General features: G+C 36.5%; 1 protein-coding gene across 4 annotated transcripts; it reads left to right on the top strand.

Moving 5' to 3' along the window:
• The first annotated feature begins 24563 nt into the window (after positions 1-24563).
• Positions 24564-109665, top strand: ITGB8 (integrin subunit beta 8). Of its 4 annotated transcripts, XM_046020784.1 has the most exons (14): positions 24564-25057; positions 53366-53451; positions 59478-59649; positions 69716-69962; positions 71399-71564; positions 72156-72314; positions 86324-86419; positions 90501-90590; positions 94337-94471; positions 96822-97227; positions 99538-99763; positions 101021-101127; positions 104119-104282; positions 104376-109665. In XM_046020784.1, the coding sequence occupies exons 1-14, from the start codon at positions 24931-24933 to the stop codon at positions 104496-104498; spliced, it is 2304 nt and encodes a 767-aa protein (XP_045876740.1). In that variant the 5' UTR covers positions 24564-24930; the 3' UTR covers positions 104499-109665. The 4 variants fall into 4 exon arrangements, with proteins under 4 accessions (XP_045876740.1, XP_045876741.1, XP_045876743.1 ...); XM_046020785.1 differs by lacking the exon at positions 94337-94471; XM_046020786.1 differs by lacking the exon at positions 104119-104282 and having other exon boundaries at positions 24931-25057.
• Positions 109666-144179: the final 34514 nt, after the last annotated feature.

The following is a 144179-nucleotide window of genomic DNA, read 5'->3' as shown; positions in this document are numbered from 1 at the left end:
TCTCTACTTAGACAAAGATCCTTTTAAATGGTGATTTGATGGGTTGTATTTGGTCCTCATAGTTGGAATTAGCATTTGCATATTTCAAGAATATTTGAATTTTCATGAAACGGCCTAAATTTGGCCAACCTAAGAAAAAACCAAAACAACAACACTATACATTAAAGCAATGAGAATGTAAGCAAGTGAGCATGTTTTTTTTTAAATAAAAACAAATTCTTTTTTTCTTTTTAATGTCCAAAATTTTCCTAGCCTACCTATAGTTCAGTATGTATCCTTTGAATAGAACTGCAGATGGATGGAAATTTGGCTGCTTTAGTTGAATACAAAGGGAAGTTGGTAGGCTTAGTTAGGCTCATACCACTATGCCAAATTCCTAACACCATTACAAGAGGACTCTGAATGATACCAGTAAAATAATTCACACCCATTTGCAAGCTCCATTCAAGTGGCATAAACTCTACTTGTAAAAGACAAAGAAAAATCACTTGGCTGCAGTGGCTGTTTGCTCTGCAACTTCCCTCCCTCCTGCCCCCCTAACCCCCACCCCTCCCACTCCGCCACCCCCACCCCCCACCCCCGCCTTTATAATCTAGACACTGCTTCTTTTCCATTTGTATCCTACTTCTTTGTCTGCTGTTCTCCAGCCCTTTCTGTGCTTTTTTTTTTTTTTAACTTTAAGCCTTGACCTCCTTTTCCCCATCCTATTCTGTTATTTCTACTCTACAGTGTCATTACTTTTTTTCTGGCCTCACTCTTGTTTCTTAGCCTCCTCTCTCTCTCTCTTCAATCTTTAGCTTTTTTGGCAGTATGCTTATTTTTAGTCTTCTTCCCTGACTTTATTTTTCATTCTTGCCACCTTTTCTTATTCTCTTCGTACTCCCTCTTCTAGAATTTTGTGTATTTTGCTCTTTTTAAGTTATTATGTCTTGTTCTTTGATGAATTATTTTCTCTCTCCTTCCAAGTATTATTTTTTCCTGATTGTTTGAATCCCAGTCCCTGCTGACTTTATGCAAAACATTAGAATTGAAGCAATTTAAAGCATTTCTTTAATATAATAAAAGTGAGAAGAAAAATTAGCCCTAGAAAATAGTATCTTAAATAGTAGACTGGTTTTTTTTTTTTTCCTCTTTGCCCCCCCCCCTTAAGTTCACAGTGAATAGAATCAATGAGATTTGTCATCTGCTATGTTTGTCTAGATCTGGCATTATTCACTCTAATCACGTAGTGAGGAGCAGGACTCTGAAATCAGCAAGTCTATCATGCTGAGTTGTTGCTGCTCAAGATAAAATAACTTTTATACATTATGTGGCCGACTGACAAGAAGAATAACAATGTGGCTCAGGATTAATTGGAGGTTTTGAAGCAATAGTTAGAAGAAATAAGACACAAAGGTTTTTCTCCTACTTATTTTTGTATGGTGCTGGGGGTAAAAGAATTTGGGCAGTTCCATCATTTTATATTGTTTATTCCATATGGCAGATAGAATAATAAAAATTTCTTGAATACAGACCTTTCTTTTGCTCCTCTATCATCAAATGGGCATACACTTTGAGTTGCTTTTTTTGTTTGTTTTGGGAATTGGATATTTATCTTTCTTTCATAGGCTTTCACTTTACCTCCAAAAATATGCAATAGTGGATTATATGTAAGGAGAAATGGTCCATTCAGGTTTAAATGCATTGCTTTGAACTAAGGAGATATATATTTTAATATCTGAATTACTTATGACCATACAGTTATATGAATTACATGAGATATACGTATATAATTAAATCCACTAGCATAGATTCTTTCTTTATGTTTTCACATACTTGTAATTAAAATTTAATGTACATTGCATTTGCTAAATACCTAAAGGCCACATTCATCCACTGATAAATTTTCAGTCTTTTAAGTTCGTAAGAAAATACTGATGCTCTATAATACCTACTGGTTGTATAGCCCTCAAAGTTTTGGAGGTTTATTTTTACTCACTATAGTTAAGATACTCGCCTTTTCTGTTTTCCTTTGTTTTTACTATTTTTGCATTTAACAGTTTTTTATCTTGCTTAAAGGTTCTGAAAAAAAGACTATGACTTAGAAACTAAATCACTGTTAAGGAAAATTTTTAGTACAGAGGAATTTTCTATACCTTCTTTTCTTTACTATGGATATAATTATAGCACACATAGTCATGCATGCTGAGCACTGAACAATGCTAAGGGACCATTCTTGACCTATGTGTAGGACCCTGTATACAGATGGGTTCATTTTGCAGTTCTCACTGAAACTACACCATGCTTTTATCTGTCAGATGAGTGAAATTTTCTGTTGATCATGTTGGATTATGTTGGGTTTTGCTCTCTAAAATTCCTGAAATGTAAATGTACAGACCATCTACTTCTCTTTCATGTTACAGAGAAGGAAGTTGCTTTCAGAGAAGAGATGTATCCTGACTATAATTTTATCACCATATATATCAACAGAGTCAGGTTAGAGCCAGTTCTCCTAATTCCTGTCCTCGGGAATATCATTTTGAATATATTTGTATGACAAAGAAAGTATTATATTTCTACCACATAAATCCCATAGGTACAACTTTCTAGGCTTTTAGCCTAACTTTACTCCTAGAAAATTTTACATTATAAAGTAAGGAGTAAAATAATTTCTAGATAATTCTCTTTATGCAACTGGCTATGTAATCTGACAACATACTAAATGTTTTTTTTTTTGAGAGACTGCTATAACATTACCATTGACTAACATAGTGGAAAATATTTGGAAAAAGAACTAGTCAGTGCTACTGCTACATCTATATTACCGCATTACAATTTTGGAATATTGACATTAAGTATTTGAAATAAAGTTTCTTAGGAATTAAAATGTATACTTTCCCAAAAATGCACTGGGTAACTACCAGTTTACTTATCTTCTCTATAGAGCTTTTCTTTATTAATCTCAATCTACACTTTTCCTTCTCTTATTTTTTATTACTCAAAAATAATGTGTGCTTTTTGCTATTGTAATTTGTTTCTGTTCTCTTATTGCATCTTAAAAAGTCTGTCAACTCCATATGTACTAAGTTTGTCTTTTATTTATTTTCCTTCCTCCATGATCTTGAGTATGCATATAGATAATGCTAAATGTGTGCTTTCAGTGGACAAGAAATCTTGATTAATTGGAAGCAAACATCCAAAGTTAGTTTATATTGCCAAAAAGTTGTCAGAAATGTACATCATGAATCTAAGTGCTAACAGAATTAATCATTAGTGATAACTCTTAAATGAAAATTACTACAAAGCATTTTCTCCTAGTGATGCTTAAAACTGTTTCCTCTAGTAGATTAAGGTATATTGATCAAAAGAACAAGCAGGGAGGAAAAAGTAGTGCAAACTATCATAAAATCACAATGCTTTTAAAAATATTTTTTATTTTTCTCCTTTTTTTTCTAGAATTGAAAGAGATAAATGACAAATTTGATCATAAACTTTCATTTGAGAGAGTAATGCAAGAGAAAAAGAACCCAGTACTGCAAGAAGTCCCAGCTTCTGGCAATGTTGCAAGAATAAGTTACATCATTGACCTTTTTTTCTGGGGCATTAAGTCAATTTTGAGTGGAGTTTCCAATTGCACAATGAGCATCTGGACAGTTTTGACATCTTTATTACACTCTCTGAGTTCTTAAAATGCTACCATTTTGTTTTAAAGATGATATCTTTCAAAATTAAAACAATGATTTAACTGCCAAGAGTAATCCCATGACTGAATGCCAATAAAATTATCTTCTCAGATCTGGTTTCCCTACTAATATTCATAATCAGAACACCCATTGTTGAATCAAAATTAAGACTTGATTAATGATCTTAACATTCAAATCCGTTTCTTCACAGGCCTAATTTTGTTTCTTGTATTTGCTTTGCACTGAATTACTGAGGTTTAAATAGCCTGTTTAACACAACCACTTTCAAACAAGATCATAAATTCTCATAAAAGCAGACTAAGGAATTCATAATCATAGCTCTTGGCCGCCACCTAAAGGTTTCTTTCTTGTTTTATTTTACATAAGACCTACTGTGCATGCCTTTTATAATAAAATTGTTGCCTGTATCATCACATGTTTCCACATAAGTATAAGGTTAAGAGACTTATTTCATTTTTTTTCATTTTTGTGTATTTGCATTAGTAGCCTATATAATTATATCCACTTCTCAATCTATGAAGCACCCCAGTTTTTCTTAAATCTGTAGAAAAGTTTTATTAGCATGCACACTTACTATTATAGATCTGTGTATTTAGCTTTTGATTTACTTATAGAACACTATTCATTTATTTATTAATTAAAAATATTTATTAGAAACCTACTATGTGCCAGGCACTCACCATTGTCAGTGTTTAAAAAAAGAGATTGGTCTTTGCCTTCATAGGGCTTGTGAGGGAAACTAAATAAATAAATAAACAAAACACATTTGATACAAATTACAAAAAAATGAACACACTGCACTGTAATGGAGAATTATGTTGAGGAGAGACAGACCTACATTAGGAAGAAAGATCTCTTCCAGGAGACAATATTCAAACTGATACCCAAAGAACAGGGAGCCATTGCTGCCAAGAATATAGGGATGAGGCTGTGGGAATTATCTCTACAAAGGCCAAAACACTTAGTGAGGGCTAAAGGATCTAGAGCAGAGTGAGCAAAGGGGCGATTCATGAGATGTGGAGAAATAAAAAGAAACTCAATTATTCAGGGTCTTGAAGAAGAGGATGAAGACTTTGGGTTTTAAACAAAATAGAATGGAAAGTCATAGTAACAGATTAGAGAAGGAAGTTACTTGATCTGATGGCTCCTTGGGAAAGGGAGCAGGCAGGTAAGAGAGGTGGGAGACAGAAGTCTAGTGAAGAAATACAGATGGGAGAGATGATGGTGACATGGACAAGGCTGGTGGCAGTAGAGGCAGAGAAGTGAACAAATCTGAGGGGAATTTAAGAGCCAAATTCAGTAGGACTCAGTAATAGGTTAGATGATCCCCTCCCTTGGTCCTACAATTCCTTCCCATCTTATTAGCATTTGAGGATATGAATGCTGACATGAATTGCTTATCTGAAATGCTGATATGGTTTTCTATATTAGATTTAGATTGTTATATTAGATTTTAAGTCACACTTAGACTTTTAATTTAGTAAAAAAATTAAGAAATATCTTAATAGGATGACTTATTTACATGTCAATAAGGAAACATTATCTAGCATCTTCTGCAAATGAGACAATCTAAAAAAATAATTTTATACATAATGGAAGTTTGTCTATTAAAAGCACCAAAGCTTATTTAATGTTAACCACTTGGAAGAATTTTTTTCTAAAATTGTTAAAATATTTTCCTGACCTATTAAAGAGAATATATTTAATATTAGTTAAGCTTTTCAAAAACTCGGGCTCACTATAATGAAAAACAGTTGCTATACCTCTGTACTATAGCCATACCCCTAAAAATAGTAAAATATGAGTATGTTTCCTATACTCAGAAAAATAGCATACTTTGAAATAATTAAATTTTGTTGTTGCCTCGGTTGTTCCTAGTTCTCATTGTGCCAGACTGAAGTCCTTCTCTTCTAACACATTGTAACATGATGTTTTTCCTTTGCTGTAAGGTGAGAACCCTATCAGACTTTCATGCACATTAATAGTATATAGACTCCAAGTAAAGTATGAACTTTTGCATTCTATTTTGATTGCACAGAGGCTTTTTTTACATGCTGTTTTCTCAAGTATATTTTAGGTCATTGAAGTTGCTTGATCAGCAAAGTTCAAGTCAGGGAAATGTCCCTATACTGGCATCTTATTTTACATTTTTCATGAGGTTCCTTGCAAATGAAATTCCAATTACCATATACATTATCATGTTAAGTTTCTTTCTTTTTTTTTAATTTTATTTATTTATTTGTCAGAGAGAGAGAGAGAGAGAGTGAGCACAGGCAGACAGAGTGGCAGAGAGAGAAGCAGGCTCCCTGCGGAGCAAGGAGCCCGATGTGGGACTTGATCCCAGAACGCTGGGATCATGACCTGAGCCGAAGGCAGCTGCTTAACCAACTGAGCCACCCAGGCATCCCTATCATGTTAAGTTTCTATAAAGAATCCTTCCTTATGACACAACTTCAACTGCATCATTATAAATATTGCTTTTTCATTTTATGCCTATAGTTTTCAAATGTAACATAAAATCATATAAAATTTGACCATAAAACTAGACTTTAAAAAATCCCTAATTTCTTGACTGTGACTAAAATGTAATCTCTTTCCTTTTTTTAAATTTTGACATTCATGGAAACTAAAATAAATCAAAGTCCACAAAGCCCCAATCAGCAACACTACTTTGAAAGTGTCTTTTGACAAGTAACATCTGCATATTACAAACGCGAAGGCATGTTTGAAGTGGTTCTTCCAGAAACCTACATTCCTCAAAGCTCTGCCTGTATCACCACCTTGTTTCATGGAAGAAAATGTGTAAATGTGTAATGGAAATGTGTAAATGATTAAAGCATCTGTGTAAACAAAGAACATTCTTAACACACACAAGAAAAATTTTGAGGACTTCTTGAAAAACCAGACACCAGATGCCTAAAGCTGATCTGCCAAATGAGAATCCTTGAGAGAGAGGTCCAAATATTTGAAACAAATATTCCCCAGCTTATTAATATATGTGCTCCTTAGGAAAATCCTTAGATAACACTGTCATAGACTCTAGATAACCAATCCTAAATGATCTGCCATTTCAATTTTGTGGCAGCTTGTATTTTCCAAAGATGACTGTAGCAATGCATACCATCTTATGTGCTCTTCCTATAAAGTGACATCGACATCTCTTCACCAAAAAATGGGGCTTATGTTCCTTTTTCCTGAATCCAGGCAGATTTTGACCACAGTAGAAGTGATGTTATGTGACTTCCAAGAACAATTCATAAAATGTAAAACAGCTTCTTCCTCGTTCTCTTGAGACACTTGTCCTTGGAATCCAGCCATCATGCTGTGAGAAATCCACATGAAAAGGCCACGTGTAGGCCTTTCAGCCACAGCTCCTGCTGAAGCCATTGTCGACAGCCAGCCATTAACCACCAGACACGTGAATGAGCTTTCAGATGATTCTAGCCCCTAGATTTCAGGCCACCCCAGGAGAGCAAAAACTACTTCTCTCACTTTGCCATTTCACTAATTGTGAATATTGCAGATTTGTGAATAAAATTATTATTGTCACTGTTCTAAGTCACTAAATTTTATAGCAGTTTTTTTATGCAGCAGTAGATAACCAGAACAAATTCCAAATAGTTCTGAGGCTTCTTTGAGTGAAATGTAAAGCCCTAGATAAACCTTCATGCATTCCAGTTTGCATTTAAGGATTTCTGATTCTATCCAGCCAGATCCACTCCAGACTCACTTGTTAGGTCCTGCTTTAGTTTATTGCTTAGATCTGTGGTTCTCAAAGAGAAGTGATTTTGCCCCCTAGGGGACATTGGCAATGTCTGGAGACATTTGATGATTGCCACAACTGGGGAGGAAATGCAATTGGCATCTAGTGAGTAGAAGCTAGAGATGATGGTCAACAGTCTACAATATACAGCACAGTCCCATCTCCCAACGGCAGAGAATTATCAAACTTAAATAGTGCAGATACAGAGAAACTCAGACATGATCTGGTCCAGTAGTGGGGTACTCCATTCTTACCTATGGTTCTCGTCACCATTATATAGCTCTAGAGTTGTCAACCAGGAGTTGAGAAAATGGTGTGTGTGTTGGGGGTGGGGGCGTGGGAGCAAGGGCTTTAGAGTGATTTAGAATATCAGGATTATTTGTGAAGATTTTCAATTTATACTGCTAAACCTATAAAGTTCACCCCTGGCAACAAACTAGAATGATTTGTCAAAAAATTTTTTTGTTTTGAAATACTAACTCGATTTAAATTCCAGCTTAATCTTCAATTCTAGAGATTCTGGTTCAAAAAATACTGGATTCCAATAGTTTTTAAAAGCACCTTTAGGTGATTCTAATGTGCAGCTAAGCATGAAAACCAGAGACACTGGCCCTTTTACCTGGAGACTATGACTCCTAACTTGGGGAGTAATGTTGATACAGTCTGAAGAGTAAAACTGGAAAATTCCAGTAGGTAATTCTGTTGGCAACCCTCTGCCCCTTCCTCCACTGAAAACCTTTGGCCTACATGCTTGCCTGTACTTAGCCTGCCAGGTTTTGGCAAGAAAAAAGACTTATGCCAGACTGTCATTTCATTCTTCTGCTCTTATCTGGGATGGAAGCAAATCCTAAGGCTTAGTTACTTCTTGTTGAGTCAGTAAGCAGCACTACTTAGTAAATGCTGAACAGCCAATTCAGGTATAATGGCCTGGGTGTGCTATGTACATCTCCGCCAATAAAGTCAGCTCTACTGGATTTCCCATTAATTGCCTAAGATGAATATAAAAACATCAGTCAATATTCTTAGAATTTTACCACTAGAGTGTTAAGCTAACTCAAATAATTTATATGATTTACATAGTTCAAGTTGTTGATAGGATGTTGATAGGATGTGAACTTGCCTTGCCACACTCCCAAAAAATAACCAGTTAGGCAAATACATTGCCTAAAGTTGTTGATAGGATGTGAACTTGCCTTGCCACACCCCCAATAAAACAACCAGTTAGGCAAATACATTGCCTTCTGCCTCAGATGCTAAGCAGATGAAATTCAGTTTATTTAAAAAAAAAAAAAAAAAGACGGGTGGAGAAGGAAAAAATGTGAAATAGCCCATTATTATAATAATTACCTTGGCAAAAAATGTGTTATTTCATCATGACAATAAGCTTTTCTGAACACGTTATTATTACATTACATTTGTGGTAAAAAGAAAAAATCAAAACTATGTTTTTCTTTTCAAAATTTATTTGTTGAAGGATAAAACCAATTTAATAAATTAAATTTCTCAATTATTGCTTTGTAACTTTTCTTTTTTTAACTCTTTCCCATTAAAGCCCCAAACCAAAAAGAATCTTTAATTTTGTACATATGATCCCTACCTATGAAAGAGAAAGCTGAATGTCTCTAACAGTTTCAAGTAATAATTATACAGTGTATGTGCCTAAATCTGGTAGAAGATGGTCATGAATAAGTGCATTTAACTCTTGAGTCATATTGCTTAGGTTTAAATGCTAACTCCACCATTTACGAAGTAGTCTTGGGCATGTTATTTTATCTCTTGTGACTCAGTTCCTTCTTCTGCAAAAAGTAATAATAGTAGTATTGAAGTCATAATTATCTTTGAAGATTAAAAGATAAAATGAATAGAAAGTGCTTAGCACAGTCCCTGGCATATAAGATATAATTAATGAATGAGATTCAAATATAACTGTCAAATATAATTAATGCTGGTTTCTGTCACTAATTCATTGAGCAACTCTGATGAAATCACTTAACCCTCTGACTATCTCATTTTTCATTTGTATTTTAAAAGGTTTAATTCCTAAAATTCAACTAAATAATTATCCATTGTGCCAGGTTCCTTCTAGCTTTTTATTTCTAAAAATCTGGCCTTTGAAGCAGATTTTCACCTATTTTCTTGTATCAGTGTCCAATTTACACAAATATAGCATATGTTTTAGTCTATTTTAACGATTGTACTGAAAAGTCAGTTTCCATAGCTTTCATTTCTTCTGACATCAAGTTAAGTATGTACTGAAACATAAGGGTATGTGAATTTCCCTGTCAAGTGGTATACACATTACTTATTTCCTCTTAGACTGAAATCTGAAAAGTAAAGCTGGCAACAGAAAAGTTGTCCTATAGGCATTGCTTATATTGTGATACCAAGCAAATGCTTCCACACTGATTTTATAAAATAAAAAAAAATTAATATGGCAGCATATATACAGATTCATTGAGAAATGTAGAAGTTTCTCTCAGGCTATTTTGACCTCTTTCATCCCCCCTCATGTCAGCATCTCAAATGATGTCTCCAACTCATTCACATAGTACAGTCTGGCTTCTAATGCGCCCTTCACAGGGGCTCCTTCCCCTAACAACAACAGTGATCTTCTGGGTTCCAATCTAATAGGATTGGATTAAAATCTAATTTGAAATCCTTATAAGAATTGACTTTTCTTTAGCATTTGACCTTCTTTTTTTTTTTCAAAGATTTTATTTATTTATCTGACACAGAGAGAGAGAGAGAGAGATCACAAGCAGGCAGAGAGGCAGGCAGAGAGAGAGGAGGAAGCAGGCTCCCCGCTGAGCAGAGAGCCCGATGTGGGGCTTGATCCCAGAACCCCGGGACCATGACCTGAGCCGAAGGCAGAGGCTTTAACCCACTGAGCCACCCAGGCGCCCCAGCATTTGACCTTCTGATCACTCTTTCTTTTTAGGTATGTTTCATTTTTCTTGGTTTCTATCAATGAGTCTCCACTACCCTTTTTCTCTTGCCTCTATTGACCATCCTGTCTCAGCCTTCAATTGCTATTTCACAGATTCCCCTTCTTGGTCATAATCTATAATCCTTCCATATATTCCCCCAAAGAATACCCATGACTTTGTACATCACTTAGCATACTTTTACTCTCAAATCTATAATAATGGTATGTACTTCTCTTTTAAGCTTCAGAACTATATTCCCAACTGTCTTCTGGGTATCTCCATCTGAAATTCCTTCAGGCCACTTCTAAATTATCTTCCCCAGTATATCTTAGTTTTCCTCTTATATTCCTTGACTAATCACTAAATATACCCTAAATATCTTTTTTTAATATCCTAAATAAAATATATCTCAAATCTATTACCTCCTCTCCATTACCAAATACCACTTTCCTGTCCCAGGTCCTTTGCACATCTCACCTAATCCTGCTCCAGTCTCATCCTATCACATTCACTCTCCATACTTAATGCCAGAATGATATATCCTAAATGCCAAGATAACCAAATCATCTGCCTGTTTAGAACTTCACAATGACTCCCATCATATGCAGGAGAAAGTCCAAGCTCTACGGCCAACAGGGTCTTCCATGGTCTATTGTTACACACCTCTCTATCTTTACTGGCTACTTCCTTCCATAAACTGGAACCCACTACAAAACTCATTCACGTCATTACCCCAGTATCCATTCCTCATTCTTCAAAATTCTGCACGAGCTTTTCTCATGTAAAGCCTTTCCTGATGCCAAGATGGATTAAATTTTTCACTTCCCTGTACCACCTCACATGTTCCAAACAGATTGCTATTATTGTTCATTTAATCAGTATACAATTATATTGTAGTTATTTTCTTTAAATGACTATCTTCCTCAGGGTACCATAAAGTCCTAGGACAGAGAAACTAAGTCTTTTTTTTTTTTTTTTTGAGAAACTAAGTCTTATTAATTATTGTATTCTAGCACTTAGGAAAAAGGGATACACCAAAGCTCTGTATATGTTTCTTGAATTAATAATAGAATAAAGATATAAATTGGTTCAACAACGATTTACCCTGCATAAAATGTATAAGGATAAAAACCCAAGATAAATGTTGGTATTCAGTTAAAAATCTTACCTTGAAAAATTTTTTAGCTTCACTGAGGTATAACTGGCATATAAAATGATAACATATTTAAAGTGTACATCATGGTGATTTGATATAGGTATACGCTGTGAAAGAATCCCCCCCCCACATCCAGATAACTAATTTGTCAATCATCTCACATATTTATCTTTTTCTATGAGAACATTTCTTTACCCGCATAGCAATGTTCAACTATACAATACAGTGCTATCAACTATAGTTACCTTGTTTCACATTAGATTCTCAGACCTTATTCATCTTACTAAAATTCTCACTTTTCATTTCAGTCCTTAAACTTTTCACTCACACCTGGATTTTGTCCTTTTCTCCACCTCACTTGCACCCAGGTACCACCTCTTATCTAGGTTCTTTTAGGTCTCAGGATGACTGAACCTTGAGAGAACTTCTTAAGTTATGCTTAAAGGACTTTAATCACTTACCTAATCTAAGATGTTCTACCAAGAACTTTATCTCTTTGAATCATGCTTAGTCTTTCCTGTCAGCAGAAGTTATTTTTCACCTTCCTCAGAACATAAATGTACATGTATTCTAATACACCCTTGACTCTTCTGTCCTAGGGTCTAAAACAGGTAGAAGAAAACAAAGACAGAGTAAGGTTTTTGCACTGATGTTTCAAGTTCTGCTTTCTTCTGAAGTAAGGTTCTATGGCAATTATGCCTCCAGTTGTTATTTTGTTCCTTTCTCTAGAGACATACTGTTTACTATATGGGTGAAATATTTAGAATGAAGCTTTAAGTTTTTAAACTCTTGTTGTCTTTTAGCCTTTCTAATATTCCAAGGAGTGTTAAGAAATAGTTTCTTAAAGATGCTAAGCCCAATATCTTACCAAACACTTTAGGGAAATAACAAAACCTGATGTTGCCCAATTGTACATATATCTTTGCCTGAGGATACCTTCAATGTCCATAAGAGAGAGCCATATTATTATTTAGTTTCAGGACCTAAAACCATCTGGGAAGTGTCTAGTTTCATAAAAAGAAATCTGTTTTAATAGTAAAAGCTGTTTTAATTCCAAGCCACTTCCTGCAGGTCAAATCAAATCAGGGGGAAGACGTATAATGGAAAGTGTTGAAGGCTAGGACATAGGGCAGGTAACAAGCAATCACTATTTAGTAAAAGGAATTGTGGCAAGGTTGACTGTAGTTTTACTATACCAACTTCCATTGTTCAGAGTGTAGTTTCTGCCACACTGACATTCAATATTCAGTTGATCCTGAGAAAATAAAGAATCAGAGGCCTCCTTTGCCTATGAGCAACACATGCAGGGACCACAAACTTAAATGTCTACAAGATTTTGCATGTAATATATATGAGAAAACCTAGCCTAGGTATATGAAAAGCAGTAGCATGATCACATTGAAAACCAGTAACTGACAATCGAAATACAACAGGGAGTGGTGAGGACTATGGCAAACTGAAGAGCCTGGACTCCTTCTTAGGTAGCAGCAGATACACAGCTCTAGCTCAATGCCTTGCAGAAATGAAGGCCCAGGTGTGTCCAGTAGTCTGACTATTCAAAAGAAGCTAAAAGAGGATTTTAAGTTATCTTCTAATTTTAAAGCATTTGGCAAAAAAAAAAAAAAAATTTTTAAAGTCAAACCTTGCAATACATGCCCTCCTTGCATCCAGCACTGGGTGTACATAAACAATGAATCTTGGAACATTGAAAAAATTAAATTAAATTTTAAAAAAAGTTAAACCACTCTATAGGCAAAGAGTATGAGCACTAAACAAAACATGTGTTTATATTAGATTCTGAAATGTGTGTTTCATAGTCAATCAAGAAGATCCAGGAAATTCAGGCAAACAGGGGTATATTTGAGAGGAAAATGACATTTGCTCACAGCAATAAAAAACACTTATTAGGCAAAGATATAAAATTTAGAGTGAGGGGCAATTTTTATATTTCTTTTGCTAATATTGCCAATGTATATTATGGATATCTTAATAAAGCCAATCTCTTTTCCCTTGGCCATCTGATCTCCTTTGAAGCTAAGCAGGTTGGATATTTTCCATTTACCCATTCAGTTCCATTCCCTACCCACTTTGTGTCCCAGGAAACTAGCCAGTGTAGGTTGCATTGAATGGTTACTTTACATTTGGCTTTCATTGGGTTTGACCCATCCAAGACACTGGCAGGAGTTTGGAGGGTAGGAAGAAATTGATATCAAGATCTTCATTTGCCCAGCTTTTCCCCTGCTGGTTCACTAATGGGTTCCTTTCTTCCTGTCTGGAGGCTCTCTTTATACAGCTCCTCTATATCTTCTGTGTTTGTGTTCCTTGAAATATTGCCTCTTCTTGACCTTCTAAGCTGAGGGTGCTAAAAATTTCTTACTACTATAAGCCCCAGAAGACTACACTATCACTTGTTCCCTTCCATAAGACCTATGCTTCAGGCTTCAATTATCCAGCTCAACTCTGCTTTCCATTTCCTGCTGGGAACCTGACTTAAGACACCATTTCCAAAGATACAATGATTTCCCAGGGCTGGGCTCCTCACTGGGCAAAACTTCTTATCAAGTCCTTTTATTCTTATTTTTCTGGGTCCTTTGGAAAAGCAGAGCTATTTGGCAGGAAGTATCAAGAGCCCTCAGAATGTATCTAATCTTTGACCTAGTAACTTCACCTTGAAAATTTTTCCTAAGGAAAGTCTTAAACATTTAAGAACTTAAAAAAAGACTTATGCAAATATGTTTGTTATTAAAATGGTCAAAACCCATAAATGACCCACATCACATCCTAAGGGATGCCAGGTATCTCGTTTGCTCCACCAGCTTTTCACTCCACTATGCTTTCTGCCTTGAGGAGCCAGACTACCTGGACCCTGGCTACAGTTGCACTACCCTCTTGCTTAGGGATGGGCTTTGCCTATGGTATGTCTTAACAGGACACCAGAGAAGGATAAAAGAATGAAGTGGGGCCAGTTATGCTTCCTGTCCCTTCTGTACAGATGACCTCAGGCTGGCAGTGACTCTTAAACAAAGGTGACAGAACTTGCCAGCTGATATCCACATACTCAATACCTCTGGGGTTTAGTAATGCACCCTTCTTTTACTGTCTAAAGCTTGAGAATAGCGATGCATCTCCCCCTGGTTTATAACTCAAGAACACAGCATTATCACTGACACTCTACCCCCATGTTTATAAATAGCTTCTTCATTAACTAATTCTCCTCAAATTACCCAGTTTGAGTAGCTATTTCACTGCCAAGAATCTGGTGGAATCAAGGAGCTTTAAGTAAACTGAATAACAAACTCACCAGGGAATAATATATTACATAGAAAAATGTTCGTGAAGAATGCATATTAAAAACAAAAATGGGGCGGGCGCCTGGGTGGCTCAGTGGGTTAAGCCGCTGCCTTCGGCTCAGGTCATGATCTCGGGGTCCTGGGATCGAGTCCCACATCGGGCTCTCTGCTCAGAGGAGAGCCTGCTTCCCTTCCTCTCTCTCTGCCTGCCTCTCTTGTGATTTCTCTCTGTCAAATAAATAAATCTTTAAAAAAAAAATGGTAGATCCAGTATGAACAAAACTACACAAAAATAAAGCAAATAAAATTAATCATGAAAATGCAATATACAAGATATTACTTTTTTAATGAAAAATTTTTCTTTAAAGATTATTTAAAAGTGAAAGATATTGTAGATTATGCCAAGAGAAATCATGATAGACTTGGTAGAAATGGCATGAGAAATTATTCTTAACAATCAAGTGGGACAAATGGAAAGGAAAAAGGGGTGGGGAAAACATGTCCAGCTGATGTTAAAGCCTATGAAAAGGCAAGTGAAGGTGCTTATAGAAAATCAGGATTTCTCTTCTGTAGAACATAGGGTAGTCATGGAAGATGTCATACAAAGTGGTACTGGGAATTATGATTTAAAATATATGAAATAATCTAGGCTTCATAGTTGATGATAAGTAAAGTTCTTTTTCATAGCTTAGAGAAGCTGGAGAATAGCACAAGATGAACCACAGAAAGGTTTAAGAAAAGAATAACAATATTAGATTTTTATTTCAGAAGGAAAGCTCCTGGACGCCGGGTGGCTCTTTCGGTTAAGTGTCTGTCTTCAGCTCAGGTCATGATTCTAAGGTCCTGGAATCAAGTCCTGCATTGGGCTCCCTATTCTGCAAGGAGTCTGCTTTTCCCTCTCCCTCTGCTGCTCCCTCTATTTTGCTCTTTCTCTCTCTCAAATAAAATCTTAAAAAAAACAACAACAACAACAAAAAAATACCTTGATAATCTTCTCTGTTACTTTAGCTTGAAAAGGATTCAAATGATCAAAGGTATCATTGCCTTTCTGGTTGTTACTCTATATCATACTGAAATGTGCATCTCTATAAATAATTTTCTTATATTTCTGAATCATTAGAGGACTAACTTCCCAGACATAAAATTATGCTGCACATTAATCTATTATACAGTAAATGTTTCTTTATTGATTGTATGAACACATTCTATAGTATTATTTGTACCCTTTTCTAAAATATGTATAAACACCCACGTTTTAAAGAAATTATCAGATTTGTTGATTTATTCTCTTGAAATTTGATAAATAATTTTTACATTTTAGAAGGGAATTTTATGCCAATATCAGAAAAAAAAAAGGAAATATGTAGTCTTGTAGTTTTATGCTTAAATCCTTTAATCCAGCATGGATGTATTTGGGTATACAGTAAGTTTCTAAATTAATAGAAACTATTTTTCCCAAATAGTTAACAATTATCCCAATACCATTTGTTAAATTATTTATTCCCTCTCCATCAACTTTCAAAGCATATTTTGTGTTATATCAAATTATTACTGATGTTAGAGTCTATTTCTGATCCATTCTATTTACCAACTCAGTCATCTTTTTTTTATTACATATTATTTCCAAATCAGATTTTAAATATCTTCAAAAAAAGGACTGCATTTTACTGATACTTATATTTTCCATAGATCTATGACTTTACACATAGCAAATGTTCAATAAATATTTACATATTTGTTAAATGAATGTCAAAATTGAATATCCTGTGCCTAATTTACAAAGAATTTCCTCACTATGTTAAAAGGTCACATTCTTCAAGGTGAAACATGAAGTAATTTTGAAATTGGAGAAGGGGGCTGAGAATGGAAGCATTCCAAGTATAAAAATGCCATGTGAATCTGATTAGAATAATTTACATTTTGTAGTGACTTCATTCTCCAGAGGCTATGTGATCATGAGAAAATGCTGAGAAGGAAAATTTTAGTAGTGGATTTACTCTGAGTTATTAAAGTTCAGAAAGGCCTTTAGCTGTATAATGATGTGCAAATCTATCCACATACCATCCTGGATCAACAGATGAACAATGTCAATGGTGAAATATTGCCTTTTTAATATCTGCTGATACCTTTATTTGGGAAAACCAGCTGTGGACCCTTAACATTGCTATCCATTTAGAGTACTGAGTAATACAGCAACAACATTTAAAATATACTACATATTCATATTACTGTCCTGACTACATATAAGTTTAAACATGTTGGATTTTAAATAAAAGGCAGTCATGTACAAATAAGTGAGACTTTCATATAGTTTTATGTCAAACTGTATAAGGATGACTTCAAGCTGAAGAGAATGCAGAACAATTTTGTTTGGTTAAGGAGATATAAAACTTGTCCATCATAAAGAATGCTAGGATTGCAGGCAGAATCTATATTAAGTCATGCTCATTATATTTACTAATGTGGATAAAGAATTGCATTGTTACTAGAAAAGGAAAGTTATGTATTCATCAAAACCAAAGATAATTTAATGGTACTTTTATGACAATATGCAAGTCTGGAAAAAAGTATTTATGTATTTTCAATGTTGTTTATATTGTGAAATTTAAATAACCTAAATTACCTTTGCAAAAACTGTTTAGAGAATATATGGTGAATTCGAACATGTTTCATAGATGACCTCTCCTTTGATTCTCACAATAATTTTATTAGGAAGTCCTTTGTGTGTGTTATATAAACTTTAATTTTTATTTTTTTAAAGATTTATTTATTTAAGAGAGAGAGAAAGACAGAATGGGGGGACAGGCAGAGGAAGAGGGAAAAGCAGATTCCCTGCAGAATGCAGAGCCCAAAAGGGAGCTCGGTCCCATGACACTGAGATCATGACCTGAGCCAAATTTAAGAGTAGGGTGCTTAATCAACTGGGCCATTGAGGTGCCCCTAAACTTTACTTTTTAGAGTAGTTTTAGGTTCACAGCAAAATTGAATGAAAACTACAGAGCGTTCCCATACACCTCGTAGCACCCTGGTACATAGAGCCTTCCCACTTTCAACATCCCATATTACAGTGGTGCACTTGAAACAATGACTGAACCTATACTGACACATTGTTATCACCCGAAGTCCATAGTTTACATTAAATTCACTCTTGATGTCATACATTCTCTGGGTTTTGACAAACACACACTGATGTGTATCCATCATTGTAGTAGTATATGGAGTTAGCTAACTGCCCTAAAACTCCCCTGTGCTCCATTGATTTATCATTCCCTCCCCCTTACCCTCCCAACCATCTTTTTACTATTTCTATACTTCTGCCTTTCCAGAATGTCATATAGTTGGAATCATACATTATGTAGACTTTTCACACTGGCTTATTTTATTCAAAAATATCCATTTAAGTTTTCTTCATATCTTTTCATGGCTTGATAGCTCATTTCTTTTTAGCACTGAACAATATTCCATTTTCTGGATATATCACAGTTTATTTATCCTTTCACCTATAAAAGTACGTTTTGACTGCTTGCAACTATTGGCAATTATGAATAAAACTGCTATATACATCTGTGTGCGGGTTTTTTTGTGTGGACATAAATTTTCAGCTTCTTTGGGTAAATACCAAGGAGTGCAATTGCTGGATTATATATTAAGGGTGTGTTTAGTTCTGTGAAGAATCCATGAAACTCCCCCAAAGGGGTTGTACCTCTTGCATTCCATGCCAGCAATGAATGAGGATTCCTACTGTCCCATATCCTCACCAGTTGTCAGTGTCTGGATTTTGGCCATTCCAATAGAAGTACACTGGTATCTCTTTGTTTTAATTTGCAATTTTGGTAGTTATTTCATTTTGTTGGGCATAAATGAATAAACTGAGGCTCAGAGAAAATAAATAATTTTCCCTGTGGTTCTACAGCTGCTAAGTAAGATTCAAACAGTTTTTTTCAGGCTCCAAAGCTTCTGTACTTTTTATTCTGTGGGTTGCCTAATAGCTAGACAAGAATAAAATTCAAATTCACACGTGGAGGACTCCAGAGAGTGGTTTCTAGGCTCATTCATTATTTGTCTTAGGTTAGATTCCTCCAGAAGAGGACCTTGAGATAAGGAAATGCTAGGGAACAGTGGGGAAATGAGGGAAGAAAAGGTGGCCAGTGAAGAGTATGTCTGAATAAAGTTATCACTGTGGGCAACTGCAGCTTACAGAAAAGTAACAGAAAGCTAGGATTAGACTGCACATAGAAAATGTTTCATTCAAAAGTACCCATGAAAATAACTAATACCACTAACCAAAGTATCAGTTAGTAGGCAGGGTAGTTAAATTAAAGCTGCATTGTGACCCAAAATCCAACTGTAATGCAAACCAGTAGTCAGTGGAAGTCAGGATAGCTGAGTGATGAGCATTTGTCACATTACAGGGCTCCCTTCCTCAACCTATGTGATTTTGTGTCATCTTATTGGGAAAGAGTATTATATTTTCTGCTGAGGAAGCCAAAGGCAAGAGCTCCTCCTCCTACCCTTCTACCCTCAAAAGGCCAGGGGACCGTCATGTGACTAAAGTTCTGAAAATTCAACATTCCCAGCCAGGATTCTGCATCTTGAGCAAATGGTACAAAGAAGCGATGATTAGAAAAGTGTTCTTGTTTGTTGGATGCTTACTGCCCTTGCTGATGCCTGCCATGGTTTTTGACCTGTTTCAATCCCGGTCTCTCAGCCTCCTACTCATTCTGTGAGCTCCCAATTTCCTTCCAATGATTTCCCTTTTCACTTATAACCATCACAGTCTGACTCTGTTACTTGAAACCAAAAGTCATCACTGGTATAAGATAGTGGACAAGACTCAGAGCACTGATTTGTCTGTTCAGTAATTTTCTTCAGGACATAAGGTCAGTCTCCTCTCCAATCTGGTTCTTAGTTTCCATTTTTGTAAAATAGGATTCATTTGGCAGTGTGCTTTACGGAAGTTTGTCTTTGAATTTTCTTTGGAAAAGGGTTCTTCTTTTGGAGAATCCAGCTGCATGTAGCCTGTATAAGTTTCTGTAAAATCCTCCAGTAAAGGATTTCACTTAAATTTAATGTAGCATTTCCCAAACTTAGTCATGGAAGTCTGTTTCCAAAAACATCTCACAGAGTCGATCATTCATAGAATACTTTGGGAAGAGACTTTGGCTCTAGCAACTTATATTTCTTTGACTTTGCATCTGACACTGGAGTTTATCAATAAACACACAAGAGGTCTTTGAGGAGTTTCTGTATTAATCTATTATAGTAAGGGTTCTTGAACCTCAGTACTTAAGGAACCATTTGAGGATTTTATAATAATAAATACTGCTGGATACTACACAAGATCTATGATTTCAGAATCTCCTGGAATAGAGCCAAGGAATCACTCAACAGATGATTAGATTGTAGGCAGTCTTCAGTCCACTGTATGAAGGAACACTACCTTATGTTATATTTCAGTGAAAACTACCTTCCAGTGGCTTATGGTCTTTATCACTGGAAGAAGCTAGAAGTCATGTTCACAGTAATACATCCCACATACTTGATCATTCATCACATCCCTAAAGCAGTAGATGAAGCAAGATTACAGACATCTTGTGAACATTTCCTAATAACCTGTGGAATATCTGATCCTAACTTCAGAAAGATATAATATTAAAGTGTACATATAGTTTTAACTGTATGCATGAGGTCAATAATTTGGACAATATCTAGATAAAGGCTGAATACACACTAAAAGGAGCAGTCTTTCATATGTCTCTCTCACTGATACTATCTATTTATAGCCTATTCATTTCTCACCATAAACTGAGTTAGCAAGAAATCAAGATTAAGGAGAAATCAAAGGAGTAGGGAAGAAACTTAATTCATCTAATTTTATGACTTATTAGCAACTAAAAGAATCTGATGATAGGAAGACTGGAAAGAATAGCTAAAATGTTATTTTTAGACTATCTGTGAATTTCATTTGCTCTCATTACCACAAATGATGAAAAATTAGCTGCCAGAAATTTCAAAGCAAGACAGCCGAACATCATAGAAACAGGAATTAATCCACTAACTATCTTTTGAAATATTTTTTCTCTGTTAGAATTCTTCAGGTAATATGATAAAGATAACAATACCATATTTCTTCAGACAATCTTACATATTTTCTTATAGAAAGAAGGATGAGTTGTGGTGACCAATGACACTCATTGGAAAAAAGCAAATTCTGTTCCCAGACCCCAATTTTATTTAGTGAAAGAAAACCCTACAGATGATTTGTAAGGCTCAGGAGAATTCACTTTTCTCTTTATAGCCCAAAATGTACAGATAGCTTGTTTGTAAATAACTTGCCAGGATCACAGTCTCAGCAGGGATACAGTCTTAGTTTATCTCAATAACCGGAATTAAAACCTCTTTACAACTGGGAAGTGGTGATAAATGGTGCTGTAATTATTCTTCAACAACTCCATAAAACTAGCATCCTGATACATATTTGCATGGGTTTCATACAACAAAACATGGAAGTCTTTCTTTTTAAAAGGCTCCAAAATTTCCCGCAACAGATTTACAAACTGTTTCATTCTTCTTGCTACACAGTTTTTAGGGCCTAGTATGTAGAATATGTAGACTATACAGACATCTAACAATACAAGCAATCCCTGACTTAATGACAGTTTGACTTACAATTTTCTAACTTTACAATGGTGCAAAAGTGATATGAGTTCAGTAGAAACTGTATTCAAATTTTGATCTTTCCCCAGGCTAGTGATATGTGGTGGGATACCCACCACTCTTGCTGGGCAGCACGAGCTAGCTACTGTTTCCATTCAGCCATGCTTTCACATAGTACACAGCCAATGTACCTACAACCATTCTGTACATATACAAACATTCTGTTTTTCACTTTTGACACAGTATTCAATAGATTTCATGAGATAGTCAATACTTCATTATAAAACAGACTTTGTGTTATATGATACTGCCCAACTGCAGACTAATGTAAGTGTTCTGAGCATGTTTAAAGTAGGCTAGGCCAAGCTATGATGTTCAGTAGGTTAGGTGTATTAAATGCATTTCCAGCTTACGGTATGTTCAACTTATGATGGATTTATAAGTCAAAGAAGATATCTATAGTTAAAAATTAGTGCATACCTATTCAGTATCACAAAACTACACCAATTGTTATTTACATAAATTTACATTTTATTTATTACTATAATTGCCATTTATATTTCCAACATCGAGAGTCAGATTTTTAAAAATGTCATGAAACTCTGATGTACAACTTTACAGTGTAGAGTGCACTTAGACACACGTCTTTATAGGGATTATGAATTGACTTATTTCTTCATTGTAGCACTACAGTGTCTGTGAAATAATCTCTGGAAAATACACATGCTCCCCCATTGAAGAGTGACTAATAAGAGCTTGAAAATGCTCCTTTTGTATTCAAATTTAAAGTCTTCATCCCCATCCCAGCTACTTTCCAGCCACTCCTTTAAGACCACCTAAAACAAAACTAGAGTTGTTCAAACTTGGAACCAGAAAAGAAAATAAGTTAAGAAGTTAAGAAGCTGAGCTAGATTTAATTACCTATTTAGAGTACATTGCTCATAGTGAATTGTGCTTAAAGGTATCAGTTTGGCAGGTTTGGAACATTCATTTGGTCTCTCAAAAGGACCTGCTTTGTAGATGTAGGGCACTTGTAATTTTCCAGCTGGGTTCTTGGTTTGCTTAGATAATTCTGTGGGTCCCAATGTGCAGTCCACACCTGAAAAGGGGGAGTTTTCAATGTTGTGGCTTATTAACCAGGTACTTTCCATTAACTCAGTTAACAATTAGAAAACAGAAAAGAAGAGAGAGAAAGACGGAGAAAGCCTCCTACTTGTTTTTTTACTCCAAATATGGAGATGGAAACTATTAAACAAATAAGAAGGAGGGGAAACTCCCCGCATATTTCACCTTGACCTGGCTGGACTGGTCTGATGCCTGTAAGAGGCGGTGCCCTATGAAAGACCTCGGGCAAACTGCTAGTGGAAAAATGAGATCTGACTTCACCACAGGGAACTACTCCTGCCCCTAGAGGAAAAAGAAAACCATCACCGTGTCTCGGATTGGAAATAGTGCCGTTTTCAATCCGGGGTACTGGGTTCCCTCCCTCAGCCTAGAATGGTAGTGACAGGATTCCAGAAGGCACGCGGCTTCTCTGACAGTTGCCCAGCTTAATATCTGCTCCCTTTTTGCACCTAAATTTCTGAGCTGTGAGGCAGAAACGCCCTCTCTCGTCCTCTCCTTAGTTTCTCTCTCCTGCTTCACCGCACTTTGTAACTTCTTTGTTCCGTTTATTAGAAAGGTGACGCTTAAGGTCAAAAGACTCACTGTCACTAGCAAAACCCAGAGCCACCACCAGATCTGGGAAGAACAAGGCTGTCCAGCCCAGGGCTGAGACTCGGAAAGACGGAGGCACGAGAAATTTCAGCGAGCAGCTCCGGGTATGGCCTCTTCGGACTGGACCAATTCTCCAAGTGTTGGGGAGCTGCCGGACGGTCTTGGGGTGGGGTAAAGTGTGAGCTCCTAATTCTACAAGCAACTTTGGCAGTGCGCACCCTCGGAACAGAGGGTGTTGGGGGCGGGGAGAGCCCCCACCCCCACCCCCACATGCTCTACTTTGTACGCTGCAGCTGCCGGGCAGTGAGTATCTCGGAACAAAGGAGCGCAGAGTGCCCGGGTGAGAGGCTGGGGTTTGTGCGCAGCAGCCATTAGTACTGAGCCAGTCTCCATACCGGCTAGGGGAGCGTTGGGGTGCTAAGATTCGGCGAGGAGGGGGAAAGGGAACAGGGGGAGCGATTCTTGTTGGGCAGCTACGCGTCAGGAGCTCTTGTGAACGGTGGGCATGACAACTATCAGCGCCAAGGGGGAGAAAAAGAGCTGGAGTGAGCAAAACAAAGAGCGAGTGTGGGCCGCGGTGACTTCATGCCTCACCAATGTCCCGCCCACGCTGCTCCGAGCTGTTGCTGCTGCTGCTGCCGCCGGAGCCGCCGCTGCGCCTGCAGGCGGCCGGGGCGAGGCGCTGGGTAGCGTGGGGCGGTTTCCTAGCAACTCCTGGCCCCGAGCGCGCCCAGCTATCAGCACTTGGGGAGCCCCCCCACCCGGGGGCCGGAGCAGGACCACTGCTCCCCCGCCCCTCGCCAGCCTTTCCCTCTCCTTCTCGCTGGGTGCACCCCAGAGTGCGCCAGCCGCCGGGGTTCTGGACGGCGGGACGCCTGAGCTGCAAGCTGGGGCCAGAAGGACGAGGGCACGAAGCTCCCGCCCCGCAAGGCCGGGCTACTGCACCCTCGCGGAACCTCCCCTCCTGTGCTAGCGGCCGTGCGCTCCACTCCCTGCCGAGCGGGGAGCTGCTATGCCTCGCTCTGGGTCCGCGGGCGCCGCTGGGGGCTTTTAGGGTGCTGCCGGAGTCGTTTCCCCCAGCTCTTGGCACCCCGCGCTTCATCCCTCACCAGCCAGGACACTGCCGTTTTGACTTTGCCCGCGGCTCAGCTGATGAGGCGGCAAAGCTGTAACTAAGTGGAATTGGCTTCCCTGCCCACCTGTGGAAGAAGCTCGCGTTGATTGATGCGCCATCGACTTTTTTCCCCTTCGGCCTCGCCGGCGTCCCCTCCCACAGATGCAGCATCACCCAGTGATAGTACTTTAGGCTGGTTTTTCCCCCAGGCTTCAGGCTTTGTTTGGGTTTGATTCTGTTTGGCTGTTCACTAAGCTGATTTATGCAGCAGAAGCCCCATCGGCCGGAGAGAAACAAAAGCTCTTTTCTTTGTCCCAGAGCGGGCTGCGGAGCCTTCGCTCGCGTCGCCGCCCCGGGCCATTGACCGTCAGAGGAGGTGCTTCTCGCGGAGATCGCGGGACCCGCAGAGCCGAGCTGGCAGGGCCTCTGGGGCCCTGAGATGCCAAGCAGTGTCCGGGCCAGCGTACCTGCACCGCTTGCTCCGAGCCGCGGGGTCCGCCTGCTGGGCCTGCGAGAAACGTCCTAGCAACACTTGGCCCCCGGGCCCCGAGGTGCGCCCAGGAGTCGCCAGCGCGCAGCCGGATAGCAGCCAGGCGGCGGGCGCGGTGCGGGCTGCTTTGCATTATGTGCCACTCCGCCCTGGCTTTTTTTACTGCCGCATTTGTCTGCCTGCAAAACTGCCGGCCAGGTCCTGCCTCGTTCCTTCGGGCGGCCTGGGTGTTTTTAGTTGTTCTTGGACTGGGCCAGAGTGGTAAGTTGTTCTGTTTTCTTTTGTTTTCTTCTCTTCACCAAAGGTCTGGGGCTGTGACGAAGAACATCCTGGCCAGGTAAGTGGCCCAATGTCAGCCTCCATCTGCCCTGAGAACTTCAGAAGGGCGGGTGTGTGGCAGCGTCCTCCATTCAGGCGGCTCCAGGGAGGCCAGGTGTCAAGTACTTCCGCTCCGGAATGACAGCAATAACATTGTATGAGGAGACTCTGTGTGTTGCTCCCGGATTTGGGGGAAGCAGTAATAGAATGGAAGTTTGGAAAAGTGAAAGGTCATATTTACCTAAGCGAGTTCAGGGGTTCTGCTCCATCCTTGAAGGCATCCTCCTTGAAGGCATCTTTGAGGGTAACCCCATCTTTCTACATGTGGCTCCACCTATCACTAGCATTTGATTCAAGGCTAAGGGTACACTGCTACAATGGGAGTGAGTTTTCTGGGTTTGAGTCCGTGAAAGAAGAGGATGGCTGCATACAAGTTTCCTCTATCATTGTGCTTAGCCTGAATGAATTAAACACACTTGCAAAATACTCTTTAAGTCACCATCTTTAAGTCACAATTCAGCTAAAAAAAAAAAAAGCCTAGCTAATTAATCCCTCAATCAGATCACCGCCTGAGACTGAAACCCTGAGACAAACCTAGACCAGGATTGACAGCTTTCAATCCAGGCAAGCCACTTCTATCAGAATTGCCTTGATTTGTAAAGGATACTTTTTTTATAATGTATATTGTCCTTATTTTACAAATTAGGGCAGTACCTCCCATCCTAAATCACAAAAGTCAGGTCAAATAGTGTATGAAAAGGTATGTAGGCATTTTGAATTACATGAAAATTTAAGATGGCTGTACTGGATTGTTAGCAAACAGTAAAACATACAGTAAGTAATAGTGGTACTTATCAATCTGGGGTGAGCTCTTCTTAAGTTTTAAATATAGGCCAAACATTTATTTTTGCCAATGCAATGATTATTGCCTGTTTTTTTTATTTGCTTTATCTGTGTTTAGTCATCAAACCCTTAAATTCTGTTAGCATGTTTCTCTGAACTCGCCTGTTGAAGTAGAGTTGTAATTGTTTTGTAGACCAAAATTTTCTCTTATGCTTCGAATTGATGTGCCATGTTTCTGCCTGAAGCTAATAAAAACAATCAAGTCATAATCTTACAAATAAGAGTTTAACATGTAAATATCCAGCTAATTTCACTCATTTGTTGCATATATAGTTGTCTAATATTTGTTTCAAAAGATTTACCCAGTTATGTGAAATGAGAACAGTTAGAGTAAATTTTTATCTTGTGGTTATTTTTTGGCTTATATGTTTATTTCAAAATAAGTGAAATTTGAAGGCATAGGAAATAGTAACATTCATTATCAATTATCTCTTCAGTGGAACTATGCATTGATTGCAGCAGGTTTTCCACTGAGTATAATTCCACCTTGTGTTAATATGTGATGAAGTATTTTTATAGATTTAGTAAATACACACACATATACACACAAAAGTAAAATGATCAAGGCTGTGTCAACAGAGTATATTTTGTCCCCAGTACCTAGACAAAACATGCTACCTGCCACTAGAATTTACTAATAGTACTTTTAAAATATTCATTGTGCTTGTAAAGATCAGTTAAGTTCTCATGTAATAGCATTGTATTTCCATTCAGTGACTGTAATTGGTTTGAAGTAAATACTATGAATGGGCTCCCTTGCACCTGCAGTTGTAAAAAGGGAATGCTTATCTGAAATCGGAACAAGGCATCCTTTTCCCAGTCGCTGTCAATATTCAAAGGTTTCTGATGTATACTGGTTTGCATTACAGTTAAAATCATGCAAAAAATTTAAATTATAGCCAGTACAACCCAGAAAATTAGAGATCAGCGTAAACTTTTGTACTTTCATGATATAGCTACAAGTCTCAAATTATATGTCTTCACAGTGCAAATTAGACGCTTAAAGCAGAATAGAAATTTAGGTATCAGTTACAAAGGAAATCTTGTTCCTTTGCTCAGTAGTTTACACCAGGGAAATGTTGAGGGCAATAAAGTCATACACAAGGAACCATAAACTGCACAACAGCATAACTTTGGGATTAATTTTTGAAGTAGTATTTATAGGTTCCAAATTTTAATAATGAATAAAGGATGAACAAGGGGGATGTTGTTAATAAATCTGACCATTTTTCTGATTTAGAAAAATGTTTTTCAACTTTCCCTGGTGGAAATCACCAACAACTGGAGAAACAATAACAGTATAAAATGGTTAATGAGTAACTGGAAAACACTAAAGGATACTTAGTGGTTAATATTTGAAGAGTTAATGTAGCAACACTATTGTTTCTGTATTTGTTCACTTTGAAAGTTAAAAATCTTTTTTTACCTGAAGTTTTATATAGCAATATAAGAGTGACAAATTTCAGAAATTACCATTTACTTTTTTAAAAGTGTTAACTATTATTGCCATGTAATTTTACCTTCTGTCCATAATCAACTATTTATTTAAACTTTGAAATAACGATCGGCTGGATTAGCATTGCTTTGTAACTATAACATTATTTTACCTCAGAACATATTTCATATCACAAGTGTTCTGAGATTTCTTTATACTTGCCTAAAGTAAGAGGATATTTAAGAGAATCAAGGCTTCATTTTTAGAAGTCCAGTCTTCCAAAATATTTGTATAATAAGCATCAAAATTAATTCTATCTTGAAGCAACTGAGACACTTTCTGATTAAAAAAAAAGTTAGTGCTGTGTATGAAATATATGCATTTCATGTATATACATGAAAGCAAAAGAACCGATTATGATTTGGAGAAATTCTGGGCTCCCAAGTAGCTCCTTCACCTGTTAACACATTATCAAAATTTCACCATGTAATGGATTTCTTTGGATTAAGTACGGTTTTGACAGTAGGTTTCTTTTAATTTTTATCTTTGTATTTGGAAAATTTCAAACACATACAGAAGCAGAGAAAATGGTATAAGGAATCACCATACCCCCATCACCAGGCTTCATCAACTATCAACTCAGGGCCAACTTTTTTCATCTCTTCCCCTGCTCATTTCATCTCATTCCCCCAGTAAGATTATTTTGAAGCAAATTTCATATCATTTTATCCTAAAATATTTCAGTAAATCAAAGTACTACTAGAGGAGAAACACAGTATCATTTGTCTCACAGCATGAATTTTTGAACTGAAATTTAGGGCTACAGGAATACTTACTATGTTTAAAGGAAGAAATGCAGAAGTGACGAAGGAAGCAAAGACAATGACAGTTTCAACCATTTACTTTTCAACGATTCTGTTAAGGCTGCATTAAAAATACTTCTCTTAAAACTATGCATATGTAAGCGCTTTTTTGGTATGCATGTATATGAAAAGGAAAAAATAGCATGAATAAATACTTCCCCAGACAAACATCAATTATTTTATCCCAGTGGAATCACAGGTATAACTTGTTTTAGGTTTCAGTTTTAAGGATTGCTCCCTGTGTCTCTGGACTCTTCAGTTTTTCTCCTCTTTACTGGGCCATTTATAGCATATGCATATCCATACATGTTGTAATATCTCTCATCTTCTATTTCTCACTCTCCTTTTTAGCAAAAAATCCTTGAAAGAGTTGTCCATTCTTGCTGTCTCCAATTCTCCTCACCTTCTCTTTGAATCCATTCCAGTCAGGCTTGTGTTAATCACCTCTGCAGTGATACCTCCTGTTAATATCACAGTGCCCTCCCTATTGCCACAGCTGATAGCCAGTTTATGGTTTTCATCCCACTGGCCTATCATCTGTCAGCAAGTTGACACTGTTGACCACTCCTTCCTTCAAAACACTTCTTTCCTTGACTTCCTGAACTCATATTCTCTTGGTTAAGCAAGATCCTTCTCTCTCTTATGTTGGTTCTTTCTCCTGTCCCAACTCTAAATGTCAAAGTGGCTGAGGACTCAGTCCTCAAACTTTCTTTTCTAGATACATACTGAGTCTTCAGATGGACTAATGCAGTTTGGGTCTTAAATACCACTTGTATGCTGACAACTCCAGTCCTGACCTCTTCTCTGATCTCCAGAGGGGATAGCAAACTACCTATTGGGCATCTCCACCATGCATCTAAAGGCAAAATCAACCCTAGTGTATTCAAAACCATACATCCAATTTTCTCTCCAAAGCTTGCTTCTTTCATACTCTTCCTCATCTCACTAAGTGATCAGCCACACTTCCAGTAGTGCAGGGTAACACTTTGGTGACATCCTTGATTTCTGTTTCCCTCACATTCTATAGTCACTTTACCACCTCCACTGCCACCACTATGGCTCATGCCATTTTTTGCTTGAACTCCTGAATGCCTATTAAACTGTCTTCTATGCATCACAGTACAGCCAGACTTAACCTTTTTAAACTGTGCCTCGGGTTCTCTCACTCCTCCCCCCGGAACTCTACACGGTTTCTCATCTATCTCAAATTGAAGGCCAACTCTACATGGTTTCCAAGATCCTGATGACTTCCTGACCTCACCTTCTTACTCACTTTTCCTCTCTCAATCTGTTTTAACAACACTGATTCTTGCTACACTTTGGATGTACCATGCATGATCTTACCTCCAATCATGAACTCACTGTTCCTCTCCCTGGAATGTGTTTCCATGAGATATATTTCTGATTCCCTCTCCCTTAGTTCTTCCAGATGCTTATTCAAATATCTTATCAAAGAGGCCCCTCTCTGTTCTCCTTATCAACACTATCTAGTGCCTCACCCTGGATCTTTATTTCTTTTATATATTATAGCATCCCCGATATATTATGTATTTGTTTACTATCTTTCTCTCTTGCTCCCAACTCAGCAACTATATTATAGCTTATAAGGGAAGTACTTTGCTCTCATTTTAGTTATGGAAATACCAGTTATGTAAAAGATACTCAATACATATTTGTTGAATGAAAGAATGAATAAGTAAATTTCTTTTCAGTTTTGTCATCACATTCTCTGTTCATTCCGAGATGAGGCTTCACTTATTTTCTATCAACCTCTCTAATCTTTTTAACAAATAAATGAACTGAAGAATCAAGTCTCACTATATTTATTAGATAATAGCAGAATCTTCTCCCAGAAGAAAAATAAAGGTATTTCTATATTTAGCATAAACATGAAAAATTTGCCTAATAAGCCGATTTTGCTGATTTTTTTGTCCATTCATATTTGATAAAAGTTGAATTAATCTTATAACTTCTTGCTTTCTTTTTTTTTTTTTGAAAAGTATACCATATCTTCAAGTGGTAGAACCATATATGCAGAACTCTAAAACACAGGACTGACCGGGGCACCTGGGTGGGTCGGTCAGTTGAGAATCCAGGTCTTGGTTTCAGCTGAGGTCATGATCTCAGGGTCCTGGAATCAAGCCCCCTGTTGGGCTCTGTGCTCAGCAGGGAGTCTGCCTTAGGATCCTCTCCCTCTCCCTCTGTCCCTCCTCTCTACTCACTCTCTCTTTCAAATAAACAAATAAATATTTTAAAAAAATAAGACTGACCAGGTATAAATCACTGAGAATCACTAGCTGATTAAATTTTTCCAAAGAATGTTTAAGTTTTAAAGATAAATTATTCATTCATGAACATATATACCTGGTAAGTTAATTAAGCCTTAGTTAGAGCAAAAACAAAATTAGTTAATAATTTAATGAACAAAAGGGAATTGGGAGGTATTATTTAAGAGAATAAAGGTCATCTTTTAACAGGTTTTCATATAGGCAATAACAAGATAAATACAATAATCAGTTCTCATTCCAATTTTTTTATGAGGCATGAGAAATATGACATAGCAACACTATATTGCATTTTCAATTTTCTTATTGCCCATTTTGAATGAAACTTTCTCAGAACAAATAAAGTATTTGAGATAACTTCATCTTTGTTGCTCAACAGTTTAGAGACTTTTCTGCCACCCCTGTTAAATTTGACCTATCCTGGTATAAATAATTGGGTGTTAAATTCCTCACTTTGTTCACCAGCACCACCACCCACACAGTCATTTTAGTGTTCACTAGTTGGGTGTCAGAAGGTATTGTTTTGATCTAAGTTTCTTTAGACTCTAAGAAATAGGAGCCAATCCTCTGCAGGCCCATCAGTTTTCTTGAAAAGTACAAAACCATTTGTTATGTAGTTTTTCTCTTGTTTGTACTTAATAAGCTAAGATGCTCAAAGCATCCCCCTTGAAAATGCTTGTTGTATAACATTCTGTCGTTTAAATGGTGTGTTTTACTGGTTTGGGGAGTCTCTTTGAGTAACTCATATAAAAATGGCATGTTACTTGTGATATTATTGAATCTTACCTTATCAAACTGACCTAAGGAAATAGTCTTTTTATATGTTCATCAGATAACCTAACAACATTCATAATCGGTCCTGTAGTGTATATGTCTAAGTCCTTCTTGGTCCTCAAAACTAGTCCCTGTTGCAGCCCAAATCTATACATTTAGACTTTTGCCAACATGAGAATGCTGAGCCCTGTGTCTCTTCTCTAATTACATATGAAATGCATTCTGTAAGCTGTATATTGATTATAAAATAAAAGCAGACATAAAATTAATATTTTATGATGATTCAGATTGCATTTTATTAAATTAAACAATTAAATTACTGAGTTTAAGTAGTTGACTTATTTGTTACTCTCTAAAAATCTCATTTTTCCAATTATATCCTAAAGAAGTCACGTAAGTGTGACTTCTATATGTAGTGGAAAGAAAGTGTGATGTTCATGTCATGTAAGAAACACTTGGGTAGGGGCGCCTGGGTGGCTCAGTTGTTAAGCGTCTGCCTTTGGCTCGGGTCATGATCCCAGGGTCTTGCGATAGAGCCCCAAGTCCGGCTCCCTGCTCAGTGAGAAGCCTGCTTCTCCATCTCCCACTGCCCCTGCCTGTGTTCCCTCTCTCACTGTCTCTGTCAAATAAATAAATAAAATCTTTTTTTTTTAAATAAATAAAATCTTAAAAAAAAAAAAAGAAACACTTCAATAGCTCTCGCTCTAAACCACTCACTGATCTAACTGATTCACCATATTAATTGACTCTTCATACTAATATTTTAAGAGAGGTAGAATTATCCTCTTTGTTTTGGAGATGATGAAACCGAACACAGAGGAGATAATTTTCTCAAAATCACCTAGTTAGTAAGTCGGAGAGATAAGATGTGAACTGTCACGTTGCCTCCCACCTTCATCAAAAAATTTCCGGATGTTGTACATTCACTGTGGCTATCAGATGAAGGAGGGAGGACCTTCACACACCTGTGGGGATTCCTGGGTCCAACACTAACAATGTTACTGGCACAGAGTAACTAGAGATGGGACTATACTGATTTGTGAATTGGGGGCATAATCAAAGCATACCTCTGGTGGAAGCTCCCAAGTGCTCTCAACTCATCTTAAATACGCCTCACTATGGTTAGTTTCCTATCATAGTGAGAATGGAGAAAAGACATGTGGCTTTATGGGAGTAACCTGGAAGATAACTATGCCTCCTTACACAGGATTTCCAATGTATTACAGATGTGTATGACTTGTGGTTAAGAGAGAGAAAGAAAAAGGGACTGACCTACTAAGTATCTGGTAACCTGTTCACTCAAAAGTGTTCAAAGGGACAAAATCACAGTATATGAGTCAGACTGCTGATCATCATAGAACTTGTGACATTTCTACCTGCTTGGAGGTACTCTATTATAGCTTAATACTCTATATTGTTTAATATATTCACATTATTTCATCTCCATGAGTTTTTACTAAAGTGGGTAATTCTTTGGCTGTTTAATATTTGCTGTCATTAGCCATGATTTAGCAGTATTGGTTATTTAGTGCATTTCCAGTATGTACTAGGCTAAAGGAATATACTGCTATGTTTTCTTCCGGCATAAGCTTTCTTTGTTGATTTTTTTTTTTGCAATTTTATATTTTTATTTGACAGTCAGCAGTTAGTCTTCATCCATATTGACTATATGGATTTTTGAAGGCTGTGATGGGTATATGGGTAACCAGCAATATAGAGCTTAATTAGTGAATATTTATCCTTAGTGTTCTGGACAACCAAATACACATTTAGTGTAGGACATATCTTACTCCTTTGATCCAGAGAGCTCTCTTCAGCCTGGTGTCAATGCACACATCTGGAGTTCCCTTTGGAACATGGAAAATTTCTAGGCACTTTTTGAGTGCCTGAGGGGCATGGTTCTTAAAGTCCACTCCATGGATGCACTTGTGAATGCTCTTACTGTATTTCCTGGTCACCATCTCGTTAAGGACAGAACAGCCCTTCTTATCCTTGTTAGTCTTCTTTGAGGGAGCCATCCAAGGAACACAGGGGATTATGTTCCTTCAGGCAGAAGTTTGATGCTGAGACATCAAAGGCTCTACCTAAGCACTAGGAATACAGTAGAGTGCAAAACAAAATTCTTGCTGTCATGTTGCTTACATTCTGATTGAAGAGGACAAATAATTGTATTATGCATGTGCTTATATGTATATATAAACACTGTATGATAAAATATATATTTTATACATAAAAATATAACATGTATTTTGTCACATATGATATGTATATGTCATACACACACACACACACACACGCACATGGTAAAAAGAAGAAAAAATAGAGCAGAATGAGAAATTGTCCTGGGAGAGACAGAATGAGATAGGCTGCTATTATATGTGAGAGTCAGAGCAGGCTATTTTAAAAAGATGACATTAAACTTCTTAAATTGTTTCTTTCTAGGTCCACTTAAGGCATTTCACAGTCTTTCCTATGGTTCAGCTCCTCTAAAAAGGAGGGAAAGATATGTTAGGATTTCCAAGTTGATAACAATAATAGGAATTTTCTTCTCCTTTGCTATTAAAGGTGATCAAATTCTCACTTATGGCTAGGAAGAGAAAAGATGTAAAGTAGTGAAGGGGTGACAAGATGATAGATAAATGGGTGAGACTAGGTAAGATTTTTTTTTTTTAACAAAAGCTCTTCGTCCACAATGGTTTCTCAAATTTATCTCCTCTTCTTAATACAACGCCACTAGAGTGGAGAAAGACTGACATATCCTTCATTCTATGGGCTTCCTAACTGATCTCCACCATTTCAAATCTTTGTCCACATTTTTCCTTCCTATGGGTCCCAGTGTCCTCAGGCTGTTCCACATGGCAGACACATTCCTTCCTCCGGAGCATCTCATGCCTAACCCGTTGAATCCTTGTTCACATCCCATTTCCACACCCACCTGTGACCTTAAGAGAGAAACTGCAGGGCACCAGAGTGGTGCGGTGGGTTGAGCAACCGACTCTTTGTTTTGGCTCCTGTCATGATCTCAGGGCCTTGAGATCCAGCCCTGCATTGGGCTCTATGCTCAGTATGGAGTCTGCTTAAGACTCTCTCTCCTTCTTTCCCTACCCCCTTCCTCTCTCTCTCTCCTAAATAAATATTAAAAGAGAGAGAGAGAGAGAGAAAACTGACTGTCGGTTCTGTGTCTCAATGCCTGGCACACACTAGGGTCCTAATAAACTATTTGATATAAATGACTCAATGAGTGAGGTGATGATAATAGTGATTAGCTTAAAATTGGGTACCTAAGCAAATAAGCGTCTTTAACTCTAATCCTCATCAGAATTTGAATTTTAAGAAATACAGTTTTCTTTTAAAAGTGAGTTCTAGGGGTGCCTGGTTGGCTCAGTGGGTTAAGCCTCCGCCTTCGGCTCAGGTCATGATCTCAGGGTCCTGGGATGGATTCCTGCATTGGGCTCTCTGCTTGGTAGGGAGCCTGCTTTCCTCTCTCTCTGCCTGCCTCTCTGCCTACTTGTGATCTCTCTCTCTGTGTGTCAAATAAATAAAATTAAAAATCCTTAAAAAAATTTATTAAAAAAATTTTAAAAAATAAAAGTGAGTTCTACTATGAAAGTTTTGATGCCATGAAAGACACTTGTTTCGCTTACTTAGTCCACCCAGAAAGCAGTTTCTTGGCTTTATAGGAAAATCTTTAGCAAAGATCAAAATAGAGATGTCATAATTTTATAAAATTGTTTTCCTTTTGAATTTCTGTGATAATTACTTTCATTGTTGACAATTAAGTATAAAAATAATCCTGAGGGCACCTGGGTGGCTTAGTGGGTTAAAGCCTCTGCCTTCGGCCCAGGTCAGGATCCCCAGGGTCCTGGGATCAAGCCCCGCATCGGGCTCTCTGCTCCGTGGAGAGCCTGCTTCCCTCTCTCTCTCTGCCTGCCTCTCTGTCTACTTGTGATCTCTCTCTGTCAAATAAATAATAAATAAAATCTTAAAAAAAAGATTTACTTATAAAAAAATAATAATCCTGATCCTTTACCCTCAATTTGTATATATATATATATATTTTTAAAGATTTTATTTGTCGGGGCGCCTGGGTGGCTCAGTGGGCTAAAGCCTCTGCCTTCGGCTCAGGTCATGATCTCAGGGTCCTGGGATCGAGCTTTGCATCGGGCTCTCTGCTCGGCAGGGAGCCTGCTTCCTCCTCTCTCTCTCTCTGCCTGCCTCTCTGCCTGCTTGTGATCTCTATCAAATAAATAAAATCTTAAAAAAAAAAAAAAAGATTTTATTTGTCAGAGAGAGAGAGTACACACAAGTAGGCAGAGAGGCAGGCAGAGAGGAGGAAGCAGGCTCCCTGCTGCGCAAGGAGCCCGATGCAGGACTTGATCCCAGGACCCCAGGATCATGACCTGAGCCAAAGGCAGCGGCTTAACCCACTGAGCCACCCAGGCATCCCTCAATTTGTATTTTTAAATTAATTCTATTTAGATCATATAAACTGGAATTTATAGTCACTTAACCAAATACTAAAAATGGTATTGAAGACAGACTGTTCTAATCTATTTAATCATTCATTCGGATTTTCTTAAAACATCTATAGCTTTGTGTCAAGCACAGTTCTGGGTTCTGGAGGTAAAAGAATAACAATACTGAACAGTTGTGAAGTATTTTCTGTATGCCGGGTACCCTTCTGTACATATAGGGTAAAAATATATTCTTTAATGCCCACAACCCTCTGAGGCATGGGCTTTGATAATTCCCATCTTATAGTCAAGTAGACTAATTAAATTCAAGATCTCTTAGCTAATAAGTAATGTGACTCCACACCCTCAATCATTACAGACTATCTTCCAGGGGAGAGAAGAGTCCCTCCTCTGGCCCTCCCCACAGTTAGGTTATCCATGCTATATGACTCTTCCGGCTTCAGTGCCCTACTAGATCATCTCCAGGATTCTCTGCCCAAACAACCCCGAATTACTTTCAGGGCCATCCTGTGGGTAGACTGCCACCTGTATGCCAAACTCCAAGAGAGGGGAAGTAAACAGAGCTTAGAAATGCACACTGGAGTGTCCATGCTGGCCAGTGATAGGCTACTTGCAATGCAGAATAAAACTAGAAGTAAGAGAGAAGAGGAGCAGATCAGGGGCTGGAGGGGTAACACTACACACTGCCAAGTTGCCAAACAGAAATCTAAAGAGTCTGAAATTCTAAATTCAACCTGGCTTTCTAGCACATTATCAGTGTATATTTATCAAGATAAGAAAATATAACTTATTTTAATGATTTTTTTTCAAAGATTTTATTTATTTATTTGACAGAGAGAGACACAGTGAGAGAGGGAACACAAGCACGGAGAGTGGGAGAGGGAGAAGCAGGCTTCCTGCCAAGCAGGGATCCTGATGCAGGGCTCTATCTCAGGACCCTGGGATCATGACCCCAGCTGAAGGCAGACGCTTAACCGACTGAGCCATCCAGGTGCCCCATATTTAACGATGTCTTAGCCTGTGTTTTAACTGTTAAATATTTAGTCCTGTTAGTCACACCACCATTTTTACTCTTGCTTTGGGCTCTAAAAAAGTTAAGGACAGACTTGTATAGTAATTTATATATTACTCTAGGGAGAGTGACAAACAATGAAAACACCAGTGCTTATTGCATAAAAAAACCACCTTATGTCAAGGTGCTTTTATTTGTCAGTAACTAAAAACCTTTTGGTAAACTCTAAGATGTGAACAGATTACACTGAATCCTATTTTCTTGCAAAGAGAGTTACAGTTATGCATACAGTGTATGCATATTTTTAATTTAGTTTTTCCTTTTTATTTCCCCTTATTAATTTAAAATATGTCACAGAAAGGAAAATATTACTTACATGAATTAGCCAAATTTGGTTGAATTATTCGGCTGGCATATAGTTAATATCTGTAAGTGAATGAATAGGTAAGATAAACATTTCCATACTGCTTTCATGGATTAAAGTCCTATTTTTCTCCTTAAAAATCAATCTTAATGTGGCCTTCTTTCTGTTCTCAGAGTAAGTAAATTAGTATAGTTTCTGTATCAAAGAAAAATAATGGAAGTCAAAATGGTTTCCATTGGGATTTTATAAGTTAATTAAAACATTCCTATCTTTCAACAAAAATACTGGCTGGGATCAATCATTTGAGAAAACTACTAATGTTAAACAGACTTATTAAAATTACCTTCCCAGGATGCCTGCATTGTTCAGTTGGTTAAGCATCTGCCTTTGGCTCAGGTCATGATCCCAGGGTCCTGGGATAGAGTCCCACAAGTCCCACATCGGGCTTCTTGCTCAACAGGAACCTGCTTCTGCTTCTCCCTCTGCCTACCACTCCCCCTGCTTGTGCTCTCTCACTGACAAATAAATAAATAAAATCTTTAAAAATAAATAAGTAAATAAAATTACCTTCCCAAAGTCATTTTTTAAAAGTTCCCAACTAAAATTAGTTTAGGAAATAAGGATAAGATAATTAAATTAGAATTGCATGTTAAATTATAGTGGTCTTATTGTATATATACTCAAGATGACTTCTAAAAGTGCTTTTGAGTGCTTGTTATTCAAAGTTCATAAATGTTCATATTTTAGAACAACATATAAGATTTTAAAAAGTGGGGGTGCCTGGGTGGCTCAGTGGGTTAAGCTGCTGCCTTCGGCTCAGGTCATGATCTCAGGGTCCTAGGATCTAGTCCCGCATTGGGCTCTCTGCTTGGCAGAGAGTCTGCTTCCCTCTCTCTCTCTGTCTGCCTCTCTGCCTACTTGTGATCTCTGTCTGTCAAATAAATAAATTAAAAAAAAAAAAAAGATTTTAAAAAGTGGCCTTCCATGATAACCTTATCAATCAGCTAACCATCATTACTATAGTGGTTTTGGAGATGTGTTATCTCTCTTTCCCAGGTATTTTTATTATTTTGTTTTACTTTGTTTTGTTTTAATCAACAAATACTATTCTCAAAGACAGAGTCTGTTGCTTTTCTAGGTCAGCACTGGTGCAGTTTGATTTTTGAAAACTGCCTCTCAAAATCATAGTCCCTGGGTTGTATAGAGAAAGGAAAAGTACCTGCCAAAGGCTAGTTCAAGCCAAAGTCCATGGGAAAGACCAAGTTTAGAAGTATAGGGAAAGTCTGGTAATGAAGGCAGGAAGATAAAAGAGAAGAAGTGTCAGCTCTGAAGAAATAAATGTACCAAATATGTCTTACTAGGTATGTGAAGTGGGCCATGTTGTTTGGCCAGGGATATTTGATGTTTTGCATGGTTTGGGAACCCAACTTCCTTTTATGATAGTTGATATTTCAAGATATGCCAACGGTAAAGTGCAGCCACAGTTGAGATACTGTTTGTTACACATATACATACGGTATCAGGGTCCTATCCTCTGAATTGAACTACAGATGTTTTCCCAGATACAAGCATTTTTTCCTGATTTCAGCGGAGAGAATATATTTAGTATAATTCCCTAGTAACTGGGACAGATACTGGGTAGAGAAAGGAGCTAGGTGGAAATCTTCTTCCTTATGGAATGAAGGACTACCACTCTGCTCCAGAGTAGATTTAGAATATTAGGAGGTTGTAAGAAAATAATTAAAAGAAAAGTTCAAAATTCTACAAGATTAGGCTGACAATAGGTACATTAAGGAATGACAAACTAGGAAATGTCTTTCCTTATTTCTAGCTTGCTAGGAGGCTGGACTGGCTATGCCTGGTGTGGAAGGTACTCATTGACAGCAGTAGGGCAAAGAATGTGAGAAGGTTTTGGGGTGTGTAGGGTTGCTGTAGAACTGGCTGTTCTAGTTGGAAACAAAAAACTCACTGTAGCAGAACTGTATTGTTGGCAGAAAAAAAATGACCTAGCTGGTCTCTTTTATAGTACAAAGCCTACTTCCCAAGGTGTTGCTCTATTGTCTTTGTGTACAATTGGTCTGAAGTTTCACTGAATTTATTACTTGAAGACAAGCAGAAGGTAATTTGCAAAAGAAAACCCTCTAGAAATGATAGATGAGGCTTAAGTTCCAAGGGAATTCATTTGGAAGATAGTAACACTCAAAAAAACAAAAAACAAAAAACAAAAACAAAAACAAAAACCCACAACCCTCAAGAAGAAAGTAAGTTTCAGGCATTCTGAATTTGGTTAAAAACGTCCCTTTTGATTAGCGTTTCAACCATAACCATCTAGACCCAGAGCCTTAAGGTGAGGGCCAACATAATATAATCATAGTGCCTAACCTCTGAAGTAGGTAATGGAAACACAAGGACTAAATGTTATTAGTACCAGTCTCCAGTTCAGAGATGCAGCATGTTTGATGCCTCTTGAAGAATCCAAAGCTACAAAATGTTTGGTTACATTTCATGGGATGATGATGGGACAGGGAGGGGTGTGGGTTTCTGAGCATATCCTGCATCTTCCTGAAGGCAGCACAGCAAGGCTGGAGAATGAGGCCAGGGCTCCATGTAAGGGTGCACATGGTATTGATATACATGTCCAGGACTGACCCTTGGCTACTTGGAGGTCAGCATAGCATTGATGCCAGAGGTCAATGCTCTCTGAGAACAGTCATAAACTAGATTATCTGATGACAGACTTGATGGGGCAGAGATGGACTTATAGGCATTATGAAAAGTCAGATGTAGGGGGACCTGGGTGACTCAGTCGGTTAAGTGTCTGCCTTTGGTTCAGGTCATGATCCCAGGATCCTGAAACAGAGCCCCACATCAAAATCCCTGCTCAGTGGATAGCCTGCTTCTCCCTCTTCCTCTGTATTTCCCCCACTTCGCTCATGATCTCTATCTCAAATAAATAAATAAAATCTTTAAAAAAAAAAAGTCAGATATCATTTTCATGATTTCATGATCCAGTGGCCCCTCTTGAGAATACACCTCATAAGACTATCCACAGAAAACCCACAGTCCTTGGCCCCAGGGATTGCTAATGGCTCTGCCCCAGGTGGAGGCAGTGAGATGATGTGTGGCTGATTTGAATGATTACATGGAATCTGATGAACCCAAATACCATAAGCAAGGGCATGAATACATTGTAAAATTTAGGAAAGTGTCTAGTAATAACAAAGATGGGGAGGGTCAAATTAAATAAGAGCTTAGGACTTTGAAAGACTAGAAATTGATACTTTTGAAAGATAGGGAGGTAGGGAGTCAATGAGAATGAAGGCAAGACTAAAGGATTGGTTGAAGGTTTGCTCAAAGAAAGATAAACTGTGATAAAGCTAAGTTTTGATGAAGGAGGAGTAGTAGCTGGACCATTTGGGGAACATATAGAGAATATGGAACAAGAGCTTCATAGAACAATACAGACCATAGTTGAGTTCATTATATAGTATCACTATTAAATGTCCTGAATTCTCCAATTCTTTGGTGGTTTTATAAGAGAATAGCCTTGTTAGGAAGTACACACTACAGGCAATGAGGTAAAACATTGTCAACTGATACGTATGTATAAAGGAGTACATAGTCAAATTCTACCCAACAAAATTAAACTGGACAATTATTATCTGAAATAGTTCAAGATAATTAAAGTATTATGGAAGGTTAAATTTATATCCTGAAAGACAGATGAAAATCTTTTCATAATAATTCAGAATTTTCTTTGTTTGAACACAAAAGTAAAATGAATTTCATAAAAAACACTTAAGTATTTAGGATCCTCTTTGGTACTGGAGATAGAAGAAATTTTACTGTAGAGAATAGAATATAAAATATATTATTAATGTGTACTTTGACTTGTATTAGTATTATCAGCAATAATAGTATTAATTACTAAGATACTTAATCTTTCATTTGGTATTACTACACACTTCTCTCAATTTTTCATATGGCTGAAGGCTTGTAAGAAGTTCCTGGTAGAATATAAAAAATAATTTTTTAATTTGAAAAATAATTTTATAATCCAACAACTGAGCTAAATCTGTCTTATGGAGGTTTAAAATAACTTATCTCTTATACTGTTACGCTGAAAAAATAAATAAAATGGGGAAAAAAAAAGAAATATAAAATAACTTATCTCTTGATCTGAATGGAAGTCATATAAATCAGATAAGTAGAGTGTAGGGATAAATGACTTTAGTTACTTACCCACGAACTAATCTGTATCTATAAGTCAAAGGATTTATGTGATGTGTTATTGGTTTACCTTTTAAAAACCACATAAAGTAATTTAATATTTTTGTATATACTATCAGGAAAGAAATAAATTTCCTCACTGTGCACTCATTGTCCTTTAAATAAAAAATACTCCATCTAAGTTAATTTACAAAGCAAATTTTAAATAAACTGTATTGATATAATTTACAATGACAAACTACATATCTCTAAAGTTCCAATCAGTGGGTTTTTTTTAAGATTTTATTTATTTATTTGACAGGCAGAGATTACAAGTAGGCAGAGAGGCAGGCAGAGAGAGAGAGGAGGAAGCAGGCTCCCTTCTGAGCAGAGAGCCCGAGGACCCTGGGATCATGACCCAAGCCTAAGGCAGAGGCTTTAACCCACTGAGCCACCCAGGCGCCCCCAATCAGTGGATTTTAACAGATGTATAGGCCTCTGGAACTACTGCTACAACCAGCATAAAGAACATCTCTACCCTTCAAAAAGCTTGCTTGTGCCTCTAAGCTGACAGTGTTAAAAACAGTGAATGATTCTGCATTACCAGGCAACCAGTGGGCAACTGGATGTACCTAATGTACAGGTTTGGGGTAGGAGAGACTTTTAAAATAAAACTTCCATATTATAAGTTGTATCTTAAGATATTTCCATAAACAAACAGAACTATGCAATGCTATAAAGCAAATATTCTCCACCAACCATGCTCTTTTAACTCAGACTCTGTATTTTTTTTTAAAGATTTTATCCATTTATTTGACAGATAGAGATCACAAGTAGGCAGAGAGGCAGGTAGAGAGAGAGAGAGGAGGAAACAGGCTTCCCACTGAGCAGAGAGCCTGATGTGGGACTCGATCCCAGGACCCTGGGATCATGACCTGAGCCGAAGCCAGACACTGAGCCACCCAGGTGCCCCTCAGACTCTGTATTTTAAAGTGTTTTGAGAGCACATCAGCCAGGAAGCAAAACCCCAGAAAAGTTAGATTATCAAGCCAAGGTCAGAGAATAGGCAGTTATGGACAAGAAAAAGTTGCCTGCTTCCCTGTTCCAGATTTGGCTTCCTGGACAGAACTGGAAATTCACAAATGGAAATAGCAATTGCAAACACCATTTCAAGTGCTTCTGCCTAATTAGCATGCAGCCCAGAGCTGTCCCCTGGCAAGAGGCTGGGGAAACACAGTTGTAAAAGGATAAGTTCTCTCTTGTGGCTGAAAAAGTGCCAACCAATCTAATTTAGGCACTCAGCACTCAATGAGATGTTCAGGCTGGAGCTTCAGTGTTAAAACTCAAAGTTTCCTTGTACATGGAATTAAAATGAATTTTGAAAAGGGCACTGTAGTATTTAGGGAGATCTTTGGTACTGAGGATAGAAAAAAATCCTGTTGGGGCAATCTAACATCCTCATCTCAAGAGTAGGACTGATAATAGGAAAAGTAATGACATACTACTTGTATGAAAGAATTATCTTGAGGCATGTGGGAATTATTATTGAGTCATTACTTAAGGACTAATAATAGTTTAATTGGCAAGAGTTTTAAATCATACTTTGGCATAATTGTCTTTATGTTATTCTCTATTCCATATAGGACATTATTCAAGAGAAAAGCCTCTATAATCAGAACTGGGTTCCAATTCGTTCTCTGTAATTACTAGCTACAGTTCTCCCATCTTTACAGATGGGCATGCTTTCTTCATAGGATTTTTCTAAATTTTCAATGAAATAATACATATAAAGTGCTCAGTAGAGGACCCAAAACTGAGTAATCACTTAATATTTTTTTATTTTCCCTAATTTATCCTATTGTATATATAGTTTTGCTTTTTGAAGTGGCAGAGGAAAATATAAATACCTTTCTGGTCTTTGAAATCTAATTGCAGGAAAGTTAAATGTAAAATGAACTAAAATTCACTTGGGTTCCTAAGTAATTTTTTTTACTTAGAACAAAATTCTTTATAATATCAAATGTTTCTTTGTTTTTCCAATCAAGTACACACCTGCAATGTGACTTCAGGTTTAAAAAAACGTAATGTAGAAAATGCATTGCTACTATCCTGGGGCATTTCTTTTACATCCTAGACTATGGCATTTGAGGTTTTGACGTGAATAGCCATGTAATTTCTTTTTTTTTAATGGGAGAAAGGAAATTCATACCTGCCAAGAATTGGAGAGGAAAATAGGAAGAGCCCCTGGAACTCTAGTATGTTAGATTAAAAACATTATTTAGAGGAACAGAGTGGGAAACCGGTGAATATTTTGGCTTTTATAAAAAGGGAGTGTGCCTCATAAACAGGACAGTTGGAATGTATGGAAAAGTTCCAGTTAAAACAAGACACAAAGCACATGACTAATATTGCTTTTCCAAGTTAGACAAATGCAGCTTAAACCAGAATTTGCCTCAGAGGGGCCTCTGGAGCCCTCCTTGAATCTTGAGATTTTGATTCTTATTGACGTTCTAATTCTGAAGAAGGAAGGCTATACTGGGAGATGCTGTGCTCTGACCCCATCTTTCTTCCCGAGTTTCTCTCACTTCCTCACAAATTTCCCCCAGATGAGTAAGTGTCAGAAGACAAACTGATATGCTCAGGTAAGGGAGCAACTGCAAAACTGAATTTTATCTTCAGGAATAATTCTTGCTATGCATGGTTGAAAAACCTGCTTGGTCCACCAAGAGAAATTTCACTGTGTAGAAAATCATATCAACTGCAAAGTCATTTTTGAAAGAAAACAAGTATTCTATGTACTCTTTTATCTCCTTCCCACATGTAAGAATATATGTCAAAATATATAACATAACATATCGTAAACATAAATATGTTCATATATTAAATCTAGAAACAGTCACAAATTTCAATCAGATTTCTGCAGTGTACCTGTCCTTCAAAACTTGTCAGGCCCAACTTCACGTGAAGAGATTCCTTCATCACTAACTCAGGTCATTCCCTTTCTCCTGACTTCCTATCTATCACCTTAGCATGGACTGCCTTGTTTATTTTTTTTTCTTTTGTTCTACACCACCAAACTAATGTGCATTTAGGGTAACCTTAGAACTCAGCTCGCCTGGGAAGTTTGAATTTATACCGCTATACCACGTACTTAATAGTGCCCTCTTTCAAATTAAAAAGTGTTCTGATGTAGAGCATAATTTATACAATCATCTATTGTATACTGCAATCAGATTTTTTTCAAAGCTAAATTAACTAAAGTGCGTGTAAATGAATCACAATGAAAGGTTGCGATGACCTCACCAGACCAGCCTTCTTGTGATGGCCCATTTCAACACAAATAAGTGTCATCAGTGGCTTCACAATGGTTCTTCTTGTAAATTCCATCATGAACTAGAGTTTTGCTTTATGCCATCCCAGCCCACTTTAAATTCTGACTCATGTTGGGATTGCCCCAAACAGGGCAGGGCAGACAGATGGAATGTGTAGCATTGCCTTAACATTTCTTAACCTGCCCAGCATTGAAAGTGGCTTTCCCCCTGCTTTTGTTCTCCAAAAATCTTTATAAAACCCTATTGAACTCACATGAATTTTATCTATGTAACAAGGGAAATTGAAACTTTTCCCTGAAACAAAGATTACACATAATAAAAACCTAATAAACCTGGTTAATGAGAAGAAGAGATTAGTGCTGTTTCATAACATTGGCATTATAAGGAAGTTGTGCTCAGTAAAAACTACTCAACCTTATAGGGGCAAAGAATATTTGCTGAATTGAAATTTGATTTAGATCTTGGCAAAGATCAAAAAACAAAACAGTAAGTGAATTTGGTGGTTTTGCATCTGATAATGGTAGCGTTAGGAAGTGCTATTTCAATTCAATATCATTCCTGTCACATATTCAGGGTTCTTTAGAAAGAAATTACCCTTGCTATAAAATAAATCAGCAGAACTGTACACTAGTAGAAGACCAAATGTAAAGAAATTCATCATTATATGTTGGGTTTTTTCTTTTTTTCACATTTGAAAACATCAAGATGAATTCATCTAGATATGAACTCAACCAGATATGAGTTCATCCAGTAAGCATAATTATATTATCTTTTATAATAAATTGGTTTTGGAAATGAAGATTTTTTTTAATGTAGATTATCAAGAGCTATAAAAACCTGAGACATTAGACTGCCAGGTCAACTTCAGCTTAGAATATCATGTATTCATCACACATTTACTGAGTGTATACCAGATGCTAGACTTTGATACTGGGGATAGAAAGAGAATATATGTAAGCACTTGTCCTCCAGGAACTGATGGTCTCATAGTCTTATTTTTCCAAGGAAAAACAAAATGGGTGTCTCTTCAGAGTGGCTGGTCTATGTCATGTAAAGTAATGTTAGGCTTAACATTTCTAAAAAACCATTTACATTAATACTGCTCAAGTCTTTCTTTCATTATCTTTCAAAACGCAGGTGCATTTTCCTCTTATATCAGAAATAGTTCTGAGTGGGGCACCTGGCTGGATCTGTTGGTAGAGCACAGGACTCTTGAACTTGGGGTTGTGAGTTTGAGCCCCACACTGGGTTTGGAGATTACTTTTTTAAAGAAGAAAAAGAAAAAAGGAGACAGTTCTGAGAGACAACCCAGAATGGAGGCAGCAACTCCATGGTGCTGTGAGGGGCCAGGACCTCTTTACCTTTGCCAATCTTAGCACTGGCTTCCATGCTTAGCCCTTCCATTCAGGGCTCAAGATGGTTGCTACTAAATTAGATATCCATTTATAGGGCTGGTGTGCCACCCCCACTTGCTCTGAGTTCTGGCTGTTAATGGCTCACAGCTGCCACATTCTCAGAAAAATGGCCTCCAACAAAGGGAGCCACATTGCTGAGCAATGTGCAGAGTTTAACCCACCCCAACACCCAGCCCTCTCTGTGCTGCCCTCGGTCAATGATTGACTGATGGGAGAGTATAAAAGCCAGACTTCCACTTTGCCCCAGAGTGAGACAACTTTGTGGTATCATTTGTGCTCCAAGTTCTGGGTAGATAATCAGGCAGGTTAAGACCAGAATTTGACTGCAACAGTATCTTTGCACCTTTTCTTTCCTGATCTTACCTTACTTCTCTTCTCAATAGATTTGTTGCCAAGAATCTCTATCTCAGGCTCTTCTTTTGGGGAGCTAGGACTTTTATTTATTTATTTATTTTACTTATAATGTCTTAATTTCCTCACCCTTTCTTCTAAGTCTCTATATAAATATTGAACATTATTGTACCACTGCCTTTTCCTCCGAATATACTTTAAGACTATCAAGCCTAAACACTAGAACAGCTAACAGAAAAGACAAAAAAGAAAGGACTCCAAGGAGTTTTTGGCCAAACATAAATATGGGTGTATGTTTTTTCAAGTGCAAGTAAGTGGCAAAACTATTTAGACAAAATGTTTTTTTCCCATAGAGATACTCATTTTCATTTCCATGGCCTGAATGCTTATTTGTTACAAGTTTGAAACAAACAATATAAAGGGAAAGACAATATAAAAGGAAAGAAAAATACTCTAGGTTGGGTGTTGCTGCTAGAGAGTAGTATTTTCTGTATGTATAATTTAGTAGCAAACCATAAATATTAAGGTGAATTTTTCAACTCATTCTTTATAAGCACAGTTGAAATATGCACTTGTTGCATAAAAATTATTTTAGCTATTTTAATTCTTGTAATAATATCTGCTTCTTTTCCATTTCAACAGTAACATGTTTCAAAACCTAAATGCTAAGTAAAACAACAAATGCAAAATGTTAATAAAAAATGTGTTTTTTAATGTTTATTATGTTTAAATGAAGTCCAAAGGGGGGGGGCAGAAGAAAAAGGAAAATATAAATAGTTGTACTATTATTTCCTTGCTCCCTCTGTTTTTGCAATATGCCCTCAGTCACTAGCTTCCTCATAATACATCTCTAGCTCTTCAGAACTTCCCTACTCTGATCTACCTTTTCCAAAGAGCTTACCATGCTTCTACTTTCCTCCCATGCCCCTTTATATAATCTATCTTAAAATTTAACTGACTTTGGTTTTGTTTCCTGTCCCTCATTTTATTCCCTCTCTATATATTTATAGGAGCCTTTAGAGAACAGCTCTCAATCAAAACTTGTAATAACTAGGTAACGGCAAGTGATTAAAACACTAATCTATTGCTTCATTTTTATTTTGACATCAAATGATAGCAAGCTAAATTTCTGTGCAAAAAAGAGCTTTCAGGAATCAGGTAATGTATTTTGAAGATATCTGTAACAATTACATGGCCACAACATACACATAGAATAAGGAATCTCCATTTATACCCTAAAACTTATTCTGTCTGTGCTCTATTTGCCTGGTTTTTGACTGCTATCAAAGTGAGCATGTATTCATTGTAACAGTGTTCACTTATATCTTTTTGTTAAGAAAATGGCTTTACATAATTATCCAAGTTTAATTTAATATGTATGGTAAATGCAATTAAGGAAATGATACTCTGAAAAAAAAATGCATTTCTCCATTCTTCATAAATCATTGTGTCTAGTCCTAACAGAATCCAGAATGATTGATTCTGAATATCAAGGACCACAATCTTTATCAGTTTTAATTGCTCCTTCTTCCAGATAAAACTTTGGGCATCCTTTAAATTTTCTTAAAATGTTGTGGTATAGACTTCAGAGCAGAAAAACATTAGGAATGTTTCCAAAAATTTCACTTTCTCTGACCACTTGACTTGTGGAAATATCCCAATCTAAATGTCGAATCTTAGGGGTTATTACGGGCTTTTTTAGTTTGCTTGTTTGTTTTTTGGTCCATTTTCTTTCTCTTCTTACTTCTATAGATTAAACATTCTCAAAATAATATGAATAAGTGATCATCTAAAACAAAGAATATCTAAATGACAGTCACAAATATGTAGTTTCCTGATTTTTGTGTTACTTTATCCTGTTGATGATAGATATTTATTATACTTTATGACAGACTGTTATAAAGGTCATTTTACATGCGTCAGAAACATTTAATTCTGGGAAATAATCAGAAAAATATTCAGATTAAGTCAAGGTACACTTTGAAAAATGGAAACAAAATGAACGTGTTGTAAGATTTTTGGTAATCAATTATAGTCATGCCAGAATTGTATTTGTAACAGATTGAACTGATGTGTATATATTTGAATAAATTGGCTTTTAAGAGTCATTTTTAAATAACCAAAATAAAAGTAGTAGCTTTTTATTTAATAGTTATTTTCATATTTAGCTATATTTTTAAAACTTTGTGTTTATGATCCAAGGGACTTTCATTTTAAATACAACTAATCCTATTTACAACAAATTTAGAGACACATAACAGCTCTCCCTTTTTTTGGAGCTAGATCTATACATACGATGTGTGTATATTTATGTGTGTACCTACATAAATTATTGTAATATTAATTATAAATAAGTTACAATAGTCCCTTTGCTGAGTGTCTGCCTTATCCTAACTACTATGCTTGGCATGCTTATGCTTGCTCATTTCAGCTCATATCTATACCTATATTTTAATATAGGTATAGTTTATTTATTTATATATTTATATTATATATTTATTTATATATTTAATATAGGTATAGTTAGCCCTATGTTACCTTGGAAGAAATGGAACCTCAGCCTAAGAACACATTGCCATTAAGTAACAGTGCTGTGGAAATTTGGAACTTTATTTCCAGTAACTATTTAGCAATGCTACCTCATCATTTCTGTTACCTGCAGTTGTAACAGGAGAAAAGTAAGAATCTCAGCCCATGCTCATAGATCAAGGAATAGAATTTTTCAGAATGTACACACTTATATAACATTAAATCCTTTACTAATTTGTCTTGATAGCATGTTTTTTTAATAACATGGGATTTGTAAGGCATTTAGGACTAAAGCAAATGAGAACAAAAGAGAGTTCTGAAGATATATGGTTTAAAATAGGATTCTGCTTCCATTGTCTTTCCTAATTTCCATTAAGATCCACAAAAAAGTATCCTTAATAAAAACACAATGCTAGAACATAAAGAATATAGTGCTTTGCCATATCACTGAACAGCTGGACAAGTAGCTACCACTCTCACAGAGTGGTACAAAGAAACACTTGGGCACCCCTTCTAATGGGGTGTCAGTGCTGAGGGCTGCTAGGAAAGCACCACTGGAAAGCAGCTTCCTATGATATTGGATCAGGGATGGGGCAGCCAATGAACAGAGTCAACCTAGAGGCTGATGACAAACTGCCCATGTCTGTAAACCACATTCATGCACTGATTAATGTGTGTTCAATATAAAGATTTCTATTTACACAGGATGATCTGACAGAGGGACAGATACACACACACACACACACACACACACACACATCCCTTTAGCACATATTAACTAATAGCCTCCATAGTAGCATGACCATTCAGTGTAGAGAACTGTTCTTATTGGTGTGATATGTGCACTTTAGGTATTTACTTAATGTGTGTTTAAAATTAAAAAAAAAAAAAAAAAACCACCACACCTTTAAGATTCTGCTTACCAAAGTGCATCTGGTTTGTCTTCTGTAAAGTCTAACCATGACACTCTCCAGCAGTAACATTTGACACTATTCCCATGGAGTTCAATTTATGGCCTTCCTCCAGTTCTGCAGAATCATAAGGTCTGCCTCCTCCATATCCATTTATGGGATCATTTTTCCTATAATTATGTAGACTGAGAAATGTCAACCCTGGAACCTGGGACATATTGACACGACCAAAATTTCTATCTCTCTTGGTCATCATTCTTAGGTGTCTGAAGTTTGAGAACAGAAGTTGGCAGTAGAACTTTTTAAAACAAACGGTCAGAAAGCAGACTATAAAGAAGGATTTTTGCTTGTAAACTCGTTATTTACCACTCATGTCTTGGAAGTAGGAGACTGACCTGACCTTGAATCTGGGTTAGCTTAGGACACAGTCAGACAACTATGAGAAACAAAGACCACAGTCATAGAAGCAGCAGCTTCCCTTCCAAGACAGTGCAATCTCAACTGCCAGTGCCAGCGTCCTACCTACGGAGTGAAAGAGTAAGTCAAGTCTGAACTGAAACAGACTTACTTCCACGTTCCAGTCAGGTCAAGTTTAAGAGTTGGTAAAGGCCAAGTTAGGTCTGCAAATGTGCTTGATTTCTTTCTGAGAACAAAACTAAAAAGGTCATTCTCTCTTCTAAATGTTTTAGAAATAATCGCCTTTTATAGTTTGGCAGGCTAAGCCAGATAGAAGGATTTTAGCTTACGAAGTCTTCATAGACAGGTGGCCATACTAGTAGTAAAAGCTGCCCAAAAAAAACAGTAGTTATTTTTTGTCCTTGGAAGTCTAGACCAGGTCTGGACAAATCAGTAAAGAAGTGTAGATCATGTTTATTAAAGTTGATATAAAGCCAAGGACAAAGGCTGCAAGGGGACACAGAGAGAGATAATAGAACAGCCATTAACAGTTAAGGAGAATTGGGGTAAAATGGAGGGGGAGACGAAGCATGAGAGACTGTGGACTCTGAGAAACAAACTGAGGGTTTTGGGGGAGAGTGGAGGGATGGGTGACCCTAATGGTGGTGGGCACATACTGCATGGAGCAGTGGGTGTGGTGCATAAACAATGAATCTTGGAACACTGAAAAAATAAAATTAAAAAAAAAAAACAACTTTTAAAAAAGAGAAGAGTTAAGGAGGGATGGTTTGGGCTTAACTTGTTGGTTGTCTGAGGATATACAGAGAAGGGTGCTCTCTACTACCCCAAGTAGTACCTTTCTGCTGTACTTACTCTACTGTAGTTCCTCTTTCTCTCTTCCCACTGCCAAAGCCCACCCCATGCTGCCTTTAGGTCACAGCTGTTTTAACTGTGTATTCTAGAACGTTGGAGTAAGTTGAAAGAGGAAAAAAAAAGGAAAACTGACTGGATGGGGACAGCAAGAGATTTTGTGGCCTTGATCCCCTTTCAAACTACCATGTCCCTGTGTGATTGTACACACACACACACACACACACACACACACACACACACGCACACACACAAACACACACAAACACACATAGTCCTCTTATGCATCTTTCATTACATTTTTTAAAAGATAAACAAAGATTAGAAGAAACCAAATGAAATGGCAAAGACATATACTAGATCTCATGGCCTCTAGGGATCATCCTTAAAACATACCCTCTTCCCACACCCCTGCCCTTCCTTCTAGTAAAAGGCGAAAGATTTATGCGATCTGAAGAGAAACCAGAGTTCTGCCCTTCCTTGTAAAGCAGTGAACCCCTGACTGTGAAGTCAAATGCTCTACCCCTGAGCTATACCCCCTGAACCCCTGACTGTGTTCCCATAGTGCCTTGTTGATATCTCTCTTGTGCTTCCCTTACTGTATTTTGTTGTTTGTTTATATAGTTATCTCCTCACCTGGACTGTGACCTACTTACAGCTAGAATGCTTGTTATTCACTGTATGCCTGTGAATGAAATGAATAGAACGCTTGATTTCCAGTGTCCTTGTGACATTTCATAGTAAAGGAGGGACTGTTGGAAGTATGTGATTATTCTACTAAAAACTCATGATAAAATAATTTATGACTCATTCTTACTGCATTTTATGTGTTTAAGTTCATAATGATGAGTCTCTTCATAATGATATAAGTAGTTAGTGACTAGAGATAAAGGTAAGTAGTTTCCAGGCACAGCTATGTTACTAAAATGTCCAGCTAAGTGTGGGAATGTATGGGAAAGTGAACTGGTCGTGATCTTAAAGTGATCTTAAATTGGGTAAACTAAAACAATTTATTCATTTTAACTACTTTATGTCTAAAATGTTGAACCATGCCATTATATTTGATTCTGGTACCCATGAAGTCAAAATAGTCAATATTAAGACAATCAGAATTCCTGAGTTAATTATTCTATATGTCATCATTTCTCAAGATATCAAGATCATTTTTCAGAAAGTTCATTCACTGTGACCCAACATGAATTGAAACGTTCAAATCGAAGTCTGTATATGACTATTTTCATAGGAAAAATTCTAGATCCACAAATGGCTTATTCGTTCAGATAATATGAAATACAATGAAGCTTTAGCACACTAAAAAATGTGGAGTGTCTTTTATTCTTGTAGTAGAATTCAAGCCAAACCCCAAACCTAACTAAAATCACATTTTCCTCACCCTCCTTTTCCCCAACCTTATAAAACCAAATAATAACTACTCAGGAAATATATCTGTTAATTGCAACGCAGTTAACCTTACCTCTTCCCAAAGAAATTTATATAAATTTATATAAATTTATATATATAAATATATATATATAAATTATTATATATTATATATAATATTATATTATATATATAATATATATATAATATATAATATATATATAATATAATAATATATATAATATATATATTATATATAAATTATATATATATAAATAAATATATATATATATATAAAAATATATATATATATAAATATAAATTTATATAAATTTCTTTGGGAAGAGGTAAGGTTAACTGCGTTGCAATTAACAGATATATTTCCTGAGTAGTTATTATTTGGTTTTATATGTATATGTATATATATATATGATTTTACTTATTTATTTGACAGACAGAGATCACAAATAGGCAGAGAGGCAGCCAGAGAGAGGAGGAAGCAGGCTCCCCACCGAGCAGAGAGCCAGATACGGGGCTCGATCCCAGGACCCTGAGATCATGACCTGAGCCGAAGGCAGAGGCTTTAACCCACTGAGCCACCTAGGTGCCCCAGAAATTATATATTTTTTAATGTAGTTTACTTAAAACTATTGGTCAGCTTGCTTCAGTTTTCAAAATGCATTTTGGTCTAGAATTGTATGTACTTCCCAATATGAGAGTAACACCTCATTTTGTCCTCCATTACAGAAGACAATAGATGTGCATCTTCAAATGCAGTGTCCTGCACCAAGTGCCTTGCGCTGGGTCCGGAATGTGGATGGTGTGCTCAAGAGGTGCGCCATTTTCTTTCTTTCTTATTTTCCTCTTTCTTTTCCTTCTTTCCTTCCTTGCGTCCTCCCTCCTTTCTTTCCTTGTTTTCCTTTCCCTTCTCTTTTCTTGTCTTCTCTCTTTTTTGTTATTTTCTCTGTTCCTCATGGTTGACCTTCTCTGTAGGCATGATTTCACTGCCCTAGTATTTTATGCCTTGAAGGTGCATCAGGAAAAAGAAAGATACTGCTGAGCATCAGGAAAATTTTATTTGGTTTTATACTTGGAAATATCTGGCTTAATATAAAGTATAACCTTTTCATTAGGAAAATTATAGTAATTTTGAAATGAAGTGCAAACCATTTTATATTTTCCATCTGTTCTATAGAGAGAATTGGCAAACACAGAAAGTGACTTTTGATAGGTCAGTAGGCTTTGTATGAAATTCTTGCTGCAGCTTGGGGCAGTAGGCTATATATCCAAGTTGGATCATAGTCTTATACATGCTTATTAAAGAAAAGCAAGTTAGTTTATTGGTCTCTTTCATTTGTTTTTATTTGAAATACTTAGAGATAAGTTATTTACTCCATTTCATAACAATGTCCATCAATTTGCCAGTTACTTATGAAAAATGGGATTTTTTCCTTTGACATGTGACCCTATTCATGCAATACTGTGTACATTTAAATTCTTTGGAATGAAGAATAATTCAGAAGTTGTTTATTGTTCAAAATTAGTGTTTTTATATTCCAATAAGAGAAACATACCCCAATAACAAACTTCTTAGTAAAAAAATTACAATGCATTCCTTCTTTCTTGGCTGTGAAGTTGTTTTGTGAATTTTTTCTTCTGTTGATGACCTTTGGTCAGAACTACCTTATATAATAAGTTGTAATGAAGAAGCCATCTACTAATCTGGGGGTTCTTTTGTGAAATTATATAGGTAATTTTATATTTGTTTACATAGCTCTTTGTGAATTGGAACAAATAGATCTTTAATGGCCTTTTGCTTGACATGAAAAGAAATCTCTAGCTTTTGCTTCCTATGATTGTGCTCAAAAACTGCACCTACCATCATCTTTCCAACCTCTCCTGTTACTACTTGCTCTATGTAACTCCCAAGAGGAAAAAGAAAGCTGAAAAGTAGCAAAGGATGGTGGACATTACTTTCTTCTAAAGCAAGTCAGGAAAGTGGCAGAGGAGGAGTTCAGAAAATAGTGGCCATATCTGAAAGTAAGTGTCCCTCCTACTGACAAACCAAAGCCTTCTTGAATATACTCTAGGCTTTACCGGTGAGAAAATTTGAGCTGTCACTCAAAACTAGGCAGTGCTTCACCAGAACCCATAGAATCAAGCAATGTCAGAGAGAGGACAATTCCAGAGTTTCGAGTTTCTAGTCCCATCACCTCGGATGAGACAAATGACCAGATAGAATTCACTCTATTCTCTGAGCCTCCCTTTCCTCATCTCTCTAACCCTGAGTTTGGCATTTACTTCTAGGTCTTCTTGTCAAGAATGTTTCATGGCTTGCATTTCCCGACCCTAGGCCAATATTCCATTTTAGATTTTTACTAAGGAAGATCCTTAGAGCCATGAAGTTTACATCTACTTGGTGTGCTGCTGAGAATTTTGGTCAGTATAGTTTAGAGGGACTTAGGTGGTTAAGACAGCCAGTTGTTAGCCAGATATTAACATCCCAGCCATACATAATGCCCAGTTCCAGAGGGACTCCTTTATCTGATAACTGCCGCTGGCACAGAAAATCTGGAGAGGCACAGTTATAGACATAGCAAATGTCAGTCCTGCCACAAGGGGAAGGATTTTGAGTATTCAGAGAAACTGGTGGCCAAATGGAAGGAGGTAATCCAAGGGGAAATGCTGGGTGGCTGCCGAAGCAGAAGAGGCAAACCTGTGTCTGCTTTGGTCAAATGCTTCAGAAGAGGATCTCAGGAAACATTTGGAAATCTGTTGGCTGTTCATGTTGCAAAATAGTCTTCTAGGTAGTGCAGGTCTCCCCAAAGCTCAGCAGGACCTCCGGCGCAGCCCCAGGGCCCGCCAGTCCACAGTGCAGAGGCCAGAGGACTACCGGATCTCGGAACATGCACCCTCTTTCCAAGGTCTCTGTGCTCCTGGGCCCCCAGAGAAAACCCAGACTAAGTGAGCATATGCAGTAAATATTTATAATCAACCAGAAAACAAACACAAGAAACACCATCATAGGATGGAACACAAATGTCAAGGAAAAAGAAAATCTAATTCATGTATTAAAAAAGTAGGCTCTGAAATGAGATCACCTTGGATTCAAATCCCAAGGCCATCCGTTTCTAACTGTATAAATTTGGACATATTACTTTAACAACTCTGAACCTCAGTTTTCCCTCAGAAATAATTGTACCTCTGACACACTGTAGTGAGGATTAAATGAAACAGTATGTGAGAAGCATTTGACCCAGGCATTGCTTAAGAAATGGGAGTTGTTACTTTAAGAACTTAAGACTCCAGAGCAACTCATTCAGGTTTAGGAAACCAAGAGGACTGTACCACCTAAGGGTAAGCAACCAGTGTTAGGACTCAGCCACTAGCCACTTCATTAACAGAAGGAGCTGTCCACTCCTAGCAGGCTGACCTGACATCATTGAGAGGAAGAATAGAATGGTTAATTTTGAAAGCTTACCCACCACTAGGCACACATGCAACTGATGCCTTTTATTTCTTAACCAATGAGAGTGAAGGGACAGGGAAAGAATAGACATTTTTTCTCTGTTCATGATTAGAATAAATAAACAGTAACAAATTAAGCCTCGTTTGTACAATTTTCAAAACTGGTCAGAAGTAAAACATCACTAGAAAATTTAGACAGGGTATATTCAATACGCCTACATTCTTTTTTATAGCATGTTAATCTGCTATTCTGTACTTCTGGGTTTCTCTTTCTATGCTACATAAAAATAATTGGACAATAATTAGGATAGAAAGGAGCTTACCATTATTACCTAGTTTAATGCCTCAACCTCCCTTTTAACAAAAACAAAATCTTGATGAGTTTTGAAGGACCCTCTTTCTCTCCTGCCTGCCATGCCAGACATAGATTGTGATTACATAGCCAGAAGTTTAGAGGGCAGCCTTCTAAGAACGTAATTATACTGAAAGACAACACAAAGGGCATTCACTGTCAAAAGGATGATAGCGTTCTTCATTTCTGTGCAGATTACCATGTTTGGAAATCATAAAGACTCAGAAATGAGAAGAAAAAACTCTTTTTACTTCTCCCCAGATAATTGTCTTGAATGGATGAAAGTAACAACTGATGAAAAGCCATCTGGGGTAACTTCAACCTGGGCTTTTCATGTACAAATAGGCTTGAGATGCAGATAGTTGGAGTATGATTTTTGCTTATGTATTTCTTGCAGAAAAAATAAAACATAAGAATTAGAAGAAATTAACATGACACAAAACACCACAAATTAAAAGGGTGTGGTTTCAAATTCTTTTCTTTTATACAAAGTAGAAAGTAGGCCACAGTGGGTAGGGGCAGCATTCCATTCTTTATTTTGATGTCACGGTCTTTTCTTCCCTTCTCAAACCTAATTGTCAAACTGGCAGTGTTTTTCTAACTCAGTTTTTATAGTGGAGTAGAAACAGCCATTGCTGATTCAGACATTGCAAAATAATTGAGACTATTTTGCCTATTTCAGCAAAATGATTTGACATTTAAAGGTCAAACAGCATAGCGTGATGTATAGTTAGATTTGAATTAACCATATTCCCTTCTTTTCCATTTCTGTATACACAAATAAGAAAATGCCTAGCTGAAAAGGAAAATGGGAATTATTTGTACTTTATTTCCCTCTTGATTTGAAGTCTTGGGGTTTTTTACATCTGTAAAACGTGTGTGGCCCTTTGTCTGTGGCCCGCCATTTGAAGCAAGAACGAGCATTGAGGTTCTAAGCCTCGTGCACCCTCAAGATTCCTCAAACTCCAAGACAGGAGTGATTCCCCCCATCTAGTCTGGAGCTTTCTAAAGGAAAGTGATACCTTTGATAGCAGTCCATGCTACCTTTCTTTGAGGAATTCCAAACTTTTTATAAATTAAATCTTACACTGAGTACCTCCGAGTTTTATCAATAGATGAATAAATTTGGATACAATAAATTAAGGATTTGGACTTTTTAAACTTCAGGCTAAAAATCTAGGTGTCAATAGCACAGCAAATTGAATTTTTCTGTTCCCATGCAGTGGTTTACCAAATGACAGCTGGACATCTTAATTGAAAAGGATATATCCTCTTTTATCTTTTAATTATTTTTATATTTTAAGTGTGTTTCACACTCAATTCAGAATCAGTACTATAAGGGGCCACAGAGTAAAAAATTTTAAGTTTTGTGGGCCACATACTGTTTCTCTTGCATGTTCTTTTTTATTGCTTTATAGCATTTTTTAAATGTAGAAAACATTTTCTGGCACTCAATCAATATAAAACAGGCCACGGATTGTTTTTTTTGTCCCACAGTCCCTAGTTTTCCAAACCTGCTCTAAATTAAGAGAGGAATTAAATTAAAATCTTTGTATGAATGTTTTTTATTGCCTACCACCATCCCATCTAATACTCACCATTGCAACGGATGCTCCTATTCATAATTAGTGATCTAATAGTCAACTAATATTGAACTTGATATAATCTCCTTCTTCCATAACCTTATGAAATTCTGTGCTTCCCCTAAGTTTAACGCCCATAAAATCATTATGATTTTATTTTAATGGCTGAATTCACCAAGGGTCTGTTAACTCTTTGATGACAGGAAGAGAGTCTGTCTTATTCCATTTGTATCCTCAGCACCTAACAAACTACTGTCCCTAAGTAAGTATTCAATCTGTATTCTTTGACTGAATGATTAGTTGGAAACCCAGTTCCCTGAATCAGCTAAACTAAAGGAGGAAAGACTGAATACCAGATCAGAATAGCCACTGCCAGGAAGATCACTAAGTAAATATCCAGCTATTGTGTACACAAATATTTCAAATAATTCAGGCCAACATTCTATACAAAAAAACATATTTTTATACTTTTTGATACATTTCCTGTTCTTAGGGGAAAACCTGAATGGTTACATGAAAAATAAAAATATCAAATTTTTCTCAGTCACAATAAATTGAATTTTAAGCTTGCTCCACTAATTCCAAGTTTATTATTCGGCTACTGAATGACAACCAACCAGTCCTGAATGGTAATAAAAGTTCTAGATTCAGTTACAAAATCAGAATTTTAGCTGCAACCTTGTATCTCTCAGCCTCATTATAAACATCTTCCTTGGTTTATTAAATTATTTCCAGGCTATTGTGTATCAAAGAAGTTGGGGATTTTATGGTCTAAGGAATATAGATCCAATTCATTTTTTAAATTTTTAGTATCTTATTAGGAATGTGATTCCTGAGGGCTTGCTTTATATTCCAAATATAATAGTATATAATAAACATATCAGCTGGGTTCTTTGAGAACTGAAGTTTACATTTGGAATGACTGAATGGCCTATTTTATTTTTTTAAGATTTATTTATTTGACAGAGAGAGATCACCAGTAAGCAGAGAGGCAGGCAGAGAGAGAGGAGGAAGCAAGCTCCCCGCTGAGCAGAGAGCCAGGACCCTGAGATCATGACCTGAGCTGAAGGCAGAGGCTTAACCCACTGAGCCACCCAGGTGCCCCTGAATGGCCTATACTGAATAAAATTTTTTGCAGCAGTCTTTCCCACATAAAATATTTAGAAAGAATTAAGTTGGTATAATTTTACAGTGATCAGTTAACAATATTTAAAGTCCTTGGTTTAAATCTCCTCTTTAATATTCATTTTCTTTTAAATAAAATTTAGGAATTAAAGCTTTATTTAAGAGAAATTTATTAGTTTTCTTATTGGAAACATGCAGCTATTTTGAATAGTTGCATAATCTATGCAGTATTAGAAGATGGCTTCTTTTCAATATTTGTTGTGTGGTTTTCTTTGATTGTAACTGAGATGATATGCACTAAAACATCAGTGATTTTCCTTCTTTTAAACAGGATTTCATTTCGGGTGGATCAAGGAGTGAGCGTTGTGATATTATTTCCAATTTAATAAGCAAAGGCTGCTCAATTGATTCAATAGAATACCCATCTGTGCATGTAATACCAAGTGAAAATGAAATTAATACCCAGGTGACACCAGGAGAAGTATTGATCCAGCTACGGCCAGGTTTGGTGATTTTCAAATAAATCTACAATGGTTCTGACTTGAAATTACATTTAGCTTTATTTGCTCGCATTTAATATTTTGTGGAGGGCAGTATTATTGTAATAGAAATAACAGTGGGCTCAGAATAAAGAAATCAGAAGTTTGCTCTTTTTTGTGCCTATAGCTAGCTATCTGTGTGGCCTCGGACACTCTCTGCAAACCTGACCACATTATATTATAATTACATGTTTCCAGACTTGATCAAATTGTAATGTAATTGTGTCCCTATTCCATTGCCAGCTCTGAAAGAAAGAGAACATGTTTTATTCCACTGTTTCTCCAAAGCCTCACAGAGTGCTGGCTTGTAGTAAGCACTCCATAAGTATTTGTTGACTTGATTAGTTGATTAATTAATTAGTAAGAGATATAAATTAAGCTAAGCCCTTAGAGCCTGTGTGATAAACTTTTAAACAGAAACTACAATTCATAATTATCATAATTAACTTGAGCTGCTTTGTGATGGTCCCTGAGATTAACACATCCTTCTCCTTCTATACTTCTCTTATTCTTGCCATTTTTTTTTTGAAGTTTATAACAAACTTTTAATGAAAGTTTATGAAAAGTCAGAAATGGTTATAAAGTTTAGTTTCCCCACCTGGCATCTACCATTAGCATTGACCCACTAGCTTTACCATGTCTGCCCATCTAATCCAACCCTCTGTCATCTATCAGTCTATCTTTTTTTTTCCATTTTATTTATTTTTTCAGCGTAACAATATTCATTGTTTTTGCACAACACCCAGTGCTCCATGCAAAACGTGCCCTCCCTATTACCCACCACCTGTTCCCCCAACCTTCCACCCCTGACCCTTCTGTATTCCACAGTTTGAAACAAATAGTAGGCCACTGGAAATTACTCATTTTCCTCTGGTTCTAGAGAATCTCAGTGTACAAACGACACATGGCAAGATAATTTCAGGTATACAGGTATGCATCAGTCAATTAGATGCACTTAGTTTTAAGCCATATGCAATTGCCTTCAAGTCTGCCATTATTTCATTCTGGGTGGTCTTGTCCTGTCATTAAATTTTTAAATAACCATTATTAACACATGGCCTCCCTATTCCAAAACTGAGCAATTTCTTACAGATTCTTAGATTACCAGAAAAACAAAGTCTATTTCTTTCTTGGCTCTAGACATATTCCCAGCTTCCAATTAAAACTATGTTCTTCACCATATAAAGCAGCCCAGTGTGGACACATATAAGCAACTGTTGGAAAGGTATACACAAAAATGAAAGAAATTAGATTGGTAAGATTATGCCACTACCTTCTATTGCTACCATAACAATATACTGTACAATAGGTGGCTTAAACAACAGAAATTTATTTTCTCACAGCTAGAAAGTTTAAGATCCAAGATCCTGGCTGATCTAGTGCCTAGGGAGGGAGAGAGAGATACACACAAGAGAGGGAGACAGAGAAGAGTGAGCTCTCTGGTATCTCTTCCCAAAAGGGCACTAATCTCATCATGAGGGCCCCACCCTCCTGACCTCATCTAAACCTAATTATTCCCCATTGGCCCCATCTTCAAACACCTTCACATTATGGGTTAGGGCTTCAATACATAAATTTGGAGGGAACACAATTTAGTCCACAGCACTTGATATATAAAATAATATTTTCAAAAGCCATGGAATATTTTTAGATATTAATCATATTTTAAACAAGAAAACTTAATCCCCAAAAGTGAAACTTTTTATAGGTCAATATCACTGTACACTATACAATAACTTTTGAAATCAATATAAGAGGATAAATAAATATTAAATAATGAACTAAGAAAAGCTTTTTCTAAATAAAGTCTGTCTCCAAGAATAAAACAAAACTATAGTCATAGACTATTTAGTAATAACAATAACAACAACACACATCAAAATATATGGGATGTGATTAAGTTTTTTCCCAGGAAAACTGAAAGCTTTAAATGCTTATTATTAAAGAAGAATGAACAAAAATGAACTAAGCATCCAAATTAAGATATAGGAGCAACAAAAACAGAATAGCCATAAGGAAAACAAGAGAAAGGAATTCATAAGTTATGAAAAAAAATTAATGAAATGCAAAATGGAAATTAAAAGGTAAAATTAATGTATAATTCCAAGAGTTGGTTCTTTGCGAAGTCCAATAAAAACAGATAAATTGTTGTCAAAGCTAATTAAGGAAAGAGTAAAAAAGTAAATAAGCCAGTTATATAGATTATAACCAAAGAAACAAATATTAAAGAAAAAAAGACTATGAAAGTATCAGGTATAAAAATCTATGTTAAAATGCATAAATGTTGATAATATACATAATTTTAAGGAAAATATATATGACTAATATTGCTCAAGAAGTGGGGGATATCTAAGAAACCTAATAAAAATAAAAGAAATAAAGAGCATTATAAAAGAAAAACCCACATTGTGTACTTAATGTTTTCTTGGGAAGAAATGATTTCATGTTCACCCAAACATTAAGAAATGCATTATCCCTAGGCTACATAAACTCTTCCATTAGTTTTAGAGAAGGCCTACAAGCTACCCAATCTGTACAAAGTTTGCATAACCCTAGTATCGTATCCTTAACATTTCAGGAAACCACATTAAATCATATGTGATAAGAAAAATAATGCCAAAAGGAAAAAATGTATATTGTTATTTCCACAGATGCTGAAAAATCATACAGTAAAATTTAGTGTCCATTCTCCCAAAACCAAAATTGAAGAACAGTTTTTTAATATGTATTAAAATTATTCTGGAAGTTTTATGTAAAAGCAATTAGATTTAAAAAACAAATACAAGTTATAAACATTTTGAAAAGATAAAACAAAATTATCATTATATGTCTCTGGTAAATCCAAGCAAATCAACTAAAATTAACTTTTAAAATTTAAAATAAAAAACAGGGGACTCTTGATCTCAGGGTCATGAATTAGAGCCCCACAATGGGCTTAGAGCTTACTTTAAAAAAAATTAAAATAAATTCCTCAGCCATCATTATATAAACAAGCAATAGATGTTTTTAAAAATAAATAAATAAGGCAGGTTGTTTTTTATAAAGTATTCAAATCAGTGAATTTCCTATGTGATATTAAATATAATGAAAAGGGGTATCAATTCACAGCAGCAACCTAAAATATAAACTATCCAGGGACAAAGTTTTTTAAAAAATTTATAAGATCCATTGTGTAACCTCAAAGAAGATATGTAAAAGTGCAGAAAAATTTTATGTTCCTGATTAGGAAGGCAATATTATAACAGTGACGGTTTTCTATAAACGTACTCTATAAATGTAACAGAATCCAAGTGAATAAATAAATATAAGCCAATCCCAATCCAATCTGAATGAAGTTTTTAAAAATCTTCAATGATATTTGTTATGCATTTATCTTTGTATAATAATACAAATAAATATAATATATATATTTATATTTACATAATAAATATATAAATATCAAAAATAAAAATACATATATACAAATTTATTTAGATTTTTAATGTTATTATCAGGTTATTCACAAGAAAAATGGATGTCCAATTAAGGCTTTCATGACTCACCCTTGTCTTCTCATTCTTACCAATCTCTCCCGTTTTTTAAGTGTAACTGCTCTGTTACTTGTTTCTTTCGCCCTTTTTCCTAGTACTAGGAATCTTCCTAAGCTTATTAACCATCTTAGTTCTCTTTTTTGTGGGTGATATGCCTCTCCATACAAATCTTCCTATTTTTCTAACTAAACATTACTTTTTTAAAAAAGATTTTATTTATTTATTTGACAGAGAGAGACACAGCACAAGCAGGGGAATTAGCAGGCAGAGGGAGAGGAAAAAGCAGGCTTTCTAAAGAGTCAGCAGACAGCCCCACCCAACTCAATCTCAGGACCCTGGGATCAGGATCTTGGCTGAAAGCAGCCCCTTAACCAAATGAGCTACCCCGATGCCCCTAAACATTACTTTTCAGTAGCTTATACATGAGGCTTATCGTATATTATATTTCTAATAAATGTAACTTTATCCTTTCAAAATGTCTTGCTCTTTTTTTTTTTTTTTTTGTCTTGCTCTTTTTTAAACACTTAGGATTTGAAACAATGATGCATTTTTTTGGTGTGTTACATTTAAATTTATATACTTAAATGAATTTAGTTTATTCATTTTTGTAGATATAATGGTGGTTCAATCTTTCTGAGACTAAAAATTAACAGTTCAAAAGTTGAGTAACTGTTTCAGTGCTATAGATAAGCAATGACAGTCATGGTAATGAGGCAGGAGAAAAGTGGACAGACATAAGAGATAATGGGAGGTAGCACCTCCAGGGGTTGGTGACTGATGAGCACAGGGACACTTGGGCTGTAGGCCACAAAGGAAGAGGGCTGGCTGCCGTTTGTAGAAGGCATGGTACTGAGTTCAAACTGAGACATTTTAAATTGAGGTGGTGACTTATTTATTATATATGAGGCTGCAGTTCAGCAAGAGATACAGTGGGAGACTTCAACATAAGGTAGTAAATGATGTTATGTGAAGGCAGTATGGAGAGTGGGAAAGTGTAAAGAGAAATGCTTAATATCTATATCAGTCATTATGGGGTTGGATTTTTTTCATTTTCCCACTACTATTTGAATTTCGGTATGCAAATCAGTGAATTATATAATGTGTTTAAGTCATCTCTCCAATGTAGCCATGACAGAACTATATTTTACAATATGCATCTATAACAAATGCTTATTAAATTACATTTAATAAGCTCATCTAAAAACTACATGTGGCATCAAAGATGTGCCAGCTTTGAGGCATAATATATAAAGCTACATTTTACCAATTCCAGATATATAGAACCATTGCTCCTTATAATATAAAAGTCCTTTCTACCATGACACATACAATGCATACCTAAGTATAAAATGCATTTATTGGGCACCTGGGTGGCTCAGTGGGTTAAAGCCTCTGCCTTCGGCTCAGGTCATGATCCCAGGGTCCTGGCATCGAGCCCCACATCAGGCTCTCTGTTCCACGGAGGAATCTGCTTCCTCCTCTCTCTCTCTGCTGCCTCTCTGCCTACTTGTGATCTCTGTCTGTCAAATAAATAAATAAAATCTTTTAAAAAATGCATTTATTCTCCAATATTGATTTAGACTTATTTATAATTATTTATTCTTATAAAAATTCATTACCTTTAAGGTAGCATCTATTAAGAATTTAAAAATTTTTTCATGGATACTGATTAAATTTTTTAAAGAATGTTAGTAGGACCTTATTATATATTTTATTTATTTATTAAAAGATTTTATTTATTTATTTATTTATTTATTTGACAGACAGAAAGTAGGCAGAGAGGCAGGCAGAGAGAGAGGGGGAGGCAGGCTCCCTGCTGAACAGAAAGCCCCATGTGGGGCTCGATCCCACGATCCTGGGATCATGACCTGAGCTGAAGGCAGAGGATTTAACCCACTGAGCCACCCAGACACCCCTATTTTATATATTTAAAATGAAATTTAGAAGTGATATTTTCTTTTACTTTTTACTTCTTTTTTTTTTTTTTTTTTTTTTTTTTTTTTTTTTTTTTTTTTAAAGATTCTATCTATTTATTTGACAGAGAGAGATCACAAGTAGATAGAGAGAGAGAGTGGGAAGCAGGCTCCCTGCCGAGCAGAGAGCCCGATGCGGGACTCGATCCCAGGACCCTGAGATCATGACCTGAGCCGAAGGCAGCAGCTTAACCCACTGAGCCACCCAGGCGCCCCTACTTTTTACTTCTTAAACTATATATTTTTTTTCTTATTTTTACCTACCAAGCTTATGGAAAAATAACAGAAAGAAGGTATTGATCCTACTTGATATTCCCTAAGAACATTGAAATGAAATCTTTAGGAATATAGGAGAGAAAAAGGAATTCTCCATTTCTGCTTCAGAAGTAATACAATGTAAATGATAAGTATTACTGTAATTTATACTTCACCAATTTAAGAAAATATTTCAAACTCAATTCATTTTAATACTGTGACAAAAGAATGCCCTTTAATTTAGTGTAGCTTAACTTAAAATGTAAAATTTTTCAGGTATTCTTCCTAAATTCAAATTTTTTAAAAAACCTGAAAAATACAGAAATCACACATTGTTTCCCATCCACCCCTGGTACATATCACTCATTTTATCCTCATTTTATCCCAGAAATTCAGAAATGTGCTGGAGTCTGCACCTTGATGTTTCAAACCCTTCTCATTCTGGGGACTTCTCCTTCCCTGACCCAAGTATAATGAACAGAATTTAGTTGTTCTTTCTTCCTGATAGTTCCCCACATTTTCTTACAGTTTTTCAGTTTCATCTTATGCAGAACATTTTTAGTTATCTTTTCTTAATGTCCAGTCATGGTTGTAGCCAAGTCTTCAGAGATGTTCACACCATTATTTGAGTGATTTTAAGCTCATTCTAACTACTTTCAATTCTTTGGGCTATTCAAACCAATACTGGCAAAAGCTCTAAGTAGGTCTCTGCTTTCCTCCAAGTCCTCTTTCTTATTCTATGTCACAAACCCCCTTTTTCCCTTTGAAGTTGATCGATGGAAACAAGGATCTGAGCCTTTAGAATCTCAAAAGGTATAAGAATGAAGCTTTCTGTGAGATACTATAAGTGGTGGCATAAACATTTGGGGGCCAGATGATATTCTTTCCTCTCAGAGAAACTATTTAAGTTTTTTCCTCTGAAGGAAAGAAGTAATAGATAATGAGCTTCTCACTAAGGTTAAAATATGAGGACCTTTTGAAATGATGTATCAAAATGTGCTTCAAATGTAGTTTAGTTAAACACATTTATGAGTGGTTAGGCCTGAACTAAACCCAGAAACTTCAGAGATAAATGAAGTTTCTATGCTAATGAGGCTAATAGTGATAATTACTAACACATATATATTTACTGTGTACTAAATAGTGAAGTAAGTATTTTAAATAGACACTAAAATAATCTGCTCTCAGAATAGTATTTATGACACTGCTGCTTACATTGATAATCTCACTGATATTAAGTCTTATTTTTACATGTGTTTCTTTCTCATCTAAAATATTCAAAATCTTTTAATGTCATCTACATTTTGAGCCCTGAGTTGGTGACATCCCAGAATGAACTGAAGATTTTATCTGGGGACACAGTATCCATGTTCCCATTAAAAGGTATTTCTACCGCCTCCAAGAAGGTTTCCTTGTTATATAAAATGAAACCATCAAGAGCCAGCTTGAAAGCATATGGGGAATATCTCAAGCTCATAGGCAAAACATGGGGTTTGGGATCAGCTTATCTAGGGCTGCCTAAATAACTTTAAGCCATTGAGCTGATGGCTTAAATTTATAACTTTATGGGAACCTCAAATGCCATGCAGTTTATTATTTTTTTAAAGATTTATTCATTTTAGAAGGGGGAGGGACCATGGGAGAAGGGAGAGAATTGCAAGCAGACTCCCACTGAGTGTGGAGCTGGACTCAGGGTTTGATCTCAGGACCCTGAGGTCACTACCTGAGCTGAAATCAAGAGTTGGTTGCTTAACTGACTTCACCACCTAGGCTCAAATGCCTTGCAGTTTAGAAGTAGTAATTATCATTTTCTCCTGAAAGGATTAAAGGACCTATGTATACAAAGAGTCTCTTTCTCCCTTAATTAAAATTTTGTCTTACTGAGGCCTCAGCCCATGCTGAAGTCTTCAAGTAACCCAGGTACATATCTGAGACCAGCATTTATATGATTTAAAATCAAGCTACAGCAGCCTAAATCCTCCAACCCTGATCATGCGGCAGGCTTCCTTACAGCCATCTTCTTTGCTGAGGCCAGTGAGACTAGGATTTGCTTGCAAGGCTAAGAGTAACTGGTATGTGCTGAGGGCCCTTGTAGGGCTACCATTTGGTTAGATCTCTCTGAGTATTTTAGTCTTCTAAGTACCGTGCCTTTGCAGTTTCTGTTGGCTAAGATAACCACCAACTTTATAACAACCTGGACAATACACTAGATAGTGTATTGTCCTTCTCCTTCTCCTTCTCCTTCTCCTTCTTCCTCCTTCTTCTACAAGTGGTGTAGTTGTTTTTTAACTGTTGACTGAAGACCTAAGGCACCGGCCTGATGGTGTTTTCATCTTGGTGATCATTACAGTTTATGGTGGCTCTGTCTAAGGAAGAATGGCTGTGTGTGTGTTCATGGAGTTACTGAAAAATACACTAGATAGTGTATTGTCCAGGTTGTTATAAAGTTGGCAGTTATCTTAGCCAACAGAAACAGAAAGGAGAAGGAGAAGGAGAAGGGGAAGGGGAAGGGGAAGGGGAAGGGGAAGGACATCTGGCCCTTTCTAGATTCTGACAATCTCCTGGATTGAACTTTTCCACCCAAACTCAAGGCACTTCCAAAGGGATAGACCTTTTTACCAGACACTGGAAAAGCAGAGATGAATATATGCTCTTTGGAGGCAGCCCAGCTCATAAAGGGAATGAGTGAGAGAGTGGGCTGGGTGGCTTTCACATCTCCCAGTTTCTCCTCCCAAACTCTTGGGCCAGAAAACTAAGAGTGTTGCAGTAAACGGGTTTTCAGCACATACAGGCAAATTAGGAATGAGTAATTTTTCCCATAATTATTATTACATACCAGAAAAAAACTTATTTTGAATACATTCTGTAACTGGTTTAAAAACATTTGATTTGTAAAACAATTTAAAAGAAAATATTGCTACTTTTGAGCATATTAAGACTGAAAATAGGATTTGATAAATTAGGGGATTCTTCTGATAAGTAAATCAGACTATCAATTGTATATACAAATTGGTGTTCATTAAAAAAAATTATTTTCCTCAAATTACTCTCTACTGACAAATAATGACTTAAAAAGCATTTATTGTTTAAAAAAGTAAAATTCACAAACTGCTCATATATAAAGAAATGACTTTTTTACCATGTACTTACAGGCTTCTAATTATGGAATTAATAAGTCATGGGAATAAAAGGCATAGCATAAGGAATGTAGTCAGTGACACTGTAATAGCTATGTAATAGGACAGATGGTAGTTATACCATCTGTTATACACAGCATAATGTATAAACTTAACAAACCACTAAGTTTTACACCTGAAACTAATGTAATATTGTTTGTCAGTTATACTCGAATAAAATAAAAAAACAAATTGGAAGAAATTAAAAAAAAATAAATACAGAATTACCAACTCCACAGAGGGCCTTTATACAGTGATACTGGTCCCTGTATCAAATAATAATGGACAGGGAAATAAATAAAATGGTATGGTCCACACTTGTTGGGAAGCTCTCACATTTCTCCTCATGCTGACCCTCTCTTGTCTAGTTCCTTTGCTTCCATGATCCCTCTTCAACATCTGTTTATCAAGCACCCACTATGTGTTCGACAATTACTGTTCCCTACATTGCCCAGGTCCCCAGCGTGGCAGAGCTGGGTACAGTTCTTTAGACCACTGTCTCTCATTCTTTCTCAGGACTAGCTGTTGGGAAGGATCTCATCATATAATTCATAATGAGGTACTACTTATTTCAGAGAGGTTAACCTAATACTTAGTAGCAGAGTTTTCATATCACATATGTAAATATGCCTTAACCCAAAAGGATGAATTTGCACCTTTATCCAATAAGAGGTAACTTTTCTTAAGATGCCTTTCTACTTTTCTTCAAACCAAAACAGACACCTACACTTGAGATAGAACGCTGCTTGCTGTATTGTGCTGTGCTTTCCTAGATACTAAGGGAAGTACAGGTTCATATGGTGATAAATACATTCTCTATCTATTACATTTATAATGAGTTGGTCCATTTGTTACTATCACTATCTGCACCACAGAATTGTGAGAAATACATTGTAGAAGTTGGAAACTAATAAATTGATATGGTTGATATGGTTTTCAAATTGCCTTAAAATTATTCCAGGATATTCCTAACTTTATTCATTATGCACAAATTTGTGCTAGTTGTTCTGTATACAGAATGTTACTGATTTATTGAGAGCTTATCCTGAGATGTTTAAAATGAATACTACATAATGTCTATCTTTCTTTAAACCAGAAGCTGAAGCTAATTTTGTGCTGAAAATTCATCCTCTGAAGAAATATCCTGTGGACCTTTATTATCTGGTTGATGTCTCGGCATCAATGCATAATAATATTGAAAAATTAAATTCCGTTGGAAATGATTTATCTAGAAAAATGGCATACTTTTCCCGTGACTTCCGCCTTGGATTTGGCTCCTATGTTGATAAAACAGTTTCACCATACATCAGCATCCACCCAGAAAGGATTCATAATCAATGCAGGTATCTAGGGTTTGATGTGGACTTTGTAATATCAAATTAATTTTTTTTCTTATAAAATCTCTTTGTTTTTATATAAAGGATTCACTAAATTTTATATTTTTGTTTTATTAAGTGGGAAATTAAAATATTTGTAGAGGAGGTATGTTCCTATCTGAAAACTTACGACATTATGTGTAGCTTGGACTTTTTATTTTGTTTTTCCAAATGTCACTCAGTTTTATCACAAAAAACCCACAAGTAATATTACTGATTTTGGATAACCCCCCAATATCCAGGCCACCATGCATATAAATACCTGTTTGAGAATTCTGTATGTGTCCTTTTCAATAGCTCCAAATTTGTTAAATTAAGGTTTGTCAAATATAAAGTACTTACCTTGCCAGTAATGCAACTACCTTTCCATTATTGTATCGTGACTATGTTTGTAATTATGTTGCCTGAGAGGTGACTTTGAAGAAAGTTCAGCTAGGACATGGAGGGTAGTTGGAAAGAGAGGAATTTGTCTGTTTTCTGGAAAGAGCCCTTCTTCTTAGCATTTTGAAAGTCTCACTCTAAAGAGCACATGCTGCACTATGAAACAAGGACGGACTTTAAAAATACAAGTTTGTTCGACAGTATCTTATTTAGCCTGTTGAATTCTCAGAGAGAAATGTGTTCAGTTCTTCCTTAATATAACATTTCATTTTAACATCGTCTTTCCTACCTTCATAAATTCCCCATGTCACTTTAGAGTACACACGCTCATCTACCAGAATAGCTCTGCTAACTGTTGGAATGAATGCATCTCCTCATGGAGCTTCATGTTCCTTCTCCCTAAACGTGAATGATTCTCACCTCTTGGGACATCATGGGATTCTCAAAACAATTTTAGTAAACTGTTCATCAATAATTTCACACCAAGCAATATTTTAAAAATTAGCACAATATTTTAAAATATCAAACAATAGTATAATATTTCCACTAAATTCTATGATAGGAAATGACTGCAAATTCTTAAAAATTAACCATGTATATTAGCATAATTAAAGCTCTTTAGGTGTCCTCTATTAAATGTGCTTAATCTTCTTTAGGTTTTGGACACCAAACCATTATATTCCTATTTCCTACTTGCAAAGAAATATTCAATATTGAACTTCTTCCTGATTTTATTAAGTACAGATTTTTTCTAATAAAATTACCTTGGCAAAAATATATATATTTATATTTATATAAGCATAAATACTTAATATATATACTATTTACAGAATATATAAATATATCTTTATATTTTACATATTTATATTTTATATGCTTATGTTTCTCTCTCTCTCTCTCTCTATATATATATATATATTCCTTTCTTAAAGCAAACCACATAATTTTGCTGTGAATAATATTTTGAATCTTTGAATGAAGCATAGCAAAACAGATTTTGCTTTTCTTCTTTTCCCATATAGTGACTACAATTTAGACTGTATGCCTCCTCATGGATACATCCATGTGCTATCTTTGACGGAGAACATTACTGAGTTTGAAAAAGCGGTTCACAGACAAAAGATCTCTGGAAATATAGATACACCTGAAGGAGGTTTTGATGCCATGCTTCAGGCAGTTGTCTGTGAGGTAAAAAGTTTCACTTTATTGAGTTTTTGCTTAGATGCAAAATTCTCCAGAATTTAAGATTTTATTTTCTCTTTGACCTATAGAGTGAAAACATAATACAGAAGAATACAGTCTTCTAATGCTTATTCCTCACCAATGTTATTCATTTTGGTATGTGTTCAGGACAGAGGGGCTTAAATGAAAGAGGGTTATGAATAGAAAAATATAGAAGGGAAAGAATAACTTATGTGCTTGGAAAATCCTTTCCAAAAGAACTATTCTTTTCACTCACCACTTTCCAAGGAGGAGCCTGAAATAGCCTGTTTTCATACTCACATTGTGTTGGGTGCTCTGCAGTTCATAAACCTGGCTTGTTCTTCCTCTGAGGGAACCCCAGAAATCTACAGCTGGGAGTTGGTGCAGTCAAATGGCTGTGGTAAACAGAGAATATACAAATAAAGTCAGTGCTATTTAGGAAACAGCATTGTATTTATGCACTTCATTCCAGCCTGATTTAATGTTTGTTAAACTCGAACTTAGTGTTTCTTGAGATAAAGACCACAATAGAGATCTATGCTATTGTACAAGATCTAATTACATGTTTATTTTAAGAGTCATATTGGATGGCGAAAAGAAGCTAAAAGATTGCTGCTGGTGATGACAGATCAGACATCTCATCTTGCTCTTGATAGCAAACTGGCAGGCATAGTGGTGCCAAATGACGGAAACTGCCACCTGAAAAACAACATCTACGTCAGATCAACAAGCATGGTAATGTAGCGAAAGCTTCTTAGTAGTTATGACTCTTCTGGCTCAAGTGTAAGTTTAAATTGGCAATTCAGCTGTTTTTGTACAAAGGAATTACCTAAACAAGCATGATACAGAGTCAGGATAAACCATGAGAGAGAAGTTATGGAATAATGCCATCTATAAATGGTGATTGATAGAATATAAGGCTAAAACACTCTAACAACATCTAGTAGCTAATTCTCTGATACACTAAAAAGTACTGTATAATATGTGAAAATAAAAGTGATAAAAGAGCCTACTTTATATGCAAGTGAAGAACTTTAAAAGGAAACACACACAAGCATACACACACACACACACACACACACACACTTGTTCTGCAGAGTTGGTATATAAAAACATATTAAGGATTGGTAAGAAAAGGATATTTGACCTGAAGAATCCTCACAGTATAATAGGTAGAACTAAATAGAGACTAAGGAGGAAAAAAAAAGTAAAAACAAGGCCGACTTTCAATACTCTGGACCTCATTACTTCCCTCTGAAGCTTATCTATATTTAGGGTCTCTTTTTTTAAAAATTAGTGGATATCTGGATTGACTCCTGAGGGTTTGCTTCAGTTCTGAATCATACACTTAATACAATGACCTGGAAGCACATCTTTCCCAGCATTAGTTATTGTTCTACCTGTGGAAAGTCAACTGTATGATGCATGATTTATTTCTAATGGAAACTATTTGTACTGAATGGTAGGACAAAACCTTCCAAACTTTCTCAGATTTTGGTACCCTAGTATCTTGGTAATTTTCTTCTGTTAAAACAAAAGCTTTATGGGGCACCTGGGTGACTCAGTGGGTTAAGCCTCTGCCTTTAGCTCAGGTCATGATCCCAGGGTCCTGGGATCGAGCCCCACATCGGGCTCTCTGCTCAGCGGGGAGCCTGCTTCCTCCTCTCTCTCTGTCTGCCTGCCTCTCTGCTTACTCGTCATCTCTCTCTGTCAGGTAGATAAATCTTTAAAAAAAAAAAACAAAAACAAAAACAAAAGCTTTAAACTTTCTCTGATCTTGGTACCTTAGTGTCTAAATAATTTTTTCCTCTGGTTTTCATAGGCCAAAAAAATAAATAAATAAAAAATCTGACAGTTCTGTTATTAGGTAGGTCCAAATAACTTAACTATTAAGAATATATTAAAAATAAAAAAAAATAAAAAAAAAGAATATATTAAATATATATATACATGAATCATCAAAAAGTAATATACATGATTCATCAAAAAATACGTGTGTGTGTGTGTGTGTGTGTGTGTGTGTGTGTGTGTGTGTGTCATTTTTAGTAATAAACTTACTAGAAGGAACTTCCCAAGCCTTATAATCAAACTGGACATCACCACCCTCATTTCCTGTTCTACATTGATTTTCATGCTACCCAGTTTTGCAAAGATATGATGTCATTTACAAGAACAGAGACAAATGTAATCTTAAAACTGCAAACTACCTCCAGCTAGTAATTCATGGCTACCTGTCAGATGTTGAACTATCACTTTATTTTTTTAATTAATTAATTAATTAATTATTTTTTTCAGTGTAACAGTATTCATTGTTTTTGCACAACACCCAGTGCTCCATGCAATACGTGCCCTCCCTATTATCCACCACCTGGTTCCCCCAACCTCCCACCCCCGCCCCTTCAAAACCCTCAGGTTGTTTTTCAGAGTCATAGTCTCTTATGGTTCGCCTCCCCTTCCAATTTTTTTTTTTTAATAAACATATAATGTATTTTTATCCCCGGGGTACAGGTCTGTGAATCGCCAGGTTTACACACTTCACAGCACTCACGATAGCACATACCCTCCCCAATGTCCATAACCCCCTCCCCCTCTCCCAAACCCTCCCCCCAGCAACCCCCAGTTTGTTTTGTGTGATTAAGAGTCATTTATGGTTTGTCTCCCTCCCAATCCCATCTTGTTTCATTTATTCTGCTCCTATCCCTCTAACCCCCCATGTTGCATCTCCATGTCCTCATATCAGGGAGATCATATGATAGTTGTCTTTCTCCGATTGACTTATTTCACTAAGCATGATACCCTCTAGTTCCATCCACGTCATTGCAAATGGCAAGATTTCATTTCTTTTGATGGCTGCATAGTGTTCCATTGTGTATATATACCACATCTTCTTTATCCATTCATCTGTTGAACGATATCTAGGTTCTTTCCATAGTTTGGTTCTTGTAGACATTGCTGCTATAAACATTCGGGTACACGTGCCCCTTCGGATCACTGCATTTGTATCTTTAGGGTAAATACCCAGTAGTGCAATTGCTGGGTCATAGGGTAGTTCTATTTTCAACATTTTGAGGAACCTCCATGCTGTTTTCCAGAGTGGTTGCACCAGCTTGCATTCCCACCAACAGTGTAGGAGGGTTCCCCTTTCTCCGCATCCTCGCCAGCATCTGTCATTTCCTGACTTGTTAATTTTAGCCATTCTGACTGGTGTGAGGTGATATCTCATTGTGGTTTTGATTTGTATTTCCCTGATGCCGAGTGACGTGGAGCACTTTTTCATGTGTCTGTTGGCCATCTGGATGTCTTCTTTGCAGAAATGTCTGTTCATGTCCTCTGCCCATTTCTTGATTGGATTGTTTGTTCTTTGGGTGTTGAGTTTCCTAAGTTCCTTATAAATTTTGGATACTAGTCCTTTATCTGATATGTCGTTTGCAAATATCTTCTCCCATTCTGTCAGCTGTCTTTTGGTTTTGTTAACTGTTTCCTTTGCTGTGCAAAAGCTTTTGATCTTGATGAAATCCCAATAGTTCATTTTTGTCCTTGCTTCCCTTGCCTTTGCTGATGTTCCTAGGAAGATGTTGCTGCGGCTGAGGTCGAAGAGGTTGCTGCCTGCGTTCTCCTCAAGGATTTTGATGGATTCCTTTCTCACATTGAGGTCCTTCATCCATTTTGAGTCTATTTTCATGTGTGGTGTAAGGAAGTGGTCCAATTTCATTTTTCTGCATGTGGCTGTCCAATTTTCCCAGCACCATTTATTGAAGAGGCTGTCTTTTTTCCATTGGACATTCTTTCCTGCTTTGTCGAAGATTAGTTGACCATAGAGTTGAGGGTCTATTTCTGGGCTCTCTATTCTGTTCCATTGATCTATGTGTCTGTTTTTGTGCCAGTACCATGCTGTCTTGATGATGACAGCTTTGTAATAGAGCTTGAAGTCCGGAATTGTGATGCCACCCACTTTGGCTTTCTTTTTCAATATTCCTTTGGCTATTCGAGGTCTTTTCTGGTTCCATATAAATTTTAGGATTATTCCATTTCTTTGAAAAAAATGGATGGTATTTTGATAGGGATTGCATTAAATGTGTAAATTGCTTTAGGTAGCATAGACATTTTCACAATATTTATTCTTCTGATCCAGGAGCATGGAACATTTTTCCATTTCTTTGTGTCTTCCTCAATTTCTTTCATGAGTACTTTATAGTTTTCTGCGTATAGATTCTTAGCCTCTTTGGTTAGGTTTATTCCTAGGTATCTTATAGTTTTGGGTGCAGTTGTAAATGGGATTGACTCCTTAATTTCTCTTTCTTCTGTCTTGTTGGTGTACAGAAATGCAACTGATTTCTGTGCATTGATTTTATATCCTGACACTTCACTGAATTCCTGTACAAGTTCTAGCAGTTTTGGAGTGGAGTCTTTTGGGTTTTCCATATATAGTATCATATCATCTGCGAAGAGTGATAGTTTGACTTCTTCTTTGCTGATTTGGATGCCTTTAATTTCTTTTTTTGTCTGATTGCTGAGGCTAGGACTTCTAGTACTATGTTGAATAGCAGTGGTGATAATGGACATCCCTGCCGTGTTCCTGACCTTAACGGAAAAGGTTTCAGTTTTTCTCCATTGAGAATGATATTTGCAGTGGGTTTTTCATAGATGGCTTTGATAATATTGAGGTATGTGCCCTCTATCCCTACACTTTGAAGAGTTTTGATCAGGAAGGGATGCTGTACTTGTCAAATGCTTTTTCAGCATCTATTGAGAGTATCATATGGTTCTTGTTCTTTCTTTTATTAATGATGAACTATCACTTTAAACATTAATGATACTTCAGGGCACTCTGGTGGGTATACTGTACTACTCCAAGCCACCTCATGCACAGTTTGGCAATTGCAATATTAGAAGCATATAAATTATGCTGAAATTTGTGTGGTTCCCATGAGTCAAGTTTAAATAGTTTAAATATACTTAATCTGGGACATCTTACCAGACTTACTACAAATCTACAGGAGCAAGCATATTACTGCATTGAACAAATTCAACCCTTGGTAACAGCCTCAAAATTTAAGGACTTTAAAAGGTAACTAGAGATTGAATTTTAAATTTTGGGATTTGGAATTATTCCAAGTCTTTCTCTTTGCTAATTCTATTCTACTCAGCCACATTTGGTAGACCCACCTACTTTCATTTAGTCATTTCTTATCTTTCCTTCCTTTTATTTAACCTTTTTAATTCTGAGGTAGAGTTCTAATTATTTACCAGGGAATGGAGGAGGAGGGAAGAGGAACGACTCTATTGTGAGACAAGGAGAAGCTCGCTCTTTCTTTCTCGCTTGCTTTCTTTCTTTCTTTCTTTCTTTCTTTCTTTCTTTATTTGACAGAGAGAGAGATCACAAGTAGGCAGAAAGGCAGGCAGAGAGAGGAGGAAGCAGGCTCCCTGCTGAGCAGAGAGCCAGATGCGGGGATCGATCCCTGGACGCCGGGATCATGACTGAAGCTGAAGGCAGAGGCCTTAACCCACTGAGCCACCCCGGTGCCCCAAAGCTTTTTCTTTTTTTAAAGAAAAAATAATAATCACATTTTCTCAAATTGCAATGCACTATCCTTTTGAATTTTTGCCAAGTCACTGAAGTCATGTCTTTATAACTGTATTTTATAGGGTACTGTTGTACATCTAGGAAAGATTTCCTTAAGGCAAAGAAATGCTCTCATAATTTTAGACATATACCATGCCATATAACCTTATGGAAATAAATTATAATTCTGATAGAATTTTACACAGTGTTTGGGCTTTTATGACATCAGGAATTTGGACAATCTTTCATGAAAATTCATTTGCCTTCTTGAACATTGTTCCACCCACTTGAAAGAATGAACCTTCCACATGTCCCTGATGTTTACTGAGTAAACCAAGGAGCAGTGTGTTTGTTAACATCTTAGAAGAATATTTTTATCTCATTTTATCCCAGAACTTTGTTTTAAGGGATCCTCTTCCTAAGAATTCTCATTCCCTTCATTTCCAGGGACACTGTCCTAAAACAAAAGAAGCTGAAGTATTTTGATTAATCCCTCGACTATGCATTTATATCTGCAAGATGTACTACTGCTCTGAAACTTCCTATATCCAAAGCTACCCTGAACCTGACTCTAAGCACATTTACCTGCTTATTTTAAAATGATCTCCCTTCTCTCCTATTTGGCCATTATAGAGGAATTTAAGAAGGTATAAGTTAGACAAGCAATCAAACACTTCGCTTCCTGGCTTGATTTCCAGCAGCCAACACCAGTAATGTTGAATGGTCTCTGACTGAGCTTTTTGGTCTAAGATACTGGTGGCTTTATTTATAAAAGGAAATAATTGATAAAAGACCTTTTATATGACTAAATTACATGGGCCAGAGTTCTACTATTTGTACACATAGTTATTTCATGAGGGTCAATGTGAATTCCAGAATAATAACAACTACCATGTTTTGGGTATTTATTAACTGAAACCACCATAGCAAATACTGCATACATGATCGAATTTATCTTCACAGCAACTCTGTAGCGTCATCATAATTATCCTTTAAAAAAAAACAACAACAGAAAAACTGAGCGTAAATGTAGTTAATTAAGTTTACTAAGGTCAGAGAGTTAAAAAGTTAATAAGTAGCAGAGCTGGTTCAAATCTTACACTAAAATCTTTGCCAAAATGTCTCAAGGGAAAAGTATAAGAGAGAGACTGCTGAAGTCCTTGGCATAATTTCTGCTCTAATTTCCTGGCTGCAATCTTACTTATAGAAGACATAAAGCACATAATTTGGTTCACATGAATAAATGAGATGTAATTTAAAATAGTTTCTATTTACATATTATTATATATTAGTATATGGTAATTGAAAAATAATGTTATACTACTGAATAAATTAATTTTCTTCTGCTTTTTCTCCAAGTTCCAGAATAAAAATTTGAGTAGTAATATAGCTTTATAATTTATCCAGGAATAATGGCAGCTTAAAATATGGCATTCTTTCTAGATATTTGTATAAAAAATTATTAATAGTGTAAAAGAAGGCTATTAATACTGAGGGTCTGCAACTTCAACCTGTCTCCCCACCCAGCTACTCCAGGGTGATTCTCAACCTCACTCAGAGCCTTCCTTACAACATTCACCCCATCCCTGGTGGAGGCCAAGAATAATACAAAGGTCTCTAGTAACAGTGAAAGGGAGCCAAGGAGCAAATATTTGGAAGAAGCACAGCAGTCACATAATGAACACTTACTAATGGATTTTCAAAAGTTGCTGTGACTCTCTGTTCTGGATAGAGACATGCAAATAGGCAAAATCCTACCATACTCCTAAACATATTTAGTAGCTTAGTTTTGGTGTTTCTTTTTGGACTCAGCCTTTGTGTGTGTGTGTGTGTGTGTGTGTGTGCCTCATCATATTTAATGGCCAGGGATTCTTCACCCGTCCTATCATATAGCTCCTCAGAATTCCCCTTCTGCTGGCTTCATAGTTCACTCCCTCCCCGGAGCCTCATTTGGATATACTAGCTGCCGAATTGGTCACCACCTTATAGGATGGAAGCTGAATTGCAGAAGGTGTATTAGGCATTACTAAAGAGTTTTGCTTCCTGATGGGTAAAAACAGTCAATATTCTGCTTGTGACTTCTCATATAACTATGTTTAACATGTTATTCACTTAAGAGTAAGCCATTCAGGAAGACTTCTTTTTTTTTTTTAAGTTATTTGTTTTGTTTTGTTTTTGAGAGAGAGTACAAGCCAGTGAGCACAGCAGGCCATGTGAGCAGTGGGAGGGGCATAGGAAGAGGGAGAGAGAGAATTTTAAGCAGACTCCATGCTCAGGGCCAAGCTGAAGGCAGAGCTTGATCTCACAACCCAGAGATTATGACCTGAGCCAAAATCAAGAGTCGAACATTCAACTGACTGAGCCATGCAGGCTCCCCTAGGAAGCCTTCTTTTTTACTATGTATCTCAACAACTTGGAATTATATTCAGTTTTTCCAGAGCTGCTGATGAAAAAAGGGAGCCCCAAAGATACTTGGCTAATTTAATCCATAACTCTGTTGAGTTAACAGAAGTTAAAGTTAATACATTTATTTGTGTTCCTTTTAAGGGTTATTTCTGACATTTTCAAATGTTTGGGAGACTCATTTATAATTAATGCTGCTATCAGACAGCATTCCATGTAAGGAGACAATTACATTCCACATAGGGAGTCTTTGGTAAAAAGACCTGTTAATCATTTTTGCTGCTCTACAACTAAGAAATAACTTAGAAATAACTTAAGAAAATGTTAAATGTCTCTCTTTTTCTGCTCCTCACCTTCTTTGTGTCGAACACATATTAATAAAAATGTTAATTCATGGAGCACTTATTTTGCGCTAGCACAGTCTGAGTATATTGTTTATTTTAGCTCATTTAGTCTTCACCACAACCCATGTTATAAATAAGGAAGCTGAAACTTAGACACCTCAGATTCATTTACACAAGGTCACTGAGATACTACAAATATCAGTCAAGCCACACCTAAGCTGTCTAATACAAGAATCCACTGCTGGACTTTCACCTGATGCTGTGCTGGCTGCTTCCATTTATTACTACTGACCCTGAACTAATAAATGGTCTGCTGGACCCTCCACATACCTTAGCTCATTAAGTCTCCCTACCAACTTGATAGAGTCGGCATCATCACACCCATCCAGGATGACTGAAGTGGAGAGGGAGGGTAAACATCTTCCCGGGATACTTGATTCTCAGAGCTCAAGCTTGCCCACTACACCTCAGTTTTCATACTGACGGAGTACTGGCTGCTTTTCAGAAAAATCAGTGAATGCGAGTGATGGACACTGAGAGAAAGCTAAGTTGAGAGTAATTTTAAAAAAGTAGTTTTGGGGTGCCTGGGTGGCTCAGTGGGTTAAAGCCTCTGCCTTCAGCTCAGGTCATGATCCCAGGGTCCTGGGTTGAGCCCCGCGTCGGGCTCTCTACTCTGCAGGAAGCCTGCTTCCTCCTCTCTCTCTGCCTGCCTCTCTGCCTAGTTGTGATTTCTCTCTGTCAAATAAATAAAATTATTTTTTAAAAAAAAAAGTAGTTTTAAGCTTATTTAACTCTGAAGTCCTCCCCAAATAATTACTATTCTAAATGTTTTGAACACTTAAAAATGTACTTCTTAAATCCAAGTTTACACAGTAGTCCTAATTTTGCATGACACTGAATCCTATATCTAATGAAAAACCAATCTAGAATAACTTCCCAAGTCTATTACCTTTTGTCACAGACTGAGATTTAACAGCAGAATACCTATTGAAAGTCAAATGGAGAGACCATTTAAATCAAAACCATCCTTTTAAGGGAATTAGTATTTATTTAGTTTCATGGAAATCACTGATATGTAGTTATGAGAATAATAACAGTAATTCTAATATGGCTCACCTAAAGCATGTAATAATAATACTTTTCACCTTATTTCTTACTTTTTTCCTCCACTTACTACTTACTACATAAAACCATAAAACCATAACTTCTAAAATAAATTAAAGAGATAAGACCAATTTAGAGAAAAGTATTTCACTAAGCACTTTTGAGTTTTATTAACATGCACAATCAGGAAAGTAAAGGAAATGTCACCTAGGCAGAATGCACCTAGAAAGTTTTAAATCATGTTTTAAGTCCAGATGCAGTTGAGTTTTTAAAAATATTGTTACAACTTTAAAAACTAACAAAATGCCTGATTTCAGCTTATTGCTCTCTCAACTGTTTTAAATTGTAAATGCCATAAAAACAGTAATGACTTCAACAATAACTTCAGAATAGACCTAATTTGAAGGTTTCTCATGCTCAAAGAAAAATAGCCAGGGAATGATCTCTGCAAACAATATTTAGTTTATTTTTTGTTTTAAGTTGAAAGCAAAGTTTCAGAAACACCGGGGCTAGGCTTAGAGTAGCCTGGCACTGCTTTTATACTGACTCTGGAAATGAACTGAAAAAAATAATGGTTTGCAAAAGTGACACAATAAAAACCAAACATGATGAAAATACTTATATAGAATGTTCCCATTAAATGACATGTTTCAGTTCAATCCTATTTAAGCAGAAAACTTTTATGATCACTTTCATTGAAAAATTTATGAAAATTATTAGTTGATCCCCATCCTTCAGCAACTGGGATATCATGATTACAATGATACTGCGTTTGGCAGGAGCTACAGATTCAGGCACTCGAGGGGCTGCATACAAATGAAGCAAGTCAAACAAAGCATATCCAAGCAGAGCTCAATACCTAGCCTTTAGTAACTGCCTCCAAATGTCTTTCACTAAGCAGTATTTTCTTGAAAACTACCTTTTGTTAAGTCGTGCAGTAATTGCCCATTACACTATATAACATCACCCAACATCATAGTGAGATATAGGTAAGTGCCACTACCTCCATTTTATGAATGAGAAAATGGGGGTGCTAAAGCGATCAGGAATTAGTCTGTGGTCACAGAGCCCTACATAGTGGTGCCTATGGTAAATGCCAAGCAGTGTGACATCAGAAGTGAGCCCCTACTCACCATTAATCTGGATCTAATAACTACAGAATGATAAGTAAAAGCCTTTTTATATATTAACTCATTTAATCCCCACCATAACTATGAAAGGTGGGTAGTAGTATTTACACCTGTTTTACAGATACTGGATCACAGGAAGGTCACAACAATTATCCAGTGTTCCATAGCTAGTAACTGCAGAACCAGGCATGAAAGCCCAGGTGGTCACAGAGCCCCTGCTCTTGGTATGGTTCTCAACTGGAATGATTTTGCCCCCAAGAGGACATGTTAATCTCCAGAGACATTTTAGTTGTTACAACAACTGTGGAAGGCAGGAGATATCTAGTATGTAGAGGCCAGGGATGTTGCTAAATATCCCATGATGCACCAGACAAGAACAGTGCACCCACAATACAGAACATTCGGCCCAGAATGTCATTGGTGCCACTGATGAGAAACCCTTGTCTATGTAATTACTATTGTGCAACTATGCAAATAGAAAATACACTATTGCAGTAAGATGAGGGCTGACAACACAGAATTTAAAGTCTTCATCTTTAAATAAATCTCTGCTAGCAGACTGCTTTCATGTTATCTTTCTTCTAAAAAGTGAACTATAAAAAAATTATCCAGATAATTGAGTACTTTATTTAACAAGACATTGGGGTTTTTTCATCTTATTATGATATTTAATACTACAAATTCTCTTATTAGCTTATAAAAATTTTTACTATGAGGTTCAGCTTTATGAAGAGAATCTTCAACACTTCTTGTTTTGGTCACTATTTCTGCACCTTATTAAAATTCTCCCATATACCTTTACACGATTATCTCTTTAACTGTAATTGCTCCCAGTGAATCTTTCTTACCTCCTCTTCCCTTCTGACATTTAGAAGTTATTTCCCACAAGTCACCGCGAAGGTGTTGGTGAAGAAGAAAAATGTAAGAGGAACCCTTTTGCCCTTAAATACTTAGCAGCTGTCTTGGCACATTGCTTTCTCTTCTCCCTTCTTGCCCCTGAAATGCTTGTTATCTCTGTTAATTATTTTCAGAGTTTAGAGAAACAATATGCAATAGGTTAGACAGAGGGGGAGTTAGAAATGAGAAGCAGTGACGTCATTAGCCAAGGACAGCTGGCTGAGAGGGAGTGTTCTGCTAGTGAAATACAAGACATAAAAGATAAAATATTTAAAAGATAACACGCTTCATGGAGGAAAAGGGAAGGGGCTTCAAAAATGGCCATTAATCTACAGCTCTCCTGTCAACAGTGGTTTATTAAAACATCTGTTAAACATTTGTAATTTTAACAAATCTGCCTCGAAGTAGCTGGAATTTTCTCTTAAAACACATTTCTTCCTAGGGTTTAAAAAAGTGTGTTCTTTGAAATTTAAAAATCCAATTGACCTTCTTAATGAGCTTTTGACCAAACTAGAACTTTTTAGATTTAAATTTTCTGTACTTTTCGTCAATGTGACTTCCTGTTTTTGAAAAGGGGAAAGAGATTAAGAAGGCTCCAAAAGCTGCTTACGTTTTGGACTGTTCTTTAAATATTGATTTTATGTGAGTTAAGTATAAACTAGTTAAAAAACATATGGATTACATTTTCCTTAAAATACAAATGGTTTTTAAAATTAAGAGGGAATGCTTGGCAAACTGATTTTTTTTTGTCAAAACAAAATATTTCAAAAGTAGTTGTTGCCATTAAAAAAAAAAATTCCCAATACAGCTAGATTTACCCTTCCTTGACTTTTTCTCTTTAATTTACTAGCATTATGGAAACTGTCATAAATCTATTTTAAGAGTATACATAGTATTAGGAGCAAGGCACAAGAATTCATCTGGCAGAATTTATATTTTGGGAACTGATTTTTCTATTACTTTAAAATTATATTCTTGAAGAACTGCTTTGGGCAGAATTTTTCTTATGCAAATCCATGTGGTAATAGCTCTTTAACTTCTTTGTAAATTAGTTTCATATCACATTTAAATTAAGTTCATGAGGGGCGCCTGGGTGGCTCAGTCGTTAAGCCTCTGCCTTGGGCTCAGGTCGTGATCCCAGGGTCCTGGAATCGAGCCCCGCATTGGGCTCTCCCCTCGGCGGGAAGCCTGCTTCTCTCTCTCCCACTCCCCTTGCTTGTGTTCCCTTTCTCTCTGTGTCTCCCTCTGTCAAACAAATAAATAAAATCTTTAAAAAAATAAATTAAGTTCATGAAAATTTGATTTGTTCTACCAGAACAATAAATAAATAAAATGTATTGTTATGGTTATTATCTTAGTCCATTCAGGTTGCTGTAACAAAAAGTCCATAAACTGTGTGACTTATAAACAATAAAAATTTATTCCTCACAGTTCTAGAGGTTGTGAAGTCTAAGATGGAGGCACTGGCAGATTCGGGATCTGGTGAGAGCCTCCTTTCTAGTTCATATATGATACCTTCAAGCTGTAGTATTTCAACCACCTCACACAGTAGAAGGGGCAAGGTGGCTTTCTCCATTGGCCCTCTTTTATAAGGGCACTAATCCCATTCATGAGGACTCCACCTTCATGATCTAATCATCTCCCAAGACCCACTTCCTAACACCATCACCTTGGAGTTTAGGATTTCAACATGTGCATTTGGAGAGGAGGGCACAGATAATCAGATCCCAGCAGTTACTCATGTTAGTGATAGTATTTTAAACCCAAGGCTATATCTTATATCTATGTATGTAAGTTTAATATTTGGGTCTCAGAGCTTAGGCTATAAGAGAAACTCTAGTTAAATTAGCTCTTTTACTAAGTTCACATAATTTGCTCAAATACAGAAATGTTAACCAAGATGGTTTAGCAAAATTTCTCCTTAAAGAAAACACAATTAGGGGCGCCTGGATGGCTCAGCGGGTTAAAGCCTCTGCCTTCAGCTCAGGTCATGATCCCAGGATCCTGGGATCGAGCCCCGCATCGGGCTCTCTGCTTAGCTGGGAGCCTGCTTCCTCCCCTCTCTCTCTCTCTGCTTGCCTCTCTGCCTACTTGTGATCTCTATCTGTCAAATAAATAAATCTTAAAAAAAAAAAGAAAACACAATTAACATTGACAGGTGAAAGGAGAAATAAAAACTACAGTTATTTGAGCTTGAATCACATGACGCTAATTATGCTCAGTCACATGATCCTTATTTGCAACTTAGCTAATGCAACTAAGCACCAGTGAACAGGTGAGGACCACTGCAGGTGAAGTTTGACATCATCCCTCTGAGAAGTGTCTAATTATGAAGTTGTTACTTGAGGTCATCACTTTAATTTCTGGAAGAGCATTTTTAGAAAGAAAAAATATCAAGTACCATGTCTAACTATTTAAATTTAGATACCATTCCATAGTTGGCAGATTTCTCATATTTACTAAATTGTATACCCTTTCTCTTACTCTTCCCCAGCTTTCTCACTAACACAAAGAAGTCACAGTTGGCTGTATGTAAATTTTATTTATCAAAGTAAAACAGATTTATAATATATCATATGACCAAAAGGTTAAGTATACTGATAAGCTGAGAGATCTGTATATACCTTGTATAAGCTGTTGGAAATAAAAATCATGGTAATTGCTATTAGTTTTGAGCACCTACCATATGTAAGAAGGTGCACTAAATACATGACATACAATCAGTATCTTTTTAATCTTGCTTGCAATCATGGAAGGCAAAAACCAATGAGATGTTACAGAGAGGATAGACCTGAGATAGAATTTTTATCATAAAGTGACAACCTCGGATTTGAATACAGGGTTTTCTGTTTTTAAACAAAGTTCATACTGTATCATGTTATATTCTGAATATCTATGTATTTATGTTTATACATGCATGTATTTGCATCTCAGCACTTATTACTAAATTTCAGAATATGACTGTCAGTAATGTGTCTCTATTTCTGAATAGTACATTATCTTTCACTCTTACCACTGTGAGGCCAAATTTAATCTAAAGAGGTACTTCACACATTGAGTCAGCCCTCTTCAGTTTTCTGAGTTGAGGGTTTTATGGGATTTTGTCTAGAAAATATCCTTAATATACTGATGTTGGTCTTATTTTTGTTTAATTTAAATGACTCCAATAAAACCATAATCATTCCAAACATAATACATTTTTATGTCAGTCATATGGTTTTCCTCATAATGGATGTTTGGGTATGCATGGGACTGAGCTACAGTATTTCACTCCCTTCTTTTTTTTTTCATTATCCTTTGCAGGAACATCCCTCACTAGGCCAACTTTCTGAAAAGTTAATAGACAACAACATTAATGTCATCTTTGCAGTTCAAGGAAAACAGTTTCATTGGTATAAGGTACGTTAATTCCCAAAAAATAAAAATTAAACTGTTTGCATTGATAGTTGAAATTAGAATGCTTCTTAGACCCCAGATGAGGATTCCAGAGTTACTGTACTTTGTACAATCTGATTTTAATAATGTATTAACTAATATATACCACACAGTGTCTTAAATTAGCATTTACATATACATTCTATGTAATACCTAGAACCAAGTGTGGGGACTGATAGTGTGGTACTTACTGTGACAATAATGGAGAAGATTTTTATCAGGTAAAAAAATAGTTCACATTCCAGCTACACTTTTCATGTCTGGATTCCTGATTCTGTTCTGGTCCATGGGCATATTCTTTTTTTTTTTTTTTTTTTAAGATTTTATTTATTTAACAGAGAGAGAGATCACAAGTAGGCAGAGAGGCAGGCAGAGAGAGAGGAGGAAGCAGGTTCCCTGCGGAGCAGAGAGCCGAATGCGGGGCTCAATCCCAGGACCCCGAGATCATGACCTGAGCCGAAGGCAGCGGCTTAATCCACTGAGCCACCCAGGCGCCCCTCCATGGGCATATTCTTATAATAGATTGGGTTGGGAAACATCAGCTTAGTTTCGATAATAACAACATACCTAGATTTGGTCTAGGTCATCCAATAAAGGAACAAGAGGAGCCAGTGAAGTGGCTGACCCTGTCAAGAGCTTTCCTATGCCAGAATAATACTGGTTTTGTCAACGATCCTTCAGGCCAGATGAGATCCACAAACAGAACAGATGTTTGGCAGCCATGTCACTGTGGCAGCACTGTAGAACCCACCTACAACAAAAAACTGCTTCTGGGACCATGCTGTCAGGTTCTTTTCACAGTCTTCCAGGTCCCTTTTTCCAGGAAACTCTCTCTCTCTCTCTTTTTTTTTTTAATTTTCATGACGTTGTGATACCCTTTTATTGCACATGTCTGTTCACAGGATCTCCATCTCCTTTGTTATCTCTGCTTCTTCTTTCTACTCCCACTGTCCTTCACTTATTTCTTTTAATACTTTGGAGAAACTACATTTTCTTTCATCTTCAGCAAATGCTTGAATCTATCTCCATTAGCTATAAGGCTGTTGTTCCCTCCACCAATTTCCTCAATACCTGACCAATGTCTAGCTCATCTGAAAGCACTATTTAATCATGCCACTTCTTCCCTTAGAGATCTTCAGTGAAACTAATCAATTCCCAGACTGGTATACCATGGAACCCTTTTTTAATGTGATAACCATTAATATTCACAGAAGTAGGGCTCTAGCCCAAATTAAATGCCCAAACTACTTTGTGAACAAAGTAACAGACTCCATTTATTGAATACTAACTATTGTCAGGCACTGAGTTTACTAACATTAACTCATGTAATACTCATAACAATGAGGGAAGCATTACCAATTTAAAGCCCATTTTAAAGATAAGGAAGCACATTCAGAAAAGTTATGTACTTGACCATACTTTCCTAACAGCTTAAGTCCCATGATCATTGCCTCTCAGCTTAATGGTTGAATTTCAGGAATGCAAACTGGTGCAGCCACTCTGGAAAACAGTGTGGCAGTTCCTCAAAAAGTTAAAAATAGAACTACTCTGGGATCCAACAATTGCACTAGGTATTTACCCAAAGGGTACAAAAATACAGATTCAAAGGGGCACCTCCATGTTTATAGCAGCATTATCAACAATAGCCAAGCTATGAAAAGAGCCCAAATGTCCATTGACTGATAAATGGATAAAGAAGATGTGGTAAATATATACGATGGAATATTACTCAGCCATCAAAAAGAATGAAGTCTTGACATTTGTAATGCCATGGGCAAGCTAGAATGTAGAATGCTAAATGAGATAAGTCAGTCAGAGAAAGACAAATACCTAGATGATTTCATTCATATGTGGAATTTAAGAAATAAAAAACTGATGATGATGAACATATGGGACGGGGGAAAAGAAAAAGAGAGAGAGGGAAACAAACCATAAGAGACTTTTAAAGATAGAGAACAAAGAGAGGGTTGATGGAGGGATGTGGGTGATGAGTATTAGGAGGGCACTGGATATGATGAGCACTGGTATTGTATGGAAGTGATGAATCACTGAATTTTGCTCCTGAATTCTATATTGCACTATATGATAATTAACTGGAATTTAAATAAAAATTTGAAAAGAGAAAAATAATGGGACTGTAACTTAAAAAAAAAACACAACTTTAGCATAAGAGAGAAAAAAATAGTTGAATTTCATATTATTGTGTGGCTTTTTACTACTTCAGCCTCATCCTTCTTTGCTATGTATTATTTCTTGTTGTTGTTGTTATTGGCTTAGCAGTTTCTCCCTAGTCCTTCAAAAAGATTTTCATTGATAGATAGAACCATAAGCCAGGTTTATTATTAATTGAATTATGTAAAACTATGAATCAACAGGCTCAGAAGGCCTGACAAGTTCTGCCAAAAGTCCTGTGTATGTCTTTACAGTCACCTACTTTGGCTGCCCAGAGAGAGATATTTTTATCAACCACCTTCATCTGGGTTGTTACAGCTTCCTAACCTGTCTCCTAAATTCATCCTCTACCTGGATGCAGAATGATGTATTAAATCACAATTTGTGACCAAAGTTCTCCCTAGAGCAAACTATCCCAGTGGTCTTCTCTGATTTAAAGGATCAAGTCTTTAAGGTGGCATATGAGACCATCTGGTCCCTACTTGCCTCTCGTACCCCCCTTATTCTCTGCCTTACACTTCTCCCTCTAGCTATGCTTTTAAGACTCCTGTGCACACACACTTACCAGGCTCCCTCTTTCTTTGTGCCTGCATCTGTGAGTGATACATTTTACCTATTACCTAAGATACCAAATTGTTAATGTCCAAGTAGTGGCTGGCATACAGCAGGAGCTTAATGATACTTTTGTATGGTAAAATGAGTGTACAAATGGATTTTAAGACTTTCCATAATCTGATTTCTTAAAAATATTCAGCCTTCAGGTCAGGATCCCAGGGTCCTGGGATCCAGTCCCATATCAGGCTCCCTGCTCGGTGGGGAGACTGTTTCTCCCTCTCCCACTCCTCCTGCTTGTGTTTCCTCTCTCGCTGTGTCTCTCTCTTTCTGTCAAATAAATAAAATCTTTTTTAAAAGGATTTTATTTATTTATTTGACAGACAAAGATCACAGGTAGGCAGAGAGGCAGGCAGAGAGAGAGGAAGGAAAGCAGGTTCCCTGCAAAGCAGAGAGCCTGATGTGGGGCTCGATCCCAGAAGCCTGGGATCACGACCTGAGCTGAAGGCAGAGGCTTTAACCCACTGAGCCACCCAGGTGCCCCAATAAATAAAATCTTAAAAAAAAAAAAAATTCAGGCTTCACTCCAGTCAGATTGGTTTCTTCTCTTTTCTTACTTCATCTGGAACTCAGGTAAACCTGTAAGCCTTTGCTAATTCTCATTTTCTCACTAGGAATACCTAGAGTTTTCTCCATAATTGTTCAGTGACATCCACCAAAAATACCCACTCCATGAAGCTTCCATTAGTGACAATGATTTTTTTTCTCCATTCTGGGCCAACTTGTGCTAAAGGTCACCCCATGGAACAGTAGTTCTTCTTATTTACATATGCTACATGAGAAAAGGGTTTTATAATTTGAAAATGTTGGAACTGCTGCAGCAAATACTGCTAAATCATTTCCAAGACTTCTCTGAACCTTTACTTTGCAAGTGTGCATTTTGAGTATCTATGTGAAAGAAACCATATGCAGAACTTCCTAAAATTTTTGCCCTCACAACACTTTTGATAACTATGTTCCATGGAACATGGGAGATTACTTTGGGAAATCCTGGTCTGTACTTTGATTGGGTTTTTAGGTCAACATGTAATTTGTGGACACATACATGCTCACACATGGTTCCATGGTGTAATGGTGAGCACTCTGGACTCTGTAGTCTGGTGCCCTACTTGCTTGCTTATATTTTTCTTGTATCTTATATTTTTTTCACTCAGTAATGGCTCACCTTCCACCTGTAACTCTAAGAATTTTTAATATTTGTTAATTACTGAGCCACTGTATACTACTGTCATTAAATAAATATTATTGGTATGTTTTCTAGGACCTTCTACCCCTCTTGCCTGGCACCATTGCTGGTGAAATAGAATCAAAGGCTGCAAACCTCAATAATTTGGTAGTAGAAGCCTATCAGGTATGTATATATTAAACACAATTTTTTCATATAAACTTTTAACCCCAGTTTCTATGGCAAGATACAAATTAGTACCCTATCATCTTGAGAGGAATCATGAACAGAAAATTAGGTTAAAAATTAGAAACCTGAAATTAGTCCTGGCTCTATCACTAACTAGCCTTGTAACCTGGGGAAAGTCATTTCAGCTTTCTTTACCTCACTGTCTCATTGACAAATTCAAGTCAGGCTACGGGCTATCTGAATTTTTTTCTGAAATGTTCAGTAAGTCACCAAATCATGTATCGAGATTACTGAGAGGACTCTGTTGGAGTCTCTTAGATAAATTACTTGATTGTTTAATCAGTTATTTTAACAATATTATCAAATTAGTTTGATTAAAAGAATCACCTTAAGAGGTATACTGTTTTATGGAACTGACATTTGGATGCTGTCCCTAGTCTATCAAGAGTGAGTGCCAAATGCAAAGATTTACAGAAACATCTGCTGCATAGGTCATTCCTAGGTAGAATAATCACTGTTAAGATGTTGTAATAATTGTGATATTTACTTTATTTTTTTAAGGTTTTATTTACTTGAGAGAGAGAGAGATAGTAAGAAAGAGACAGCACTAGCAGGTGTGGGGGCGGGGAGAGGGAGAAGCAGACTCCCCAACGAACAGGGAGCCTGATGTGACATTCGATCCCAGGACCCTGGGATCATGACCTGAGCTGAAGGCAGATGCTTAACTGACTAAGCCACCCAGGTATCCTTGATTGTTACATTAATACCACTGAGAAACAGTTACTTTCCATTTGTGACCTCATTTAATCCACACAACCATTTATTCCACACAACCAATCCATAAGGAAGATGTTAGTACTCCTATTTTGTATTTATAGAACCTCAAAGAAGCTAAGCAAGCTAACCAAGGGTAAAAAGCAAAAAGATCAGGACCAGATCCCAGGTCTTTCTTAACTATAGGCCCCACGTACTTCCTTCTGTGTGGTAACACCTGTTTTTCTTTTTTTGGTTTGTTTTGTTTTGTTTTGTTTTTAAATTTGCTTTACTCTACCTTGAACTTATGGACCACTGATAAAGTCTCACTTCCCAAATTCTCTGATTCTCTTTTTCACACAGTAGAGATGAATAGTGTACATAGTAGCCCAACCCTTATGAAAAACCTCAGGCTTCTCTTCTCATTTTCTCTGTGCAGCTTTGCCTTCTCCTGAGCTCAAAAGGGAAAGTCAAGAAGTAGACACGGAATAGAAAATGAAGGACTTGTTTAAACTTTATTCTTTTAAAAGAAAAATAAATCGTGTGAGGTTTTTTGTTTTTGTTTTTTTGTTTTGTTTTGTTTTTTGCCAAGGAATTGTTCTATGTCTGGAAACTATGTTGGAGAAAATAAAGAAGAATATCTTTAATTATTTTTATTTCTCATTGTTACAAAAGAATATTAGGACTGGGGGAGCTTCTTATCAAGGAGGATCAAATGTATACAGTTCATTCCCCTTTGCAGTTTGTTCCCAGGAATAATCAAAATAAGGAAGGAATGTGCAGTGTTAGAAATGACCCTAGTTTTTATAGTATGAACCCACTTATTACTCCAGACAAGAAATGCCAAACAATAAACTAACAAACTTGTCTGTGTGTCAAACTATACCAGTGGAAAGGGAACCAGCAGTATTTGGTTTTATGTTTTTTATTTGCCCAGGATAGATAACTGCAGTTCTGATTAACCTTAAACAATGGGAAAATACTAGCAAATCCAATAAGACTTACTCTGGCTAATTAATCTCCTTAGGTTGTGATTCTGTTATTTTTTTAACATATGCGTATATTTTCAAAATTCTTCTGAAATATTGTCTTCACAGTCCAACAGAAATAATTCATAATTCATTGAAGAAAAAGAATAAAAATATTTCATTCTAACTTTCAATTTTTTGCATTTCCTTTCTAAGAATTTTATAAAATTACACATAAATTTAGTGCATGGTGAATATGACTGCATTTTGTTTTTTATCCTTTACATCAGCACTGCCACTAGAATTAAGATTAAGTAAAAATCATGACTGAAATAACTTAAGCTGAAATTAAGAAATGAAAAATAAATTATATTGAATATAAACAGAATTGTATATACAAAAATCTGCCTTTGTACTTGTTGGATATTAAAAAGGAAGCTTAATGTTCTGTTTGAGCCTAATTTCTAAATTTCAAAACTGGGCAAAATTTTTAGACATTTGTCTTTACACCTGCTGAAGTGAAAAACATTAGTATTACTAACAAGGTTAACTTCTTAAGAAAAAGAACTCCAGAAGGCAAACTGAGAACACTCATTGTATTGGAAATTTCCTTCTGATCTTGCAAACCATCACCCTATCAAGACCATTTATATCCATTACAAGTTTCTGTTGGCTTGCTGAGAATGTTCAATTAAGTGATTATAATGGATGAGCTCTCTGGGAGATTTAAAAATGTGGCTACTAGAGTCTTATTGAATCCAAATAAAATTTAATGATTTGAATAAGTACTTTGTTCTAGATTTACCACCATGGTTCATTATCAGTCAGTAAGCACAGATCTCTTTATCAATTACACAGTTGAAGATAAAAATTTACTCAAGTAAAATATTAGAAGCCAATAGAAAAAAATTTTTTCTTCATATCCTGCTACTCATTCTTTCCTTAGGTATATACTTCTTCTTTTTTGTTTATAAGTTAAGGATTTTTACATGTGGTAGACTGTTTTATGAGATAAAATACACACAGAACTTCAGTATATATTTAATGTAGTTAGAAATTTTGGAACCAGAGACTATGCTAGAAGAAATTTGTGTGTGTTTGATACATGATAAACTTTACATAGCTATTTTTTTAATAATTGTAAAAATAAATGAATAAATGAGTGAATGGTTTTCTGTCTAGTAAGTGGTCCCATTTTAGTATTAAGGATTTAGAACAAATGTGACACAGGCAAGCTCAGGGACTTGACAAAAATCATAGGCCATTCTTGGAGAATTTACAGGACCATATCAGGCAGATAATTTTTTTTTTTTTTTTAAATTTTTTTATTTGACAGGCAGAGAGGAAGGGAAGCAGGCTCCCTGCTGAACAGAGAGCTGGATGCAGGGCTCGATCCCATGACCCTGGGATCATGACCCGAGCTGAAGGCAGAGGCTGTAACCCACTGAGCCAACCAGGTGTCCCAGGCAGATAATTCTTATGCCTACAGTATAGAAATGGCCTCGCCAAAATTTACCTTTCAATTCTGTATTAATAAGGTATTTTAGTTTTCATGATAGCCTAAAGTGTTTCAAACAGAAATGCTTATTTAATAGCTGAAATTGTCCAACATGTGTTCCAGATTTTAAGCTGTTAAAGATTTACCCTTGTGACAATATAGGTGTTCTCAGTGTTTTATTTAAATTTTGTCACAAAATATAAATATTGTTGGATTTAAAATGACTATTCTTGTAACACAAGCTGAATGAGAAATAACTTTAAAGTCATCAATTGCATAGTCATGGAAAATGTGAAAAAATAGAATAATTTAAATGCAAATGGTCTAATCCTTCAGTATTTCTTATGTATCTCAAATACAATTGGGTCATTACATGGAAACACTACATTTATTTATCCTTTTATGGAGCTAGACTTTGAATTCATTAAAAATTAAATCTAGAATGATTTAATAAGCTTGCCTCTGCTTAATTGCTTACATTTGAAACTTTTGTGATATACAATCAACACATGATGTCTCTGCAGAAACTCATTTCAGAAGTCAAAGTTCAGGTGGAAAACCAGGTAAAAGGCGTCTATTTTAATATTACTGCCATTTGTCCAGATGGGACCCGAAAACCAGGCACAGACGGATGTGGAAATGTGACAAGCAATGACGAAGTATGTGGGTGTACATTCTTCCCATTTAAAATAAACTAAGTTGTCTGGCATGTTTTCTCACAGAAAAATCAAATCATTCTGGAAAACTTTATTTACTACAAACTCCAAGCGTCTTATTTAAACGCTTCAAAGTAATTTTTATTGTCTCTTTCCAAAGTTCCTACTTGTTTTAACTCCACTGACTGTTCTCTCAAACTCTCAAGTTAAATACATATTAAATACTTATGTAATAATAATAACTTTAAACTTAGGAGTCATAGCCACTGTATATCAGTAAAGCACATCTCTTCAAACAAGCAGTATCTACACTTCTGATGATGATGATACCTTTCTGGTTTCAAATCTGAAAATTCTCCGAATAAATTTGAAATTAAAGGTAATAAGCCACAGAAAAGAATGGGACTGATGGAGCAGTTGATAAAGGTTAAGAATTCCAAAACCTTTCACTGTGTTATTGTCCCAGTAAACTCATAATGATCTAGGAAGAGGTGGGGGAATTTATTAACAATAAAAATTTAACCAATTAATTTAACCAAAAAAGGATAAAATGTGGAGGGAGGGTGTAGGGCCCAGATTATTGCAGTGTTAGGAAATAGGACCAGGAGAGATAGGGATTCTCCCAGTATTGGTATGATAGAGAGCAAACACACAGAAATAAGCTTTTAAAGGGAATTCCTATTAGATGCAGTGATTTTCACTTGCTTCATTTTTAAATGATCTGTTTATACTAAAGGATTTCTAATCCTTCTTCTTTTCATCTCTAAAGTTCTGGGCTGTATGTTTCCCCCTTGGAAAATTTAGAACCTTTGGATAGTACAGATCCTCCAGTTGAAATCAATTATTGCTAGTATCTGTTTCTGTAGTTCTTGCATAATAACTTCATGGATTTTGTTCCCAAGACATTATGTACCAGTTTATAAAATATATATATTTTATTTCCATTAAATATAGAGAAACTTTGTGCTAGGGTAAGTTTCTGAGAAAGGGTTATCCTCTTAGTAGTTCTTCCTTTCAAAATCAGTTTTGGAAGAATGGTTTTCCTTACTGCTTACATTTTTCCCCCCTTTTCCTTTGTCTATAATCCCTTTATCCCCTTCACTTTCAACTAAGTAGTATGAACAGTTTGACTTTCAGGAAGAGTCATATGACCTCTTAATTATATAAACCCCAAGTTTTGCTCTATTAATTTTGGCAATGATCACATTATCTTACACATCTGTTAATCCTTAACATTCTTAAAGACAAAAACATCTCAAGTATGATACCAACTGCATTAATTTTAATATTATGGAACTGATTCTAATTTCTGATGCAAATATGTAATATATAAGCCTGAAGTTAGATCTTTCGTATCTTGTGCATGTATGCGCCTGTGCACACACGTATTTGTGCTAAGCTTTTTGGTCGGAGTAGAGATACATATATATATCCACTCCAACAAAAAAGGCTATCACAAATTATTTTTATGTTTTAATGGATCTCAGTCTAAAATGGAAAAAACTTACAATATTATTTGCCAAAGTACCTGAAGATCATAAGATAGGCTAACAAATAGAAAAGACACATTACACCCATCATGTCCTGAAAAAAAAAAAAAGAGAGAGAGAGAGAAAGGAAAAACTTGGCAGGATCATTTCACAAGGGAAAAAAACCCCATGCCAACTCAGATCTTTCGTTGTGGGCGCACATCTCCTGAGACAAATGTATGACCTAGTATTGAGATCTTAAGATCTGAGAGAGTCCTAAATCTTTTTCCCTTAAGCAACATCAGAGAAAGCCTCATGTTTTCCTTCATTAACACCATGTATAAACTAAAATTGAACCCCGAAACTTTACTTGGGCCTCTAGGAAATAGGAACAAAAATAAAAATTGTTCATCTGAACATCCTGTCTCATGGTTATAAAGCAGGAGAGCAGTAGTTCTTTATTTTAGATTATTTGATCTTTCCTTGTGCCAAATATTCAATAACCCCACATTTTAAGGAATTAATTCAGGAGATGACCTGTTCTCTCTCAAGCTTGCTAAAAACTCAATGGAGGACATCAGTTAATCATTGGAAAAAGAGTGGGCATTTCAAATAGGCTTGACCCATATTCATTTAATGGTATAATATAGACAAATAGCAGTCATTGCTTCCTTTAACTCTCTAGTTCATTAATTAGGATATAAATGAAATTAAAAAGGGATGTTACATCTACCTCTGAAAGAGTGTGTGTGTAATTTATAAAGTATTATAAGTTTCTATAAGATGGTACATTGTTGATTCAGAATATCATTAATAGATATAATAGTGATGATAGAAATAATCAGGACGTGTAAATATATTTTCTTTCCTCCTCCCCCATTTAGGTTCTTTTCAATGTAACAGTTACAATGAAAAAGTGTGATGTCACAGGAGGAAAGAGCTATGCAATAATCAAACCTATTGGTTTCAATGAAACCACTAAAATTCATATACACAGAAACTGCAGCTGTCAGTGTGATGACAGGAGAGGACCTAAACGAAAGTGTGTAGATGAAGTTTCTCTAGATGCCAAGTGTTTCCAGTGTAATGAAAATAAATGTCATTTTGATGAAGATCAATTTCCTTCTGAGAGTTGCAAGTCACACAAGGATCAACCTGTTTGCAGTGGTCGAGGAGTTTGTGTTTGTGGGAAATGTTTATGTCACAAAATTAAGCTTGGAAAAGTGTATGGAAAATACTGTGAAAAGGATGACTTCTCTTGTCCATATCACCATGGAAATCTGTGCGCTGGTAGGTATAAATAAATATATACATGAAGTTTTTACTAGTAACTATTAAACTAGCATATGTGTTTAAGTATCTTTAAAGTACACCTTTATAATTACCAATCCTGAATCTGAATTTAATATTCAAAGATTCAAAGTCTATGAAATTAGGGCATGGCAACAGATTTATGGCACATGATTTGTAATAACTTAAACCTTTCCATTATATTTTTGGAACAACACTAGCAATGAAATTATCAAAGGACAGCATTCTCCAAGAAAATGCTGGTTTCATAAGTAATCTAGAAGATTAGTACCAGAGGCCACAAGCAGACAAAGTTTAAAAATGAAATAATTTAAAACAAAAATATCAAAAGTACTTTTTGGCTAATTCAGTTTACTGCCACCTAGAGGTTAGATTCTAGAAAATCTGTGCAACATTTGAAGTTTAATACAAAATGTTGTCTTTATTTTTTTTTAAAGATTTTATTTATTTATTTGACACAGAGAGAGAGATCACAAGCAGGCAGAGAGGCAGGCAGAGAGAGAGGAGGAAGCAGGCTCCCAGCTGAGCAGAGAGCCCGAAGTGGGGCTCGATCCCAAGACCCTGGGATCATGACCTGAGCCAAAGGCAGAGGCTTTAACCCACTGAGCCACCCAGGCGCCCCCAAAATGTTGTCTTTAAATGAATCAATTTTTCTGTGACATTGTGCTGAATCCATTTATTGCTAAAACAGCTTTTTAATGTTTGGGTTTGGTAAGAAAATATTAAATTACTGATTAACTGAAATATTTCACTGTCATAACCATATGGAAAGTAACAAACTCATACAAATTTTCTACTCTTATATAAACTAGAAATATGCAATGGAAAATTGTCTTTTTATTCTGTTATATACATGAAACATTTTATATGCCAAATATCATTCTGCTGTACCTGGTATTATTGGTAGAATGGATTATAGGTGACTTAAGAACAAACTAGCAATTACCTTCTAATTTGCAAAGCTAATCCTATTTGGAACAGGGAAGAAGAATAATTCTGATTTCCCACAGCTATTGATCTGCCAAAGAAGCTTGAAACACATTGAGAATTCCAGTCTCTATTTATAGTTAAATATCAAAAGCCAATGTACTAGCCCTCCTATATGACTATATTACTGGCCACAGGCAGCTGAAAATCTGTTTTGAATTATTTGTGTATAAATTATAAGTGCAAACTGTAGGCTGACAAACATTTTCTTCACTAGTCTCCTTTGAGAATAAAAACACATGTTCACAGGTCAGCTGGATAGGATTAGGCGTGCAGCCTATATATAGGCAACAGGGTCTGGCAGGCATTTGTGTGGCCTGGACCTCATTAGTTTTACATTTAGCAATTGAGTTGATCCAACAGTAGATTCTATGGAACAGTTACCCTGTGAGGTGCTTCTCAGTAAGGGAGGGAGGGAAGAAGAGTAGGAGAAGGTCAGGAAGCAAGAAAAGGAAGAAAGGAAATGTCTGTGGCCACATAAGCTTGAGAACATTATGTGACCTTGTAATATATACTAACTCTTGAAGATTTCTAATTCATATAAGCTTACTAAATTTTAGATGCTTTCTGCTGTCTAAAATCCATTTAAGTACATATAACCAGTATTTCCCTTCAACTCATTTGTCTGCGTGCCCCCAACCCCAACACACAAGTGTACATTTGCACACATGCACACACACTTAACACACATACCCTACCTTGTCTTCTCTCATTTATGACCTAATAACCACTCACAGCCTACTGGAGGACATGCCCTTCTAACCTGTTAAATAATGTCCTGATGACATGAAACGATTAGTTCACCTTCCCCAGAGAACTTTAAAATGACCCGAGCAGCACTGAAGCCCTACAGGGGTTTGCCTCAAAAACCAAAATTATCCCAGGCCTTCAGCAATCATGAGAGACTAAAGGAATAAATTATGGAAGCTATTAATCAATACCCCTATTTTTCGGATTTTAAAACAATTAACATACTTCAGCCTTTGTAGCTTTTTTATTTTTGTGTGTTTTTAATTTAAAACTGAACAACCAGTGACCTGCAAGTGGCCAGGCAACCACCACAGCAGAGATGTCACAACTGTCAGCACAACACTTAGCATCAGGAGATTCTCTACAACTGAACAGCTTTGAAAATAGACACTCCGAAACCCTAGCATTATTCCTGTCAGATGAATAAAATGATGCTCTTTCCATTCACTTGACCATCAGCGTGTTTCCCTGAAAAATGGGAGGAATTCATGTTTGGAAACACTTCACAGATCAGTGGCCCCAATAACTTAGGTCCCGGAGTGTCTGTTGCAGGGCATGGAGAGTGTGAAGCGGGCAGATGCCAGTGCTTCAGTGGCTGGGAAGGGGATCGCTGCCAGTGTCCATCAGCATCAGCCCAGCACTGTGTCAATTCGAAGGGCCAAGTGTGTAGTGGAAGAGGTACGTGTGTATGTGGCCGGTGTGAATGCACGGATCCCAAGAGCATCGGCCGCTTCTGTGAACACTGTCCCACGTGTCACATAGCCTGCAATGAAAACTGGTATGTGTTCTCTGACTCCAAACATACAGAAACATACATAAAGCAGTCTTCATTATAGATGTGTTCGTCCTTTTTTTATTTTGCCTTCCCTAACCTTAGAAGTTGCTGGATCTTGTCTACTAGGTAAGTTGTTATCATCATGCTAAAAAAGAGCTGAATGGGGAATTTAGGAATTAGAAAACTTGAATTCGAATTTTTGGCCACTAGATAGATAGTTGTGAAAGCATCAGACTTGATCTAGGCATTCACTCCCCTACCTTTTTTGAAATAGGTTTGTTGTTTTAAAGAATAATATTCAGTGTCCATTGTTTTTTCCCCAAATTTATTGAGATATAACTGACATATAACCTTGTTTACACAAGGCTTAAGGTGTGCAACATGATGACTAAAATAATAATGAGGATTATAATAAGACCTGATACAGTTCCATGGCAGAATTAAGTTAGATGATTGATATAAAACAAAAACAACCCAACTTTTGTACTTGGTGCGTGATAATCCTAGAATAAATGTTAGTTATTGTTACTGGGTTTCTTTTATTTTTTATTGTTTTTTAAAAAAAATATTTTAAAAATAAAGAATGATAGAGGCTAATGAAGCACCTCTGGAAATAAGTGATGGATGAGTAAAAGGTGATATGTTAATGAAGGTGACATTGTTGTTTTGTGTCAGTAACTAATTTCCCAGAAACAGTTTGAGCCTGCTCAAAGATCACTACTCTAAACATTACTGTGCCTTCCAATTTGTTTTATTCAAAAATTTTAAGACATTTACTTTCTCAGATCGGGAGCTCAAGTAAATTTTTAAAATTATACATAGCAATTTATGTAACTCTCTTGGGGATACAGTACTTAAACATAATGTTGGAGTTATTTCTAATGAACCCAACTGAAACTTGAACTGTGTATTCATTGCTAAACTTTTCTAATAGTATAATATACATCCTCTAAAATATTTTTGTGAGTTTCATTTGTGACGAAAGCATCTTATGCATTTCCTACTTTCTTCTCAATACAGAAAATTCATTATTTTGATTTTATACATTATTAAAATATTTCTAGTGGCTAGAATATAATTTTGCCATAGTAGTAAACTCAGCCAGTATTACAAATAAATGTCATGGCTTTCTTTCCCAGTTTTACATGGCTGCTGTCTAAAGCAGCACTATTCTATTTTGATATCTTATTTCTTGCAGAAAATACCGTGAGCTACAACCTTTTCAAAGATTAAATGTTTCATTTCTTTTCATCCTTACAGGAATTGTGTGCAATGCCTTCACCCTTACAACCTATCTCAAGCTCTACTTGATCGTTGTAAAACCTCATGTGCTCTCATGGAACAGCATTATATGGATCAAACATCAGGTAAACCAAAGCTTAAAAAGCACTGAAGAGTATCTACAGAAAATCACATTCCCCGAAAGGGCCCATAATTAACCATCCTAAAGAAAGGACTAACTGCTTCAGTGTTTTCAGTCATCCAGAAATGGTACTCTATAAAAAGCAGCTGAATATATTTGCCATGGTTTGGCTGAATTGTTACATCTCCCATCCAATGATCCAGCTAAATTCTCATGCTGTGCCCCTCTGTGGAAGTACACCAAGCAGATTTACTACAAGGCCTCAGTGAGCCAAGAGTGGAAATTTCCTGTGTAGAGTCCTTATAGATAAACTATAGAGCCTTACTTATCTTTCGTAACCCAAACTTGCTTCCAGTTACAACGTACCTCATGTAAAACCAAAATTCACTTTTATGTTTCAGGTGAAGCCAAAAATCCTAAGCAATGATCTGCTTTTGCAAAATATGTAACTTAAGAAGGGCTGTTCCTTTCTGGTATTTTCCATTCTGATGTAAATATAATTTAGGGGTGAATGATTATAAATGCAGCATAATGGAAAAGGCATGAAACTTTTAGTCTGAAGAATTTGGCTTAACACATGTCCCTTTACACTAATAGATAAGAAATACCAGCCCTCTTACAAAATTTCTCTGAGCCTCAGTTTCCTCATCTGTAATAAAGATAATAATACCAAACTCAAGGAATTGTAGGAGATTAAATGAGCCAGTGAATATGAAAGAAATGTGTGAATTAAAAGATGACATGCAAATGGGAGAAACATGTGAAAGCTGTGTTCAAAGACAACTTTCAGACAAAAATTCATTAGAAGCCAAAAGCCAGTACTCTACTTGGCTCAGGTGTAAGGTGTTAAAGTACACATGAATTAGAAATTAAGCTTGAAATTATGTCTTCTTTGAAGACATTTCTACTGCTACTATTATTTTTAGTCTCTTCTCCAACCTATAAAGACAATTCCAGCTCTTAGACTGCACAGAAGAATAAACTTTCTCCAGTTTTGTTTCCTTCTTCCCTTGTATGCACAGTGATCTTAGCCCATAATGAATTTGGCTTTGAAAGGAGCCCATGTGCTGCCAGCTGGGGCTGCAGCAATCACTCCAGAAAGCCAAGTGCCTTTTCTAATAAATAGAGCCCTTACTGTCAACATGTCATTTATTATGTGAAGTAAACAAACCTACTCTGACCTAAGTGTGGTTACAAAAAGTATTCCCTTAAAGCTCCTTAGGAAAAGCCCTTGCTTGACCTAAACTAAATGAGAGGGCATGGCCAAGGCTAAATGTTTGTCTATCCAAATGACATTCTAAAATGCATGCAGATTTGAGCCAGAGAATGTCCTCTATCCTAACCCATTAGAAATATTTGTAAAATTTATTGGTAGCTAGGGGGCTCCCCTCCCCTTCACAAATGGTGGATGGAGAGGGAAAGAGGACTTGTTAGCCACCTCTACTATCTATCCACTCAATCACACTTAAAGGGTGTTGTTCCAGTCTTCTGGCTAAGCTCCTCCTAGGCAAGAAGCCAATAAGTGGGACAAGACACGTGTCCCCTTTAAGGATCTGCTTTAGCTGATTGACTAGTTCTAAATCAGCCAAGGGAAATGACAGTCTGTCAGGATGAAAGGCATGCATGTCATAAACCTGAAGGTCACTGTGTTAGACTCCAAGGACACCACCTTTGAATAAAGCATATTGGATTCTCCCTGTGTGAGAGACCAGTAACAACAGGAAATATGTGCTTACTTTTGGTATTTCTATTCCAATCAGTAGTCCTCTGGACTCCCTTTAGCCTTTCTTTCAAGGAAGCTTATCACTGACCAAAGAAAAGTGAGCTCTAAATGTTCCCACTTGGAGAGGAGCCCTTGCCTCATTTCTGAGTTCTTGGCTTATTCAAAAGCATGCTTGGTCATCCCTGCGAATTCAGACACAAATTACCCACATATGGGTGACAGCTTTTCTCAATCTTGGCAGGTCCCCTCCCAAAAGGCCCTCTCAGAGAGACCTTCAGGCGTTTAGGTGAAGTCCCCAAAGTCTGGAGAACAGGAAGAAAACACATGCCTCTTTAAGTCAGGAGGAAATTTTGTGTATCTGGGGCAGCTAGTGAATTCTGTGGAATACTGGCATATTGTGCAATGTTCCTCTTAGATTAGGATAATACTTCTGGCATCCACAGAGCCTGCAGACTTTCCAGCTAAGGTTTGCCAAAGGTCTGGTGCTAAAACAGAGACTTAGTATGCTCCTCCTCTTAATGCAGCATTTTCCTTTCACAGCTAGTAATTATTTGTTCTTGAAAAAAAAATACACAGTGGAATTTTTAGAAGCAAAATATGACAGATTTCGTTGACCAGTAAAAACTAAATTATTAAAAACTGAGGAAAGAAATTTGCATATTGTCCTGAGCTGGACACTTCTATTCCCTAGAGGCTACATGTTATATTAACAGAAATTTATACCACACTTTCAAAGGAAATACTTATTCATCTATTAGAATAGTACTGATTTTAGCTTCTGCAGATGTTTACTTTATTTTCCATTACTGATGTACAATGAATGAAAAGCAAGCATAACAAGAGAAACATATGCTGAAACACAGAGCCATTAAATAATTTTTAAATCCTGTTTTCCACTTAATGATCAACAATGCACACTGCAAAAATTACCCCTCTCTGACATTGATAAAATTGTATTTGGTTAAGGAATCTGGGCACATTCCAGTTAATTCAATTAAAGAATCAAGCTGCAAAGAAATAATATTTTTGAAAACTTTAATTGTGGCTACTCTCCAAAACAAGGTTTTCTCAAACATTTTAATAATAAATGTGCAATAAAAATTACAGTTTACTTTTTAAATCAATAGTAATGACATTCTTCTGTTTCAAAAATATAGATATGCAAATATCTCTGGTCCTCTGAATTGAGATGGAGAACATTGTTTGCTTGTTAGAATCCTTTGATTTACTCATTCCAGTTTTTAATCCACTTATTTGTTTGCTTTATTACAGAATGTTTCTCTAGCCCAAGCTATTTAAGAATATTTTTCATCATCTTCATAGTTACATTCCTAATTGGGTTGCTTAAAGTCCTTATCATTAGACAGGTGATACTACAATGGAATAGTAATAAAATTAAGTCTTCGGCAGATTACAGGGTGTCGGCCTCAAAAAAGGTCAGTGAATTCTAAAAAAGAACTACTATCTGAATGTCATTGTCTACTTCCAATATCTAGATGGTTAATTAATAATATTTTTTCTCCATCAAGGACAAGTTGATTCTGCAAAGTGTTTGCACAAGAACAGTAACCTACCGACGTGAGAAACCTGAAGAAATAAAAATGGATATCAGCAAATTAAATGCTCATGAAACTTTCAGGTGCAACTTCTAAAAAGATAAAAAGTCCTTTATGGGGAACTGGATTTTTAATAATTGCTCCTAAAAACATATAATTTTAGAAGTCACAGGAGGAGACAAACTGTTCTAGATCATGCTGGTTGCTGGTTGTCCACTTGAATGAAGACTGACAAGCATCCTCATCATCATGTGACTCACATCGCTGCTGAATTTTTCAGAGAAAAATGTGTCTTACTACTGTTTGAGACTAGTGTCATTGTAGCACTTTACTGTAAAATATAACTTATTTAGATCAGCATAGAATGTAGATCATCTGAAGAGCACTGATTACACTTTACAGGTACCTGCCATTCCTATGCTTCCCAGAGAGAGACAATGCTATGGCACTACAAGGGTACAGTAATCCCTGCACCAAACATGCGGATGAAAAAAATAAAAGGCAGTTATACTACTGTTGCCACACACTTCAACACTTGGCAGTGAAGAGACAAGAACATCTAGATGAATAAATGATTAGCATCTCACTTATTCCAGATGTTAATAGATAAAACCTTAAATTTGAGGGATATTGCTTTTGAAACTGAGTAGTGTTATGCATGTGTTTATGTTTTCTGCTTCTTACAAGATACTAATTTCAACATTCTCTCTTTGCCTTTATATTTTTTCTTTCTTACAGGATAAGTTTATATATGTCACAGATGACTGGATTATATAAGTGCTAAGTTACTACTGCCATAAAAACCTAATAATACAATGTCACTTTATTAGAATACTGATTTTTAAAGCTGAATGTTTAATAAGGGACACTGTAAAGTAACATCAAAATCAGACAGCTTCATTGTGTGTAGACATGGATCTTATATACCTTCTTACCTGATAAACTGGATGTTTCACCATTTCATTTGTCTAATCATCAGGTTGAAGATCACAAGGCGTTTAGAAACTCTGCCTCAAGCAAAGTGCCATATTCTTTAGTGAGTTCTCTCAGATGTTTACTTCAAGTAGACATTAGCATTTTTCTAATTAAAAGCTATATTAAGCTATATTATTTTCACCCTTCCGTGCAGCCTAAGGAGTTCTTTTCCTGAACCACCTCAACCGTACTCACAAGGATTTTAAAAGTATACAATTGGAAGAGGAGAGACAATATCTTAGAAATAAGCTAATTCATCCTTTTACTTAGGGAACTGAAGCTCAGAAATTTTAAATGATATCTCAAAAAACCCAAGTGATTAAGTGGTAGCCTTTCAAGAGAACTTTTATCTTCTTATTGCCAGGCTAGTGTTCATTCACAGTATCATGCTACCTCTTGAATCTTTAAAATATTTCATTGGAAGTATTTTTCAATGCGATTAACTGAAGTCTTGAGTAAATGGACAAGAGAAAATTCCAAAGCAAAGCAGAAAAGCGTAACTCAAACTGAATTCCATGATTGGCCTCCAGTCTTTCCTGCTAAAAAGCTTCTAAGAGAATGCTGCATGGCCTAACTACAGGGAAATCCATTCACACCACAGCTTGTGAGTTGTGCAGAGCTCAGCCAGAGAGCCTGACACAGAAGCCATGAGCTTTTACCTTCCCTCATGGAAACTTCTTCACATTTATCAAAACCCTACAGACTCACTGAGTCTGATTTTATTGGCTATAAGTCCAATAGTCCTGTGTGTAGTACAGAGCTTTGCTTATGAAAACAAAGGAATTTGTTTAAAATGTTTTCTTATGATTAACTTCCCAAATTTGTCTTCCACCACTTGAAGAAAGGCCAGATATTTGCATTTTAATGAAGACTAATTCCCACCCCATATTTTACCCCAAAGAGGATTTTAAAACATATAATAAGTTGTACTGGAGCAAACAAGCACAGCAAGTACATTAACTGTTCCCTACAGCCAAGCCATTATGATGCTAAATTGAACTGTATTTCCTTCCCCAATGAGACTGGGGACAATGACATAATTCAGTACTGTGACTCACTTGTGTAAGATACCTTTGATCACCAAGGATAACGTAAAGATCATATTTTGCAGCTGCCTATCACACACAGTACCCATTTTTAAAGAAAAATTGGATACCTGATAGCTCTCTAAAAGGAAAAAGTGGAGAAAACATCCATTCATTAAAATGCTGACAGTTTAAAAAAATGAACATTATAATGTTCGTAAACTAATCTCCATGTGGAATGAATTATTCAAAGAAGCATAATAAAATGAAACTCTTAAAAATCAAGGGTTTATATTTTTATACTCTCACTAGTTTGCACTAATATAATGGACCAAGGCTGTTATCATAGGAAAAGACAAACTTCCAGATAGGCAGTTCAATGCTTAATGATGATTGTAGTTATGCTTGTGATATCTTGTGCTTTCTTTTTTTACTTAAAGACCTAATTCTTAAAGATTTTAGAGCTTATATTTTACTTGAATAATGGATATTTTCCTGTAAAATGGCTTATGAGAAGAGAATTAATATTTGACTAGTTAGAATTAATTAATAGGTAAGGAAAAACAGGGTATTCTTATTCTTAGATTAAATAATTTATGTAAATAGAGCCTATTTTCAACTAATATGACCATAGGAGCCTTTTGAGATTTGTGATATTAAACATATAATGAAATTTTAAATAGTTAACAAAGAACTTGAATAACACTTTTGGTACGATAGCATTTTTGTGCTCTAAAGTATGTAATGATTTAGAAATGTGATATATATACACTACAATATAACTGTATACATTTTATTTCTCTGGGGAGATCTTTACACCATAGTGTACATGGATTTATAAACATTTGATATCTTTTTTAGACACTTATTAATATGTATGAAGTCATAGACATGCTCTGCAAGATTCAAAAATTCACTTAAAAATCTGATTATGTACTGAATGTTCAGTGTAGCTGTGGTTTATAGGATAAAAAAATCTAAGGTTAACAGAGTAGATTTATTTGGAGGCAAATTTTTCAAAACTTAAAATTGGTAGACGCATCAAATACAACACTTCACAAAAGGATAAATTCCAAATTTTTAAGAAACATTATTTAATCCCATTAAAAATATTCTTACGTATGACAACAAGTATCCATGAGACACTGAAATATGATGAAGTATAAAAATTTTTCTCCATAGAATTATATTCCTTCTGGTTACAAGGTATAGTAAATTACACTCAATGACTTTTCCTTCCTTTCCTTGCTTCTGGTTTTCCTACTCACTATTCTTGAGATTGCCCTAAAACACTGAGCTCAATAAGGCTTATTGTAAAAAATGACTCAATGTAATGGTATAAGGGAGTTCTTCATTTCCAAAAATCTCTCAATGATTTCAAAATTCATCATGTAACTGAACCAAGACATACACATTAAAAACTAAGAATTGAAAATTTTCACAACCATTTGAGCTTCTTTCAGGTCTAAAGATTTTGCAATCTGTATCTTTAATAAAAGTACTGAGTGAAATATAGCTATTTGGGAGTTCAATCATGTGTATTTTGTACTTTTATATACTCAATATTTAATTCACAACTCTCCTTATTTATATTGACCTTAAGAACTCCATTTCATTCAGTGCAAACTGAGATATATTTTCAGAGAAGTATAAAACTAGCATTCTTTCAGATCATTTCATTTTTCTTTTATAATTACTGTATGGCTAATTTATTATGGGTAACTGATTATATGTATTCATATTTCATTGATTCTAAGATACCTAGTTTTCAATTCCACATTTCTAAAATTGTGATAACATCTTGCAGTTGGCATCTTAGATGCAGTGTTTGAAGTTGTACTTGAGTAAGTATTAACTAATTCACCTTTAAATGTTCAGGGGGATAAGGACACTCCTTTTTCTTATAAATATATTTGAGAACCCATTTATGATAATATGTGAGGCCAATTTTCAGTACAACTGAATCACATACAACTCATCATGAAGCCTGTCTGATTACAACCTCAGATCCCGTAGATCTTTAGGTTATATAAGTCCTTTCATCTTCCTATGTATACTTTATGCTAGTGGCTACGATTTCAGCAAAACTAACTGATAAGAATGGGTGAGTTTCTCCCAGTTTGCTAACAAATTTTTAATCTTTCTAATCCTTTCTAAAGAATACTTTCATATGATCATCTCACTTTAAACAAAATTAACTGGAAAAATATAAGAAACCATCATAATTAGATTATGTAGCATCTTGTATATCTTATGTCAATGACAGAAGAAAAATATGATACAACCAATCAGTACTGTAGGAAAAAAAACCTTCCTTTCAAGTCCTTTCATTTTTTTATACTTCTTTCTCATTTCTGCCTTTTTGTTTGACTTTTTCTTTGGCTTTGATAAATTTACCTTCAAGCCTATATAACGACTCTCATAAAACTGCGTACTTAAGTTATTTGAATTATATGAAACAATTGTTCAGCTATCTGGGCAGCTGTTAATGAAATATCTGAGAGTAATAACACTATTCTTTTATCTACCTGGCATACTTTCCTGCATAAAATCTATCTTTGTAAGCTAACTCTATTAAACAGATTTCCAACCTCTATGACCTATTTCAGTAAAAATTATTTAATCCAACAATATTAAAAAACAAAACAAACAAAAACAACTGCAGTTATCAAGGATATAAATTGTGTGATCTGTTTAAAGAACACTTACTAACTTTACACTGTATCACAGATAAATGTGATTTTGATAAGAATTCCCCACAATGAAAAAATTCATGGTACAGAAACTTTAAGAATGTTGAACATGAAATATTTTAATTCTAAATCATAAGAAAATATAAATTTGCACATAATATAGAAAATAATTTTTGTATATTTAACATAACTTTAAAACTATTTTACATTTATCAGTTACTTCATTAAAGTTTTTTAAACATCTGCAAAAATAATTTAGAAATGTTTTTAAGTTATCAGTAATATAACCTTATTTGTTTCATTTAACAAGTCCTGTCTTTGTAAAAATTAATATAGAGTATTTTTAAATTAAAATATTTGAATTTAAAATAGCTCTTATGAAAGAAACAAATTCTCATTAAAAAAGTTTCTTACTATTTCTGGCTTTGAATTATAAATAGTTAAATCGCCTTAAATGACACAGAAAATTGGGGAATAAGATAATTTCAGAAAATACACTATGAACCTGTTCATGCAATTCTGATTGACTACTAACTTGTTTTATGTATTTATTAAAGAGCTGACACTGTAGTTTGTTGTGAGATGTTTATTTTTCTAACAGAGCTTATCATAGTTACGACAAGGCATTTAATTAATGCATCATTCTGTTTTAAAGTAGGTATTAATCAATATGAAATTTTATGTTTTAAAATAAATATGTAAAGATCTAAGAATGCACAGAATACTTCTTTGTTTACCATTGTGTGCTACATGACCCTCAGAGCTGCCAGAAAATAGCATATTTTCACACAAGGAAATTTAATATCATCTGTACATTGTCACTGGTAAAGGAAATTATGTAATTCCAAAAAGCTACTTCTAGAAAGTTGCAGAGCCAATGATAAAGATGTGGGGCCATCCAAATTTCTCTCTTCCCTTTTGATAACTGCCCAAAAGTGAAAGCAGAAAGAACATCCAAATTACAGAGAACTGAAAAATTAGCTATAAGATAAGTCAGGCATTTTTTACCAGCCAGAAACTTCTACCATCACCTTGATACAAATGTAAGATGTTCATTAACTTCAATTGCCCATTCTTGAGAGCCATATTTTAACAACTGAAATTTATAGAATACTCTTATTTGTGATTTTCCTGTTTAACTGAGGGGCAAGAGTAAAGCAGATGAGGGGACAAGTTAAAAGTCAAATAAGACATGTGGACAGATTGCCTGTCATTAAGGAATTTCAATAGTTTGAAAGAAAAGGTATGTGTAGCACATCTAGAACAGTTGCACTGGGAAGATCAGATGGAATCTATCAGGAAGTCTCACAAGGGCTTTATTTTTGAGAATTCACCCCAGATGGGTTCAGACTATAGTCTTTGACGTTCAGAATCATGATTTTGTTATGAATGCTATTTGGCCCCATTCTGCCTTTCCACCTTTAATAACAGGATCCAAGTTTCAGTAGAGCACATAGCTAAGACTTAACTACCCAGACTCTTTTGCAGCCAAATGATCAGAGGACTAAATTTTGCTGGTGAAATGGTAGAGCAGGGAGTATATGCAACCTGGATCTCACTTCCCCTTTCTCTCTTTTTGTCGTCTGGAACAACTGGAGCAGATATCTTGGCCAAGGAAGTCCTATGCTGAAATTGTCAGAGCTCTTCCCCTTCAGCCATCAGCTGCTTACCTCAAGATTGACACCTGGTAGGGAAATAATTCTTTTAGCTAAACGACTGCATTTGATGTTATAGCAGTTGATGTTATGGCAGATAATCTACACTCTAACTAACAAAGTATTCTTTATATAATTGTCTCACTGAATCTTCAGCAATATTAAGTAGCATATCCCTTGATTTTTTAAATAAGAAATTGAGGCAAGGAGGTATTATGGACCTTGTATAAATACACACAGCCAGCAAGTTGCCAAGGCAGAATTCATGCCCCGATCTGTTTTTGTCTCCACAAATGACTGATTATATGTTCTGTGAGGATAGATTTTGCTAGTTTAACTAATTTTATTAGTTGAACTATGTCCCCATGCCCCCCCAAAAATGTGCAATAAATTAACTTGGAGAGTTAATGTATTTACAAAAGTACTACAGAGGAAAGAATGAATAAACCTTAAAAACGAAAAAAAAATTGCTAATGGATTCATGTTGGAGTTATACCAAAGTTGGTCCACAGAGGAGAGCATTTGGCTTGGACTTTGAAGGAAAGGTGAGGGTGGATATATAGAAATGTGATGTCAGGGAGAGTTAGGGGAATGGTAAAGCAGACAAAAGTGAGAATTCCACATAAGAACATTGGAATCTTGTTAAGATACAGCACTGGATAATGAAAGGCAATAACCTACAGGTCCTAAGTTATGAATTTGACTTCCAGGGTTAGACGTTTAAATTTTGGCTACTAGGAAAAAGCAAGCCCTAAAGTTTCTACATAGAAAAGTGATATTATTGGAATTATATGTAGTTATCCGTATTATATGAAATTATATGTTGTTACATATACTCACAAAAAACAAATATAATTTCTTAGTTAAACATTAATTTCATACCCTCTAACGCTGTCAATACTTTTTAATACTATTAAGGTTGAATCACTATGTTGTACACCTGAAACTAATATAACATGTGTCAACTCTACTGAATTGAAAATTTCTTTTTAAATATTATTAAGTGTTGGGGCACCTGGGTGGCTCAGTGGGTTAAGCCTCTGCCTTCAGCTCAGGTCATGATCCTGGGGTTCTGGGATCGAGCCCCGCATCGGACTCTCTGCTCAACAGGGAGCCTGCTCCCCCACCCCTTGCTTGCCTGCCTCTCTGCCTACTTGTGATCTCTCTCTCTATATCAAATAAATAAATAAAAATTACTATTTAATGCTACAAGATGCTCTTTATACCCAATTCAAATACTATGTAGTATTTTTGAATGTAAAAAAATTGGAAGTATACAAAAGCAGAAAAAAATTCAAAATCCAACTTTCTAATGTCAATCACTTTCACATCTAGGTATATTTTCATTTTATTTTTCTATGTACTTTCCCATTTTTATTGTGCAAATAATGCATATTTATTGTAAAACATCCAAAAATACTTAGGCTCTACAATTCAAATAAATACTACTCCAGTCTGACCACCAAGCATTGACCATCGCCATTATTTTCTAGAGATATATACATATTTGTATCTAAGATAGAAATACGCTATGAATAGTCTAGTATAAAGATATTTTTTATTCAAAAGCACTTCAAAGTTTTTCCATGTCAAGGTTTAAACAATCTTTAATAGGTATATATTATCCCACCCATGAATGTGCCACTATCTCTTATATTTACTGAGTAAAGAATGAGCAGGATATGATACCAAACATAAAATATTGGTTAAACTTCGGTATTCAATAAGAGGAGACTGGGTAAGTAAGTTGTTTTAAAATGGGAAGGATTTGCATATTTATAATGGCAAAGAAGAAGGAGCCAATGTAGAGAGAAACGTTTATGTTGGGGAGGTTTGGACTGGTCTACGTTACCAGAAGAAAGCATTTCAAATTGTACAAAAAGGAGTCAATGAAATGAGCTTGAAGAATTTTTATGAAAAAGTAAAGATCTAGTCCAAAGTACAAAGGGAGTGAATATGAGCTACTACTGCAAGGAAGATTTGAGAGAATTTGGGTACTGGCTAGATAATAGGTGATAAGGAAAGAAGTTAGTGGAAGAGTATTCCAATGCCAACTCTGAAAGTCACTATAGACTTCTAACCAAATAGGATAAAAGTTCCAATCTGGTCACACTAACCACATCATTCTTGCCAATCTGTGACTTTTAAACTAAATTCTAACTGCATCAAATTATTTGGCCGACAAAACTAAAGCTGTGAATTTTTAAACCATGTCAATGATCATGCTTTCAAAATTATCAAAAGAAGCCTAACTGCAAGATAGGCAGTATCCCCTTTTAAGCAGTTATTTATATATGGATAATTTGATCATAATTAGAAGCAATGGTAGGCTGGCTACCCAAGAAAGATAAATGATTATGTTGGTTTTTGACTTGGCAATCCTTTAGCTCTCATTCGGACTGGTGCATTATTTAGCACTTAGGGCCTGGTACTGTTTAGACTTCTTCCAGTGAATTGCTTTAAGTTTGAAAAAAACAAAACAAAACAAAACCTTCAGACTATAGTGGTGAGAGAAAAACACTTTCTTCACTGGGTGCTATCGTGCTCTGTGCTGTTTTTCCATTGTTATGACTACAAAATACATTCTAACCATCATTAAAGTCATGAGAGATAATCATTCACTTAAGAAAATCTTAATTTGACATTAACAACAACTTATTTTACATTTTCCACTATTAAATTATAAGCTGTAAGTCCATGGTTTTCAAGAGGCAGTCCCCAGATCTGCAGCATCAATGTCACAGGAAAACTTACTAGAAATGCAGATTTTTGGTTTCTACCCCAAATCTTCTGAATCAGAAACTCTGGGAATGGGGCCCACTGATCTGTGTTTAATACACTTTCTTAAGTAATTCTTATGCATACCAAAGTTTGAGAACCATCTCCATAAACAGTGAAAACTAGAATCAACAGACCATAGCTATGGGTTATGCTTACTGTTCAGTACTTGATACTCAATACCTAGTACAGGTACTCAAATAAGTGCTGAGTGAGTCAATGATGTTCTGATTTCTCTCAGCCCCTGAGACATGTCCCTGAGAAAAGACTGCTCAAAATTTGCTTGTCATTTTTTATAGTTAAAGTAATAAAATGATTGTCTGGCCTGTTATTTAAAAAAAATAAGGTTGACTTCAATTACTTTTTATAGCAAGCCTAACGTCTCCAGTGTATGTAGAGGCCTACATTAAATATTTTTCTTTTCTTTTTTTTTTTTTAAAGATTTATTTATTTGACAGAGAGAGATCATGAGTAAGCAGAGAGGCAGGCAGAGAGAGAGGAGGAAGCAGGCTCCCCGCTGAGAAGAGAGCCTGATGTGGGGCTCGATCCCAGGACCCTGAGATCATGACCTGAGCTGAAGGCAGAGGCTTAACCCACTGAGCCACCCAGGTGCCCCAAATATTTTTATTTTCTACAGCCAGTTATCATTTTTCTATCACTGAAACCCTCTCTGTTCATTCCAAAAGCTATATGCCTTTATATTGCATGCATGAAACATCAAAGGATCTCAACCACGATCTTAATTAACAGGGAAATTCTAATATGGCCTATGGAATTCCATCTTGGTCACAGAACTAAATCTTCTCTTTATACTCTCATCCCCACCAAAGTATACAACTTCTTTCCTTCCTCTTCACTTAGTGACATGAGTGTCCTGGTCTATTTGTTGTCTTTAGGGAACACAAGGGGGACAGCCTTTCCATTCTGCTCCCTGGTCAGTGGAGTAGAAAATCATTGTGGTCCCTCTTATTTTTAGGAATCACTTTTGCTTATTTTTCTTCTCTCAGGTCTAATTCACCCCCTTTTTTCCTTGGCCTAGCTCCACCTTTATCTTGTCTTGAAAAGAGAGAGAGAAAAAAAGAAAAGGAGAGCTACAGACAACTAACCACATTTGTCTTTAATCCACTAAATTTTGCACTTGTTTTGGTAGTACTTCTGCTTTTGTGTGGGCTGGAAAAGGGAAAATAACCCTTATATTGCCAATGAATAGCAAAAGGGAAAGAAATATACATATGTGTATGTAACAGACAGACCCAAAGAATAAAAAATGGTACTGAGAACTGGTTCTGGGACTATGGATCTCTGGAGCCATAGAGGAAATAAAGAAGGGGTAGAGAAAAAAAAGATTGTTTAAAAATTTTTTGAAAGATCCTTGCTATGAGTCTATTTCATCTCTCTCCAGGGATAGGGTGAAAGATATTCCTTCTAACTATCAGCCAGTGGGGTTTCCAGGGACCCACTGTAAGCTTTGAAATGTATTCCTACATCTGGGAGATGAGAAGTCTGATGACTTGCTCATGCCAGAGAGAAGAGACTTCATCATAGACTGGTGCTGACAACTTGGAAGGCTATATTCTGGGTCCTACCTCTTCCTAGGAAAAGGGCATGAATGGCTGGTGCTACATATGTCTACCCTAATTCTAACTAAATGTCTATTCTTATTCTACAAGTTACAGTATAATTTGAAACAATAAATAAGTGCCATTTTCTTTCCTTTCAAATAGCAAAACAATGTCAGACTCTTCTCAAGAATGATTTTGGATATAATTTACAACTTCCTTTCTCTTCACCAGAGAATCTGAAAACAACAAAAAACATGTATTGAAAATATTTCTAAAAACACTTTTAAAAAGGATTTAGAGGAGGGGTTCCAAGATGGCAACATAAAAGATCCTGAACTCACTTCCTCCCACAGACACACCAGATCTATAGCTATAAATAGATCAGTTCCCTCTGAAAAAGATATGAAAACTAGATCAACTGCTCTACATAATAAAGAACAAAAGGACAATGAGAGGGGTAGGAAAGGCAAACACACTGTCCACAAAAAAACCTACACCTGGTACAGGGACACGCAATAAGAAGGGATCTTACTAGAGGCATTTCTCTCAGAGGAGCAAGGATTAGAGACCGTCTTACCCCTGAGATCTGCACCACAGAGACAGCCCCCAGAATATCTGGCTTAGAAAATCAACAGGACTAATATCTGGAAGTCCCAAAGTGCTATAGGAAACTTGAATTCCTCCTCTTGGATGGCTCACATTCAGTCCTGCTCACCTTGAGACCTGGTGAAAAAAAATGGCAGTGTGAAAGCACCTAGACAATATGAGAAAGATTCATTTGCTGATCTGGAGGCATCAGCTGAAAGGATTCAATCAGTTGAGAAACTCCCTAGAAGCAGAAACTCTGATGGATGCCACTGCTGTACTCACCACACAGCCTGGTAGCACAGGTGGGTGATTTGGATGGAGCACTCTCCTGCTGCTTTGTTGGGATGAGCAGGACAAGGGATCACAACACTTGCTGAGGCCAGAGAGCATGTGTGGTTGTAGCACTCCCCCACTCCCTAAGAATGGCAGGTCACAGAGTTTTCCTGCTCCCCAGCTAAAGTCCTCAAGTATAGCCAATTGCAACACTCCTCACTCCCTCACACCCCCCACACCCTGGAGCCTGAGCCTGGCCAGTATGAGAGGTCGAAGCATTTTCTTGCTCTCAGCCTAAAACTGGTACATGTGCAGACAAGGCACTTTCCTGCTGCATTGCTGAAGCCTATGGAAGGGCACATTCAAGACATGTTCCCCCTGCATTTCAGAAGCCAGCAAGCAGTCTCCACCTAATATACGCTCCAGCTGCCTTGCTAAACCCAGCAGGCACATACAATCCACATAGGGGACATTCCTTGATTGCCTGGTCCTGGTGCCCCAGGAGGTGGACATTCCAGAGTTCCACAGGACTGTAACAATCGGAAAGACAGTTCTTGGCAGGCTGCCACACCCAGGGCACTGCACAGACAGGTGACTAAAAGAAGCCCAGTCTTCCTATGAAAAAGGTCTATTTACTTAGCCTAGAGATTCAATCTGTGATCTTTCTACACAATAACGATGGACTATCAGAAAGATAAATCAAGAAAACAAATCACATTTACATTCACATACAAAAGAATAAAATACCTAGGAATAAATTTAACCAAGGACAGGAAAGACCTCTACACTGAAAACTCTGAGACATTGATGAATGAAATTGAAGACTACACAAATAGAAAGATACTTCAGGCTCATTGATGGAAAAGCATATGTTAATTTGTCTATACTACCCAAAGAAATCCAAAGATTCAATGTAATCCCTACCAAAATTCCAATGACGTTTTTCACAGAACCAAAACAATTCTAAAATTTGTATGGAAACACATAATATCCTACGGAGCCAAAACAATCTTGAGAAGAGGAACAAACTTGGAGATATCATACTTCCTGGTTTCAAACTATACTACAAATCTATTGTATGGTATTGACACAAAAACAGACACATAGATCAATGGAACACAACAGAGATGCCAGAAATAAACCATGAATATACAGTCAATTAATTTATAGCAAAGAGGAAAGAATATACAATGGGGAAACAACAGTCTCTTCCTCAAATGGTGTTGGGAAAACTGAACAGCTATCTGCAAAAGAATGAAACTGGACCACTATCTTACACCCTACACAAATACCTCAATATGTCCTCAAAACGGAGTGTAAGGCCTGAACAATAAAACTCATAAGAGAATACATAAGTGGTAAGCTCCTTGACATTGGTCTTAACAATGTTTTTTGGATCTGACACCAAAAAGAGACAAAAACAATAATAAACAAATGGGACAGCATCAATCTAAGAAGTTTCTGCAAAACAAAGGAAATTGTCAACAAAAGAAAAAGGCAGGGTGGAGGGGCAAGATGGCAGAGAACTAGGAGACCCTGTTTCAACCGGACCCCTAAAGTGAGCTAAATATCTACCAGAACACTCTGAATACCCATGAAGTCAGCCTGAGATGTAAGATAAAACACTTCTGGATCTCTACAGGGGAAGAAGACATCAGTGGAGAGGGTGCACCTTGCCTGGATTGTGGTCGATATATTCAAGTATACATCCCCTCAACCACCTATCACCCAAATGACTAGGAGGAAGAACACCCAACAGAGGAAAAATTCAGAAACTGTGCCCTCTGCCACAGAACTATCAGATATGGACATAAACAGTATGTTGGAAAGGGAATTTGGGGTAACAATTATCCAGGCGATGGCTAGGTTGGAGAAAATCATTAGTGAAAACATAGAATCTTTAAAAGGGTGCAAGTGAGAGCCAATCTGGCAGAAGTTAAAAATAATATCAATGGGATCCAATCTAATCTAAATACTCTTACAGCTAGGGTAACCGAGGTAGAATACAGAATTAGTAATCTAGAAGACAAACTGATAGAAAGGAAGGATCAGGAGGAGGCCTGGAACAAACAGCTTAGAAGAAATGAAAATAGATTCAGGGAAATAAATGACACCATGAAACATTCCAACATCAGAATTATTGGGATCCCTGAGGGGGTGGAGAAAGAGGGAAGACTAATAGATATAATTGAAAAAATTCTCAATGAAATTTCCCAATCTGGGGAATGGAACCAGTGTTCATGTGCTAGAGGCAGAAAGGACACCCCAAGATCAACAAGTCTAGAAAGACATCCAGACACTTAATTGTGAAATTCATGAATCATAATTTTAGACAAGAGGTCCTAAGGGAAGCTAGGGGGAAGAGATTCCTTACATACAGAGGAAGGTCCATCAGAATAACGTCAGACCTGTCCACAGAAACCTGACAAGCCAGAAGGGGCTGGCAAGACATATTCAGGGCACTAAATGAGAAGAACATGCAGCCAAGAATACTTTATCCAGCAAGGTTGACATTAAAATGGATGGAGAGATAAAGAGCTTCCAAGACCAGCAAGGTTTAAAAGAGTATGTGACTGGGGCGCCTGGGTGGCTCAGGGGGTTAAAGCCTCTGCCTTCGGGTCAGGTCATGATCTCAGGGTCCTGGGATTGAGCCCCGTATTGGGCTCTCTGCTCAGTGGGGAGCCTGCTTCCCTTCCTCTCTCTCTCTGCCTGCCTCTCTCCCTAGTTGTGATTTCTCTCTATCAAATAAATAAAATATTAAAAAAAAATAAAAGAGTATGTGACTTTTAGGACTTCATCAAGATCAAAAACTTCTGCACAACAAAGGAAACATCAAAACAAAGAGGCAACCCATGGAATGGGAGAAGATATTTGTAAATGACCCTACCGACAAAGGGCTGATATCCAAGATCTATAAAGAACTACTCAAACTCAACACACACAAAAAAGATAATCATGTCAAAAAATGGGCAGAATACATGAACAGACACTTCTCTGAAGAAAACATACAAATGGCTAACAGACACATGACATTTTTCCAACAAAGATAGCCAACAGGCACAGGAAAGGATGCTCACCTTCACTAGCCATTAGGGAAATGCAAGTTAAAATGACAATGAAATAGCACCTTCTACCTGTTAGAATGGCTATTATCAAAAGACAAAACAAAAACAAATGTTGGTGAGGATGTGGAGAAAAAAGAACCCTCATGCACTGTTGATGGGGACAGAAGTTGGTGCAGTCACTATGGAAAATAGTTATGGAGGTTCCTCAAAAAAATTGAAAAAGAGGTGCTACATGATCCAGCAATTCCACTACTCGGTACTGAACTGAAGAAAACAAAAGGGCAAGTTGAAAAAGATATATACCCCTCCATGTTCATTTATAACAAGCAAGATACATAAAAAACCCAAGCATCTCCTAATGAATGTGTGGATAAAAAGAAGTGGCATATATATAATGAAATACTACTCAGTCATAAAAAAAGAATAACATCTTGCCATTTACAAAACATGAATGGACCTTGACAATATCATGCTAAATGAAATAAGTCACATAGATGAAGGCAAATATCTCATGATTTCACTTATATCTAGAAACTATAAATCAAAACAAACAAACAAAAAACAAAGTGCAGACTCACAGACACAGAGAACAGATTGGTGATTGCCAGAGGGGAGAGAGATGCAAGAAATGGGTGAAGGAGATTAAGAAGTATGAACATCCAGTTGTAAAATACATAAGCCAAGCGGATGTAATATACAGCATAAGGAATACAGTCAATATTAACTTTGTAATGTGACAGACGGCAACCAGATTTATTATGGTAACTATTTCATAATGTACAAAAATGTCAAATCATTGTACACATGGAACTAATATAATATTTCATGTCAGTTATATCTCAAAGTTTACATTTTAATGCATTTGAATTTATGATATTACTTTGCATAAAGATATTAACTTTAATCTTCAGGTTGATTTTACAAATATTGATTGATACTTCCCACTAGGCAATTTCCTAGCTTCCTATTATTTGATGACCATGATGTTCTCCTTTGCCCTTGGATAAGTTGTGAAAAGACAATTATTAAGCTTCAAGATTTCATTTCATTGTATTCTGATGACATGGAGTCAATTTGGGTAAAAATATAAATAGAAGTCTTCAAGTCAAAATTGGATGACTAGAATTGTAACTATATATGTATCTTTTAAATTTCCTCTATTAATAAAAGATAAACATGCAATTTAAGTTTCTTCCTAGCTCCTTAGTCATTCAGTAAGCATACATATATATCTTAACTCTCTATTCTGGTAATGGGTAGATAATGGCCTAATTAGTCAGTAATCATTTGAAAATAAGAGCAGAATAGAAGAAGAAACCCACATATTTCCAAAGAACTAGGGATAAAGTAAATGCATTCTAAAAAATAATGATGAGTGAAGGTGTCAGTGAGTCTTTATGTTGAGTGTAGGTAGCTCAAAAATAAAGGAGAGAAATAGGGAACAAAATGTTACAGCAAGGAAATTTCTATCACTTATCTACCAGCTCCCTCCCCCAACGCACACAAACTCTCATATACATATATACACTAACATACATGTCCTCTGTATGAATATTAACAGTCATGACACAACTGTCCAAGGGCCCTTTGTGATGTTTTTCTCCTATGTATAATTAACATATGATAGAATGAATGCATGGATCTTAACTTTGCAACTAGATGAATTTTGACAAATGTATATGCCTATGCAACCACCAGCCCAATTAAGAAACTGAACATTTCTCAACTCAGAAAGTTCTTTATTCCCTTTCCAATCAATCATTCCTTCCTGTGATGGTTAATTTTATGAATCAACTTAACTGGGACAAATTGTCTAGATATTTGGTTAAACATTATTCTGGGTATTCCTGTAAGCATGTTTTGGGGTGAGATTTACATTTAAATTAGTGGACTCTGAATAAAACAGATTGCCCTCCCATAATATGAGTGAGCCTCAATCAGTTGCAGTTGAGTTTCTGAAACCCAGCAGATTCCTGGAGCACACTACCCCATGCTGCTCCTCCTTATGGAGGAAGAGGGGGTCTCCCCGGATCTGCCACTTGTGGGTTCTCTACTCGAAGAGCAGTGGCCCAACTGTGCTGCAGATCATGGTTTATGGCAACCCTGGGCTGAAACCCCACTCCTTGACTCTGCCTTTGCAGCCGGCTTCCCTGCTCTGATACTTGGGAGCTCTGCTACACTCAGGCACCGCAGTCTTTCTGTGACCCAGAGGGTCCTGAGACCACAACTGTCCCAGCGAGGGTTCCACTTCTTGTTTAGTCACTGGGGCAACATCCCTCAATGGAGCAGACTTCTAGAAGTTCTGATTTAGTGCTCTGCTGCTCTGTCACTTGCCAGTAGCCAGCTGATGGAGCCTCCCTCCCCGCTGTGGTCTATCTTCCCAAATATTGCCTTGGATTCACTTCTCTGCATGTCCCACTCTCTAGAGAGTGATCACTTTTCTGTTTATATAATTGTTGCTATTCTTGTCTTCCATCTTCTGTGGAGTTTGTAGATATTCAGAATGGTTTGATAACTATCTATCTGAATTCTTGGGACCAGATAAAATTTACATCTCCTACTCCTCCACCATCTTGCTTCTCCCTCAGTTTCCTCCTCTTCTTGATGCAGCTTTTTGCTAATAAAAAACAGAATGGAAAAGTGCTCAAATCCAGATGTTTGGCCCATGGAAAGATAATTTAGAGAATGGTTCATGGAGGAGATTAATTAAACTGGGCCGTGAAGTAAAATAGGAATCCAGATAGATGAAGGGAAAAGAGAATTGAGGGTCAAAGGATGAGTATCATTCAAGCAGGATAGAGGAGTACCACAGCTTAGAGTTTGAGATTGCACCTTGTGCAAAACATGGTAGAATGAGTGAGGTTATACTGCACGGAAAGCTTTGAAGGAGCAAAAGCTACTGAGAGCAAACCTGAGCAGATTACTTAGCCTGGCCCTGAGTAAGAGCAGAACAATTCTGCCTCAGACAAAGACATTTGAGAATCACTGCAACAGGCCCCTCCCCCAGCAGATAAGCAAGAACATCCAGCCAAGACCAAGTTTACTGATCAATGAGAACTGCAAAACTCCAGCACTAAGGGAATATAGCACATAGAATTCATGGCTTTTTTCCCATGGTTCTTTAGTCTTTCAAAATTATTTTCTTTTAATTTTCTTTATCTTTTTCTATTTTTTTAAATTTTTTAAAAAAATTTGTCTTCTTTCCTATTTTAGCCAACAGCTTATCAATTCCTTTTTAAAAGTCTTTTTAAATTTTCATTCTCACAGTCATATTCTATCCCTTCACTGCATTTAACCTTATTATTTGCATATGTGTAAGTTCTTTCTTGCTTTAAAATTTTGGGCTACAGTTTCTTCTAACAGACCAAAATATATCCTAAATCTAGTATATGGCTTTGTTCTAGTCTCCTGTCTGACCACATTCTCTCTCTTTTTGTCTCTCTCTCTCTTCTTTTTTTACATTTTCTTTCTTTTTCCAAATTTTTATCTTATCAATTCCTTTTGAAAAATCTTTTTTAATTTTCATCTTTCAATCATATTTGATCCCTTCATTGTATTTACCCTTATTTTTGTATATATATATTTTTTTTTTCTTTCTTTAAAATTTTGAGAGGCAGTTTCTTCTAACAGACCAAAATACACCCAAAATCTGGTGTGTGGCTTTGCTCTATTTACTAGCTTGATGATATCCCCCCCATTATTCCCCCCCCCCCCCGGTTTCAGGTCTCTTCTGATTTGTTTAGTGTATATTTTGGGGGGGTCATTGTTATTCTTTAACATTTTGTTCTCCCACTCATCTATTCTTCTCTGGACAAAATGATAAGATGGGAAAACTCACCTCGAAAAAAGAACAAGGGGCAGTACCGACAGCAAAGGACCTAATCAATAGACATTAGTAATATGTCAGAACTAGAGTTCAGAATGATGATTATAAAGATACTAGGGCGCCTGGGTGGTTCAGTGGGTTAAGCCGCTGCCTTCGGCTCAGGTCATGATCTCAGGGTCCTGGGATCGAGTCCCGCATCGGGCTCTCTGCTCAGCGGCGAGCCTGCTTCCCTCTCTCTCTCTCTGCCTGCCTCTCTGTCTGCTTGTGATCTCTCTCTGTCAAATAAATAAATAAAATCTTTAAAAAAAAAAAAAAGATACTAGCTGGGCTTGAAAAAATCATAGAAGATACTAGAGTATCCCTTTCTGGAGAAATAAAAGAACTAAAATCTAACCAAGTTGAAATTTTAAAAAGCTATTAATGAGGTACAATAGAAAATGGAGGCTCTTACTGTCAGGATAAAAGAGGCAGAAGACAGAATTAGTTATAGAGAAGACCAAATGATGGAGAATTAAGAAGCTGAGAAAAAGAGAGATAAACAACTACTGGATCACAAGAGGAGAATTCGAGAGATAAGTGATACTATAAGATGAAACAATATTAGAATAATTGGAATCTCAGAAGAAGAAGGAGAGAGGGGGCAGAAGATATACTGGAGCAAATTATAGCAGAGAACTTCCCTAATTTGGGAAAGGAAACAGGCATCAAAATCCATGAGGCATAGGGAACCGCCCTCAAAATCAATAAAAATATGTCAACACCCCATCATCTAATAGTAAAACTTACAAGTTTTCAGAGACAAAGAGAAAATTCTGAAAGCAGCTCAGCACAAGAGGTCTGTAACCTACAATGGTAGAGATATTAGATTGGTAGCAGACCTATCCACAGAGACCTGACAGGCCAGAAAGGACTGGCATGATATATGCAGAGCACTAAATGAGATATTTATGCAGCCAAGAATACTATATCAGGATGTGCTGTCACTGAAAATAGAAGGAGAAATAAAAAGCTTCCAGGACAAGCAAAAACTAAAAGAATTTGCAAACACCAAACCAGCCCTACAGGAAATACTGAAAGGGGTCCTTAAGCAAAGAGAGAGCCTAAAACTAATGTAGACAGAAAGGAACAGAGACAATATACAGTGACAGTCATGATTCTGAATGTCAATGGGCTAAATGCCTCAATCAAAAGACACAGGATATCAGAATGGTTAAAAAAACCAAGACCCATCGATATACTGTCTACAAGAGACTCATTCTAGACCCAAAGACACCTCCAGATTTAAAGTGAGGGGGTGGAAAACAATTTACCATGCTTATGGACATCAAAAGAAAGCTAGGGTGGCAATCCTTATATCAGATAAATTAGATTTTAAACCAAAGATCATAATAAGAGATGAGGAAGGACACTATATCATACTTAAAGGGTGTGTCCGACAAGAAGATCTAACTATTTTAAATATCTATGCCCATAACATGAGAGCTGCCAATTATATAAGCCAATTAATAACAAAATCAAAGAAATTGGCAACTACATTGTCAGCATCCTACTGAAGGTCAACCAGGAAATTAAAGAAGAATTGAAAAAATTCATGGAAACAAATGAAAATGAAAACACAACTGTTCAAAATCTTTGGGAAGCAGCAAAAGCAATCCTAAGAGGACAGTATATAGCAATACAAGCCTTTCTCAAGAAACAAGAAAGGTCTCAAAGACACAACCTAACTACACCTAAAGGAGCCGGAGAAAGAATAGTAAGTAAGGCCTAAACCCAGAAGAAGAATAGAAATAGTAAAAATCAGAGCAGAAATCAATGAAATAGAAACCAAAAGAACAGCAGAATAGATCAACGAAACTAGGAACTCATTCTCTGAAAGAATGAATAAGATTAATAAACCTCTAGCCAGACTTACCAAAAAGAAAAGAGAAAGGACCCATATTAATTAAGTCAAAAATGAAAGGGGAAAGATCACAACCAACACCAAAGAAATACAAACAATTATAAGAACATATTATGAGCAACTATAAGCCCTCAAATTAGACAATCTGGAAGAAATGGATGCATTCCTAGAGACATACAAACTACCAAAACTGAACCAGGAAGAAATAGAAAACTCAACAGACCCATAACCAGTAAGGAAATTGAAACAGTAGTCAAAAATCTCCCAACAAACAAGAGCCCAGAGCCAGATAGTTTCCCAGAGGAATTCTATCAAACATTTAAAGAAAAATGAATACCTATTCTCCTGAAACTGTTACAAAAAATAAAAGTGGAAGGAAAATCTCCAAACTCATTTTACAAAGCCAGCATTACCTTGATCCCAAAAACCAGAAAAAGACCCCATTAAAGGCCAATATCCCTGATCAACACAAATGCATAAATTTTCATGAAAACACTAGCCAAGAGGATCCAATAGTACATTAAGAGGATTATTCATCACGACCAAGTGGGATTTATTCCTAGGCTGCAAGGTTGGTTCAACATCCACAAAATCAATCAATGTGATACAATACATTAATAAAAGAAAGAGCAAGAACCTATGATACTCTCAATAGATGCTGAAAAAGCATTTAACAAAATACAGCATCATTTCTTTTATTTTTTTAGATTTTATTTATTTATTTGATAGAGATTACAAGCAGTCAGAGAGGCAGGCAGAGAGAGAGGAGGAAGCAGAGCAGAGATCCCGCTGAGCAGAGATCCCGATTCGGGGCTTGATCTCAGGACCCTGAGACCATGACCCAAGCCAAAGGCAGAGGTCTTAACCCACTGAGCCACTGAGACGCCCCAGTACAGCATCATTTCTTGATCGAAACTCTTCAAGTGTAGGGACAGAGGGTACATACCTCAATATCATAAAAGCCATCTATGAAAAACCCACAGCAAATATCATCCTCAATGGCTTAGAAAAACCAAGAACTTTTCTAAGGTCAGGAACACATCAGGGATGTCTAGTACAACACTGTTATTCAACATAGTGCCAGAAGTCCTAGCCTCAACAATCAGACAACAAAAAGAAATAAAAGGCATCCAAATCGGCAAAGAAGTCAAACTCTCACTCTTTGCAGATGATATGATACTTTATGTGGAAAACCCAAAAGACTCCACCCCAAAACTGCAGGAACTCATACAGGAATTCAGTAAAGTGGCAGGATTTAAAATCAATGAATAGAAATCAGTTGCATTTCTATACATCAATAACAAGACAAAAGAAAGAGAAATTAAGGAGTTGATCCCATTTACAATTTCACCCCAAACCATATGATACCTAAGAATAAATCTAACCAAAGAGGCAAAGAATCTATTCTCAGAAAACTACAGAATACTCATGGAAGAAATTGAGGAAGACACAGAAAAATGGAAAAACGTTCCATGCTCACGGATTGGAAGAAAGAACATTGTGAAAATGTCCATGCTACCTAGAGCAATCTACATATTTAATGCAATACCCATCAAAATACTTTTTTCAAAGAAATTGAACAAATAATCTTAAAATTTATATGGAACCAGAAAAGACCCTGATATAGCCAGAGGAATATTAAAAAAGAAAAGCAAAGCTGGCAGCATCACAATTCCAGACTTCAAGCTCTATTATAAAGCTGTAATCATTAAGACAGTATGGTACCGGCACAAAAAGAGACACATAGATCAAAGGAACAGAATAAACAGCCCAGAACTGGACCCTCAACTCTACAGTCAACTAATCTTTGATGACGCAGAAAGAATGTCCAATGGAAAAAAGACAGTCTCTTCAACAAATGGTGTTGGGATGATTGAACAGCCACATGCATTAACATCACTAGTTAATAAAAAAAAAAAAAAAAAGAGGGAGAAACTGCTGGGGATCAGGGAATAGAGACAAGAGTCAGTGGGGAAGAGTTGGAGAAGCAGGGTGCCATTATATTTGAGTATTACAATTGGTATTTTTCTCCTAGTACAATAATACAGGGAATTTCTAGTTCTAGTTTTGGGGAGATTCCAGTAATGTTACACTCATAGTTAATCCTCTGCCCACCCTTTGCTCTTGGAACAATTCTGGAAGACTGTGCTCCTTTATTTTTGGTGGAACTGCAAAAATAAAAAGAACCTCCTGTTTCTCTGAAAATCTTTTGTAAAAGTATGTGTAAAAGAATGAGATAAAATATCACATTCACTCAGTATATGTTCAGCAGTACCATGTGAGAAACACTGTTAATCTTTGTAGGGGATATAAAAATAAAACCTATTTGACATATCTAAATTTAATTACATATAATGTCCTCTACATATTCTTTCTTATTTTAAAATCTCTATTTCTTTATAATCCCCCACCTCAGACACACACTCGGTTTTCTTCTACCCATGGAAAAGTGCTATTCAATAGAGAAATACTAAACTATATGGTGTATTTATTATTAACATCAATTTTTAATGCTATCTTGAATAGTTTTATACAACTTGTTTCATTATCCAACCAGTGTGAAATATAATACTTAATTTGTAAAAATCATTTATTTTCATGTAATCTTTGAATAGAAAACCAAAACCCATTTAAAATGCAGCCAAATGGTTTTCATAAAAATTAAAAATGAAAAATACTTGGTTAAAGCCAGCTTTTAGAATTAAAGCCATATGGGAGTGCAGAACACTGCAAGTTTTGGCTCAGTCAAGATTTCCTGTGATGAAACTGGCACCTGTTTTCATAGATGTAGTTAACCACCTATGGGTACGTGGACATTTTCAGTTTGGGCCTTAATAATGGTCTCCATATGATGATTAAACTACCTGGGTAAGGAATTGCAAACTGTTAAATATTCCTTTCTAAAGTTTATTTGTCTTAGTGTGACAGAGAGAGTACAGAGTAATTGCCTGGGAAAACAGAAACTGCCAAATATTGGACAATTACTACCCCCACTCAGATCAGAATCTTAAGAGACAACAGTAAAACTTTGGTAATTTCCATGATCCTAGATGAAAAACAAAGAAGAAAGTCTTATACTGTAAATGATAGTGGGGATTTTTCTCCCTTATATTAGAACTCAGCTCATCAAAATTCAGTTGGAATTTACAGTACTCAGTGGTCAAAACCAAATGTATGCTTTGAACTACAAACATAAGTTGAATGCAAACATAAGTTGAATAGGAAAAGTAGAGTAGGATACTTAGTGAATCCAAACTGTGTATGTTACCCACAATCAAATTCTGTGTGCAAGTCTTAATTCTATCTTGAATAATTTAGGAGCCATCTGCCTGAGAATGTTTGCATATTCCCCTTTCTTCTATCCTTTGATACTCTGATTTTTGGTATGTTTTTCTAGTTAAGCCTTATCAACCTAAAATAAACAATTTATTAGTTTTAGTAAAGATGTGATGGTAGAAGAATAAACAGCATAAGACAGTTTATAAAAGGAATGCTTTCAAAGTATACAGTTATATGAAGAGTATCCTTCAGCGCCTGTTTATAAATCATCAGTCCTCCCCACCCTCGCCTCACCCTCAGGTCACCAAGATCCCCAGTGGATGCCTGAGATGGGGGATAGTACTGAACCCTATATATACACTGTTTTCCCCATATATACACATCTATGATAAAGTTTAATTTATAAATTCTGGCACAGTAATAGATAAACAACAACAATAATAGTGAATAGGATCATTGTAATAATATATTCTATAAAAATTCTGTGAATGTGGTCTCTCTCTCTCTCTCAAAATCTCTTGTACTGCATTCATTCTTCTTCTAGTGATAATGCCAAATGATAAAACACCTACTGATTAGACTAAGTGAAATGAATGATGTAGGCACTGTGACACAGCACTAGGTACTACTGACCTTCTGAGGATAAGTCAAAAGAAGGATTATCTGCTTCTGGACTGTGGTTGACCACGGGTAACTGAAACCACAGAAGGCAAAACCACAGATAAGGGAGGGACTGAAGTATAAATAGTCTGGAGTATTTGAGCTAAGACAGAATGCAGGAAATACCCAGAGAGAAGAAGAATACCTTGTTTGCTTTTTACCAGGTTCTGTAGAGCCATACCATACCAAGGAACTATCTCCAAAATCACACAGAAGTCTTCCTTCTCAATAAACCCTGATCCTTCTTTGTCCCTACTCCCATCCTCCCATTGGTAAGATATGTTTTCTGTATTATTTGAGAATATTCAGCTCTCCTATAGAAGACAGGAAAAGCAAATGGAATCAATAAAACTCATAAGAAACATTAAATATAGATTGTGAGTATGAAATAGCTTGTGAGACACAAGGAAAACTCATAATGTGCTAAGCACAAATAGTAAAATAATAATATGTGAAATACATTAGACATAAATAAAAAGACCACTTTTTACCACTAGTAAAAAGACCACTAGTCACATAGGTGGAAACGGAAAAATGAAAGTGATCAATTATTAGTATGGCACATGAGACACCAAATCTTAACATTCTACTGAATATTTATGAGGCAAAAGAGATACTAAATATTTATGAGATTTTTAATTATCCTCTATCTATTGGCAACACTCATTCTGACTCATTTGTCCTCTGCCTGAGACATGCAGATAAAATCTTATCACTTACCACTGCTTAGTCAACCTAATGGACAAGCTATAGCTGTGGCAAGGCATCCTTGCCCCTGTGTCTCTCCTAAAGCACAAGAATTTGACTCCAGGCACTTTCCATCACCTGAGTTCCTTGTTCACTCTCAAGTCTGGTCCTTTTAATCACACTGACAGTGGGGATAGCTGATATGGGAGAGAGAAAAACAAGACATAGTAGCATTTTATAACATAGAAATCACATGGTGTGGTCCTTCTTACTCTCTACCGTTTCTTAAGTGTAGTTAAGTTAACCCACCCCATCTCTTTTCTCTTGTTTCTTACTCTTTGCTTTATGTTGATTCAATAAACCATGAGCTTTAATGATTTTACTTTAGTCTGAGTCCTGTTCTGTGACCTCTGGTAAAGATTCTCTGATTGGATACTTGTAGACTTCCATTATATCGAGGTAATTTCCCATTTGACAACCCATTCCCACCACCTCCAATGTTGATTCTCCGCTCTGCTGTCCTGGCTGGTGAGAATAATGACAGGTATTTAAGGATTCCAGAAGACTCTCAATGCTGTTGAGCTTCCGAGATTTAAAACCTTTTGCTGTCATCTACACCTAAACAAAGTGCCTCCCTATACTGGAGGTTTCTGTGAGTAGATCAATTTTCCCTAAATAATTTCTATTTTTTCTAACCTTTAGGTGGTCAGCTTTATATATTATGAGTTTGATCATTAACAATTTTTCTACTCGAGACTGTTATTTGAAAAATTTTATTAAGTTATTGAGAGTTTTCCTCCCTCTCCTGTCACAGCCACCCAGTTCCCTTCTCCACAAACACCAGATACTTTCAGCTTTTTGAGTAGGAGAAAGCAGATAGAATGACTCAAGTCACTCAACCAAATTTAATTTTCACACTCTGTCCATGTGTGGTGAGGGCAAAAGGAAATAACCAATTTCCATTGAAAAATATTTAACATATTATCAATAATAAGGTGACTATAAAAATAATTAAAAGTTTTTTGGTACTCCGAATTAGGTAAAGGAATTTTCAAGTTACATCTTTTTTTTATAATCACTGAAATTCCTTGAGAAATATATATAATACTAGATGCATGGCCACTGGCAAGTTCCTCAACCCCTCTGTGCTTCAGTTTCCTTATCTCATAAAAATGAAAATAACAATAGTGCCTATCTTATAAGGTTGTTGTATTAAAATAGCAAATATATGTAAAATGCTTAGACTAGATGCCTGGCACTTACTCATTTCAATATATTTTGTAAATTGCTCATGTCCTCTTTTTTCCTCTCTCGTTACATTCAACTTTTTTAAAAAAAATTGTAAGTATTCACTATTTACAAAAAAAAATGAAACAAGATGGGATTGGGAGGAGATCTCACAAAACAAACTGGGGGTTGCTGGGGGGAGGTGGGATTGGGAGAGGGGGAGGGGGTTATGGACATTGGGGAGGGTATGTGCTATCATGAGTGCTGTGAAGTGTGTAAACCTGGTGATTCACAGACCTGTACCCCTGGGGATAAAAATGTAGACCGATTTTAAAGACAGTAATACTTAGGATTAGACTTCATTGAACTCTTACCATATTTCAAGCATTCTGCAAATACTTTATCTAGATAATCTCATTTAATACTCAAAACAACCTTATGAGTCGATATATTGTTATCTCCCTTTAGCAGATAAGAAAATAGAGACTGATCAAGATTAATTTGTTTGCCTGATATCACAAAGCTAGAAAACAGAGCCAAATCTTGAACCAGTGAATTTATCCATTTCTGGCTTCCTAAAGTCCATAATGTTAATCTTGTGTTTTAGTACCCCTTTCCAAAACTTCTTAAAATATCTCCCCACTCTATAATTTGTCTCTTAGTTTTATTTGTATTAATTACAACACAGAAATATTTCAGTTTTATGTAGTAATATCTAACAATGCAGTTTCCTTCAATGTTTTTTTTTGTTTAGAAAGCTATTTCCCACCCCAAGACAAAATATTCTGCAGTATTTTCTAGTTGCTTACAGTATAATTTTACTGGCACCATTTATTGCATAATTTCTTCTTTTACTAATATGTGAATTCATTGCAACCACACAAACTGAAGATGCATTCTTGCTTATAAATTTAAATTATGGGAATTTAAAAACACGCTCTATTATGATAAAGTTAGTAAAGCATTATTTTGTGCAGAAAAGTTAATACCCGTACTCTAAATTAAAAATCTCTCAAGGATATAGTAATTCCAAAAAGAAAAATGGGAAAAATAATAAGCCATCCATGTCCCCATGTTGCACAATATGATGGTAGCACTTATAACATAGCATTGTATATTCTAGAAAATTATACCTTTGGTCTATGCAACTGTGGTCTGAGAAGCCCTGTATCTTAGCTAGTGGGTTAATTTGGACTCCCCCAGAAGCTACTGCCTCCACCTCCAAAGATTCAAGTGAAAGTAATTTATTTGGGACGTGATCTGAGAAAACACTGATAGGGAAATGGTAAGTACAAACAGAAGTGGAAAATGACCAATAAAGAGTTTGTACCAAACTTTTTACCACTGTAGGCAATTGGAATTTAAGCCTGAGTTAGTGTAGACCTTCCTCTAAGGTGTCCATACTAGGGAGGCGGGAACTGGAAATTTTATGCAGCAACCTCAGTCAATGTATGGTTGAAAGCTACTAGCTGTGGTGCTTACTCTCCAACACTTCCAGAAGCCTCAGGAGGCAGACCTGGCTTTAGCAGCCAGATGAGGGAGCATAGGTTTGTAGGGGGAGAAGGCAGCAGTATACTACAATAGGGAGGCCTAGGGGATTAGGACGGGGTCTGATGCCTTCTGTTCCAGTTGGTAAAAAGAAATGCCATTGGTCAGGATTTGTCTTGAGTTAGTTGCTAAATTAAGGGAAGTCTTCAGGCATGAGTCCCTTGTGATTGTTGTGAATGAACTGTGAATCCTCACTTAGATCTATCCATCTATTTATCTTATTCTAGGCTGATTATCTATTCTGATCTAATACTCTGTCAATCTACTCTCACACTACTGCAATATTATAAGTAGTTATGCATTTTTAGGCAAATTCCTCCTTTTTAAATTTTCTTTAGAACACTTTTAGCTCTGAAAAACAACCTGAGGGTTTTGAAGGGTCAGGGGGTGAAGGAAACAGGTGGTGGGTGATGGGGAGGGCACGTTTTGCATGGAGCACTGGGTGTTGTGCAAAAAGAATGAATACTGTTACGCTGAAAAAATTAATAAAAAGGGGAAAAAAAAAAAGAACACTTTTAGCAAATCTCATTTTTCCAAATGAAGTTCAGAATTATTTTGCATCAAGTCCCACATCCACCAAAGAAAAGAATCCTATTAGTAATTATATTGAGATTTCAAAAAATACTTTAGTAAGAACTGACCTCCTTATAAAGGAGGTCCTTATGTATAGGACCTTATGAAGATGTGTTATATGTTTATATATATATATATACATATATATACCCACACACCCACCCACACACACACACACATATACACACAATGGAATATTATTCAGCCAGTTAAAAGAATGTAATCTTGCCATTTGGAACAACATGGATGGACCTAGAGGGTATTATGTTAAGTGAAATAAATCAGACAAAGAAAGCCAAGCATCATATGACTTCATTTACAGTGGAATCTAAAAAACAAAACAAACAAACAAAACAAAAACAAAACCTGTAACTGACTAATAAATACAAGGAATAAACTGATGGTTGCCAGAGGGGAGAGAGGCACAAGGACAGAGAAATAGGTAAAAGAGATTAAGGGGTACAAACTTCTAGTTATACAGTAAATGAGTCACAGGGACCATAAGTGTAGCATAGGAAATATAGTCAATAAGATTATAATAACTTGTATGGTGACAAAAGGTAACTCTACTTATTCTAGTGAGCATTTTGTAATGCATAGAATTGTTAATCATTGTGCTGTACACCTGAAACTATTATAGTCATATTTGTCAACTACTTGAAAATTAAAAAAAGAACTGATCTCTTTAGAAACAAAAGCAGCATTCCTGTATAAAACTGTAAATTCAACTCTTCTTTTATATCCCTCAATACACTATTGTAATTTTACTCATAAGCCACAAAAATATTTTGGAAGGTTAATATTTGATACATTATAAGGCTTTCTTTTTTGTTATTCAATAAAGAATATCTCATGCCCTCTCTTCCGTATATCTTTTAGATAGATATAAATTGCATATAAGAAATTATTGACTTCTGTAAATTTCTCTAAGTATATTAATTTATATTTTTAAATTCTAAGCATTTTTCATAATTTTCTTGGCTGGTTAGGTTATAACCAAGTTATCTACAAAATATCATCATCTCTTCAGTCTTCATAAAATTCTGTCATTAAACTTCTGTTTAATTAACAGGTGAAAAGAATGTACTGGTACAAAGAAAAGGCTAGGGACTGTTTCTAGGCCTGAGGAGGTAGGATATGACCAAAGTTATTAACACCAGCTGGGGAAATACCAAAGAAGACTATTCTGTCTTCAGCAATGATGCTTAGGGAAGGTCTTGATCTCCAGCGGCCTTCGCACTTATCAACCTGGCCCTTTTCCAGGTCTCCTTCTAGCTACTGCTTCCACTCCACTTGATGACAACAAAAACAGAGTGAGAAATGTTTTCACAAGAAGTTTGGCTCAATACCCACACATTTTCTGAATTGCCTAGGGCTACATGCTTGGGATATGAATAGTAGAATATTCTGGATTTGATTATTACACAGATGGATTATGAAATATTTTGCTAAGTTTCTGGAAGTATGTTAGCACACACACATAAATACGGAGCTTTATTATCTTTTATGCTAGGACCCTAGGACATTAAGTATTTTTTCAAAAAGTACCATAATTTAACATTACAAGGAGATGAGCTTTGGTAGAACATTAGAAGCATTTTAAATATGCTAGGAAGGAAGAAAGACTCTATCTGCAAATTCAAAATTTCGCTCTCACCAAGCACCATATGAATGAAAATAAGGAAGAAAGGAAAGGAGGTAGGGAGGAAGGGGAAAAAAAAGTGGAGGAGGGGCGCCTGGGTGGCTCAGTGGGTTAAGCCGCTGCCTTTGGCTCAGGTCATGATCTCAGGGTCCTGGGATCGAGTCCCGCATCGGGCTCTCTGCTCAGCAGCGAGCCTGCTTCCCTCTCTCTCTCTCTCTGCCTGCCTCTCTGTCTACTTGTGATCTCTCTCTCTGTCAAATATATATATATATATATATAAAAAGAAACCATCTTTAAAAAAAAAAGTGGAGGAAACTTTTTTTCAAGATTTTATTTATTTATTTGACAGACAGAGATCACAAGTAGGCAGAGAGGCAGGCAGAGAGAGAGAGAGAAAGAGGAGGAAGCAGGCTCCCCTCTAAGCAGAGAGCCCAATGTGGGGCTCAATCCCAGGACCCTGGAATCATGATCTGAGCCGAAGGCAGAGGCCTTAACCAACTGAACCACCCAGGTGCCCCAAGCGGAGGAAACTTTTATGCAGCTAGTAATTCAAGTGATTTGTCCAAAGAAAGAATCAGGTTGAATTGTCATTTCTGTATCTTATTTTTCTTTAATCAGTATACAAATCATTCTACAAATCATCTTCCTGAATATTTTTGAGGATAAATTATTTGGAGGTTCTCCAAATGTATGTACCTTTCTGAAAATTAGGAAAGCCTAAGAAAATTATCTTTAGAAAATATAAAACCTTTGGATATGAAATGACTGAATTTCAAAACTTGTTTTCAGACCCAATGAGCTAAAACTTGACAAAATAATAGTTTTCATTATTATAGTTTTGGTAAATAAAATAAGATTACCACAGTACAGTGTTTTAGAAATCATGAAGTAGAAAATGAAAAATCCTAAAATGTAAAGCTAGAAGCACACGTTTGTGAATCCCAACCAAATGAACACCATGTGTTATTTTCTTATCCAACAAAGTCAACCCTTAAAATCTCATATATTGTAGGATGGGTTATTAGCAAAAAAGAAAATAAGTTAACATTATACAAATACTTAATTATAAACATTTAAATACAAAATTCAGTGAATAAATATCACTAAGTCTTAATCATGAGCTGGAAAATATTAGTTTTTGAGTAATTTTCAATGAACCATGGTTCTTTTTTTTTTTTTTTTTTTTTTTTTAATTTATTTGACAGACAGAGATCACAAGTAGGCAGAGAGGCAGGCAGAGAGAGCGAGAGAGGAGGAAGCAGGCTCCCTGCCAAGCAGAGAGCCCGATGCGGGGCTCGATCCCAAGACTTTGGGATCATGACCCGAGCCGAAGGCAGAGGCTTAACCCACTGAGCCACCCAGGCGCCCCTGAACCATGGTTCTTAAGCAAAATGTTGCTTAACACAAAATAAGTCGGAATTTTTATCTTGCCTTGCTTTAAAAAAAGTTAGATTAGGTGAGGTGCCTGGTTGGCTCAGTCTGTTAAGCGGCTGCCTTTGGCTCACGTCATGATTCCAGGGTACCGGGATTGAGCCCCACATCAGGGCTCCCTACTCAATGGGGAGCCTGCTTCTCCCCCTCCCTTTGCTGCTCCTTCTGCTTTCTCACTTGCAGTCTCTCTCTCTCAAATAAAATAAATAAAATAAAATAAAATAAAATCCTTAGAAAAAAAGTCAGATTAGGGTACCTGAGTGGCTCAGTCACTAAAGCATTTGACTTTATATTTTGGCTCAGACGGTGATCTCAGGAATGTGAGATTGAGCCCCACATCAGGCTCCAGGCCCAGTTTAAGATTTTTAAGGATTCTCTTCTCCCTCTCCCTCTCTACCTCTGCTCCTGCCCTCCCCGCTCTGTCCCTCTCTAAAATAAATAAATTAGCTTATAAAATAAGGAATATTTTAAATCAAAATGAAAGCCTTTTTTATATTTTACCAAAAAATTGCCATGTTCTCTTTCACATAAAGTCATTAAACACCTTTAATATTTTGTGCTGTCCTGGTAATTCATGTCATTTTTTGCATAATGAAAATGGACATTGGATACTTAAAAGTCTCAAAAATTAAAGAGCTCTTAAAAATGCATCTTGCGACTAGTCAGTGCAATAAATGCCCAGCAATATCTTCACCTTGTAGTTGGACTCATGAAGCACAAATAGCATTTGCGCCCCAGAATAAGTTATGTAATAGTAATTACACAAATAATGTAAAAATTCATTTTTATCTTTTTTTCTTTATAATGCCACACTCCTACAATATTTACTTCCCTTTTATTTAATAATGAATTTGGCTGGCCTTTGTCCCTTGTTACTGAGAGGTATCCTCTAAACCCTTGGAATTTCCAGAATGGTAACAGTGTCTTTGCTATTCATAGTGGGCCTCTGGAACCACACCTGAGTTTACACTAACTAGGTGACTGAAATAAGGTTAACACAGTAATCCTTTTGATGATTTATGCTAACCAGCTAATTCAGGATGGAGGCTGGGCTGGCAATGCCCAAAAGACCAACCATGTGATTACAGGGTTAAGGCTTTGAGCAAGATAATAACAGCTCAACTTCTGAGAAGGAGAGAAGGACTAGAGATTGAGTTCAATTATGTGGAAAACTCTGGAGACCAAAGCTGAGTTGAACATCCTTATTGGCAATACATGCACTGTCATACACTGATGTGCTGGGAAAGTAACCCGTCCTCACTCTACAGGAAGAGGACAATTGAAGCTTTGTATTTGGAACCCTTCCAAACCTTACCCCATGCATCTCTCCCTTTGGCTGAATGTGATTGGTATTCTTTGCCATATTAAAACTATAATGATTAGTATAGCGTTTTCCTGAGTTCTGTGAGTCATTCTAGTAAATTATCACACCTGATAAGGTAGTGGGACCCTCTAAACCCATAGCTACCTGGTCAGAAGTGTAGGATCTCTTTGCAGTTGATGTCTGATATGAGGGCAGCCTAATGGAGACCTGTGCTCCTGTGACCTGTGCTCCTAATCTGTGAAGTTGGGCCTAGTTAAGGTCAGAATCCACTGCAGTCCTTTTTAAACTGAAGTCACATCACATTCTAATGACATTCTTCTAAGTTTCTCTAATCTTTTCTTTTTTGTTTTCCATCCTCCATTACTGAGTCCACTTAGTGGTTTTATAGGCAAATTGTAAGATTGAGATAGTGTTTTTCAAGAAGTATAATTAGGTTAAGGAGGCCACATCTTTTACTGTCACTTTTCCCTGTTATCTTCCTGAAGGGGTTGGAAGGATGTTCTTACATCAGTATTCATTTCTCCGAGCCATGTTTCTAAACACCATCTTAACTTTGCTAAGTAACTATCTTAATCTCCCCCAAGTTTATTTCTTTTTATAAAGACTTTACTGCTAAAAGAAGCTACATATTTTAGGATGATTATCAGAATAAACTGATTTGAAAAGCATATTTTCCTTATGACTTAGCACCCTTTTGTTAGCTTATTAGTCAGCTCTATTTTATTTTTATTTTTTTTAAAGATTTACCCATTTATTTTATTTTATTTTATTAAAGATTTTATTTATTTATTTGACAGACAGAGATCACAAGTAGCAGAGAGGCAAGCAGAGAGCGAGAGAGGAGGAAGCAGGCTCCCTGCAGCGCAGAGAGCCCGAAGTGGGGCTCGATCCCAGGACCCCGAGACCATGACCCAAGCCGAAGGCAGAGGCTTTAACCCACTGAGCCACCCAGGCGTCCCTACCCATTTATTTTAGAGAAAGAGTGCAGCCACATGAGCAGAGGAAGAAGGAGAGAGATAATCTCAAGCAGACACCACCTTGAGTGCAGAACCCAATGTAGGGTTCAGCCCCATGATAAGATCATGACCTGAGCCAAAATCAAGAATCCAAGGCTTAACTGACTGAGCCACACAGGTGGCCTCTTAGATCTTCTATTTTAAGGATTTTTATTTATTGATTTATTGATTTGAAAGACAGAGAGAGCGATAGAGCACAAGCTGGGGGAGCAGCAGAGGGACAGGAAGAAGTCGGCTCCCCGCTGAGCAGGGAGCCTGACATAGGGCTCCATGCCAGTACCCTGGGATCATGACCTGAGCTGAAGGTGGACACTTAACTAACTGAGCCACCCAGGTGCCCCTCAGTTATTTTTTAAAGGAAGAATTCTTTAACTGCCTAGAAGTTTTCACTCTATTTTTAATTGTATTTTCTATTATTTTTATAAGTTGATCTTAATTGGTATTCATAATACAAAGTAAACAGATTAGTAAATAGCCTAATAAACCTCTAGAATCACTCCATCTCTTTTCTCTGCTAGGACACTCAGATATTACCAAGGTTAACATTCAAGTTATAATAGTCTCTGAGGTGTACATTAAACATCATATACAGACTCCTGCGTGTATGAAGTAATTTGCCTTTAATGGGAAATGAACTAGATTCAGTGTTCCTTAAGTTATGTAAAGTGCTCCCTCGTTAAGGGATGCAGTGTTCCTAAGGAAGACCTTTACAAATAAAAAAGAAATCCTGGCATTTCCCCCAACATTATCAAGGAAGTCCATGTTTCTGATTTCATTTTTTCTTATTTTTTCAAGATTTTTATTTATTTATTTGACAGAGAGAGAGAGAAAGATCACACGTAGATAGAGATGGAGGTGGGGTTGGAGGGGTTGGGGTGGGGAGAAGCAGGCAGATCGGCTTTCTGCTGAATAGAAAGCAGATAGATCCCAGGACCCTGAGATCCTTAGGGTCTGGCTTCACCCACTGAGCCACCCAGGCGCCCCCTGATTTCATTTTTTGAGATAAATTTCAAATGAGGAAATAGGATCAGAAAATGTAAATTTCTTTGATATGGGTACAAGGAGTTGTATATCAGGAATGTCAGCAGAGCACAAAGTTCATTTACCCAAGCTAAAACACAACGTCAAATGCTTTGCTTTCTACTCCCTAAAAATGACGAACCTATGAGATGCATGTAAATGAACTGAACAACTATATCTGGAAATGTTTCTGTTATTTAATTCTCATGCTATTTCTATGTTTGGTAACTCTGGTTACAAGGGTTTGGAAAATGAGGAACTGAGAAGCAGAGTCATACCCATTTTATAGGAGAAATTTAACATTTGCCTGTTGTTTCATTTCCCAGGAGATAAATGGCTTGAAGTAGTATAGAATCAAGACATGATAAAGGTTATTTAAGGACAATTAAAAGGAGGAAACTATAAAAGATTGACTGAACCAGTAACAATTTGCCTCCTGACTTTCCCATTTTCTTTTCTCCCAGCTTGCTTCTTTAAATTTTAAAGAAAAGACAAATACACTCACAGTTCCTTTTTCTATCCTGCTAACTTTTATTTCAAATGATCATAAATGTATCCTAATGGAAGCACACTGGAGGAAAAACAACCAATATGCCCAATATTTGGGCATATCTATCTCCCTTTAGTGCAAGAAATTTGAACAAATCTTAGGTCAACCTAATTTTCTGTGCTTAGTGTTTAATTTTATCTCCTAAATACACTATTATTCTTACTTATTTGGTTTGTTTACTTATTGAAATCCTGTTGTATTCACCACTTTAAAGTTGGGGTACTTTAAAATCATAGTATACCCATGAAAATAATTATAATATGAATAAAAAGAGACTGGACAAACAGGCATGCAAATAAACAACCTAGACCAAATCTGTTAATATGTAGATTATATAAGTCACTGTAGCTACTTTAGTTGGGTTTCTGAGTTTCCAAGTGAAGTAAAATCATTCAATTCTCATTCTGGAGAAAGAGAAAGCTTTAAGTGAGGTTTTAGGAAGGAGACATCTTTGTATTTAGGAAGTTTACTGAGGAAAGGCTCTTGAGATTAGTATCTATTAGTCCAATGGGAAGAGAGAGGAGTTGAACTACGAAACCATCAAACAAAGTCTCCCCTTTGGGGAGCAATGAAGCTGGGGTAGCTCTGCAGAGTTCTCCCAATTGGATAACACAGCCTTTATGCCTCTAACCCCCCACCCCCGACTGGGCCATCACTGATGCAGGCTATTCCTGGTAAGTGGAGTAATGTTGAGCCAAGTGGCTCTCTTCAGCAGAGGGCAATCGAGGGTGAGCTGGAAGGGCTTTTGTTGCAAGTCATCAGCTGTTAATTGTCCCAGGAACTTTGTTATGTGTGCTACAATCTTGAAGGTCATGCATTTAATCTGTACCCCTTCTGTTCACTTATAAAGAAAGAAAACAGATTACTCTCCCTGGGAAAGCAAAGTTATTCCAAAACAGGATGAAAAATAAATTATTTTCATTACTTGATAATAGAAAACTGATTAATATGATGGAAAAAAATCCTCACTAATAGCCCTATAGGAAACAGAGTTAACAGATTTCATGGAGCTGTTTTGAACAGTATCCTTGATAACAGATAATATTAACATACTCTTTCCATTAGAGTGATTCCTTAAAGAGTTATTAGCACAACTAACCTGGGACCCAGTTTTCTGGTGGTCCAACTTCATTCATTTATTTATTCCTTTATTCAGCAAGTATTTACTGAGTCCCTACTGTGTGCCAGGCATTATGCTAGACATTAGAAATATTATGACATGGGAGTACAGACCCTACAGAGATCGCAGATTTTAATCAAAGAATCTCATGAACAAATGTGAAATCATACTTTTTTTTTTTTTAAAGATTTTATTCATTTACTTGACAGACAGAGATCACAAGCAGGCAGAGAGAGAGGAAGGGAAGCAGGCTCCACGTTGAGCAGAGAGCCCGATGCGGGGCTCGATCCCAGGACCCTGAGATCATGACCTGAGCTGAAGGCAGAGGCCTTAACCCACCGAGCCACCCAGGTGCCCCTGAAATCATACTTTTGATCATTGCATATGAAAGGCTCACTCCAGCATTACCAAAACACCTAATAGTGGAAACTGATCTGGTTATAGAGAAAAGAGACACTTCTTGAGGAAGCAATTATTTTTCTAAGTGCTGAAGGGAGAGTAAGAGCTAGCCAACCAAAGCAGGCAGGAGCAACAGAACTAGTGTTACCACAGAAAGCCAAGAAGGTTAGTGCTAGAGTGCAGACAGATGCTAAGGGCAAATTTAGAGGAAATGAGACTATAGAGTTAGGGAAAGTCAACCCAGGCAAGGCTTTGTAGATTACATTAAGCAACATGGTCTTCATCTTAAGAGAAATAGGAAAATCAAGTGTTTTACACAAGGTGCTGAATGGGAAGGTACTGCTAATGAGATTCATTTGGAGGATGTATTAGTTCTCTAGGACTGATATAACAAATTACCACAAACTTAGTGACTTATGCCATGCAACTTCATTACCTTAAAATTCTGTTAATCTGAAGTCCAAAATGGGTCTCACTGGGACAAAATCAAGTTGCTGATGGGGGCATATTCTTTTCTGAAGGCTCTAGGATAGAATTTATTTCCTTGTTTTTTTCCACTTAGAGTCCTCTAGAAAAGCTGCCCACTTTTCTTGGCTCATGGCCCCCTTCCATCTTCAAAGATATCGGTGGCCACTCTAGTCTTTCTCACATCACAGCCCTCTGTTACTGATTCTTCTGCATCCCTCTTCCACACCCAAAGATCCTTTTGATTATAGTATGCCCAACCAGGTCATCCAGGATAATCTCCCCCATCTCAAGGTCAGCTAATTAAAAACCATAATTCCATCTGAAACCTTAATTCAACTTTGCCTTATAACCTAACATAGTCAAGTTCCAGAGATTAGGACATAGATATCATTAAGGTCTGGTCACCACAATGGGAAGCAGAGTAGAGGAAAAAACAAGTAGAGAGGCTATTGGAGCTGGCAGTTGTCAATATGAAGAACTGTGGACACATCTGGGAATCACTCAGGAACTAAAACTGAAAGGACTAGATCATGGTTGTCCTTGGAGTGATATCTATCTAGGGAGCAATACAGGACCCTTGAATGCATTTATTTATTTAATACTTCTTTATGTTCAGATATTTTCTGAACAGCTGCTGTTCTAGTTTCTGGGGATAGAGCACTGAGTAATTCATAAAAGCCCCTGCCTTCACGGGGCTTATCTGAAGGTGAGTTGCTTATGCCAAGAATGATTATCTATACATATCCTTTTTCTCAGGCAGACATTTGAGGGGCACTAGATAGACAGTCCTTTCTGATGTGGACATGACTGAAGCCTTACCCTATGTTCTCTATCAGTTGCTAACACAAGCTATTTGAATTTCGTTTTACTGGAGTATGGTTTACACACATTACATTAGTTTCAGGTATCCAACAGAGTGAATCAGATACGTTATGCTATGCTCACTACAAAGGTAGCTACCATCTATCATCACACAATGCAATTACAATACCATTGACTATATTCCCTATGCTGTACCTTTCATTCCCATTACCTTCATTCCATAACTGGAAGGCTGTACCTTCCATTTCCCTTCACCTATTTTTCCCATCCTTCCAAGCATCTCACTCCGCAACCACCAGTTTGTCCTTTGCATTTATGGGTCTGTTTCTGCTTTGTTTGTTCATTTGTTTTGTTTTTTAGATTCCACAAATAAGTAAAATCATATGGTATTTTTCTCAGTCTGACTTATTTCACTTAGCATAATATCCTCTAGCTCCATCCATATGTTGTCATAAATAGCAAGGTATTCTTTTTATGGTTAAGTAATATTCCATTGTATATATAAACCACATCTTCTTTATTCACTCATCTATGGATGGACATTTAGGTTGCTTTCATAACTTGGCTATTGTAAGTAATGCTTTTTTTTTTTTTTTTTCAAGAGAAGGAGAGAGATAAGGGGGAAAGTCCAGAGGGAAAGAAAGACTCTCAAGCAGAATTATTTTTGCTTCTCTCCTTTATAATAACACATTTATCGAAAAATATCAAAACTGAAATCAGCTTTTGAAAGCAAGAAAGAGGGATGCCTGTGTGGCTCGGTGGGCTGAAGCCTCTGAAAGCAAGAAAGACTGGAGGGGCAATTACTACATACTAAGGATATACCTTATGTGCAGTTTCAGATGGCTGTCAAAACTTTCAAATGGAGTCATTAGCACCAAAATTATTAAAAAAAAAAAAACAACCCTTAATTCCCACACAAAAGGATATATCTTTTCATGCATGGGGTTTGTATTTCTCTAGCAATATATTTCTGGGAACTACTGAGTAAATGACATGGGCAAACTATGATTTTTCTTCAGAAAGTCAGTATGGCAATTAATTTGAACAAAAACATGAAGTTCATTAACAAAACACACATACACAAGCAAAATCTCACACATCAGATGTTCTACTTTAACATACATCACGGAGAAGTAATTGTGACAGTCTTAAACATTTGTCCTTTTACATAATTGGAGCAGTGCTCTTCTCTGGAATCTTGCAACTAGTGAGGCATCCATAAGAGTGGATGTCCATAATACTATGCAGCCATCAAAAGAAATGAAATCTTGCCATTTTCAGTGACATGGATGCAACTAGAGGGTATTATGCTAAGCGAAATCAGCCAATCAGAGAAAGATAATTATATGATCTCTTTGAAATGAAGAATTTGAGAGGCAGGGCAGGGGACTGTGGGGGTAGGGAAGGTAAAAGTGAAACAAGATGGGATTGTGAGGGAGACAAACCATAAGAGACTCTTAATCTCATGAAACAAACTGAGGGTTTCTGGGGGTTGGGGGAATAGGGATAGGGTAGTCGGGTTATGGACACTGCAGAAGGTATGTGCTGTGGTGAGTGCTATGTAATGTGTAAGCCTGATGATTCATAGACCTGTACCCCTAGGGCAAATAATACATTATATGTTAATAAAATAATTTTAAAAAAAGAATGGATGTCCATGTATATATCAAG

Source organism: Meles meles, chromosome 10, assembly GCF_922984935.1.
Source record: "Meles meles chromosome 10, mMelMel3.1 paternal haplotype, whole genome shotgun sequence".
Lineage (NCBI taxonomy): Eukaryota > Metazoa > Chordata > Mammalia > Carnivora > Mustelidae > Meles > Meles meles.
Note: the sequence above shows the minus strand (reverse complement) of the source record. Positions and strands in the feature narration are given on the sequence as shown.

Coding starts and splice junctions, on each gene's coding strand:
- ITGB8 (XM_046020784.1), top strand. CDS start 24,931: ATGTGCCACTCCGCCCTGGCTTTTTTTACTGCCGCATTTGTCTGCCTG. Junction 53,452..59,477: donor GTGGATGGTGTGCTCAAGAG/GTGCGCCATTTT, acceptor TCTTTTAAACAG/GATTTCATTTCGGGTGGATC. Junction 71,565..72,155: donor TTCAGGCAGTTGTCTGTGAG/GTAAAAAGTTTC, acceptor GTTTATTTTAAG/AGTCATATTGGATGGCGAAA.